This window comes from Cygnus olor, chromosome 2 (assembly GCF_009769625.2).
Source record: "Cygnus olor isolate bCygOlo1 chromosome 2, bCygOlo1.pri.v2, whole genome shotgun sequence".
In the NCBI taxonomy this organism is placed as follows: Eukaryota; Metazoa; Chordata; class Aves; order Anseriformes; family Anatidae; genus Cygnus; species Cygnus olor.
Genome location: NC_049170.1, coordinates 44854998 through 44998245, shown reverse-complemented (window position 1 = coordinate 44998245; position 143248 = coordinate 44854998). Strand labels below are relative to the sequence as shown.

The window sequence follows — 143248 nt, the reverse complement described above, 5'->3', positions numbered from 1 at the left end:
CTTCTTACTGAACCCAGCTCAAAGCAGAGCTCCTTGTTCATGCAAGGGAGCAATTTGCCGGAGATGACAGGGTACGGCATTAGCATTCCCAGTGGCTCCCCAGCGACAAGCAGAGGGAGGGGGAATATCTCGATCCCTGATGAGAGCGGATGGCAGGAGGTGCATGAGCAGGGAGCATCACTGCGAGCCTGACAGCTGCAGGGCTCCACATCCCCTCCGCTCCTGACAGCGGTGCCTCCCGCTGCTTTGTGTCCCCACCGCCGGGATGACAGCTCGGCGCTGCTGCTCGCCCGGGGTACGCCTTCCTCCCAGACGTGGCTGCTGCGCACGTGGGAGCAGGCATTGTTAGAGCCTGGCAAACAATAGGGCACTCAAATAAAAAAGATATATAAAAAGAAAGAAGGTGGTTTTCTTCAAACCCAGACATTCTCACTTGGAACTGATTTGGCTTTCACGGAGATGGTGAGAGCAGCTTGCCTAACCAGACCACTCCTTGGAGAGGGAAACAGATGGGGAATATGCCCCATGTTGGAAGAGATTAGAAAAAGAGAGCTGCCTTCTCAATATAAGTGGAAATTGGTAACAAAGGAGCATTATGCTCAGAGCTTTCAGGGCCCTGAATGCTCATCCCCCTTCTGCCACCCTCTCCTGGACACTGCTCCAGCACAGGCTGGATAAAACCACCCGTGGAGGACTCCAGGGGTGCCTCCAAGTGAGGTCCTGATTTAGTGTGGTGCTGTACAGCCTTCATCACCTAGTGGGCTTCTGAAGGATATAAAAGCTTGAGCATTTTGCTTTGGTTTTGTAAGGAGCAGACAATGAAAGCTCCTGGTTGGGATGGGATGCTGGGAGATGGTTTGGAAACTGGCTGCAGCTCTGACACTGAGAAACCCTACAGTTAGCCCACAGGCTTTTCTCTTCATCCCCATTGCTTGCATCCTTGCCTCTTTTCCCTGCTTTTGACACAAAAAGGAAAATGGGCGACTGAGATAAATTAGGATGGCAGCCTTCAGCCACGTTTCTGTGGAGCAGTGACCTTCACTTGCTGCAAACGAGGCTTAGACCAGAAAGTAGGGGAAGTTTGCTAACTCCAGGCACTGTGGGACACTGGATGGGACTGCCCGGGGTGCTTATCGAATCCCTGTCACTGGGGGTTTCCAGGAGTAGACAAGGCAGACATCTGCTACAGATGGTTTACATCTAATTGATACTGCCTTGGAGCAGGAGGACAGACAAGATGGCTACTAAAGGCCCGAGGCAGTCCGATTTCCTGAGGTGCTTTTAGATGTGCTAATGATCTAAGCGTTCATAAAAGCTAGGTATTTGCTTTTAGTACCAAATTGGCATGTTTGGCATGCTCTTAACCAAGCAGCATATTCATCAGGTTCCCAGCCAGCCAGCTCCAGGACACACAGCACATGAAATCCCCGGCTCATGTTTGCGTGAAACCTGCATGACCATGTCCTTGCTCAGACAGCAAAGACACATGATTTCTGACAATAAGCAGCCTTCAGCTGACTTGACCAGGGCAGGGAGCACTCACAGGAGAAGACAAGGTGTCAGGCAGAGGGTTCATGTGCTTCCAGCACAGGGCAGGAACAAAGAGACAGGGACATCTTGCTCTGTGGATCCCCATTTGCTTGCTGGGAGAGCAGGAGCTGTCCTGGCTTGGCCTACGGTGCTCACCACAAACACATCCAGATGAGGCAGCATGCCAAAACCCACTGCTAACCTGACATCCATGGAAAAATGGAGAACAAAAAGATACCTGCACCTGAGGGTGGAGCATGTCACAAGCTGAGATGGCATCCCCACTTGTGGGTGACAGGCGAGCACTCGTACAGAGTGGTTTTGCAGCAACTATCAACCAGTTCTTGATGCAATCAGGAAAAAAAACATGTTTATATTATCCCTTGCATTGTTAAACTTACAGTCTCTGCAGAGGAAAACCTTATCACTACATAAGTTACAATCCTCTGTAACACACATCCTTCCCAGTTCTGGATAATGCCTGTTTCACATTTCTTCCCTGAACTTTCAACTCCAGCACTGTTTACAAGAGGTGGAGAGCTAGGTAGGAAGTGAGGGGGAAAGCCAAGGAGCAGAGTGGTTTGCTGCAGATGACTTCTTGCTGTGAAAGGGATTGGAGGGGCGAACCTGTGGGTGATGTGTGTCTATGCCAGATGGACTACTCACATCCGAGGAGGAGATGGGCAGGCCTTCTCCTGAGCAGCAGGCATGGACATCCCCATTGCAGCCTCAAGCACAGTGCAAACAGTCTACACTCCTCACCCCAGCCATGGACCTCACTCCCAGAGTCCCTTCAGAGGGCTGCAAGGGAAATAATTACGCGTTGAGAACTGCAAAGCCAAACATCTGTTTTTGGGGCCAGCCTGCTCCCCGAGAGTGCACAGATCCCACTGAAATGGGAGGAAGAGAAGCAAACACGACTGTAGTGGAAATTACTTCCCATGCTTCTGAAGAAAGCCTGTCTCCAAAGCCATGGGATAAGAAGGTGCTAAGCTCTGCCCTAAGTTTCCTTATGTCTGGAGCACCCTGGCAGGGTCAAGATCAGGAGTTCTATGGGAACCCAATTTAAATATGAAAACCTACAGAATCAGTATGAAAATTATTACAAAATTCAAAGCCCTCAGTCCTGGTCTAAGGCTCACTTCTGACAAGCTTACACTAAGAAGCAATTAACTTTGAAAACAACTCTATTGGACCAAGAAAACAAGGCAAAATTTTCTGTCTGACAGCCATTTCAATTCTATTACACTGTCAATGTATTCTGTGTTTTATCTGCTATTACTGTGTTTTTCCCCCAAACTGAGCACAACCTTGAAGTCTCCAGGCTTTGGGGATTTTTGTGGCTTGGGAGGACGCAGGTTAAGATGGAAAGACTACCTCATTAGCTGGAGATTTATAGCCAAATGATCACTGAAGGAGATAATTTTCATAGGCATTTAAATGGCTAAATTTCGGTTGCAGATCTCTTCTTCCGCTAAAAGGAGGAGAAGGACCATTTCCTTTTGAAACTCATTTCTGGAGCTGCCTCACATGCCCGCAGACCACTTGCTGGCAATTCGCACTGAGTTTCCTTCACATGGTGATGTCTAGTTAAAAAAAAAAAAAAAAAAAGTAAAACTTTTCAAAGTGCCCAGTTCCCATCCACATACTCCTGAAATTCCCTCTTACTGAAAGCTTTAGGATCTTAGTTTCCACACCCCATGGCTTCAAAGAGCCTCTTGGACCCTTATCTCAGTAATAAAACTGAACAGGTGTATAGAATATTTCAAGTGGACAGACCAATGCACGATATCTGTACCTATGATTAAAAACATATTTGATACACGTACATTAGAGTCATAGTATCACAGAATGGCTTGGGTTGGAAGGGGCCTTACAGATGACCTCGTTCCAAACCCCCTGCCATGGGCAGGGACAACTCCCACCAGAGCAGGTTGCCCAAAGCCCCATCCAGCCTGGCCTTGAACACCTCCAGGAATGGGGCATCCACAGCTTCTCTGGGCAGCCTGTGCCAGTGCCTCACCACCCTCTGAGTGAAGAATTTCTTCCTAATATCTAATCTAAATCTACCCTTTTTTTTTGTTTAAAACCATTACTCCTTGTCCTATTGATCATTATGTGCATTATGTGCACTTTAATTATACCATTAAATATATAGCATATTATAGGATATTATGCTCAGGATTAGAATTAGATGATCTCTAGGGTCCCTTCCGACCCAAACCATTCTATGAACCAATCTATGGATCACATACACCTTGATTAAATGGCAGTCTCATGGTACCTGTGACATGGAGGCATACCCCTGGGCAGGCACGGTGCTGCACCGTTGCTGGCTGGCCACAGGTCACGCAGCCTGCACCTACACACGTGTGAGGGCACAAAGTGTGTGGGCTGCTCCTCATGAGACAATTGTACCCCTCCTGAAATGACTCCTGGCTCCCCCCCTACACACAGAAATAGCTAAGCAAGCGGTCATTTCTCTATATGAGATGGAAAGGCGTTAAGGAAAAATAAAAATACAGCGGTGGCACTTGTAAAACTTCACACGCTCAAGGACGTGGGTGTCAGGCAGCGCTGGCAGCTCTGCTGAACCGAAGGGCTTTCTTGCCACTTAATGTGTACGTGTGAGCTGCACCCCCATGGGTTGCTCACTTGTGCTTCATGAGTGCGTTAGACAAATAAGATCATAAAATGAGAGCTGGTGCTCCTTTGAAGCGCTGCCTTGCTTTTGTGCTTCTCTGTCTTTTACGTTATCACAACGTCTTTTGTGAAGCTTTATTATCACTGGTAATAAAGAACTAAGAGGAAAAATTTTCTATTCAAGTATAGAGTAGTCAAAAAAAAAAAAAAAAAAAGAATACTTCCCAGGATACTGGAAAATCAAATAGAAGACTCCAGGGCAGAAAGGCTAATTAAAAAAAAAAGGAAAAAAACAACCACAAAAGCCTGCCTTACTATGAAAACCCTTGAGGGGAGATAAAAGCTGAAGGGAGGTGCATGCTTGAATAATAAGGCCTTAATGGGTTTGGGTCCGTGTCTAATACAAAGCATTGATTTTGGCTGCCTGATGAAGTTAGTTATTCGATTAGAAAAATCTAATTTGAAGGAACACTGCCCACTAAAGATCACTCTGTTAGAGAAATATGCATTGAAGTCATAATTAACTATTAATTTTTATGAAAAATAAAAGAGAGAAGATTTTAAAAAAATCTTTGATACTCAGTTTATTTATTTCATACAGCTGGCAGAATTTGTGTTGTGTCTTAGATTTTCTCTTTGCTGTGTCCAGTCCTTTGGTCTCCCATTGGCTCTTTGAGAGTACAAGGAAGGAGAAACATTTTTTTTTTTTTTTAAATAGTGAGACGTGAGTCCATAAATACAGCAAAAGAAGATAAAAGCCAGGGTCAGAAGGCATTTCCATAAGATATTTTTAAAACTTTATTTGAAACTGGCCTATTTCCACTTTGATAGTCCTCAGTTAAGTAGGTGGCAAAGACAGAAGATGGTGAGTACTGCAGAAAGGGTTCACACCAGCAGATGCTGCCATCGCAGCTGGCCTGAGAAAGCTGCAAGGCTGCAGCAGTGGGATTAGCAAGAGATAAGGACTGAGGTGTTTGGAAGGAGCCCAGGTTATGCAGGGAGGAGAGAAAGAATAGAGGGAAAGGGCAGTTTGGCCCCCAAAACGTCATGCTTTGACCCTGCTTCTCAAATGCAAGCTCAAACCCTGTCCCTACAGCTGCTGCTTTCTAGGAGCCCAGCAGCAGCAGCAAGAGATTCGCCTACACAGAATAAAAATCAACACTGGAGTCCCACTCTTCTTACCCAGTCTCAAGTCTGGACTTGTGAAGCGGTGTCCTCTCATTTATGCCACATCCCCATGCTGACCCCAGAGAACTCTTTCCAGATCTCCGTATTCACAGGGGCGGAAGCAGGTGGGAATTAGACGTGTCATTCTCAGGGCACATGTATTGTTTTATTTAGAAATGGCAGATCAGGGGTGAGACAGGGCCAGTGACACACCTCAAATTATTAAGAAAAGTACTCATCTAACCTTAGACATGACAGTATAAATGTCTTTATAGAAGCTTGCCAGTTGGATTCCCTTTGTAGTCATTGTGAAGCATATGAGTCATCTCACCCCGATGCAGACATCCAAAAGAGGGCAGATGACTCACATCTTACAAGTACCTACTTCTCTTCTCTGATTATAAAGGCCAGCTCAGACGGAGACATCTGGTGCCAGGTGAGATGAATCCCATCTTGACTGGCTAGACCACTGTAAGATGCAAAACATGAACATAGACAAAGAACAACACACGCGGGCTGCTCAGCACCCATCCGATGTACTACCCTAACTGGTGACTTGATGAGAAATATTGTGTCTGATTGCTTTGTTGCATCGATGTAGACCAGCTGGAGAAGAAAGCCACCAGGAGAAGAAAGTAGCCAGCTGGAGAAGAAAGTCACAAATGATGACATGGCTCATCCATAACTGGTGTGATCAAACTACAAGGGTCACTGAAGAGCTCACCCAGAAACTCCTGTTGGTGACTTGGAGCACTGTTGCATGCTCGGGAGACAATCTTTGTAGCATCACCAGGAGCTCAGCCTAACTACTAATATTGAAAAAGCGGGTTATCCCCCGTGGCAGTGTTACAATCTTCCTGAGAGGACATCCAACTAGCGGTTGGCAAGTTTATTGATCCTGGTACCCTTCCTTCAAATCAGCAGTAATTTCCACATTTCAGAAGCAAACTTGTCATTTAGTCATCTACAGAGTTGTCTTCGGAATGAATGAAGGATTCAGGACTCAAACAAGATGACTGTATGTCTGACTCTTGCAATCTCTGTTCTCCTCCCAGGACGTTAATCCTGGACTCTGTGTGGCCTAACCCAGCTCCTGCAAATGCTTCCAGGACTGGATTCTGGGTATGTGCTGCATGGACTTGTCATTAACACTGAGACCGTCTTGCAACAGTTTCTTCAGTGTCACAACCTGATTATTAAGATCTCAGCAGCACTGGGACATGCATTCAGCGACAATGGACAACCCTGGGATTCCTGAGCAGTAATTTTACAGCTAGTTAATTAGGGGCAAAGAACAGCTAGTGTCCAATATCGTGCTTTCAGGTTACTCTGAAATCATGCTGTAGAGCTAGCCAGTCAAAATTAACAACTGGAAGTGGAAAACTTTGGGCACAGACATTTAGAGACAAATCTGTGACCATAGCTTTTGAGGTAGAGGGTGCAGCCAACCTGAAGAGAGAAGATGATGCTTAAAGAGAAGCAGTTAGCCACTTTTTCAGAAATTTAAAATTCTCTTCTACAAGTTCAGCACATTACTTACAGGCAGGTGTATTTTCATGTGAATGCACAAAGAGTTGGTGCATTGGTTAAAATTAGCTACAATACATTTAGGCAATGGGCATTATGACAACACCCATTAATAATAATAATACTTGTCATACTTCTTTGGAACAAAAAACACTTACCCATTGAAATGTCGTAAAAAAAATCAGCTGTTACCTCTCTCCATCACTACTAGGTAGAACCTAGCACTGAAGCTCATTACAAGTGTCGTCCCAGGTGATCACATTGCTCTATGAGCAGAAAAACAAATGAGTATTGAGTTCCTACAGATTTGTGTCCTATTTCCCCTCATCTGCCTCCACCTATGCCCTCTGCTGTACTCCCAGCTTCTATGTATGTCATCTGATAAAACACCAATGTCTTCAATGCTGTTCCTTCTGTCTCCTGCACTGAAGGAAACTAAGGTTACAGAGGTCTGATCTCTAAATCACTGTTTATCCATACAGGTTGAAATTTCACCAGCTGTGGAAGGGCAGGACAAAGTGAAGGGAAATGACATGGGATTTTGCTCTACAGCAAAATTTGATATGGTGATATATGACTGTAGATACAAAGGCTTTGCCTCGGAGACCAGAGGGGCAGTAGTCGGTCAAGCTGTCATTCTTGATGTCACTAGCAAGTGTTTTGAGTTCCTCTCTTTTCAAACCAATTTGCCGTATTTGTTTTTTCTCTCTCAGTTTTGTCAGGGATGTTCAGTTTTGAACCCAATTCTGTTTCCTCTGTCCCTGGCAACTACTGAGTCCCACCTGTGTTCCATCTTCTGCACCTGCTATGGGCAAAAGGCTTAGAGACCGACCTTGCCAAGTCCTACATTGCTTCAGTTCAGGGGCTATAAATTTTTACGAGCGCTCACAGCCAGATTGTTTGGATCGGTTTTCTTGACTACGCAAGTTCCCAAACAGTGATATTACTATTTATATCCGTCAAGTCTCTCATTAATCCTAATCATAAATCCTGCCCTCTAACAAAAAACATATTATGCCTTCTAAGGGAGGAGGTTCCTTCTGAGTCACTGGCAGAACAGCGTGTTCTCTGGTCTCATGGGCTCTCCAGCATGTCTGGCTTTTATTTCTCCCTCTTTCTAGTTTTACGAGTCCTCTCTTGGATTGCAATCATCCATCAGAGCCCTGCAAGGTGGCAAGAAATGAACAGGAATGTCTGGGCGTTTCTCCTACTGCTGCCAATCAGTATCAGTGTTGACTAAATGACTTGACACTCATTCACACAGCCAAGTAGCATTGAACATGAGTTTTGGGTATGTTTTGGCAAAGAAAATTAAAGATGTATGATCTGTCCTTATTTTGGTAATTGGCTATTGGTCAGAACTGATTAGGCATTGAAGTTTGCATGTTATCACATGGCATGACAACTTGGCTAGCAATTCAAAGACCTAGTTAATGAGGAAAGATGATCTCAGTCTGCTTACAGGAAACAAAGTCCTTCCAGCAGTGTCCAAATGGCAAAACAAGCGAGTGTGTTGGAGCATTTCACTTCCGCATGTCCAGACCTGTGTGGGAACCATCAATGTTGGGCCTGGGTCCTGGAAACCATCCCAAATGTGCTACACTATCAGCACAGGGGCAGTGCTGTTGGAGCCAAGAGCATTGCCCTGGCTGCTCCTTCAAACGTAGTAGCCAAGCGCATGATTGCCTACAATGGCAAGTTGTATTCAAGTTGTACTTGCTGCTGGAAGAAGAGGACCATCGTGGGTCATTGCTGTTGTGGTGTGAAGGCCTGCCATTCTCCTGTGACTGTGATGAATGTCTGTAATGAACATTAGAGCTGCTCCCTCCCCTTCAGATGAAGGCAAAGAGCACGCCTGACCAGAAACATTAGCATCACTGCTTGCTTTCTGGCGAGCAGGCCATTAACTCATTGTGACAATGAGAAAATAAGACTGGGCTTGTGTTTTTTGCTTGTTTGTTTTATTGTTTAAGTTGAGAGAACTGTAACAAGATAAAGCACCCTCTGGAAAAAAGTTAATTGGATTTGAATAGCTTAATTGATGGAAATAGGGACCTATGTGAAACCATTTTTTCCTTCCTTTTTTCTTTCAGTCTACGGATTTGCTGCTTCTGTTTCTCACAATCTGTGCAAAATGTGAGCATGAAGTTACTCTTTGCTGCTGAACTAAGGTTTTGTACTAATTTGGAAAGGTGTAAATTATAATCTGCAAGACTAGAAAGAGTCAAACAGCATGTGTTCTGTGATACAGTGCTCAGATATTGGTTAACTCTACAGTTATTAATGGTTGATCAGGAACTGGGCATAGTTCCTCTGTTAAGGCTGTTATTGTTCAGTTAGACTGTAAGTACATTCAACATTCAAATGTCATAAGACATATAGCAAAATATTTACCACTAAGACCAGGGGAACTACTTTTCTAGTGCATTTTTTTTCTTCAAAAATTATAACTTGGTTATAAAAAGAATTAAATTATGAAAAAATAATGAACAATCAACTGATATCAACATTTACAGTTTACTGTCATCTGAAGCAAAAACATTTCTTAATGAACCTATGGAAATTATGCTTGCAATTACTGTTAACATCGATTGAGCTGATGAATTTACAGTTGTAGTGTTCTTGGCCTCAGTTTAGAAACACAACACAAATAGCGAAAGAACATTTGTGTCACATTCCTGCTGCCTGTTAGAGCAGGAAAAAGATCTAGTCTCATGGGAGTAGAGGCATGGCTGCTCTCTAAACTCCCACCTCCCATAGCCTCCAGGAATTACCCGAACTGCGTAATGCTTAGCCAAGAGTAAATTTGATAAAAGTCTTTCTCAGAATATCTCGGGAGTTCACAAAGCACTAGCAGAATTTGCCCTCCCTGGGACTCCACAGGAAAAGGGTATCGGAGGAGAAAGATTACTGCTTTGGAGGGTCAGGTCAGACTGGCTGGGGCGGACTTGGGAGATGCAGAGAGAAATGCCACAAGACATGTCTTAATGGAAGCTGTAGGCCTTCCAGGATTTCCTTTCAGACAGTTTCTTATCTTTAAATGTGCACTGCCAGGCTGGCACTGGGATAGACAAAGGTGCAGAATTAAGGTTACAACGCTGATATTTCTAGAGCTCGGTCATGATGCTCTGTAACATTTTCTTCATGTTAGGTGGGACCTTCCTTTGAAATGCAGCTGTTCCATTAAGTTTCAATAGGGTTTCCTTAAAAAGGAGGCCCATGCTCCTAATTTTAACATCTCAATGGACCTGCTCCTTCAGCACCTTCTGAACTCCCTGCTGGAGTCAAGGGAGCTTCAGGCTGCTGAGCCAGCTATAAAGCTCCTGAGAAGTTTCTGACTATGTCTGAAACCTCCTGAGAAGTTTCTGACCATGTCTGTGGTGAGGGGTTGCTCAGCAGAATGGAAACAGACTCTTGTTTTGACACTTACATATCGATAGCGGTGGTGCTGACAGACTAGCTCTATCATAATGTTGTGAAATTAGACATCATCTTAATTGTCTTGCAGGGTTTAGATTTTTTAAGTGCTCAGGGCTTATCTCCTCTGCGTTGGTCTCTTTGGGGATCAGGTTTGTCCTGAAGATCAAGATCTCCTCTTTCAAGTGAGAAGTACAAAAACAAGCTACTGTGCAGCAATAACAGGGCATCTCCTCCCATTCTTTCCACTTTGACCAGGAGACAAAGGAATCAATGTCTGAATTTCTGCCACTTGCTAATTGTCTTTTTAGCTATTCTGGTAAGCTACACAGGACACTGTACTTTGATTTTCTTCTTCTTTTTCCAGTCATCATGGGCTAGTAGCACTTGATTCTGGTTGTTCAGGAAATTTGCAGACAACATAAAAAATGCTTTGTGAAAAGTGACATTGAACTGACGAGGTGTAATCAAGGTGTTTTAATGTCACTCTAATGGTTCAGACCTCTGCAAGTCTGTTGAAAGTTTATCCTCCTTCAGACAAGCTCAGAATCTCTTTAACCAACTTTACAGCTGTTTGAGACAACAGACATGGCTTCTTACATACATGTAATCTAACTGTGACTCTTAATTCTTTTATTTCTTTTTTCAAATATCCTTCTTCATTTTTACCAGCACCACCTAAACATTTAATGCATTGATCCCGAATATCCTTATCAGAGAAAATATGTTAAATGTGTTGTGCTCTTGAAGAACCTATCACAAAGAGATTTTCCTTGAAATATAAATGATACCTTCAAATTTGTCTTCTTTCCATAAATAAATCTATTCTAATGAGGTCGTTCGTGCCAAGAGCATTTTCTGTTCTCCAGTGTTAATCCCCTGGCAAGTCTCTTCAGGCCTTCAGAGTAATCAGTCACATCATTCTCAGTAATCAGTCACAGCTCTCCTGAACAAACACAGGCTGTGGTGGCACACGGTCCCATACACCAGTGCCAGGCTAATGAGGCAGCATGAGCAGGCCTCGTTTGATTGAACTCCAGGAATGTGAATTCCCTTCTCGCCATCCTTGAGCAATTTGGGTTTTGACGGAGATGGCAGAGAACCTCTGTCCCAGAGGTACAACTCAGTATGAAATAGAACCTGTACTTAAACTGCTGTATCATGATCACTTGCCTGCCAGGACGTCCATTTTTCTATTGTATTATGGAAGTATAAAAATGGACAATCCATGATGGGGCAAGAAACCCAATTGTATTGTACACAGAAAGGCACTCAAGCACCCTGTTAAGTATAGATGAATTGCCAAGAAGTAAGTGTATCGTAACTCATGATCTAGATAGGAATAAATGCAAATTATCTGGGGCTGAGTGTGCTTTTCCTGTTAAAAATATGTATTTTATAAAGGATTTTATTTTCTGTGCCCTTTGGGAAAAGAACAGAAGTTGCCACAAATGCTAACTATTTCTGGCTACCTTATTCTGACCTAACCTATTATATAGTATAAAAAAAAAAAAAAAAAAGGTACTGAGCTGCCATGAGTTGTGGTTGATGGATTACTTAAGCCTAGTGTTGCTGTTGCTAGATGTGAAAACAAAGAGAAATAATAAACTTCACCCATATGAATGATGCCACTAGCCTGAATAATTAGAATTGCATTGTGCAGAAGATTTTTGTTAATGGTAGATCAGAGAAGACAATTTCATGGAGCTTCTTAAACCTTGCACATGATGTCTAATGAACTACAGCTCCATGGCACCAAAATGCAGAATCCAGTTTCTCTTTCTTTCCTTTTATTTCATTAACACAAGGTTCTCCTGCAATGAGTGGCTGAAAACATCATTATCACACCTGGCAATCACACTGGCAATGGGGATAAAGGGATTTAAGAGATAAATAGAGCCTGAAGGGGACAGACAGCTAACCAGGAATTGTGGAGAGCATTCCCAGCAGATGTCTGCTTCCCAGAGTAAACAGAAAACCTTGGAAAGCAGAAGATAGCAAACTTGAAGCTCCTCTGTCTTGCCCTAGAGGGCTGGAAAGTGCTAAAGTAGAGCTTTTCCCTCAGCCTCAGGCCTGGGAGTGGATTCAATAAGAATGGAGCCCAGTTTTTACTTCTGTTAAGCCTGATCAATGAATGCATGTATATTATTTTTGCAAAATTTATAGTCACAGAAATGAACACGACCCAAATGGTGAGAGAAGTATGCAAATCAAACTCTTCCTCAGCAAACATAAAAGCTACTGCTTTTCAAATGAAAAATGTAGGAGTATATACTTGACTATGTTTAAGTATATACAAAAATAGGTGCTGTGTCTGCAAAATGCACATTTGCATAAAAGCCAGCTCCTCTTCCGAGGACTGTTATAACAGGAAACTACTAAAATAAAACACAAAGTAAATGAATAATTTAGAGATCTCATTTGTATGACTCCTCTTCAAAAATACATGTATGTGTGAAGGGGGAGCCAAGTGACCATTAGATAAAGTATAAAGCCGTGAGCTCACTGTGGAAGGAAAGCTATTTTTAGTCAAAATTAAAAAAAAAAAAGTTTTCTATTCATGGCTTCATATCATACTGTATTAAATTATAAGAGTGAAAACTGGTTCTGATTTAAGAAGAGATGGCATAGCAAGATGTGATTTGTCAGAAATGTAATTGTATGTTGCACGCTGATGCTCTGCTTGTCTTCTCTTTGTTGGAGGCTGACCAAATTAGGAAGCTTGTCTTAGCCAGAAGAATCTTAACCCTCAAGAGTCCAACCTGCAGCTCTCATACGCAGCAGTAATATTTTTCCCTTGTGTCATCAATAAGACAATTAATGTTAAGAATTTACAGGGAGTAAATCCCCAAAGTATAGTTACAGCCACTGGGGCTGGAGGACAGAGCCCTCTCTCTGAAAATTAGGCAATAAAGATCAAACCTGCAAATAATATGGGCTGATGTAGTCTTTAGGATGGATAAAAATCATCTATTGAGGGTCCTCCTCACTGGGGAGGGTCTCTCTCAATGGCAAATGGAGCCTGAGTGTTTTGCGGCTAAGCATTCATTGCAAATCTGGCTCTGACGCTGGTAACATCCTTTCCCAATTCACCATATCAATGTTCCATCAGAATTACTGACCCTGGTTCGTTAAAGCTCTTTCCTACCTCTGAGGAACTTGATTTTTCCCTAACATGCTCCTGACTTCTCGTGTGAGACATCAGCCTCTTCCATTCCCAGTCCCACCAGCTTCTTTTGTGCCTTGGTGGCCAAAACCTGCTCTTCAGGCTACTGAGGCAAAGAAATGTATGTAAAAATAAGAAATGAAAGCTGTTCAGCAAATCAATTTAAATGCTGTCCCAGACATAAAGTTTGACAGCTCTCGTGTTTGAAGGGAGGAAAGACAGGCAGGTTTTGACTGCTGTGATCCAGAACTTCCAGCTTCTGGCAGTCCATTGCCATTGAAAAATGCAGTACCTGAGAAGCAGAGGCTGAGACACCAAAGAGGAGGTTACAGTGACCAAGCTGGATGTAGACTCTGGTGATTATGTGTAAAATTCTAAGAAAATTGAGTCATGTACGAGGGCATTCATTTTACCTGAATTTGGACGTGTTTGCATGCACAAGCTGTACTGCTTTAACCGTTCCAGCATGAACACAAACCGGTATCACCAGGATGGAGAGGACACCCAGGATAAGCACCTATGCTGCACTAAAGAGCACAGAAAAAAAAACTTCCACAGCTTTATAGGTTATCCCTGTGTCTCTTTTCATTGTCAAGTTAGAAAAACAACTCATTAGTGCCCTTTCTACAGCAACAAGTGACTTACGATTGGAGAACAGATGCCTGGTGAGCTCATATCTTTAAGGTCTGAGGGGGCTGCAGAAAAATGTTGAGAAACTAGCAGGTCCTTCATATTCGTGATCCTAAACCCAGAGAGAGGAGGACCTGAGAGAGATTCCCACCATGCCAAAAAACCTAGCAACTATCTACATCGTTCAGAAATTAGGATATCTTCTATCTAGAGAGGAGCTACATAATGGGCTCAAAGCTTTAATTCTCGATGCCTTGCTACTGAATTTCAATGCTCAGGGAACTGTTCAGGAAGCCACCAAGAAAGCCAGTAGCTGGTTTCAAAGTAGTCCTATTTACTGAAAGAGGAACAAATGGCTATTCTGAATAGGTGACAAATCCAAAGGCAACACATCACTCAGCAAACATCTCAGGAGGCATACCTGAGACCAGCTGATGAATAGATGAGCTGTTTGGTGCTGTACTTACTTCAACCCCTACCTTTTCCTCCAGGCTCTTCCTCTTAACCCATAATTTGACTGTCAGATTTATGTGGTGTTGTCTACCAGGCTAAAGGGCATTTGATGGTGGATAAAAAGTTGAGAGAAATACTTGAGAGATGCCAGATGCAATCTGAGAGGAGAAATAACAGAGTGACTGCCTTTGAGAACAGTGAACTTTCCAAGCTGCTACAAGATGCCCTCTGTCCATTTACCTGGAGGTCTGATGTAGCTGATCATGGCTACTAAACCTCGATTGTGAAGGTTTTCTGACTTGCAGAGATCCAGGACAATGATTTGGAGGGAAAAGTAAATCAGGTGGTGTAGTCTTCTCCTGAATTCATGCTGCCAAAGGAAAATATGAAAGAAACATGCAAAACCTCATGGGAGTCCTCTGGTTCCCTACAAACGGCTTTGTGCTTTGCAGTGGTGTTACTCTGCAAGTCATGTGTTCTATGTGTATATTGGTCCATACATTATGTATGCTACAGAATACAATTTTTAGATGCCTTCAATTTCTCTCTTGTGAAAGACTTCACAATTCCATTGAAATTGCACATAGGCTGTGAATGCACGCAGTGCCTTGCACTGCTGCATTGGACATAGGGCAGTCCTAGGGATATAATGGGACTGTAATGGGACAGCAGATTAGCCAGAATGTGCACAGATTTACAATTGCTCATTCCTGCCTCCTCTGGAAACAACGGAGGAACAGAAGCAGCTGGTACACAGAGGAGATGAGGCTCAATATCTGGCTACGAGTGCTGGCTGACCAGGCACCTCTGGTGCTGCCAGGCCTCGGGTGTGTGCTGGGGAGCACAGGTGAGCCTCGATGGCTCTTTTCAAGGCTGCAGTCTATTGACGACTGTTTGCCCTTTGTTAGCATTGCCCAGCACGGGCAGCTTGTCTCGGTCCATGGTGTGCTGTTGGCTGCTCACTGCAGTGCTTCCCCACATGTCAGCTTGGAGCGTGATGGCAAGCATGCTGAAATGGGAGGCATTAGAAACGGGTTGGCAACTGTGGCCCTTAGACAGCGTGTTATGGGCGGAAAACAAACAGCGTGGAAAGCACCAAAGTGCTGCTTACACAGACAGGCTTCATAAAGAAGCATCTTCTTCCAAGTCCTCAGCTGGACTTGCTGGCCTCATTGACTTTATGGTGGAGTTATCCCAGCCTACACCAGCTGAGAATACAGCCCACTAGGCTGCACATTGCCGTGTGAAGTTCCTGTGAGTGGTACAGTTTATTTTCTCATTTGTTGGCGCTGCCATCTGGCACAGCCTTCTTATATCGTTCTCCATTCGCTGTCCTCTGAAAACATCTTTTGTTTTGTCTGTAGACATTTCACTTTTCCCTTGCCAAATATTAGCTTTATGACTGAATACATCCTTTGATTCCTTTTGAAATATCTTCAACACATTACCTCTTTCCTCATACATAGCTCTCGGATTTCTATTATGCAGTGTTGTACTGTGCTTGCAGGTGCAGTATGGGTTAAAAGAATACAAGTCTAGCTTAGCAAACATTTGTGCAGCTTCACAGCTTTAATGGGTTCCAGTGGTTATAAATAATAAAGGAAAACTAAATAATATACTCCTTCCTGTGAGTCACTTGGCCTGGCTACACTTCTGAATTCACCTCCTGAAAAAAAGGACTTTGTCTCTGTTATAAGACAAACACATATCATCCTATGATGGCACCTCAGGATCAGACCATAGCCTGTAAAAAATCATGGATGTACCAGAAAGATGTGTTCAAACTGAAACTCTTGTGACTGATACAGAGAGCAGCCTCCCAGCAATGCTTGTAGACCAGTCCATCCCACCAAGGCCTGTGCTGCTCTAACAAGGGATGAAATTAGCTCATTTGACTGGGTAGCTACAGGAGGTTGTTCCTGAAGACCAAGATGCAGAACTCCAGGAAACCTCCTGGGCTTGCTCTCCACCCTCACTTCTCTCTGACTTAGGGCTGCCCGCCCCTTTCAAGACTCAGTGGCTTTGGCCTGTGGACTTTCAGGCTTTGGACTTGAGGGTTAATAAAATGCTAGGTTATAGCCTTCCACCCCCAGAATGAATGGCAACATGCTCCACAAGTGATCCCACTGATGTCTGTGGGAGTACCTAAGAACTAATATTTGCCATGATAGAGGGCATTAGATTCTGATGGGAAATTACATCAGATTACCTTCCTTCCCTTCTGATAGGTAACAACTAGCTTCTCCTTCTCACTTGTGCTCTGTGGTCTAAGGAACATGACAAAGCTTTTCTAACATATAAAAACCATCTACCTCAACCAGTTAAGCATAGCGCACCCATCCCACTCAAACTACATCCAAACTTTTAACAAGCCTGCACTAGTTGGCCTTCATGGCATTGTTCTTATGGCCCCTGGGATGCTGCATACAACTCTGGAAAGACAGGACAGAAGGAAAGATGCAACAAGGACCTGGTTCTGGCTTCTTCAAGCACTGAGTTTAGACAGAGCTTGGCTTTCATCAGAGATAAAATATCCACTGAGGAAAAACTTGTCAACTAATGATTTCCAGAGTGAGAGGAAGGTGATCTAAGACAGGACCCTGAGAGCTGATCTCTTCTGCCAGAGACCATTTGTTGTTCCTGCAACATAGAGCCATATCGGTGTGGCTATGCCATGTTCCACCTCAGGTACAGCAGCTTTTTGGAAAGAGGTCAGTTACTGATAATTTCAATCTGCACTGTTTGTGGCTCCCTGACTGACCTTGCCCTTTTTGGCTAACTCTTGACCCCTGGGAAGAGGATGGAAACAATCACAGCTCCCTCTCCAAGCCCAGAGTGCCACCGTACAGAGCAGTGAATTGGCAGACAATATTTAAAAGGCTCCCACATCACGTAGCACTGCAGGAGCAGGTTTGCTTTTTCCTATAGATACTGCCGAGTGAACAGAGAATATATTAACAAGTGCTGCGTATCAAAAACTACTGCTGAACATTTCTCTCTTTAAGACATCTGAAGAAATGTATTGCTCTGGTGTGTATCTATAACCTGATGGTTAGCAAACAGGAACGGTGAGAAGCAGACACATAAGGGTAAAGCTTCTCGGTGCTGCTCTGACCAGAGAAGTTAGGGCACTGCACAGGGAGTCACTTTGAAATAAATCAAAAATACTCAAAAATAAATCATGAATGTGAGGTGCAGGGCAGGTGACCTCTAACTGCAAACAAAGCAGAACTTTTGATCTTAAGACAAGTTGTTTCTCCCCTGGAGGGTGTCATTTGACTCAGTCTGTGCTTGTACAACTATTAGAGATAGTGTGATATATTGCAAAAGATCAGGAGCTACAAGAGCCAAGCACAAAAGAAAACGTTTAAACACAAAAGCAGGGGTGGCAGTGGGAGAGAGCTCTCATACAGAGAGAACTCTTCTCCATTTTGCTCCTGCTTCTCTCTTGCTTGTAAATACACTGTTTGTAGATTAACTGAATGAGGGGAAAACAAGGGTGTGATGCAGAAAGAGCTGTGATTGATTTTGGTGACTCCCTAGTAACTGACTGGCAAGCTGGCATAGCTGGTCACTAGATGCCATGAATCATTCGCAGACCAAGATCAGAGAGTAAAGAGGACATAGTTCACCTATCTCAGCATACGTGTGGGGCTTTGAATGTCTGAAGCCTTCAGAAAACCATTGTTTTTTCCTCTTTTCACCTCTGTTTCCTTCCAGACTCTGCCACTTACTTACTACTCTATCACCTTGTGTAGTTCTCACTTACTTCATAATGTTAGTCAAGGAGAAGAATTTCAGCTAGTTCCTTTTCTTTTTCTTTTTTCTGTTCTTCTTTTTTTTCCTTTTTTTTTTTTCTTTTTTTTACCTAGAGAAAATAAATTCTAAGGATTTCTGTTACTCTTTGTTCCCTTCCTTCCAAGTGTTGAACCTTGTACTGGGTGAAATAGGAAAAATGTGCCTTTGGGAAAAATAAGTATTGGCTGGTCCTGTGCCTTGATCCTATTTCATATTTTGCCTCCATCTGAATATAGTGTCTTGTAATTGGAAGACCTGTGAAACTGGCAATCAAATTATTCTAGTGTATATGTAGTTCAGATCCAAATAGCCAGCTATGGGCATCCCATAAAAATAAATCAAATAAATCTGTACAGTGGGAGAAATTCATCTTACTCTGAAGATATCCAGAGCTGACAAAATATGTCTGAGACTTCTACTAAAATTAATGTATGGTGCACAGCAAAGAGCTTGGAGAAACAGCAGCAAGCAATACGTTGAAGACAAGAAATCCAAAACAGAGCTGTAAATTTAAGCGTCCCTAATGCCACAATACTTCTGAAGGAAGTTTGACAGACTTATGGTGCTTTTATGGATACGTCAAAGTCATGCCTGAGATTCTCAAAATCTCAAAAGCTGCAGTTTGGTAAGAGTTTAAGCTGATCTCAGTTGCTGCTACCTCTGGACTACCTGTCCCACTGCACTGCTGGCTGGCCTTTCCTGTTCTCCCTCACATTGGTGTTACTTTTAATCCTGTAGTGAGTTGGTTCAGAGAGCAAAATTGGAAGGAAACCCTTCCTTATTTTTCCATGAAATTAGTTGCTAAGTTTCTCTCCCTTAACTGGCTCATTGTAAGATCGGGTAAATGTCAATGAAGGTAAGAATGGGAGAGTGCATCAAAGGAAAGGAGGACAGCACCCTTACATTAGATCATATTAAATTTGCTGTGGACTTGCAGCTTTAAGCACACAGCCCCACTCCCAGTCATGCATGTGGATGTTTCAAAAGACCTACACTTTAACTGCACCACAGTTGCATATGTTTACTTTGACGCATAATCCTTGAAACACTGGGTCCACTTGTTTTATGAGTTAACTACATGGATCCACCATACTCTTTGGACTTTATATTTCTGATTAAAAAAGAAAAAAAGAAAAAAAAAGGCACCTATCCATCATGGTTGTTCAGAAAATCATTCCAGTAGGACCCACCTGTGTGGTGCTTCCTTACTTGTGTCTGAAAACAGCCTTAAACGATACTGGTGAGAGAGGTAAGCTGTTCAAACTGCTTGTTTCCATTCAGGTTTTGACTCAAAACCCTATTGACACCATTATAAATGTCAACATTTGATACATAATACATGAATACATTTTAGCAGATGGAGTTGAATAGAAATGAAGCCAATATGCAGTTGAGGCTGAGTTTTGAATTGCTGGAAGGAGGAGAATGGAGAGAGGAAAGATGCCAAGGAGGAAGTGGAGCAGAAACAGAGATAGGAAGATGGGGAGGGAAGAGAAATCACTCCCACTGAGTTCTATTGAATTGAGCACTAACAGAGTGAAAGAATAATAAACAACGTATTACCTGCTGCAGCAAAAGATGATATTTTGCCTTTTCTCATTGTATAAAGCTCCCTTGGAGACTAGCAAGAGTTGTGGTATGGACAGAAGGCAATATGCTTGCTTAGATCCATGCCACAGCCCATCCTCCATAGCCAGGCATGGAGATTGCTCTCTCCACAGGATGCACAGGATACCCCTAATATCAGAGACAGTTTAACTAAAACAGCCTATTAACCAGCTGCTTTGGATTAACAAGAGCAACCCACAACATAAACCCAGTAGCTGTATCAGAGCTACAAAATTGCACTAAACTTCTGAAAGGGTTTTGTCGTAACTAAAAGTTATGATTCTTATAGATTAAATAGTTATGGGATGCTACCACACATCACTCTGTAAATAAATAAGTACCTTTATAAAAAACCTCATAATTACACAGAAGAAACACATACAGTAGGGATGAGGTGTTAGCAAAATAACCCTTCCAACCTGCAAATGATAACTATATTTCTAGAGTCTAATAAAAAGATGCCAGAAGACAGAGAAGAGAATAAACGTATAAACAAAAGGTAAACTTAAGATTTTGCACTCAAATGACCAGGTTACCAAAAACTATTATAGTTTACCATGTATCAAACAGGCCCAGAAAATGATTTTCACAAACTCCTTTACATTTCCTAAGGAGGAGCTTGTATGAATTTTTTCCTTTCCCTATGCTGTTTATGCACTGAATACTTGCACTTCTTTTCTTAGAGACAGAGGTGATTAGTCACAAAGTCTCTGCATTTAAAAGATCACTGTATTAATTAATGATATTTGCTTTTCTTGTGCTTTTCTTTCTCAAAATATAAAAGAAGAACCAAAATTCAATACTCAAATTTCTCTAGGAAAGCATGGGATCTTTTCTGTACCAGAGCTGTGATAACTCAATTTTTATAGAGCATATCGGTTTATCTGCTTTTGGTCTCAGATTTGCTTATTTAGCCTTCAGCAAGTGCTATGCACAAGCGTAAGTCTGACAAACTTAATTTATGTTAGGAAATAATTTTTCTGTTGTCATAGAAACTGCTGCAAGACAATCCAGGCATGAGTGAAAAGTAACAAAGGTAAGCCGGCTGGTGTTTCTGCTAGTGAAATTCCCCTCATTGTTTATGTCCCACCAGTAATTTCCTTGCACCCTAAGGCATAAAGGGCCAAAAGATCGCATCTGGCAGGATTGCTAAGAGGAAAAATTTGCCTAGGGGGTGACTGCGGTGTCATAAGGCAGCCACACTTCTCCGTCCTAAAGAGGGTGCGCAGCCGGCACAACTGCTCCTGCAAGGTTGCACCATGGGGATCAAAGAATATGTTTTCTTTCAAATAAGGAGCAAAAATGGACTAGAAATCCCCAAAGCCAGTTATAGAGACCTCCCTGACACCATAGGGAGAGGGAATAACTTGCTTCCATTATGCCAGGGGTTTGCTTCCATGTGCAGGAATGAATCATGCCCACATTTTAGTGTTTGCGCAGCTCTCGTCATACATTAACAATTTCTGCTTCAGACAGAGGGAACTTCCACTTGTGCAGAACATTACTAGGAGAAGAATCAATGAACACTGGTCATCGTGGCATGTTTGTTTCCAGCTGCCTTCACCCACCCCCAGCACGCCCTGCCCAGGAGCTCCGTGCCACAGCGTAGGCAGTGACACCCTACCCAATGTAGATGATCACTCAGCGACATTTTTACGCGATGAGAGCATGGGAACACAGCCTGTGCTACAACACTCACACTCTTCTCAACCTCAGCCATAAGTCAGTGACGTCTTAGGGACATTTATACCCAAGACTCGCAGTGGCAATGAACATCGCTCATCCGTGCCACTGCTGCTGTTGGGCTGCCTTGATGTTCTCTCCCAAGGGAAATCTCTCTGTGCATCTGCTACCAGTGGTTCAGCTAGCAACAGGCTTTCAGCTAAAGGGTCATTGCTGTGGATCTATGGCCTTGCAAAAGTCAAAAGGCCAAAATATTACTGCAAAAAGTCAGAAAACCTGTAATGCTTTGTGCACACTTGGAGTTCCTCTAAGCAGTAACTGGAAAAGGAAGAGAATTCCCACCCGGAACCCTTCTCTGGTGCAATTAGTACTGGAAATGCTCCAAAAAGACAAGGACATTACAGCTTCTTCTTGCCTCTCATGCTGATTAGTTGCAATATGTCAATAAGTAGAAGAGAGTGTAGTAAACAAATATTGCCTCTTTTCCTGCTGGTGCACTGTCCAGAGAGTTTTATTTTTCCCCTATTATTTATCGTTTGAAAATATTTGCCAAACAATGTCTCCAAATCCTTTCTGATCTGAAGCATGTTCATATTCATTTTGTAAGTGTTGTAAATAGATGCAGGTCTGGCATTGCTTCTGATTCCTGATAAGGTGAATGCAGTTTTCAATACTGGGTGTGCCAGTGAATTCCAAATTGGTAATTTCCAAAATTCTCTTGTAGGCTTTCCATGCCGCTTTGTCTTTGCTAATAAAGAAAAAAAGGCAGAACACAAGGGGCAGGAAGTCAGTTAAAGTATACTTGTCTAATGATTTATGTGGATCTTAGCAGACATTTCTGACAGAGCTTACCGGAGTCTAGTTATAAGAATCTGAATAGAAAGTTTACCTTTTTCTTACACATTTATAGTATTGTGTATTTCTCAACATACACAGAGGTGAGCAGGGGATGGAAAATGAAAACAAAACTTAATTATTATCATGATTATTGTTGCTAGATTATAAGAAAATGTCTATCTGCCACTTCCTCCCTGTGAGCACATGTACACTTCTCTTTTTATGTTCACTGCCTGTCTACAGCTTGTCTCATACATGCATCTTGTTATGTCTCATTATCACATCTCATTCCCATGATCTTTATAGTGCAAAACAAGGTGTGTATTTGGTTATGAAAATGCTGGAGGGGGTGAGTGCGTTTTGCATGGGAGATGCTGTATTACCATGTCAATCATTGCTCCTTCTTTTTTCTTAGTCTTTGCAGATTAATCCTGGATGAGCCCCAGCTGGAATGCTTCTGGCACTTGGGAAGCTTAGATTCAGACACCAAATTCTCAGCCCAGGTCCACTGGCATGTGAATCACATCCTGTTATCAAACTTGCACCAAGGGGCCTGAAGCTTTCCTCCCATCGTGCTGAAAATCTGGTTTAGAGCGAAGCATATCTTATGGGCTGCTGGGGGAAGATTGTCTTTGCCAGTTGAACTTTTACTCTGAGATTCTTTTTATTATTATTATTATTATTATTTATTTATTTTCCATAAGAAAGGCTGCTGTCTATCAGTCTAGCTACTGAAAGAGGAGCAGAGGAGGAAGACCACGGGGGTCTAGTCCATTGCACCCACTGACACAGGCTGGGCATGCTGTTTCTACACATTTCCCAGGCTCCTGCAGCAGCTTGTCCTCTGTGAGCATGAATGCCAACAAACTTTACTGCTGTTGTAGCCTGCTGAGATGCTTCTCTGTTTCTTTTATGAGGTGAGCTGAGAGTTTTGACATACCTTCAGCTAAACACGGGGACCTGAAGGCTACCAGGGTCTCCTGGAAGAAGCAGGGCTTTTCAACAGTGCAACCTACACTGCCATAAAGGCAGTGATCCCTGAAAACAAGCACTTAGGTCACCTGCATGCTCAGAAAACACTGCCTGGACTGTTGCTTCCCAGGGCAATTGCAGATCCAGCCTACTTGTCTGCTGGTGGAGGCTCTGTGGTGGATTAAAGAGGGAGAGGTGGGACAGGGGCATGGCTGTGGGATTACGAGGGAGGAGGAGAAGAGTCACAGAGGCAGCAGGTCTGTGGGAGAGAAGGGATGTTGTACTGCCTTAGATATGAATATAAACTCTGTCTTGCTGCCAAATGAAGCGGTTCCATGTGTTTGTTTCATTTCTTTCCTTTCCTATTATTTTTTTTTAACAGATAACACTGACTTAAAGACGGAAAAATATAACAGTGTGCCCTCGTTCATATTCTATAGCTTGGCCCTTCTCCCTGCTGCTTGGCGCCTTGCCCATCTCCAGCAGGCACTTTCAGATGCAGATTTCTCCCTGAATAGGTATGGAGGGTCTCTTTGTCCTCATCCTCCCTCTGCTCTCCAGGGGCTGTGGGCCTTCCCCGGCCACCCCAAGGAGCAGGACTGGGTAGGGAGCTGGCAGAAAGGGCCCCCCGGTTGGGGTGCATTACCATAAGATGAAGGAACACCCCAGACATGCAGCTCCAGGCAGAGGCGGTATCTTTTAAAAACACTCGTAAATACCACGCAGAACAATGACTGCAGGTTGCTTACACACCAGTTAAAATTCATACTGGACAGGCTGGATAACGCATATCCCCGTACTCTAAAATGGATTCATTCAGTATCTGCAAATGGTTTATAGATTTCGCCCGAGATCGGGGCATTGCCGGGGGCATGACAGACATATTTGCAGGGTAGGATATCAGCAAGCAGCTCGGTTGTGACAAGAAGACAGATTACAACCAGGGACTGAAGATGACCCCCCATTTGTCTGCCTACGTGTGACTCAAAGGCCGGCCTTCCCTGAGGATTCACTCATGCTCTTAGCTGGGTGCTATGCCCCAATCTCTGCTTTGTCTACAAATTTGAACCACCTCATCTGAGCATTTCCTTCATGCTGGAGTGGGCTAGGTTATAACCTGAAATCCTTGTGCTATCTGCAGTCCCAGTGGTAAACTATGGAGAACTATTTTGCAGGGCAACCACTTAGAGTGGTGGGCCCTCCTAATTATGGGCCTGTGGTTTATTGGAAAGGGATCACAGAGCAGATTGGATTAGTATAATGGTGAAGTTTGTGGGATATAAATATATATACATATATATATATATATATATATAGGGTTGGCAGCTCTACAAAAAACAACACAAACTCTTCTACTTCCATTCGTCACTGCTCTCTCGTGGGGAAGGGGCTGAGATGGAGATGGATGGTGACACCAGGATGCAGCTCTGCAGCGTGACTGCACCTGCTTGGGCAGGGAAGACACATCCTGAGGGGCAAACACAAAGAGTGGCTGTCTTTGGCCTTGTAAAACCTGGTTAGTAAGTTCCCACTCATTTCTTGCCACCATGGAGAAGTTTTCTGGAAGCATTATGCAACATCTGCCTACACAAATAGCCACATAACATGTTGGGTTTACTGCTGTATAATTACACCTTCCAAAATATGTAATGTAACCCTCTAAACGCCTGAAGAGGTAGCTAACAGATACTTTGATGACAAGGACTCTAGGAGGACTTCAGAAATGCTGCCTGCTGTGGAGAAGAAGAGGAGCTAACCACCCCTTCTCAATCCTCTTTGGTTTGTGGCAACAAAAACCTTCACTTTTCTTCAAAAATCAGTATAAGGCAACATTGTTTACCAAAGTCTGTTGTCTGTCTTTTCAGGTTCTCACTTCTGAGATATATCCATTTGCTGGTATGTAAAACATATCTAAGCCTCGCAACATCAGCTGTGCTTTCAGACCTTTATTAACCAGTAGAACTGGGAGGTTAGTATATCCCAGATCTGGAAGAGGAGGATGAGGAAAAGATTTTATATGCTCTGTAATAATCAAAATTTGGGATATAATTCAGCAAACGTCGACCAGTTGACCTGCCCATTGGACATGTGCTAGGCTGGAGCCTCATTAACAGATTCTGGATTAATCATATGCCTCCTAGAAAGATGTCTCAGTGAGTTCTTTTCTGCAAAGCCTATTGATGTGCTTCCAGTTATGTTGGACTCTGGTAAATATGCTGGCAGGATTTTTAGCATGTGTGTTACAAAAGAGGTGAAGAAGTATCTCAGGCTTTTTTAAACACAATTTCAGCACCACTCTGACTAAATCTGTTTCTCCATCAATCTGGTTGGCTGTTTCCATGATCAAACCATGCATAGAAAGGCCTTAAGAACAGAAATAATAAAACCCCAAGGAAGAGCAGTTTATAATGAAAACGACAGGGCTGATAATTAAACTTCCACCAACAGTCTGAGCTGGCAATCAACTCAGTTAACAAAGAGAGAGAGAGAGAGAGAGAGAAAATTATTTGCTGTCTGCCTTTGGGACTGATCAACCTTAACAATATCTCACCCTACCTCTTAAAAATGGGGTGAAAGGCTCTATTCTGGCAGCAGGCAAAGATGTTTCCATTTGGCATACCTCTCCTTTCTTGTGAGTTTCCCTCAATTGATTTTTAAGAAGCTGTTCTATATAAAAGCCCCCAGTTTGCCTCTGGGCTCCCGGCTTATTCCTGTCTCATTACCTCAGTTTTGATGCCTGCAGGACATTTTAATAAGAATTAATTCCCTACCTGAGAAAGCCCTAATATGCACCGCGCAGTGATGTTAATGAAAAACAGAAGGTGCTGTAGTATCTGATTCCTGAGATCTTGTGATTAATTGTGACAGCAGCATTAGCAGTCAAACATGTTTACTTTATGTCAGCTGCTGATTGACAAAATATTTATCTATTGTACTCAAGTATAGGTCATAACTATAAATCCCCAGGTGAACTCAAAAGAGGCTTCCTTAGCCACTACAATCCCTACATAATAAAGTATTTTTGGGACTCGTTTTTTAAGATATATCCTGCTGTATGTGAACTTACGGGGTATTTTTGCAGAAATGCTTATTGCATGCTGTGGGATTCATGGTTCTGCTTAGCAGCCTAGCATCAGTAATGTTTGTGTGTGTGTTTGTGTGTAAATGGCATTTGCTTGGATAACTTCTGTAAGAGTTCTGTATTTCCAAAGCTCTTCTTATCATCGGGATCCAGTATAAAATGTATTGACCTTCCATGCTTATTAAGGTTCTTTTAACTTGCCCTTTGAGCTTTTTACAATTCATAATGTGTTTTAACCTGACAAGATGATAAAGAGGTAGGAGGTGGAAAGGGAGGAACTGAATCAACAAGAAACAAAGTGACTTATAAGTTGCCCAAACAATCAAACCAGATAGCTGAAAACCAAGGACAAGCTTCTTCATGATCTATGTTGTTTCTCTCCAAGCACTGCACCCTCTTTCCAGCTTCTTCCACTGGGAAAGAATTCTTGATGTGAATATTTTTGGATTCAACAACACACTTTTTTTTTTAGTTTTTAGCATCCTTATTCGGTTTTACTTTTTCAATTGCCTTTGCATAAAGCCTTTTATAAAAACAGAAGTGCAATAAGATCTTTCCTTCAATCTCCATTGTAAATAGGAACCTGAATCAAAGAGACTGTTCGAGTGCTAGGAGCAGAGGCACATCAGTTCAGGTGAGTTATCGTTTATGACAACCGCACTGGGATTTTGCTGGACAGAGCAAACTATCAGACGATAAAGTGTATTTTAATTGAAATATGAAGCCCGAAAGGATTCTGGAAACAGTCATTTTCAGATAAAAGAAAGGACAATTACTCAAAATATAAGGAGGAAGTTGCCGAAAGAGAAGAGAAAAAAGAAAAGAAAAGAAAAGAAAAGAAAAGAAAAGAAAAGAAAAGAAAAGAAAAGAAAAGAAAAGAAAAGAAAAGAAAAGAAAAGAAAAGAAAAGAAAGGAAGGAAGGAAGAAGGAAAGAAAGAAAACAAACAAAAAAAAACCCACAAGGTTCTTCCATTCAAGGTGTTTTGTTTTTTTTTTGGTTTTGTGAATTTTCTAAAGCATTGTTTTCCTTCACTACCACAGACTAAAGCAGTGCTCTCCATAACTACCCTCCTGCATTTACACTTTCCTTTGTCTCTGAGGATGGCCAGCTGGAGCTGGGAACTGTTCGTAACCAAATCTGAAGAACGGGATGCGAGCATGCAGGCAGCACTGGATGAAAGCAGGGCTGCTCACAGCCCTGCACTCCACCCTGTCTCCTAGGGGAGTGGGTTACGGGACAGGCAGCAGCTCCTGCAGCGCCACTGCTCATGACTGGCCTCCTCTTTGCTTCAGTCGCATTTTTTGAGCTTTCCATATCCCTCTGGCAGCTCCAGGCAAGGGTGCCAGCTCCTAGGACAAGGGCAGCACGACCCGGCAGGGCTGGTGGCTGTGTCAGCCACCTCAGCTTAAGCTGCTACCGCAGGAGGCCATACGCTGCCAAAATCCTGTCACTCCCCGCTCACGGGTAGCAACTGTTTGTAAAACAGCCTACAAGAGCAACGACTCCTTTACAAGAGCTGTTCCTGCACCCCAGCCGGGGGATTTGTAAGAGCCCTGAGCCACTGAGTAAATAGGAGGACAGGCTGTGCCTCGGCGGTGGTCCCACAGGCCTCCCTGAGCGGCAGCCGGCACTCACACCACTGGTGTGAATTTAATATTAATTACATGACACCAAATTATTGCCACTCAGCCTAACTCACTGCTCCCCAAAACGTAACTCAGATTTCGTACAAGTAGTCCAAAGCAAATCAGTGCTCCTAGTTGGGATTATATCCATTATTGCCCGGTTTCATACCGAAAAAGGGATTGCTTTTGTTACATGCTGCAATGTTCCCAAAAGCTTAGGAACTAATGGCAGCTGAATATATTTATTCTGGATGTTCCATCGCTGCACCAAATATAATCTGCAACCTGGTCACCTTTAACCTGTTAATGTCCTTTTGGCCATCCTGAAAGTTGGAAGGGAAAGGGTGGACAAGACATGATACGATGACACCAATGTTGAAGTGTTTTAATTCAATGTTACTACTATAGATCTAAATTTTTTGTGCATGTTTTTAAATTTCAACAGAGAGTTTTCTTAAGTTCCTACATTTTTTTCTTTCCCTTTCCCCTTCCCTTTCTCTCTTTCCTTCTCCTTTGTGTTCTTTTCCTTCTTCTCCATCCCCTTCCCCTTCTCCTTCTCTACCTCCTTCTCTCTCTCCCTCTGGTATTACTTTTTGTTACAAGGAGATACTCAACATGTGATGCAGTTTTGCATGCTTTTGCTCCTAATAATAAATATGGGCCAAGTTTTGCACCCTATAAATCTGGGTGTATAAATTTGGCCTGATTCCACTGATATTAATGGAATTTAAAATGACACCAGAGTCTAAACCTACTTTTTTAATGCTTGATTTGCATGGTCTCAGCTGTGAGACAATTCGTCTACAGACTACTCTAAGCCCCCATTAAATCAGAAAAAAGAACGCTTCTGACTGAACATGCCAATCATTACAGCTTATCTAGTGAGAGATGCCACATGCTTTCTCCTGCTCTATCCTTATTTTTGACAGCTACTTATGCTACTCATTGTCTAATTGGGCCTGCCAATCCTCCGTGCTCATCCAAATCTGTCCATCCCAGACACAAGAATCTGAAATGTTTTTTAAAATCTGCATATGGTTGTTGATCACAAGAGATGGGAAAAAAATGCAGCCTAGATGTTGCAATATGCTTATTTCTTTGTGATTATCATTCAAGAAAAAATAAAGAACTTCAAAATTAAAAGAGGAAATTGCACCTTAATACTTGGGCTTTCTGACTCTAAGGATGGGAAGGGTACTACTGAGAGGATAAAAGCCATATTTCTTCCTGAGGCTTGCACACTCACAAAGCACTCAGGGCTAAATCCTGCCATTTGCTGCTTGCTGTGCTGTGAGGGAAGAGGAGGTAATAGGTATTCTCAGGTGGCACCAAACGGCAGGAGATAGCTTGCCAGTGTGCCACAGAGCCCAGCACAGGGCTTCTGGAGGACAAGGATGTCATCATGAGCAGCAGGGCGTGGTAGGTCAGGACCCACTTTGCCTCCACGCAGAGAAACAAGAAGCGCACTGTGCTGGGTCCCGCTGGGAAATTCAGTTTATGAACAAGAGGATTCCCTCTGTGGAGCACGCATCTGCCAGCCGCTGCTGAACCTTGCTGCTGGGGCTTGCCAAGCAGCACGCCAGCGTTTGGACGGCAGCGTCTCAGTGGGGCTGGCAGAGCTCTGACATTCCCCTGGGACCTGATCCAAAGCTCATGGGATTCAATGGAGGACAAAAAAAAAAAAAAAAAAAAAAAAAAAGTCCATTGATCTCAGCGGTTTTGGATCTGTCCTTTTTGCTCTTCTCCTTTGATGATTTATCCAACGCTGACATGCATATATCACTTCTGAAGCACACAGAGCACTTGGTTTTAATCTCACAATTTCCCTGGTGACAGGAAAAGAAGTATGCTGGCAGCTGACATTGAAAAATACTCACTATTCTGTACATTATTATTGCTTGTTACCTCCCCACAGTAGATAGAAATCACAATGAAAAATCACTAATATTTTGTTTTTCAGTCTCTGCCTGCCCTTAAAGGCATAGCAAAATATTACAAAGGGCAATTTTGTATGCATGTGGGAAAGCAACAAGAATGTTTTGTATTGAAGTGGGAGGTAAGAGAACATTAACGACTAAAAGCCACTGTTAAGCAAATGATCCCTTTCTCTAGAAAAAGCTTAGAGAGGGAGATACGCTTTCTGATTTATCAGAAAATTGAATTCTCTTCTTGGATTGGAAAGTAAGAACATTTTATACCTGTGAAGGCTTCATTTGGAAAAATTGAGATTACTGGGCCATTGGCAGCACCGCTCTGATAAGTCCCACAGTGCCAGTGGCTGCAAAACGGACTCGTGATTCCTCGCGTCCTGAAGGGAGGTTTGCAGGGACACCAAGGGGTTGCCACATGGAGCATCTGGCTGTGGGCTTCTCCAAGGGATGCTTCTCCAAGGGGTGCCTCCACAGCACGCAGGTTCATGGAGCCAGGACACCTCCTTCCCACTGGGAGGGCCACCCACTGGCAGTCACTTTCATAAAGCAGAAGTGAGGCTTTGCTATATTTAAAAAATTTTCATTCCAGTCCAACACCTTTTTGCCTCTTTGCTTCCCCACTGGCTAGTGCAGTTTTTTCAGCACTAGATGTCAGTGTGGACATACGATACCAGATTGCTCTGCATTTTTTCCATTCACAAGAGAGGAAGAACTGCTATTCAGAGTGAAACCGAGTCTCTCCCCAGCCTCGTGATGTGCTTCCAACAAAACAGGTCTTTCCTTTCCTGTTTGACCTTCACAAGAAATGTGTAGAGCTGTCTGTCCTTGGTATGGGTTCGTATGGCTGTAAAGGGGGCCTCTTCATTTTGTGATCATGTCGCATGCGAGTTAAAGAGGAGCTACCATGACTCTGGAGAAAAAGCTTTGCTTAGGAAGTAATGGGGACAAAGAAAAGTGACCCTGCTAAGGGTGTACAGGTGCTCTACACAGGTGGCTAATCCTGTAACTAGCAGTACTCATCTCAATGAGAACCTCCTGATGAGCCTGAGTCCATGCAGTCCCATTGTCTAGAACATTTCATCATCTAGAAATGTTTTGCTACAACAAACTGTTACAAGTACTGTTCGAACTTGAACCTGATTTATTATTTGCCTGGCATTTTCTCAATACAGAAACGAAACCAGCTACGAGCAGAGCAACCAACCAGGAAGTGTATGCTTGGTTCCCAAAGTGGTAAAATGACTCTTGTTTTTTTTTCACTTTTTAGAAAACTTTTTGCTTCTTTAAGAAATGTAAACCTCCAAATCCAAACCATGAATGGCCCCTGTGCTGTTACCACAGGGCTGAGCAAGATGCATGAAACACTCCAACTCCCCTAATTTTTTTTTTAAGCAATCAAGAGCAAGGACACTGCTCCTCCTGCTCCTAGAGAAGAACATACCAGGGACAGATAGAGTGGGGAGAGGAGGAAGTGGGTTCACAATTCCCTTTTCTCATCTCTTATTTTCATGGGTTCTGTCTTCTGCCAAGTGGATCGGAGCCAGCACAACAGATGGAGCCTTTTACACCACCCTCATGCCTGGTTTACACCAGGCATGATGCACAGAAGCCTAGGCAGAAAACGCTTCTGGCACATAATGGGAAGTGGAGCGCTTTGACATTCCTCCCAAGTCAGTACGGCCTTCAGAAAAATACAGCTACGTGCTTTTATATTCTTCACTGTGCACTCATTAATGAAGTATTACCTTGATACATATACTAGTGCACCTTGCTTTTATTATACTTAGAAGTCGTTACTGTCCCTTTGACTTGTTGCAAGAAGTCACTGCAGCGCAAGCATGACTGCCCAAGCAGCTGTGCTTAAAAGCCCTTTGAATAGCTATCTGGTATGTTTTTGTTTCTTATTATTAGGCTTATTAGTAGCAGACTGTAAGTAGGAGGATATAATATATTAAAAGAACAATACTTAAAACTATTAGTTGAAAATATTACCACATACCGTGCAAAAATGAAGACAAAAGTATTTTTTTTCTCCTGGATTCTGAGAATTTAAGGTAATATTTGACAGAAAATACAGAACCTGAGAGAATACAAATTGTACTTGGCAAATCTAATGTCACATGGCTCTACCACCTGCTGTCATTCCTACATATGTCATTTTGTTATTGTTTCTGTAACTCTGTTTTCCTTTTACTCATCTCTTTCGGTAGATGTCAAGCATTCAAGCAATTAGTACCGCTAATGAAAGATGTATGCTGTGAAAGAACTTGTCTCCAATCAGCTTCTGAAGACTGATTTACCTGTGTAATACTCAGTGTGTCAGGACTTGAAGTGCTTTCTTTATTAACCGTCATGAATTGTTCAGATAGAGCTTTTTGTAAAGACAAATGCCTCTCTAGGTGCAGAAGGGATTCATGGTCTAGCACTCTGAACTGCAAGACAAAACAATGTCATTCAGGAATAAACTTTGAAAGACTCTTATTATTTCCCTCTGCAGAAATAAAGAGGGCTGAAGCCATCAACACTCCTCCCCCCCAAATCCACATTCAGCTGGCATCGCTGGGTGCTGATATACGAGATCCGAAAACAAGAGAGAGTAAACATACTTCCCATCTGTTAGTTTGTCCTCCACCCCCTCTTCTTAGAAATCACAGAAACAGAAAAATCAGCTGGATGGGACCTTTATAGGTCAACTAATCCACCCCCATACTCCCATACCCACAGATCTGTGTATTAACGCCTTGCCCAAATAAACACAGATTGATGTCACTTCATTTATGAATTGGTGCAAATGCCTTTAGTGTAGGCATGGGCATGGCCTAAGCCACTATTTGTCTTCAGTTATTCCTTGAGCACATAACAAAAGAGGTCTGTGCTGTAGCTTTTGAAGAAAGATAGCATTGGGGGGGCTCTAGATGTATGAAAGGTCAGGAAGTATATAGAATGGGATACTGCATGCAAAGATGGTAACAAAAAAACCCAACAAACTAACGAGTAGAACTAATGCAGTTTATTAGAGAACAAGTTACTGCCTGATTATGCACTCAAATGGCAAATTCATGTGAATGGCATTTGGCCTTGGTGAATACTGTGGTACTCACTGGCTACAATAATCCAACTCTGAATGTAGAACAGCTTAGAAATTATTATGGTGAATACACCTACCCATTAGAACTGTTAGACTAAAGTGTATTTCTTATCGTACTACTTCATAGCAGATGTAGTGGAATGCACAGCACAAATTGCCATTTCTTCAAGTAAATTATTTCCACGTATTTCTTCCTGTACAAAATGGCCAATCTGTAAGTTAAGGAAAAATGTTAATTTATTTTTAAGACTAGGTTATCTTTTTTTGTGAACATTATCTTTCCACATGGGTGACTCCAGTGTACAAAATACAGCATATTGTTTATGGTGTAACATAAACTTCAGAAAAGCATAAACTTCAAACAAAAAGCAGAAGGTTCTAAGCAGAATCTCTATAAAACAAGGATAAACTTCCTCACATTAAAACCATAAGTAACCACACATTTCCAGAATAATTTTAGGACCCAAATCTGGAAAGACTTTCAGAGCTGCTCATTTTTTTTATTATTATTTTGTGAAGACCGATGACAGCATAGTGCAGGACTGTTTTTACTGCACCAGTGTAAGCATGTGCATAAATTTTGCAGGATTAAAACCAACATGAACAAAGTGTTATTCAGTGCAAATAAAAATCTAAGATATGGAATAGTAAGGTCTGCTACATATCTCAGGATACCAGCTACCAGGTGGAGATACACTGATATCAAAATGCATCATAAAAAGATGCCTACAATAGGTTTATGTGTAATTCGTAGTTGTACTGCCAGGGACAATACAGGGCCTTTTTCCTTTAGCATAGAGATGTGAACATACCTGAGGACAGTTTGGTCAGCCGGATGGCTTAAACAACCTGCAGGTGCAAGGCATGTGAATTTTACAAAATTGGTAGTTGAGAGGGATGAAACAGTTCTGTTTTGCTTTCTGTGTGAGCAACTGAACGTTACTTTCAGTATCTGTGGAGAGGTGTTGTGCAGTGTGATTTATTTTAAACACCTGAAACGTACAGTAATGTAAAAACCTCACTGATCTTTTCCAACCACAGCATGCACCCCTAGTTCAGTACCTGAACAGCAAATCTAGTTTCCCCATGCCCTACTAGGAGTGAATCTTAGTTACTAGAAAATTAAACTCTATGTTATGAGTATTTGCTATTGTTTTTTCAGCCACTGTCCTTCAAAAAGGACTACCTGATTAACTCTGAGCAGAGTTTGAACTTCTGGCTGGCTTTTTCAGTCCAGCGTCAGATGCTTTTGCCAGAGATGAAACTTTGCTTGAAAAGCTATTGTAGTCACCCTGTAAAAGCCACTGAAGAAGTGAACAGGAGGGGAGAGGGAGGATGATCCATCAGCACAGCTCAACGTTAACCAAAATTCAGACCCTGTTCCATTTATCAGCACACAGTTTCCAAGATGTGCAATGTTATGAGCTTATAGCCAATTTTGTGTTCTTAGGGCACACCTGTCACTTGGTATTTTTAAGGAAACTGGTGAAGAAACAAGCTTATTATTTTCACTTGCTGATAGAAAAGGTAGTGTAACCAGAACTAAAATGGAGGTATACAGCTTACAACAAAGAACAGCAAGTGTATTTGCCTGTCTAAACCATATTTTTTCCAGTATCCTGGACAAGGAACAAGGTTAGTTCCTATTTCATGCTTATTTAATTATGAATAAGATTCCCTAGATATGTTTCTACAGGAATAATAACAGCATTCATCCACGTAGGCCCATGGAAGTTAATTTTCATACAACTATGTACTTTCCGCTGAGTCCCAGAGATCTATGGAAATTTGGTCAGCAGCAATATGTTCTGCTTTCTCTTTGCACTGTTTCCTCTTGCCAATGATTATTTTCTGTGCTGGGTAGGAAATTGAAAATTTTATGCAAACTACTTCTGGAGCATATTAATGAACAAATGGGTGGAAGCTACAGTGCCAGGTACTTGCCTCTACAGGACTTAGTGCTTGTAAAGTCATTTGTTAGAAGAAACATTAGTTTGAAAACCTAACTGTACTATTGGCTATAGAGAGCAAATTTCCATAGGTAGAAGAAATTCTATTCAATCATTTATAAGAGGGACCAGGAAGGATGGAGGGGAGAAAGCTGGCTCAGAAGCATGCCACATCGCTTTTCTAAAGATGTAGGCATTCTCTAAGATATGTATCCTGTTTAGATTCACACTTGAAAGTGAGAGATCTGCAAATATTAAACTTAAATGCCTGAAATGCATGGAAGCCAATGGAAGAAAAGAAAGAAAATCACATCTGAGTGAATATCCCTGCTCTCTGAGAAGGAGACAGAGCTGTCCTGTTGTTGTGACTTGCTTTCTGCAGCTGACTTCTCTTCTATGAAATATTCTGTGCTGTTAAAGGTAATTTGCTGACTGTAACACTGAATAACTCTTTGGATGTCTTGAGGGCTTTTTTTCCCCCCATAGGCTTTACTATTTAATTCTAAACTTAATAAAAGGTTAGTCATAGCCAAATAAAATCTGTATTTAATACCTGCTCAACTCTTAGAATCACTGTAAGGAAATTACAGACGGTACTGTGGTACTGTGTAGCAATGCAGTATTTTCAAAATGCTGTTTATCCTACCAGCCAGCTTCACTACTACTCACTAGCGGGAATTTTAAGAACTCCATGAAGCTATTAGCACATTGTCCTCTAAACCTTCTCCAATAGGGCTGGACATGTAATGAGCATTCTGTGAGAGGCAGAAATTATCAGTCACGTCGGCAACATCCTTTCCCCATCTGGATTCTTGGGATCAAGCAACTACTCCTATTGTAGCTTTTCCTTCTGTGGGAACATTAATAGGACCTCTGTCATGTAGAAGGTAGCTTCTGAATGACTGGTTGCTTCCTATACCGTTAGCATCTCTGAGAGATTTGGCTCAAGCTGTCCAAGGGTTTCAAAAGGAGCTAGAGGTATAGCAGATAGCACGATCACACTTTCTTTTTTTCTTTAGGAAACTGAGCTAGAAAGTGTCCATGCTTGGTCTACCTTGGGGTATCTGCCCCTGCTAGCAGAGACTGCAGCTCATCGTTCACAAGCAGGGATGGCATAGCATGGGACAGCACATTATCAACCCCAGCTGTCTGCCCAGCCCCATGAACAATCTGTTCATGAGACAGCTGTGGAATTGCTGCCTTGTACTGAAACCAGCAACAGTTTACAGCAGGATCTTCTAAACAGGGTTCGGATTACTCACAAAGTGGCTCAGCCATCCAGGAAACTGGTGCGGGAATGAGTAGTTAGTGTTGGTAACCTCCTCCTCCATCCCAAGCGGTGGTACCTCTTTTTGCAAACTGAACTGCCAGCTGCACTGATACCAAAAAATAAAAATAAATCATAGAACCACAGAATCATTAAGGTTGGAAAAGACCTCCAAGATCAGCTGGTCCAACCATCACCCTACTACCAGTGTCACCCACTAAACCATGTCCCTAAGCACCAGGTCCAGCTGCACGCAGCTGTAATGGAGATGGGGAAAGGAGGGGGAAAAGGGAGGCCTCTGCGCCTATTCACGTCTGAGAGCGAGCATTCTCAGAAGCAGCAGAGTAATGCTTTGTATATGAATTAAGGTGCTGATCTCTTTTGCTGTGTTAATTGTAAAATACCACGGGTGCCGTGCCATGGTGATGTTGGCGTGAATGCAGCTGGAAACGCTACCGAGACCGCAGGGCCGAGTCCCGGGGTGGTGTGTAGCACTGCTCCACTACTCCACGGCGACATACCGTACCTGATGGCAGGCAGCAACCCATAAAAACAAGCAGCTCACCCCGGATGACTGATGGCAGGAATCACGCTTGTACACATTCAAGGCACACGACACTCAGCATCACGTACCGGTGAAGAACAAAGCAATATTTTGCCTCGAATTGTTCCGTGGTGAGCAAACGGAGCCTGTTATCCCCAGGGGAACAATTCACAGGGCCAGCACTTGGGGTCAGTCCCTGTCCGGGCACAGCTCTTAGGGATAACAAGGGGAGCTTTCCTCAGCCGGCCGCGACCCCTTGGCGGGGGGGCCTTCGGGGTGCGTGAGGCGGCGGCTGCTGAGGGGAGCAGAGTCCCGGCGCGTGGAGACGGCCCTCACGCTCCGTCCCCGTGCCCGTCCCGCCGCCCGGTGCCGCCCCCAGCATGGCGACACACGGCGGAGGAGCGGCTGCGCCGCCGTGCCCGCCCCGTCCCGCCTCCCTCGCCACAGGCACACGGCGCTGGGCGGGCGGCCTCGGGGCCGGCGCTGCTGCCGCCGGTGCCCCCCTCAGAGCTCGGCGGCGGAGGATGGCGGCGGTAGCGGCAGCGGGGACGGCAGCGACAGCAGCAGCAGCACCGGCGGCGGGTCCGTGCCGCCGCTCTGGGGGAGCCAGCGCCGTGCCGAGCAGCTCATGGTGGCGCCGCGGAGCCGCGAGCAGCGGCCGCGCCGGGGCCGCCCGCTGAGCCGGATCGCGGCGGGCGGCTCTCCCCTCTCCGCACCGAGCCGCCGAGCTCGCCCTCTCCCCTCCCCGCGCCTCGCAGCGCCCCCGCCGGGGCCGGACTCCCAGCGCCCCCGGGAAGGCGGCGGCGGCGGCGAAGGGCAGCGGCGGGACCATGGGGGCGAAGCAGAGCAGCCCGACCGCCGCCAACGGCCGCACCCGGGCGTACTCGGGCGGGGACCTGCCCTCCTCCTCCTCCTCCAGCAGCGGCGGCGGCGCTAACGGCACCGGCGGGCGGGCGGCGGGCGGCGGCGGGCGGTCCGCGCACCTGGCGGCGCCGGCGGCTCCTCACGCCGCTCCCGGCGGCTCGGCAGCGGCAGCGGCGGCCTCGGGGGGAGCCGCGGGGTCGGCGCCCCGCAGCAGGTCCCTGGGAGGCGCCGCCACCGCCGCGGGGGCCCGCGCCGCGCAGTCCGCCTTCAGCATCCCCCACAGCAGCGGCCCCTACGGCTCGCAGGACTCGGTCAGCAGCACCCCGGAGGAGGGCGGCCGGGAGCGGGCCCCCGGGGGTGGTGGCGGTGGTGGTGGCGGAGGAGGCTCCGGTGGTGGCTCCGGGGGGCCCCGGCTCGTCATCGGCTCGCTGCCCGCGCACCTCTCGCCGCACCTGTTCGGAGGTAAGGGCACGGTGCGGGGGGAAGCGCAGCCTGCCTGGCCGGCGGCTCGGGGCTTTAATCGGTGCCTGTGTAAATAACTCTTGCCTGCTACTTACATAATTAGAGTTTAATTGGATCATATGCCTCCGCTGTTTATTCTCAAACCGGCCCCGAACACTCTCTAGGCACCGGTTAGTATCAGCTCGTTCCTCTTTTGGAGTTCTCGGCCCTGAGGAAGGCGAGGGAAAACAGAAGTTCAAAAAGTTTCTTGTATTTATTTCCCCCCCCCCCCCAAAAGAGGAGAGCGGCTGGGCAGCAGAGCTGTCCGCGGCTCCGAAGAGCCGCCTGCAGAGACAGGACCGCGTGGTGTCGAGGCAGGAGGCGAAGCCGCTCTGAATTCACCAAAAAGCAGAGGCCCTCTAAAGACTCACACTAAACCCAGAGCAAGTTGTAGCGATCTTTTTGTCTTTCCTGCGATGTTTAGATGAATAGCGCTGGTGGAAGGCTTGCGTTTCACCACCTGGGTTCTTTACCTTGAAGTTAAAAACCTGCACGGAAGTTGCTGACTGCTTTCGGTACTGCTTATTTAAAGGTTATTGTTCATACAAGTCAAACATTAAGGTCCAAGGTGACCTCTTTTTAATGGATTCACTCTTTCCATAAATCTAACGCATGTCAGAGAAGATACGCGTTATAACCTGTCTAAATACCAACCAGCCTCAAAAAAAAAAAGCTTTATTTTTGGAAGGTGGGGGGTTAATGTGTAATTCCCCCATTGTTGTATTCCAATTAATGGATTTGTGAATACTGTCTGTAGCAGACTGGGTTTTCGTCTCTGCTGTAACGCGACCTGTTGGTAGCCAAGGCTGGAGCGCCTTCGGTCCGAGCCTTGCAGGGAGCGCAGGGCTGCTGTCACGTGCCTGCCACCATCCATCGCTGGTGTGCTGACCTGGAGACATCAGAGCTGTTATTTCCTAGGTCTGAAACTGTCTCCTCCCAGTGCACTGCTTGGACATAACAGAGAGCTGCCAAGCCCTATCATAATAAAGGAGTATCTGCCCTTAAGAGAGAAAACAACTGTTCTCATAGTACCAAGCTGCCGAATAGTAGTGCTTTGTTGCAGGGGTACTCACTCTACCATCGCAATAGCTTGCGGGAAGAAGGTACGTGTGTTTCTTTCAGTGATGAAAGGATGCCCTATCACTGACTTGTGCAGTTTGTACTAAGCACAAGGGAATCATTAAAACGTGTAGGCAGTTGTTGCTCAGAGGAAAAACTTCATTTTTTCTTCCTGCTTAACTGTTGTCTCACAACCCAACTTGCTGCAAGGAGGGACTGGATTAAATGTGAGTGCACTGACAAGGAGCAGCAATCTAGGAAACTGTTCAGAAGCAGGAGGGTCTCTTCAGGGTAACTCTGAACTTGATTATGCTTTTCTATGACAGGTCATAATGTGTTAATTGCTGTACAACAGCATATTTTGTCTTTCACAAATCTCTGAAATTGGAATATTAAAAAGGATATGGGCTGAGATGATGCAGAGCTTGTTGCTTCTGTTGGTGCAGGAAAAGCACCAGGAGAGGCGCGTGCTCTTCATCTATTCACCAATAAACAAGGAATGCCATATGTTGGGGTTTTGGATAGCAAGTGTTAAAATGCATTGTCCTTTGGTGGTCATGAGATGATCGTAAATCATCTAGTTTTGTGTTCTAAAAATCTTAGTATTTCCTATCAGGATGAGTAGCTGTTTAATCATAATACTGCAATACTTGTGGGAAAAAACCTCACTTGAAACACTTTTTTTCCTTCAATTTAAATATTCTGTAATATAAGTGATACAACTCCACATCACGTTGAATGTAGGCATCCTGATATAGTTGCATGCTTTGTGTCTTCTAGATTCCTCATAACAACTAGTGCTTGGAATGAGTAGCCCCACTGAAGATCATAAATTGGTAGCATCAGCATGGTGAAAAATAACTTGAAGGATTGTTTTTGTCCTGATGGTAACTAGCTCAAGCTTGTCTAGGTGTGGTGTCTGGCATTTAACTTGTGTATTAAATGCATGCTTGAAGTTCACTCCCTTGTGTTGTAACTTGCAAATTGACTGAATTGTTCCTTTTTGTCTTGAAAACTACCTCAATTAGTTTTGAGAATTAGCACAGCAATTCTATTCAAATTAAAGAAGAGCAAGAGTAACCTTAATAAGTTGAACTGAATCTTTGGCTCTTTGTGTTTTTTAGGCATACTGCTTGGCTTCATCAATCAGTGATGCGTGGGCGTTACATTAGTTAGATTACTGTAATTAATTTGCCGTTAGTGAATTACATCCTATTGTCACTTTTACTGAGCAGCTTTGCATACAGAAGTAATGTATAAATATTAATTCTGTAATGTAGCACACTGAAGCCTATACTATGCTTATTAATATACCATTAATGTACTAGAATATAGAAGGTATTATGATGCGGTACATTAATGTATGGGAGAGTACGATGAGTTAGCTGCTCTGTTCCTTTGGTAGGAGTCTACCTACTCATAGTAGTCTATCTAGTTGTAGTTAGGGCAGCCTCTCCTGGCTCTGAGGGCCTAGTGGTCCTGGCAGGCCTCAGGCTTGTCATCCTTAGGATCAAAGTGTAACGGAGGAAATACGGCCATGCACCTTACGTGTTAACTCAGAGTTCAGTTTGCTCACAAATTGAGGCCTTGGTCTCACAGAATAAAAACAAAAGAAACCCATGTAACATAGCTAACTGTGTGGCGAGCACTCCTGGGGGAGGCTGAGGGCAGTAAACAGAGTGAGGGCCAAGTTCGTTAAGACCTTATAGTGCTCCCAAACATAGGGGCCAGGCCTGCGCGTGATGTCCAAGCGCTGTCTTGGGACACGGTGCCGAGTTCCAGCTTCCTTTAGGGTGATAACTGTAGAGTTGTGACCAGTAGCTTCCTGCTTTGGTCCTCCGTGGATGGGACTTCCCCTCTCTCCCTGCCCCAAAGTAAACATGCTTACTTCTCTAAGAACAGCCTGTAAAAGAGTTGGCCTTGGGATCCACAGTTAATTTCGTTTTTCCACTCTGTTTTTAGGCAGTATTTCTTCATAGACTGTCACTACTACAGCAAAGCTACTGCCATAGTTGTAATGTAGCCTCTTTTTGTCAACGATATGTGCCATGATTGGCGCAAACTGGACCATCTTTCAGAATTTTCTTTGTTTTGAGTAACCGCTGGTGTGTTACTTCTGTCACTTGAAATATTGGCAGCTCCTTAGAGCCCCCTTTATGTTCGTGATCCTATTTCTGGGTGGTCACAACAGGGAGAATTGTTGGTGAAATCACCTGCTAGAAATATACTTAGAGTGTTCAAATTTAAATCGCTTCTTGAGGACGTTGTGAGAAGGCAAGAATAAAAATCTACTTCTTTGTGATTTCTCTTAGAAACAAATATGTAAGAATCCAACTGTAGCAGAAATGTTGCATACCGTGTTTTTAAAATTTGCCACATCAGTTCTTCATTAAGGTTGATTGAGCAGAGAAGTCATACAAAATCTCACAATGTCTTACGTACAATCATATACAATTTTATATGATGTATATAGAGACAGATTTTAAATACATAGTGTTGTCAGATACAACTGTTGACATCTTTCAGGCCTGCTTCAAGACTCGAAGTAATAATTCAGACATTAGGTTGCTTCTCTACAACTTTATTAGGGGAAAGAAGTTTGTTGCATTCTTCTCAAGCCAACTAATGATCAGGCTACTTCATGAAGTATCTTACAGTGCAGGATTTATTGCTAGCCACTGAATGTATGTAATGCTGTATGGGTAGTATCTTGTATGTGTTTTATAGTAGCGTTTGACTGCAACAATAGCCGGTGGAGGTGATGAATGAATTCTCCTTGCTATGGCAGAAGGTTCCTTTCATCTTTCTCACATCTTTTTTGGGGAATCAAATATCTTCTGGTCACTTCCTTGCCCTTCTCTCCCAGTGTCTCGCAAGTACTGTTGCTTTGCGAAACCATGAGTGTGAAACTCTTTAAACACTTCAGATTTCAGTGCCGTTCCTGTTTTGCTAGCCAAAGCTGTAGCTCTGACATCTTTGCCCCCCTAACTTGGGAAAAGCGTTGGGAAGCATGCTTTACTATGAGGCTATTGGGGATATCCTCCTCCATCTGTGTGTGTATCATGTTAGAAGCAGTGACACTTGCTGTTTCAGTTTCACCCTGTTTTTTAATGTTTGAGGAAGGCCAGCAGATATTCAGTACATGATACACTTCTCTAAATTACGTCCCAACCATTCAGAATGAGGAAAGATTGTAAGGTTTTAGTCTAATAGAAGTTACTGCTTTTCCATACAAACTCTACCTTTTTTTAGAGATATGGTAACACTGCTGTTTGCAGTTGTAAACACAAAAAAAATCCCATGTGCATTTTCAGATAGTTTTGCTGTTGCTGTTCATAGGTCTTCCAAGATGCAGTACAGTGAAAACTAAGAGGCTGTTTTGATTTCTTTCTATTCACTTGGCTGCAACAGTGAAACAGAATCACATCCACGTTTGTCCACTTTGGGAAATGAGAGCAAGAACAACGAGAGGCTGGCTGAATTCCGCTGATTGTAGAAGAAGGCTAAAACTGAGACCGGTTTGCAAGTTGGGAGAAATAGAAACATGTCTGTACAGATGCATGCACCTTCACAACAACCACAGATTGTGAGATAGATGTGTGCCTCATTTTCTTTTCAGTTATACCTATGAGTTGACTCCAAAGTGAAAGAGAAGAGTCTTGTTAGCAGTTGTTGAAGATGTTTCAATCAGATGAAGGGTTCTGGAAACGTATTAGCATCCCATTATCTACAGTGCAGGTTAAAAAAAAATAATAATTCAGTGTGCCAGGAAAGCAGTCCAAGGATAAATCTAATGATAAGGAGTTCCAGAAGAATTCTTCTGACAGATGGGTTTGGGGAGTCTGATCCCTTTTCAGGGTCTCACTGTTCTGTATGTAGTGGGCTCTGCTGTTGTTCCTGCTTACATATAGTGAGCAGCAGAGGCACAAACACTCCTAAGGAGCAGATGGAGGACAAGAAAAAAGAAGTAGAAGGTCTGCCACCACTTGCCCCAGCTCAGAGAGTGGTTTTAGTCTCAAATGTTACGTGTCCAGACAAATGAGCTAAAAAAATAAAGGAGCACTGTCTGGATCTGCCAGCAGCTCTAGTGAAGCCCTTGGGACCTGTTTTGGTTTCCTTCAGATGAAGATGGAGCCAGGTCTCTGCGATGATGAGAGATCTCCTGCCTGGTAAACAAAAGGTGTTAGGGGAAGCCAAATAATAAGAATGGCAGTTCTGCGTTTAGGGAAGAAACTTACATAGTTAATGATTTGAAGAAAGGGAAACTGGCTTAATTGTAATGCCATATATAAATATTTCTTTTGGCTATCAAGACAGCGATAACACCCGACTGAGCCTTTGGAGTGCCAGTTCAAACAAGGCCTTCCTCTTTAATTTCTTCTAATCCAACTGTGATATCCTGACAGCGTGTCTCTCCTTGTGCTCTCTCACGTAATTGCAGACTCCACTCCAACAACCTTCCAAGTCATTTCTTTGTCTTGTAAAGAAAGCATTTTGTCACTGCTAAAAATTCAAACCTATTTTTAAAACACATTGCCTACCCGTCTGCTTGAGTACATTCTCTCCTGTTCTTGCCAGCTGTTCACGGAAAAGTTCATCATGCAAATGTTCTTTTGATTTGCTGTTTTAGTCTTGCTCAAAACTTTCAGGTTTGGAACAATATCACCAAGGTTTTTGGGTAGGTTTGCCCCGCTATTTGCAGATGCGTGAACCAAATATATATTATTCTCAAGATTTTTCTGCAATGTGTCTAATGCTCATTAATGGTTTAATTAGTTTCAGGAGAGACCTGTGTTCATTTCTACAGATTGTGTTTGTTTACTGTGGTAATGGAACGTGTTGTCCTTGAACCTGTGAAAAGGAGGAGAGAGAAACCTCTGATTGCTAAGGGTTTTTATTTTGGAATATCTTTAAAGGCGTGCACCTCAAAAATCAAAAACAAATGATTTGTACTTAAAAAATAAAAATTAAAAAAAATACATGAGTAAAACCAGAACAGTATTTTATATGCATACAAGAAATTATTTTTGCTTTCTACTCTCTGCTTAGTTATCTCCTAACCAAATGCCTGAGTTCCCAAGGCCACCTTTCTTTGTAAATGATCGTCATCATGACTTTCACAAGGATGTCTCAGTGTGCATCCAGAGCTCTCTGGTGCCTGTTATTTGATAGGCTTCAAATTCCTGACACCTGCAAAAATGGGAGGCTAAGCCACAGTAGGAATGAGGCTTGTTCAGCCTCGGTGCGTGCTTCTGTTCCCTGCATGTAAATTGCATCGTATTGACCTGGAGAGATCAGGAAGCACGCAGGGAAGTCTTGTAGGGCTTGGGATGTTTGACTGCCTGCCAAACAGAATTAATAGTGTTGTATGTGAATTGCCTCCGTTACTCGTATGCTTCTCCAGGAATTGACCTACCTGGGTGTTTTCTTCGTCCTTGTGTGCTCTGTCTGAAAATCAGACCACCGCAGACTGAGCAGTCCCCAAAGAGCGGGTGTGCTGCATACCGTTGTGGATATTTTTAGGAGATTCTGTTTGCTGACTGACTTAGTGTGCTATAAATACAGAGTTCTCATCTGGCATGCACTTTGCATGTCTTCTAGTAACTTATAATAAATTCACCTAAGAATAATGGCAAGAGAAAATGAGCTGTTACAATTTATTTGGCTTTCCATACCAAGTGTCACTTATATAATGCAATTATTTAGCAACACCAGCTCTAAATGGGTTTTGAAACTAGTGGTGTTCCAGAACACTTCCTAGTTGGGCTGCCATAATTAGTCCCTATGTCAGGTTGATTTATACTGTGATTTCATTACTGTTTTAAGAATTGAAGGTGGAGATTTTAGATGTGAGAGGTTAGCTGAGCATCTGGAGCATTATCAATGCTAGGTGATTACATTCTTTGCTATGTCAGTGCTAGCGCATTGCCTGAACATGCATAATGGCTATTCTCTGGAGAAAAGTGAAGCTTTAGTTATGATTCTCTTGGATTTTTTTTCCTGAAGTATAGGTGTATATACATTTGCTTGAGTTGAAATATAGCTAAAGCATTTCCAACATTTTTGGAAACTATTAGAACTCAGTGTAAGACGAGGGTGAGAGCTGTGGTTCATTAAAATACAGATGCATCTGTCTTAGGATATTGAATTTGACACAAAATTGAAGGATGGATTTGTGCTGAATTTTGCCAAGCGTAACCTAAATGCAGTTCTTCTGTACTCCTAAAATAAAAACTGTGTCATAGTGCACACTAATAGCTGTGGCCTTCATGAAAGGAATTTAAAACTGGTAAAGTTTTCCATGTGCAGCAAAAGAGAAGTCAGCCCTGACGTGCTTTGTGCACGCTCCTAGAACACACAGACGGTATTTTGAGAATCTTAAAATAGTTTATTTTTTGATGAAAACTGGACCAATCTGGTGATAGTCTTTCAGAAAACTTACAAAATAAACTGTCTCCCTGCCAAGAATCTCTGCAGGGCACTGTACAGTGCTCTGAAAATCATGCCACCTTTGAATACTGATTTCTACAGCTATCATGAGTTTTACTTCCTGTGGACTGAAACAACATCACTCATACCTGAGTCCTGAGTATGGGTATGGAAGGGAATTCTGCCTGGCTTCAGAAGATCCTATGGCCCTACCAGGCAGGGCAGTGCATTGTCAGTTAAGTAAATTTCAGAGGTAATGGTGGAGGATCTCCAGAGTATAAAGACTGGCGGCAGTAACAAAATGCAGCGCTCTGGTCATTTAACTGCTTTCACCAAGAGGCCGTCTTCTTTCTTCTCAGTCTTAATTGCACCGTCAAGGATGACTGAAGTAGCATAAGATACCATACTTGAGGATTTGCTGGCCGTTTTCTTGGGACTTTTGCTATTCTTTGCCAAGAATGAGTGTAAAAATCACACATCTGCATTCTGGATGTTGGATATGAAGCATGTGCAGCAAGTGACTCAGGGCTCCTGCAGTCTCTTACTCTGGATAACCATGATTCATCTTCGGAGGTGATTTTGAAGAAAAGTGCTGAAAGACAGTATTATTGAGTTTAGGTGTGAACTGTCCAAATATAGGGTTGTGCATTACACCTTTCCTTTCGTTTCTCAGTGTTGTGATTTTGCAACCTCAGTGGCTGATTAGGGTTAGCTTTCTTATCCCTGTTATTTGCATATGGGTATAGTTGTTAGAGGCAGTCAGGTCAGTGTGGATAGATACTTGTTTTCTTTCGATATTCAGGTTAGTATTAAATGTATGCCAAGCAGATTGTTTGTCTGACTTTAAAAACAAACCAAAAAACAACAAAAACCCTAACCCTTTTGTTAAAGCTCTATGAATTTATTATTGAATTACAGTTCCAAAATAATAAAATGCAGTTGTAAAACTACTTTATATTTTTAATGCGTCATGTAAAAAAGTATGTACTCCACCATCACAATAAAACCATAAGGCTGTTGCTGGTTGATGAGAAATGATTCCTGGATTCACATGCCGATGAAAACAGCATGAAATTCACATATGTAAAAGGACTGCATGCTATCAAAGAAATTCCCTTTGAATATTTAATTCAGCTGTCCTAACATTTAGATACTAGATGACAAGTGTACAGGAATTGCTTGGCTTTTTAAGTACCAAACTGTATTACTCTTCAGTGAGATTTAATTGTGTTTCTCCTTCAGTTCAGCCTTGGATTAGTTTATATCCAAATGTCTCATATCCATGAATTTGTCTGTTTTGTAACTGATAATATTTCAAAGACAGATGAAACTGGGCTTCTTTGTAATAATGGATGTGAAAAGCCAAAGTGTTTAAAATGCTTTTGAAGGAAACTATAATGCTGAAATAGCTTTCAGTTTAGAGGAAATACAGATTATATTGCTAGCATAATAAAGTGCGTGCTAAAATAAACTGGCTTTTGTGCGCTCAATAAGTCCAAGATCCAGTGACTGCATGCAGCGAGGGAGTGGAGGAAATGTTCATTGCAAATGTGGGGCTAGTTCTGCTGCAAACAAAGAAATAAGATGGCTAAAGCAAATACTGGGGTTTGTGTTGCGCAAGTGCGGGAGATGACGTGTTCGGCTCTCCTTTGTCTCCCCGCTGTGCCTCTCCACTTGTAAGGCATGCAGTTGCATTCAGCTGATGGAGTCAAAAGGAAATGATCAACACGTTTGGAGCCGGAGGGCAAACGTTCTCATTTTGGCTTTCTAGTGGGCTTGGTGGCTATGTTATGACTTTTCATCTACAGGTGTCTGTTGTGCTAGCAGTCAACTTTTTAAATGTGTTTAATGGTTGAACATTTTGCTTTCAGAAATGTTCAAAGGAGTTTTAAGCTTGTGTTACACCATTTCTTGTCATTAAACAGTTTAATGTGTTCATGAAAGCTGTTGATCTGTGAAAAGTGGACTAGGAACTAGACTTTATGAAGACCACTTGGGCTGACAGCATTGTTGAGATTGATACAGATAAGGCAAGCTTATGCTGTCATGAAACCTAAGGTCTTGGAGTGGTTGTCTGTCAAAAGCATTCTAGTTTTTAAATTCTGCCCCCTATCGATTCTCTTTAAGGAACTGGCCATCTTTAATCTTTGGTCAAGGTAACTTTGACTACTGGCTGAATTGTTTATAAAGCTCATCAAGTATTTGACTGTTTTTTCTATTAAGGGACAGAACAAAACATTTCCAGTGGCTCTGCTGCAGTCCTTGCTTTTAGTAGAGCTAGAAAAGTCAGTAGGAATGAATTTCTCTAAGTTCTTTCCTACAGATTCTTCTCAACACTTGGAAAAAATTATACTCTGACCAGTCTTCGTAAGTGTTCAGTATGGCTTGCCTTATGTTTGTTGTCACAGACGTGGCAGTCTTTCTCTGCAAAATACTTGCTTATGTGTTGTTGTTGCTTGATTTTTAATGGTGGTTTAATGATATTGACCTCCATTTTAGCTGAATTTTAACATACTGATGAAAATATTGGCGTACAAATTTTATACTTTATCATGATGTTTTGTTGGTGCAAAACATGCACTCCACAGCAAAACTAGGAGTAGCCAAAAGTATGCAAAAAGTGTGTTAGAGAGGTGGTGTTTGCGTTTTACTATCCACAGATAATTTTATTTTTCCCATCTCCTCAATTGTGACAATAGTTCATCATTTAACTACTGAAAATGGCAGGCGTAAGCATGGTTTTGAATGACAGCATAGCATGTGGCATTGAATGCTGTTGGCTTTTCAAGTCTGAAAAGCTCCATGGCCATGTTGTTGGTTTGGTGGTGCTTCTGACTTCCTAGCTATGCTGAGAAGCAGGGTGCTGAGCTAATGTAGCTGCCTTTTAATACTGGAAATTACTCTAGCTGCAGCTCTGATATAAAAAGATGGGAATGGAAAACCTGAAGGTATTCTGGTCCACATGAGATGGTATAAATTTAGGGATATTCGGGTTCTCCCCTTTGCTTGCAGGTTAGACAAGCAAAAGTGATACATAATTTGTCAACATGAGGAAGGCTCTTAAATGCCTGCAAGTAGTAAAATGTCTCTACTTGATTTAACTGTGATGTTTGTAAAATGTTCTGAGAGTAAGTGCTGCAAAGCTATACTAATTTTAAAAGATGCATCGCTAAGGTCTCTTATTTTTCTTCATTGTCCCCTCATGGATTTGGACTTTCTCAGCTGTTTAACAGTTGTGTCCTGTAGTAGCCTGTTCTTAATTCTAAGACTTTGTTAGCCGTAGCATGCAAACAGTCTTTGAAATATGTTAACATCAAATGTTTGTATCAAATGTGGCTGGCCTGACTAAATCTACAAAGATTCAGAATGAAATTGGGTGAAAAACATACGCACCCCAGAAAACGTTAGCTTCAAAGGAAATCCTGTAAAAGTACACCAAATCTGTAAGCAAGAGAGAGGAGGAGGAAGAAGCCTGTATGGAATGGTGGTGTTCGTTATATTACTGTTTTTTAGGGGGAATCAGGGTGCACAGCTGTAAGCATGCTAATACAGTTGTTTTCCAATTTCTTAAACTGTGGTCCTTAACACACTAAAGCCATGTGTGTATAGCTTATTGAGAGCCTCCCCTTTTTTATTTCCTTTTTTCTACCCTATTGCAGTTTTCTGTGCGGATGAGTCATCTAGCTTAAACACCAATACGGAAGTGCTGTTGGGAACAAAAAAATAAATCTGCAGAAATACTAATTTAGCCAGACTTTAAAATGTTCCTCTGTTTAAAAGAAAAAGAAAAGAAAAAAAGGAAAGAAGAAGGTGTAATAGTTCAGAACTTTTTTTTTTCCCCTGTTGAAAGAAATAATTTTGGGTATTATATATATATGTTTTCTTTTAATCTGTACCCCTAGTTTTAATGGGGGAGAAACGCTGAAGAGAAATACACTAAAATCCTTAATTTTTACATCAAGAAGAAGAGAGGTCATTTTGATGAAATTCTTTATTTTAGGGTATCAATTTTTTGGTATTTTCTTATCTTCAGTTTTTCTAACTTGCATTTCCCCTAACTTAAAAATTGCCATGTAACATTTCCTTTTTGTTAGCAATATTTTGAAGTGCACACAATTAAAAATTATTTTGATTAAACTTGCTTCCTCAGAGATCAAACTGGGTACGTGTGTGTACATACAGCACAAGTCATTAAGGCTTGGAATTCAAATGTCAACATATGAAATCCTAGTCCTATCAGTTTTCTGTTTATGCTTTCCAAATGTACAAATTTACCAAATGACACAGTTGTAAGTCAATTTCAGTCATGTTAAATTGGATGCAGAATTAGGAGGGAAACGAAAGCATCAAGTCAGTACCTTGTTTTTCTCACATTTTCCCTATTGTCGTATTTTCTCTGTAAAATATTTAGCTTTGTTTTCTTTCAGTCAGTGATGATAAATATACTAGGCATAATGCTTTTAAGATACTTGAACATCTAAAACACTGTGAGGACAGCTGTAATTAAGTCTGTGAGTCTTGCACGTGCAAAATTTTGGATGTACTCACGAATCTGCCTTGAAGAGCGTAATCCCATTTGTCAGGAATTGTCATATGTAACTGACAAGAATTCTTCCTTCTGCTTACGTGAAAGGAACTATTTTGTAATCTCAGTATTCACCCCTTTAAATTAAGACATTTCTAGTCCCTTTCTAGAAACTTCTAAATTATAAGCTAATTTTAGTGTTGCCTTTCTAACTCTGAAAGCCAATGAACTGTATAAAAAATGGACCCTCCAAGTGGGGTTTAGGAATATCCCCATAAGTACTTGTCAATGGAGGGATAAGAATAGAGGAAAGATACTTTGTCAGCTCTACAGTCTGTTTCTGTTTTATACAGTACTTAAACACCGCATTTTCCTTTTTCATGGTGCACTGGAAAACAACAGGCCTTTCAATGTTGTAGATGAATTTTCATGATTGTTTTTAGGTTAGTAGACATATAATGTCTTTTTCCCTAAAACTTTACATGAAAGGGGTTACAGGAATAGATTGAAGTAATGATAATGTGTGGATGAAGGTCTCTTTGTTGATGATCATAGCACTTGAAGACACCTTGAGGTTAACAGTTGCTTCCCAGTACTGCAATTCAGGATTGGCTAGGTTTAGTCCGTTCTGAGCAGATAATGTTCATCTATTCTTTGCTCGTTTCTTAATGGAAAGCCACCTCATTACTTGTGTGTTTCAGTTTGACAGTTAATGTTACCATTGGAAAACTTTCCATAATAAGCAAGTTCCTCCTACCGTTTCACTACCAGTTCCCAATTTTGAATGCATCAATTGCAAATTGGTGCATTATTATTAACATAGTTCTCTTAATTACAAATGTCAAGGGCTCTTTTTTCCTGTGTAATTATACTTGACTCTTTCTAGCTATTAGATATAATTTCAACAGTGTATAGAGTCTTGAAATGTAACTGAAAGCTGGTAGGTATCTCGGTTTAGTATCTCATTTTTATTTTTAAATTAAATTTCTTTGTACTAGGCTTGTAGAAGCTCTCATTTGCTAGATGTCTGACAAAGAAGGACCAGGATGGTAATGAGGCAGACAATTAACAACCAAGTAACTGTGTTGAAACACTTAAGCTGCAGTTTCTGTCACTGACTGTCTGCCTAGCCAGATTCAGGAGGATTGATGGATAACAGAATTTGTTAAAAATAAACGTGCTTAGAGAGTTGTGTGGCATTACTGTTTGTGCTAGCTGGTAAACTCAAAGCCGTTTCTTCCTGTACGAACATGGGAGCTAGCTGTGGTTGTGTTGTAAAACTCAAAGCATCTGATGGGTCTGTGAGGACTTCCCGCAACACAGAAGTACGGCTGTGACTGCGCATGCAAGTTGACCCTGTAAATGGAGGTGGTTTGCAGTGGCTTTATGCCCTGCAATAACATTTATAAAATGTTATAAAATTTATACGTCTCATCATCCTTTGTGCAAACGGAAAGTAACATCTTTGCTTCTTTAAGTGATGAACATTGCCTAAAGACCAAGCATAAAGCCCACTGAAAGGGCTTGGTTCTGAAAGGGCCTGCAGAAGATGTACTTCAGTGTCCATCCAGCCCTTGGTGTCCTCGCTGTGGGGCCACACTTAGTGGCGGGGGGCTGGCACGGAGAGCTCATCCATGGCCTTGGGCCCTCAAGGGCCTTGGGGCAGGGCCGGAGCCGGCAGCCGTTCAGCACCCATACCCGGACAGCTCAGCGGGACCCCACCAGCGGGAGGCTGCTGGGGGGCCCTCACCTCAGCAGCAGCCATTTGCTGAGCGCAGGCGCAGCCGGAGGGGTTCTGAGGACCACCAACCGCATACGTTGGGAATTAAGGTTAGGAAGAAGGCTCGAGCAGCAGGAGGCTCGCCAAAGGTTAGCCTTTTGAAATAACGTTAGTTTTTCTTGATGAGAAGTGAAAACCTACAAGCTGGAGTTCTGAAATATTTACTTGTGAAAAAAAAAAAAAAAGATAGTTTTGCATCCGGCGGTGCTGAGGTAACAAGATAAGATCCATCTTTTGCGTAGGGGGAAAAGAACAAAACATGTAAATATTTAATTTCACTTAATAGCTTTCAAGGCCGAGATGGAAAACACGGTAATACTCTGATTCATGTGTGAAAACAGGGTTTGTAAATACTTCAGTGACCTTTTTCCTTTCTCTTTATGACCCTGCCTGCAGAGAGCTATGTGGATTGAACGTTTTTTGCCCTATTGTTAAGTGCAGTTTATTTAAGATAATACATGCTTTTTTTTCCCCCACTTACTGTTATCTTTTTACAAACGTCTTGCTGGATTTTCCTTAGGGGTGGGAATCCTAAAGTAAATATTATTTCCTTTTTATGCTGCGGAGCTTTCGGTATATTACCAAACCATTCCACTAGCTTCTGTAAGAGCATTGGCACCTTTACTCAGTTTACTAGTAAACAAATAAATAAGGAAGCCATGTGCATTTCTTACTCACTCTTTTCCCATGAGAAAAAATAGAGTGAATTTCAAGGGGAGAAGAAAGAACCCTGTTTTTGCTATTTCGATCATTGGAATGTATGCATTTCAACTTCTAAATGAAACGTGGAAATACCATCATTAAACAAAATTAGTATTAGAGTTTCCTCATTGTCCTGGAAAAGCTGTGTTTCCAAATCAGTTGTCTCTAACTTATGGCTAACTCTGCTTTATTTAGGTTGGGCCGCTGCCATGTGTCTGGGAACTGAGGCAAGCTATTGTACAGTTGCTGGAGGTGCCTTCCACTTGTGGGATTATTATTTTTTTTCCCTTAAACTAACTTCATTGGAAGGATCATATATAACATGATTTTATTTATGAGTTCAAGGTTTTTAATGAAGTCACATTCTAAAATTTATTTCTCTGGTATTGTGATTCCTTAGGTTTGGTAAAAGAAACTCGGTTTGTTCCCTGAGTAGCTAAAGAAATGTATGAAGATTGAATAGGGAATGAAACACTGCTAATATTTGCTTGGATGGGGAGGGAGAACGACACATATGGAACCCACCATCTACATTTACATTTCAATAAATTTAAAACTTGCTTTAACAGACTAGCCAGTGCAAGACAAAGACTAGTAGTTTTATAGGAGGCTTTTTTCCTGGCTTTGTTTTTCAAGTTCTTTCTGTAAAACTGTCCCCGAGGGAACAGAGATTGATAATAAATGTTATCATAATTGGTACTTTTATAAATTGCTTGTGTACGAACAGTTTGTCTATTAAAAAAAAAAGAAGCTTTGTAGCTTCATATTAATACATTTTAGATCAGAATTTTTGTGTAAATTGATCTTAAAGAGTCAGACTTGTGTGTACATGCTCTTGCCAGAATATTAATAGATTAGAAGACTGTATTGTTCTTTTAGTACTTTGAATTTATTCCAAAAGGCTTGCTTTCTTATTTTGCTGGATTGTACTACCCTCAGCTTTATGAGATACCAAGCTGGGTCAAGAGCAACAACAACATACTTCAGGATTTATGATTCCACCTATGTTGTAGGTAATGTGCTGAATTGACATAAACACATCTGAAACATTTGATTTCTTTTTTTTTTTTTTTTTTTCTGAAGGGCTTAAATGAACTTTTTTTACCCTTGAAATGTTGCCATTGTATGTTTCTAGAGTAACTAAATGATAGTCTACCAGGATTAGTCTGTTTCAAGATATATATAGTGCAACTTGTATGAGTTTTGTTGCAGGTAGAAACTGGATGAATGAGTTGAAGTTTTTATTTTTCTTTCTGAAGGTCACTGTATAGATGTTAAGTGCTGTGAACTCCCTTCCTTAACTTGACTTCTACCCGAAAACATATGCTTGTGTGTAAATATTTATATTCCCATGTGTGTGATACAGCCCTTCCAACTGCATCTGTTTTTTTCTGGGCAGCATTCATACACTTTTAGCGAAGGACTGGTTTTACACCAAGAGCAGAATTTCAATCTGTCCCACCACGTTCTGTGGAAAGTACCAGACAGACAGCATGTCGGACTAAGGCCTTTTGTTAACAGAACAAGTCTAGCATTCACTTACTCTTCAGCCTTGAGCTGGAGGATCTCCCTGAAAGATTAGGCAGCTGTTAGTCTTCTGTTGCCTGCATACTGCCCTGGGGAGATGTCTTCCAAAACAGAAACTGCTGTTGTAGATTATAGGATTAATAGAATGAATGGTACAATGTCTACACAGTTCTAGAAAGCAAAGAAATAAGTTTAAAGGGTATTCTTGCCACACAGTGCCAGGAATTGTACTCAATATTGCTTCTTCTCAAGGAAAAAAAAATAAAGAAAGAAAAAAGAATAGAAGTAGGTTTCTTTTATTGGCAGATCTCCTGGTTTACTGATTTTTGATTTGATACAACTGCTGTAAAGGACAGGTACAGCAAGACCTCTGCTAGAGACAGTGTGTGCTTTTGTAATGATTGACAGGAATGTTAGGCTTCCTGCTGGAGCTTTTGGTAGGTGTTCCTGAAAATGCTAGTTAAAGGCAAAACAAATTAAAAACAACAAACAAGTTTCTTTATAAAACAACAGCAACAACAACAAAAACCGACCTGGAGGCACCAACTGTTCTTTACATGCCTGTGCCTAAACACAGATAGAGTTTACTATGGAAGAACTGGAACAAGTCTATTTTGTTACCAGAGTTAAATAGCTGATGGTTGGCTAAATTTGTTGGTGGCCATGCTGTGAAATTTCTTAAAGTTGCTGTTATTGTACTCACCTATGTACAGTGGGCTTGCCATATGAGGACTTCTGCAAGGTAAGGAGTGGATTCAGGCAGATGTTCATGTGGGAAAACAGTTACTTTGACCTCTCCTCTTAAAGCCCAGAATAAGAACGCCTTTTGGAAAACTGGTAATAAGGTTTAAGAGTGAGATAGTTATCCATCAAGGACATCATGGAGGTTTTTGTTTTATAAGATGTTGAAAGTACGTCTTCTGTCTGCTGAACGAGAAGTCTCTCTAAGAGACTAATGCACCCCTTAGCTGAAGGAGGCAATCTAATCTGAAATGGAAAAATGCCTATAAGTAATGTTAATTCTTCGCAGTTCTCAAAACCTGGTTTGTAGCCAAATATTTAAGGGTACAAATTCTTTTTGGCTTGGAGGATGGCTTTTTTAACTGAAAGCATTTTTGAGAACTGCTGTTTGTTTCGCAGAAGATTTTGGGAAGTTGTATTTTTTTTTCAACCTAGAGTGAAAGGCTACAATGAGAAAATGGAAGTAAATCTGTCTCTCTAATCATTTTGGCATTAGGTTATTAGTAGTGTTTCTTACCTCCAGACTTTAGTTGTCTAAGTAGTGATGAAAGATTCATAAATTATTTTTAATGAGTGCCTTACCCTTTAAAAAAGCATGAATTGGAAGGAAATGAAATCCTAGTTGTTTGAGCAGGAGTATATACTGGGTTAGTTAGCGTGCATTATGGAAGATTTTTTCTTTAAAGTTGTTTGCTGCTGAAGTACGTATATACCACACATTTAGTGTGCTTTCTTCATTCTCCTGTCTTTTCTGCTAGAAGCCCCCAGTCTTTTTCTTTTGGTTGGTTGTTTTGTTCTTGTTGTCATTTTGGTTTTGTTCTGTGTAATGTAAGTGTTTATTTTACCTTAATGGTCTTTGCCCACTAGCTGCTGTTTCGGCCCTATCCATCTCCACTTTGCTTTAGGTGCTGTTGGCAGCCCAGTTAATGCAGCGGCATGCAGCAGGCTGCCCCAGTGTCCCTGGGGAGGTGTGCAGAGCCATGTGAGGTGACGTCCACGGGCAGGAGGGGACGGCAAGAGCAGAGGAGATGATGCTGCCAAGAGACAAAAGTGAGGTGAAGGGCTGAACGCCTCAAGGAGCTGAGAAGCAGGCAAACTCAGACTGCCATTCTGTCTGCTGGCCTAAAGAGCTCTTTTCTTCTTTCAAAACCAGATTTTTTGGAGCATTTTGATCTAGCTGCTTCCTCTCTGGTTTTAGGGATCTGTGGTAGAGCCTTGCTACCTGATTAGGTAAGGCTCTGGTTAAGAAGGTAATCTGATGTGGTGAGGCAGTGCTAATTTATGTCATGAGTTACTCTTTCTGCTACCCTTGTCTCATTGTCATTGCGGGCAGCTAGGCATTTTTATATAAGGTAATGCCTAGAGACTTACGAGAATTGCCTGGCCTGCTGTGTAAGCTGGGGCAAGTTTTACTGCCTTTCTGGAGTGTATAATGAAGACATCGCTCCCTTTGTACCACTGCTTTTCCTCCTCTTTTTAGAGTGTAGGCCCTTCAGAGGAGGGACTAATGCACATATGCAAACAAATATACTTGCAGCACTTGGCACGCTATGACCCTGCTCTTATAAGGGCTTTCCAGGAACATGAATACTAACTATGATTGGTCTTTATTCCGTTGTTTTAAAATAGAAGAAAAATACCTTTTTACATAAAAATATAACTTATTGACATCTTGTAGTTTCATGTCATCTCAGTATTCAAACAAACTCAAGACAGTGTCTTTTTTTAATGTATAATGCTTATATGTATCAGTTGATAGATCGTGATTTTATATGAATGGTGAAGACCAAGCCATACTTGTTAGTTACAACTTCTCTTACCTTCAGTGGTGTTATGGATAAATAAAGCACTGAAAGCATATACTGTAATAAACAGAAGCCATAATTGGATAAATAAAAGCATTTAAGTTAATATGTCATTATTTAAACTGCTGAAAAGTCAAAACATCTGTCATTTGAATTAATTTGTTCCAATTACAGTCTATTGTGTGTGTGTGTGCATGCATGAATACGTGTACCTCCTCAGCATGATCTGGTTAATGTAAACGAGATGTTTCTGCTCTAAGGGTAGCTGTTTAAAGTAAGTATCTGTGAGCGAATTTCTGAACAGATGATTTTGACTGATAGACCAATGCAGCAGTTATAACTCAAGAAAAACAGAAAATAATCAGTAGCATTCTCTACAATGATCATTTGAAGTTCAAGTAATGCACAAAATATTTCTTAAGAGTTTGTTCAAACAGCAGTATCTTTCACGTAAAAAGTGTGAGAATTACATTGCTGACTTGGTTGCTGAGGTAGGAGTGATGTGACATGGGATTTTAAGGTTGGCTTGCAATTCATGGATGTTCCGTGAGTAAGATTTTGCAGAATATTGCAGTTATGTACTCTCTTGAAGGTAAAAAACTGGAAATGTAGGCAGATCTGTCATGACTGACATGTTTACAGCATGCAAGTCACCAGCTTGATTTTCCTTAGCTTTTACAGACAGCAGTTGAGAAAACTTGGTTAGGGGAATTATTTGTTTATGGGTTCAGTTCTGTCTTTTTCTGAAGCAGTTATGTATCCTCTCTACTGTTGCTCCTATTAGTCATTTTGCATGCTTTCTTCACTTTGCTATTTCCCCAGATATTATTAAACGGTTCTGTCTTAGAAATAAGAGCTTTTACAGAATTAGTAATTATAAAACTTAAATAAAATATCATTCCAATTTAAGAACCTGCTCTCATTTTATTAAAATTTGTTCAGAATTCATGTTTAACAGTTAAATGATGTTAATCCTGACAGATTTAACAATCTAATTCCAATATACACCTTTCTGAAATTATGGCTTTTCCTAACCCTTGGTCTTCTCCCTATTTTGAAAGATTCTTTTTAATGATTCTGTTAAAAATCTGTCTCCTTATAAACCTACATCCTAGTTTCTGTAATTGTTTGTATACTAAGGTACATATTTTCCAAGTTGGAAGACTAAAGCAGTCAATGAAGAGTGAACTTCTCCAAGCTGAATTTTCCATTTAGAACCCAGAAGGCAGCTTTATGATAAGTGAAGATATCAACACTTTTAGTAAGCTATTCCTAAAGCAAAATTCCTTTGTGCTGAAGGTGAATGATTTTTTTCAGCCCAGGCCTTTCTACTAAGTTCAGTCCTCATTAGTAAATCATACCTTTATCCTGTTTGGAAAAAACAAAAGCAAACATGCTTGACTTTCACTGGTTTCAAGTCAATGAATATCCATAGGTTAGTTTCCCTGCAGATTTAAGAAAATGGTGCCTTTTGTGGAGGACTGCTATTTTGAGAGCTCAAGAGGGAAAATAAAGAATATAATAATAAAGAAAAGTCTGCTGTTGTGCTATTTAATAAAAATTCTTGTATGTATGATTAAAAAATGGGATGAAAAGAATGAGAAAACAAGTGTGCTGTGAAATGATTATCCTTGACTCTTGAAACTGAGCTTTTATTACGTTTAACTCTGATACACTGAATGATAAATGCAACCGTAACTACTTCAGATATATAATTTAATGATGCTGTTAAAATAAGACATCTTTTAAAAAGTTAATATAGAAACTCCTGAGAACATCCCATATAATAATTTAACTTTTTATTTACATATATTCTTCCCAGTTGTACTCTTTAATACTTTGTACTGACTTTTTTTGTCATTGATTGGTTTTCCCCTTTTTTCTTTGTCACTGCTACCTCTATTTCTGCAGGAACAAGTAGGTTACTGGTAAGTATTTCAACTAAACCAGACCTTACAAAGTTTTGCCTTAGTGAGGACATTTTTTTTTTCCTTTTACCCTCACTTACTTTGGTAAAAACTTTGTAGACAGCAGACCAGTTGTCTGTAAATGCTGTGCTTTCTCAGGTCTCCATTATCGCCTTGTTTGTGTAGTAGAATACTAGTTTTCAGATTCTCCAAGAGACTTTGTCTTCTGCATGCTGTCAAGCAGCATCCATATCTGTGCTGTCTTCTAAGATGCTGCCTTCTCCTGGGGCTTGCTCCCTTGTTCCCGTCTGCTGCGTTTCAAGTGCAGTGTTTACTTTGTCTCTCCCATTTCTTTTTTTCATAAGACCTTAAATGCATTTTGGCTAGTTTGCTCAGAAGACTTCTCTGCGTCTGACAAGGTGCTCTGTCTTCACGTGTTCGGTTTAGTCATCCTTGTCAACCATTATTCAGCCATTTTCTCATCACACCTCTTTCCTTTTAGCTCTCATTAAATATACTCTCAGCATGATACAGCCACCCTCCCCTCTCTTACTATCATGCTTCATGTAATTTTAAGTCAGATTTGTTGCATTGTACAATGTGAGTTTTCAAGATATTTATGTCTGTGCATTTTCAAAAAGTAGGACTTCATTCTTTCTTCTGATCTTGGAGCAGCTCTTCCTATACTTCCTTTTAAGTTATGTGATTTCTGTTGAAAGCATTTTCTTTAATTCTGCTGGATTTGTCAAAGTACTGACTTTATGGACACTGTGGAGAATGGTGGTGGTGGTGTAAACAAACTGATTCCCTCTACATAAGAATAAGTAGCTGTCTTGCCAAATTACTCAGTCACTCCAGAAGAGCCTACTTCAGTAGAACAGTGGGACACTGTTATCCTGCCTATCTCCTCCACCTCCCATTGTGAAGCGATGAATGGGAAGAGACCTTCTTTTTCGGGTGTTTGAGGAAAATATGGCTCCAGGGAACGAGAGAAAAGTGAGGGCGTAGGAAAATGAAGGAAGAAAACAAACAAAAACCCCAAACACCTAGGTTTAGGAGAGGATAGGAATGAGGAAAAAAAAATACTCTGCACTTAAACTGTGGTAGGTAAGGTAGGAAAAAATTATAGGAATATGTAATATCTACCAAGTAAGAGTTTGAAGTCATTTCATTTGCATGAAGTTTTCAGACCTCCAAGCTGACTTGCAGTGAGTTATTTGGCATCATTTGGTAATGGAAAAACTAAGCTTTTTTGCCAAGTTAATCCTGCCTACAATGTGCAAATTAAATACATTTGTGCCCAAAATCATTGACCATGCTTTCTGGCATGATTTCTATGATTTCTAGCATTCATCATACACAGGAGGCTAAATTTTTTAAAATCATTTGTATCTAGGGTCCATGTGGAGCCTTTTTTCCTTTTTTTTTTTTTTTTTTTTCCCCAAGACAGCTGAGGCTTGCTCTTACCTTTAGATCTACTGAAAGCAACTCCCAACGCAAGTTTATGCTCATGCTTGTATTTCTTAAGCTGCTTCTATTCCACTGAGAAACTTGTGGTATGGATCTGTGGTAGGGAAATTGACAGGTCTGAAAAGCAATTAATAATAAGTTAAATAGACAACTGATACCGTAAAAGTCACTTTAAAAATTGGTCATGTCACTGTGCTTGTAAATTTGAAAATGCATAGACTCAGGGGGAGTTCAGATGAAGGAGGTTTGAGCAGTCTGTCATCTACGTTGACTACAGATCCCTACAGATGGTGGGCTGGGAGGATAACACCCGACCACACACCCCCTACACACAAGTGGAGCTAAGAAGGTCTTTTCTACTTGTGCTTCGTACTAGCTTTGATCTAAAATATCGCTCCTGAAAAGCTGTTACTCTAGTAACAGCTGTTCTTATTTTTGTATTAAGAGAGAAAATCACCCTTTCTACAAGTCTCTCCCACCTGCAGTCTTATCTTCTGGTTTTCAAGGTATTTTAGCACGGGGCTTTCCCCCCACCTCTACTTTCATGGCTGTATTTATTGCTCTTCAGTTTCTAAAAGTGCACAGCTGTCGATTATAGTCATTATCATGTGTTTTACATTGGTATTAGACACCTGAAGTTGTGCAGTTGATAAAGGCTTTACTCATGAATAAGAAAATGTCTTGTTCAATTCCTGCTCTTCGTTCTGTACTGTGTTATTTTTCAGTGATTGCTATTGAAGATCTCACCCAGTTAACAAGATGAAGGGAGTTAAAGAAGTTATGTAGTGAGATTGTCTTTCTTCAGCTTTTGCTTAGGAGGTGAAGGAAGTATTATCCAAACACATCTTCTCAAATTATTCTACGGTCTCCCATGAGTTTATCCTTAACTGAAATAAATTTCAGTCTTATTTTTTTTCTCTATTTCATTTATTCTTCTCTTTCCTGTGAGTGCTCTGTGAGCTTTAAATAAAATATATATATATATATATATATATATATATATATATAAGAGAAGATCCCTTGTTCTCATCAAGGAATTCACAAGTGTATTTATTTCAGTTTTATGGCACAAAAGGGATGAAGAAACCACTATAGTTTAGGAGCGCAAAATCAAGTACTGAGAAGAAGAAACTGTTTATGCTTAATCTGGTCAAGTTGTGTAAAATGACAGAGTTCGGTATTTTTGTGTTGTTGTCTTTGTTAGTATATGATTTCCTATTCTCTCTCAAATTGAAGGAGGTACATCTTTATTTATTTTCATCTCCAGAGGTCTTTCCCGATGGTGCTGGGTTTTCTCAGCTCAGGCCACTGACAGTGTAAGGAAGGATGAAAGCCAAACAACTAGATGTATCTTTTCTCCCATAATAAAAACAAGTCTCTACATAAAATGACAAACTGTCTCCAAGTAGCCACTTGTATTGGGAGCTACAGCATTCAGAAATTTTCATTTAGAGGGTTCCTTGGGAACTGGTAATACTTTTTCTTCTTCTCTTTATTTTATAAACATTCTAACTTCTTGAAGACAGTTAAAAAATGCCAATTCTCTGTTCTTAAATTAGTATGAATTAATCTTATTCCCTTTGATGGTAAGGGTAAAGTTGCCAGGTAAGATGTTAGCTTTGGTAAAGCAATGTGCTTTCATGTACAAAGCTTCATGGTTTTTGTTTAAGGAATTACTCATTCTGTCTTTCCATTTCAGCTGGCTGAGGAGAAGAGAAGAGGGAATTTTGTGGCCAAATAACTCTGACATGTCGTCTTGACTGGAGCTCTTTTTTTTTTTTTCTTTAAGCGTTACAAATTAGATTACAGAAGAAGAGTGTGACAAAAATTTAACTTGACCAAGACTGTTACTTCAGCAAAAATCTGAATTCTTTCCATCTATTTTTCTGCTGTTCTTACAATCTCGCTTCATAGTCCTTTACAGAGTTGAATATAAAAGGAAGAAGTTGAAGAAGCAGATGCATTGTACATAAACAGAAAACGTTGATGCTATTTGTTTGATATTTGCATCAGCAGACTTAGAGAATATAGTCTAGATTAAAAAAAAAAAAATTAGGTGAATGCAGAAATAGTTTAGAAAAATCCCTGTTCTAAGAGAGCAATTCAGGTGGAGTATCGCAGTGATCTGCGTTGGGTTCATTTTTAATCCTCTTGGGAGACACTTTAAAAATGGAATCTAGTGCCAGACTTGTAAGATCTGGAAGCAAAACTGGCATTCATCATTAGTTTTGACATATTAGAAAAATGTTCAAAATGGGTTAAAAAGGACAAATGAGAGGTACTGAACGTGAGGGGAAATGAAACGTACCACTGCAAAATGGGACGTGGCTAGTAACAGTTCTCCTGAGGGTGTAGGGGTTGTTGTGAGTGGAATGGGACAGCAGTCTGGTGGTTTGTTCACAGGGTGAGTGTGTCTACACCTATAAAGGATATATCCTTCTCTCAACGCCTGGTGTAACAGAACAATATGATAGGTAACCATGCATTTCTGTTTAGGACTTCTGAAGGTTTGGCCTGAAAGCTCTGCCCAATTTTTGTCAATCCAATACTTAAATGTTGGACAGAGTCCAGAAGACAGCTATAGGAATAAAAGTTTTAGATACCAGAGCCTGTAAGGAAAGATTAGAGTAACTGGTTTTGTGCAGTCTAGTGGAAAAAGACGAAGGGTGCGTTTTCTAGTGTGAGCATGCTTTTTTTTTTTTTTACGCAAATGACAGTTACCAACTGTTTTCAATGTCCACTGAACGCATAAGAAGTAATAAACCTTTTTTTGTAAGTGAAAGCTGCCGAATTAGAGATAAGGGAAGATTTTCTCTCTAGGACTGGGTGATCAGCATTGCAGGTTGGCTAGGATAGTTGTAAAGTCTTTCACTAGTTGATTTTTAAGGCCAGATTAAATCCTCTAAGTACATTTACCCAGTTGCCCTGTGTGGGATGAACTCAGTTACCTCTTGATGTCCTTTCTAACCATGTTTCTCAGTAAGGTCTTTCCTGTTTGTTGGGGAAGGGCATTTTGTTTGATAGGTCTGTTTTAGCATCATTATACAGGCATTATTTGTGACAATACTCTTGCATACCAGCCTGCATACCGTCATATTTACTGGATGCTGTGCTTCCAGATTGTCTGTACTTACTTCTCTGAATGCTGAAGAACAAGTGTAAGTAACATTTGTCAGGCTTCTTAATTGCCAAATACATTTTGCAAAAGTGTGTGTATGTAAAGCTTTCTCGTTGCTTACAACTTGCTTAAATGTAAACGGAGATGGATTTATCTGTCTTAATTGAAAACACAAGCATACAAAAACTTGACTGCATTCAATATTTATTTTTAAAGGACAGTAAGTTTCATTATACTTTTATTTTGTTTTTTGGTGATGTTCCTGTCATTAGTACTACTGACATTAACGTTGACCAAAAGGACCACCGCAAAGGTATTCCAGAATAATACCAAAATGTTTTCGCAAAAAATTGTAGCGGTGCAGGAGTTTGTATTATTTATTGGATGGATTTGAGATTTTGTTTGCTTTGCTAAGTAGTCTGTTTGCAAAGGAAGGCAACCACAATAAAATACCAATAAAAGGTTGAAGCTGGGATGGATAATGTGAGTGGCCACTCACCAACCTGTCCCTGTGGATGGTTTCCAAGCCTGCCAGAGATTAAAGTTGCAAATGCTGTACATGGATATGGGAAACAGTAGGATTTCTTGGATAACTGTAGGCTTGTTTGCAAAAGATGGCAGTCTGAACAAAGTGATACATTCAAGAGAGAATGAGAGAGAGAATTCACTTCTGAATAGTGAATTCCTGCTACTTATACAGGTTTCGTTATTTCAAACTTTCTCTGCCATCTTGGAATTTTAAAGTCGCTTCACTATAACTTTCTGTTTCTTTCTGTTCTGTCTCTTTTCTTGTAACTGCACTTCTTTCCAGGATTGTGGGTTTGGTTTAAGTAGTATGTTACTTTTGGTATCGTACTCAGGATTGTGAAACTAGATGATGGGAGTCTGTAAGAATTTGTCTCTGGTTTCTCTTAAGCCTGCACTTGCAGAAGTCAGCTAGATGTCTGTGCTTGCTCAGTTCTGGTGCTCAATTCTTTCCTGCTCTACAGATTGGGATTGAGAGGTGATTGAGGTTGGGATGAGAGGTGCCTCATGCTTTTTTATCACAGGCAATGTCCTCTCTGCAATGTGAGAAGGAAGGACAGCTTTGCAACTGTGTGGTGACCCTCATACAGAAGTGATAGTTGCTTATCTTGGATGAGGATAAGGGATGCTGAGAAATTGGCAACTTCATAAGAGTTGCATTTTTGTCTAGAACTATAGGTCATCTGTTGCGCTATCTTTTTGTAGATAGCATTTGGAAATTTTTACAGGACACTTAACCTGATGCCACCTCATCTGATGACTACTTCTATTTTGTCATCTGAATGTCTGCAAATACAGTGTTTATCCACGAAACCCAGTGAAACAAGTTAAGTAGAGAACAAGTTATTTTTGACCTGTTGCTGATTGTCGAAGTCATGTGAAACTTTCTTAAAGTTTATCAGAATTGTTCCTTGAAACTGGTGGTAAAAACAAACATGGGCTATAGACGTTGTTAGCCTACTGGACAGTGGTACAATAGAGTCTTTGTTCTTGCAGAGCGCTTAATTGTAAACTGGGTCATGAAACTATTGCCTTCTGATTTGAGGTAAGGAAAACACCAAATTGTCGACAGTGTTGGAATTTCACTTATCTTTTAAAATACACTTAAAAATAGCGTCTACATTCAAAATAATTTGTTCCTTGGGGTTGCTGAAGGAGTTGGAAATGTTAACATCCTTCACACAAAACATGCACCGTGCATCTGTTGAGGAAGATGGATAAATCCAGGAGCTGGTTATTGCAGCACAACACTGGGAAGAAATGAGAAGTGGGATTTCACTTGTCTTTGAAAAATGTTTCAGGTGTAGAGAGTTCAAGGCACTTTTTCTGCTGTAATGCTAGTCTCTGACACTCAGCTGATGCTGGTCAGTGGAAAAACATCTTTTTCCACAAAGAAACCTTTACCACTGGCTGCTAAATTGGTCCATAAGTCTTAGTTAAGTGTTAAGTTTAAGTGGGGTATTGTTCTGCATGTTGAATACAGCTATAGCAGTCATCTTCCAGACTTGCTGTGTCAGGAGGATATTTGTATTTGCTTACCTGTTACAAGTCACAAGGTACTATATTGTCAAAATCTGGGCAGTTTACAAGACTTAAGGACAGGCACATGGTAGTATGAGCACATTCAGCTGAGTACTCCAGTGGGATAACCAATAAAGATTTTTCATAGCTGTCAATCCTTGGGCATGGTTTTAAGGAAAAGCCTTTTCTTGCTTGCACTGATGAGGGCTGCTGCTATTATTATTACTATATACAGAATTTCTCCCTACTGTTTTATTTGGATTCAAGTTTTCCCTCCCCACATTCCTGGGATAGGTCCCCTTTTAATACCACTGTTAACTTTAGAAGTGGTTCTAAAAACTAGTGGTGTTTTATTCCCTGCCCCCTGTCTCTCCCAATTAGATGTGTTGGTGACCCTGGGGAATAGCTTGAAGAGTTCTGTCCAGAAAGCAGAGGCAACTTGTTAATGACTGTCCCAGTGCTTAACTAGCCATGAACATAATTGCTAACTTGCTGTAATGCAAACACTCCCTTCTGGCATGGCAGGACTGGTCTGCAGCATATAAGGAAGTTATGTGCCTTTTTACATCAGAATATGTTGTCAGTTGTGCCTAGCAGGAGCATATAAATGAGAATAAAGCATGGGTATTAGTAGGTTTTTTGACTGTGACTAGAGTTAAGAGTAATCAGCTGCGTTTGGCTGATAAAGGCTGAGAGAGAACTTACCCTTAGATCAGTTTTTGAAGAAAACCATAACGAAACGGCTTTGGGTGGTTTGGGGTGTTTGGAGGACTAAGATACTACTTTAGATTTTAGATTTTAGTCATGTTGAGATGCAGCCTGGGGGAAAGAGAGCAATGGCTGAAGGGTCACTGACAGAGCCTTCTTCAAGTAAATTAATCCTCCCAACCTGTTTTTCAAAATACATGTTTGGTTGTTTTGTGCTTATTAACCTGTGGGTGTAACTGTTACTTGTAAATATGCGGGTTTGGGGAGGGGTAGCAAAAAAGGAGAGAGGAGCAATATTTAAAATAAAGTGCAACACTGAAACAAGAACAAGCAGATATGAAGCACTTGTAGCTAAAATGGGAAGAATCAGAGCTGTACTTTATCTCAGGAAGTGGTTTCCAGAGTACGCGTTCAGTCGCTGCTCCGAGTTCCTCATGTGTGTGCTACCAGTTGCCTGGTTTGACTTGCTTCCTATTAGCTGCACCAAAAAAAAACAACAACTCTTGCCTTGATAAATTCAGTGCATTTCTTCAAGTGCTAATGCTTCAGGTTGGTTGCTTGATCTACATCTGGATAATAATTACCAGAAAAGATCAAAATTCTCAGGCATCAGTAACTTGAAAGTGCAACATCGAATCACTCGATATCCTTGGCTGACTCAGTTCATCGTGGGCTCCCGAGGTTGGAGGTACAAAAGCAAGGGGCAACAAAGTAAAGATTATGGGAGCAGGCTGGGATGTGCATACTGGAGATGCAATGTCCACTTATACACGCCTGTGTCATTACTTTCCTACAGTGCCAACTAAGGAGTTGGCATTGAGCACAGATTTTGAATATTTTTATGTAGATATTTTTGCTCTGTGTTGTCCTGTAGGCATACTTCTTAACAGCTCTTCTACATCAAGATCCCTGTTGGGTGGCTTTTTGTCTCTCACTTGCACGTTAATTACTCAGCAGATCAAAATCAGTCTACTACTCAGACTTTTCTGTGGATCTTAAAACTCGTCCAACCAATCTTGTCCTCTTAACTGGAAGATGTGGTAATGACAAATTAAAGTATTAAGTAGTTTTGTCATGGACTATTATGCAGTTGCATCACAATCCAGACTGTCTTAATTATTCTTTATCCCCCGTTGCCTCAGGCTGTGACCTCACTAGCTAAACAAGGTCATGCTTGGCTAGGATGAGAGAAGTCAAACAAATTCGGTGCTACAGGAAATATTAGTGATTCAGTAGGTGAGGCGACACCCCAGAGTTAATGTTGTCCCGGTGCCCCAGACTGGTGAAGGATGCTGCAGCTTGCCTGATGAGGTGTAAAACTGAGATCCTTTGTTAAATTTTCAACGCTATTCCTGGTAAAAGTGATGCTGTTAATCCAGAGTTCCTGCCCAGGTTCAGATTTTAATGATTACATGCTCCCTACATTTCTAATTTCTGTTTTGGTAGAGTCATGTTATCCTCTTTCTCCTGTCTTAAACTGCTCTTGAAGTTGTTGTGAAACTTTACATTCCAGAGGCGGTGACATGTTTACACTTGGCAACAGATCCATCTGCAGAAACAATGGTTCATTCTGAGGTCTTTTGAAATCAAGAGAATTATATTCATGTAAGAAAAGTCAGGTCAAAACTGAAAAGCTGCCAGATTTATTTATTTATTTATTTATTTATTTTGCTTTGAATGTGCGGAGAATAGTGTTTTGGCTTAAATGTGAATATTTGCTACATGGTCAAGTGTACTCACGCTTACATGTTTTTGTTTTTCATAGGATTCAAGTGCCCTGTATGTTCAAAATTTGTATCTTCTGATGAAATGGATTTACACCTTGTGATGTGTTTGACAAAACCAAGGATAACCTACAATGGTAAGAAAGAAGTAAGCTGATAATTTCTTCATTTTAAACATTAGAGTGATAATAATTATTTAGTAAGATATTCAGGTAACTAATCCAGTGGACTCAGAAGTGGCGTGGGTTTTTTTGCCTTGTAGTAAATTTTTTCAAAATAATTTTTAAGAACTTTTTTTTTTAACACCGTATGCCAGTATAATTTATGCTGTTGACTTGTACTGCAAGTGTAAAATTATCCTTATCTGAGTATGCTTTATTCTGTTTCTGATCACAAGGTCATATGCTAGTCCTTGTCCAGTTAGTGTCCACTTGAGATATGCGTAGCTTAAACAACCTCTTATCTATGGCACTGAGTGATCAGAAAGATCATTCAAGTCTCCTTCTGGGAACATTATAAGAACTGTTATTGATGCACCATGTACTTATAACTTAGTCAAAAAAGTGGCCCTTTCTTGAAGGAGCTGAGGAACTGCCTATTGCTTACGTGATATGCATAAGGACTGGTAGATATATAGGTCTTCAAACCTTCAGTTTTTGTGGGTTTACTTATACTTTTCCCAATGTCAAATGGGACCTGTGGTAGCTTTGTGTTCCCATACCACTAAGCTCTCCTTGTAAGCAGCCTATGATGCAAGACAAACAGAACTTTTGCCACTTTGGGGATCAAACCTTTCTAGCACTGTGGCTTAGGCTAACAGCTCTATGTGAGAGCAGAACATGGTTAGAAGGAAATTGAGAGGGAGCCATACTCATTTTGGAAGTGCACAGCAAAAAGCTGAGAGGCAATGGTCACAAGTTGCGGCAACGATAATTCAGATTCAATGTAAGGTAGAAAGTCCTCATAATGAGGATGGTCCTACACAGTAGCAAGTGCCCCGAGAGGCTGTGCAACCTTATCAGATAGTGACTGGGTAAGGCCCTGAGCAACTTAGTCTAAGTTGGTCCAGCTTTGAATGAGGGGCTGGACCAGAAGACCTCCAGAGGTCCCTTCCAACTTAAGTTAATGTCTAAATAACTGATAGTGTTATGGAGTCTTTGACCTCCGTCTCCCTTCTGTTATGGTATTCTACACTGGATTTTGTCTTGGGAGAGGTCTTGACGGATGATAGGGCCCATCTTATCATTTGTCTGGATAGCAGTAAGGCATCAGGGTTACAGGAACAGCATTAATTGCGAAAATAATTTGAAATCATATACTTGCAGTTGTGAAATCCATTTCAAAGCACAGTACTCAGGTAAAATAAATATTTTTTTTTCTCCTGGTGTTGCACCGTATATTTGAGAAAGTTGACTTTATCTAGCAGAGGGTTTTTGTTTCTTTTTATTCTGGTAATTTTGTTTTATTTTTGTCTTTTAAATTAGGACTGAACAGTTTCCAAGGTAGGTTTTTAGGGTTCTGTGTACTGTGAGCTGTTGAGCATAAGTGAGAAGCGGGCTAGTCAGCCAAGTCAGGGAGAAGTAAAGCACTTGGGATCAGTTTGGGTGGAGCAGAAGGTGGCAAGCTGGCAGAGAGCAAGCTCTGGCTGTAATCCAGCTGATGGGATGTGCACAAATTACAAGCTGACAGACTGAGATCCTTTGCTCCTGCTGCTTCCTATATGTATGTATGAGCACATTCAGCTGACTTACTTTTTTTCAAGGAAACAGCAATCACATAACATAACCTCTCAGTGGTGTTTGTGATGTTCATTTGTATCACAGCAGTGCCATATTCAACCTTTTTTTCTCTGCATTGTCTCTCCCAGCTGGTATGTTGTTAATTGGAGCTCTTTTGGGCCATCTCATTACTTTTGCACAGTCCCTTAAGCAAAAAAAAAAAAACAAACACAAAACTCCCCTGTAAATGAGCACAAATAAAAACCTCTGTGTGGCCCATGAAGCCACTCTCTTGATAATTTGCAACACGACAAAAGCAGTTGTGGACAATGCAATACAAGGTATTACCTGAATCATGTAATTTGTCAAATTAGGAACGTGTCTACAGCATACAGAGCCTCGGATGCTTGTTCTAGGAAGTGGTTATATAAGCTTGAAAGGAGAAAACTACTAAATTGCAGAAATTGGTTTGAGAGACACACTTACCTGGAATTATGGTCTCATTCTCATAAAACCTTAATAGAAGTGTGCATTAATCCTTTTGACTGCAGTTGGGTAGCTCCTGGAGTTGTGGACTAAATCTTAAATTAGAGTATATAGTTGGTTACTTAAGGTACTGCAGCACGTAGAAATTGAGGATATGGCTTCAGCGTTGTGTACCACTTAGTAGTTACTTTGTAGTATGATTGTGATACATTTAATGAGGCTAATGAATGAGAATTAACTAACAGATTGATAACTTGACTAAATGCTTTTGTAATTACAGGCCCAGAATTGCACATGAATATTTAGATGCATACATTTTTCCTGTATTTTTGCTGTTTGCTAGGATGAGATCAGTAAGCTATAAGAAAGGCGTCACAAGTTTTTCTTGAGAGAAGAAAAAATGTTGCTATCAACTCTCGATACCAGTTTCCCAAATGGAAGGCATCTCTTTATGCCTAACTTTTTATTGTTTTTTTTTTTGGCCTCGTGCTGGACGTACTCAAATAGAGCCAAGTAGGCATCATTTGTTCGTGTTGGTCACTGGTGGTTTCCCACTTCTGTCTAGCAAGAAAAATATTTTTATTCTTTTACCTGCTTTTTTTCTCAACATCTTATGTTGCAAGGAGTTGAAGGGAACCTTAGAATTGCAAGTGGTGAGATGTTTAGGTGGTTGGACTGAACTGTGCATATATCTAATTCTGTTTTGGATGTGTTTCCTCGTGATACTGTAAATGTTTGAAGATTAGCTCTTTCTAGGAAATGTTAGGGAGCAAACTGTACATATTGTGTGATTCTGAGAAGACAAGCATTCTTTCTTTTCAATGCGAGCCTAAGGCATACAGTCTTCCCCAGAAAAATGGTGTAAGACTCTTGAGTTGTGATTAGAAAGTTTTGCTTGTTTGTTTACAGAAGTCCTCACAGGCAATGTCTAACTGCTTTCTGAACTGCGTTTGGGCAGAAGGAAGGGCCAGTGAACTGCAGTCTGTCACAGCTGTCTGATTTACACGTGTTTTCTGAAAGGGACTGGTCACCAATTTGTCCCAGTTCTATGCTGCAAGTTGTGCTGATTTTCATAGAAATAAATCAGTACGTTTTATTAGCCTTATTCTTTATAAAATCATGTGACTTGCCTCCAACAGAGATCTCATTGCTTACTCAGTTGGGCCTGTAAAAAGAGCTCTTTCTTTTTTCTATGGAACTTTGTTCCAAGTATCTCTTGAACTACTTGTGGTGCTCAGCCATGAACCAGTATATAGTCATTTTGATACAATAGCTGTTTAAATGAACTGAATTGCGCAAAAACATTGTGGTGTTTACTGTTACTGTCTTACATAGTCTTGCTTTTTTTTAGCCATTAAGGACACCCTTCATACTGTTACTTGCTGAGTTGCCAAGAAGCCCGAATAGGTCCTGTGCACTTGCTAGCCACAGGTTGCTGAAAGCCAGTTTTGTGGAGAAAGCGTTTCTTGGTAGTCGACCGGATTTTTGGTTGTTTTTTGAAAACCACTTTTAAAATATTCTATAGCCATGCCAATCCCATTCATCATCTTCAGCGTGTTCGGTGAGGCCCCTGGCACCAGGTCTTTCCAATTTGCAGTGGTGAGCTGCACACAGGGCCCACTGGGGGATGACTCCCCCAGTGATGCTGCTCACAGAGCCACAGTGTGTTTTGGCCAGGGAGAGCCCTTCTCTCAAGGCTCGGTGCTTTGGAAGCAACTTGCCTTGGCCTCCTTGCTGTTGGGTTGGTCTACATAAATACCAACTGCTGAACAGCAGGTGATCAGGCTTACCTGGCGAAATTTAGGCTTTGAATGCAATTATTGTTCAGTTTGTGTTTTTACGGTATTGATGCATTTTTTTCACTGGAAGATGTTTAAAAAGACCTGAGAAGACACGGGTGAGAGGGCTGCTTGGGACTTAAGGCAAACTAGTTTTAGAGGGCTTGCAACTAATGCCACCAGTTCCTTTTGAAGAAACCTTGCAGCTGGTTGTGTCTGAAGTAATTCTGTTTGTCTTCTCGAAATGCCTTTGTTTGCCTCTCGGAACACTTTGTAAGACTTTATTATTATTATTGAAGGGCCTCTCTGACAGCAGGGCCCAACAGCCTGGCGGCCAGCCAGCTGGGGAAGCCAGTGACCCCGCGGAGCTGGGGAGAGCCAGTCGGCTCACTGCACTGCTTGGCTGGCTCGGCGAGCCGGCCTCTCCTCTCTCAAAAGTTTTGATTGAAGTAGCACATTCCTGCGGAATATTTTGGGTTTCAGCAAGTCAGCACTTAGCGTCGGAGTGTCATCCTGCTGGAAACTTTCTGAACGGGCCTCCTGGAAGCTGCGCGCTCAGGGGTAGCACTGCTTTGACATCAGGGCTGCTCTCGCTCAGGCCGCCCTGCCTCTAATTCAAATACAGCAGTGGGTCTGGTTAGCGGCCAACATACTTACCGAGGTTCGTTTCCTGGAGAAAAACTTTTGCTAGTCTAATTTCAGAGAGATAAAAATATATCTTGCTGCCAGTGTGTGAACTGTTAGAGGATTTTTCCTTCCTCAAGGTAACCACTTTGCAAATTTTTTTTAATTACCATAAGTGAAATTTTGAGCCCTCACACCAAAAAAGAGCAGGGGGTCAAGCATCATATACAGCACTGATTACATGTACGGTTTTACTTTTAAAGTTTATTCAGCTCTGTTTTGAGTGGAAGATTAGTACGTGGCAAAACTGTTACAGACAGAACATTGAAAATGAAGGTAGGTGTACTGGAAGGAAGACAAGAGTGAAACTTGACATGCTTTTCTTGTTCAGCAACATACTTTGTCTTTAAGGGTGTTTGAATCCAGTACCAGGCACAGCCAGCCAAATATTTCGGTGCCGTCTAACCGAACTCAAGGTGACTTGAACCGCAGAAGTGCTCAAGCTCCAGCGGTGCTCTGATTTAGATTAGCAAGGAAGCAAAGCAGGGTTTTGTCACGAGTGTATAAATACTCTGTTAATTCTAAATCAGTTCAAAAAGAGAAGTGGTCGTACTGCGTGTTTGGAGAAACTGAGGCCTGTGTGCGAGTTTCAGAATCATGAAATGGCATCTGTCTGAGCAATGATCCTGCTGTAGAAGTTCTCAAAATCTAAATGACAACTATAGCATATGCATTTTGATGCATAAAGGACCTAAAGGACTAAACAAAAATATTTTTGAAACATTCTTTGTGAATGGGACTGACCTGTTTTTTTTCCAGCACAAGTTGTAAGCTTAGTTGATTTGTGGCTGTTTTGAAATCTTTGGGTTGAGCTACTTTTGTCAGAACTTAGTTTATATTGCTCAGTGGAAGGGAAGTGCACCACAGCCTGGCATCTGGACCACTGAGATCTGTGATGCTGGTAGTTCTCCCTGCTGCAGTGACTTAATTTCCTTGGTCACTTCTGTGCATGAAAAAGGGGAGGGTGGTGTTTTACTCAGCAGGGCCGATGCCATCACCTGTCTTGACTCAAAACTTCAGTCTGAAGAAAATGAAGAGAATTATTAATTTCAAGTTCACGTCTCTGCCAGGATTCCTGAGACCATACCCTAAAAGACCTTGCAAAAGGGCATCTTGCCAGTCTGCCAGGAAAAGCTTAAGCCTTCCTCCTTGTCCTCATCCTTTAATAGGACTAGACTTTCAGCAAAGCAGTACAAAATAATACGAAGGCAAAGCAGTTCTTTCATTCCACTTCATATGAGATACAGAATTCTTCTTAGAAATTTTCAGTTCTCCCCTTTTGGAGTTTAACAAGATTCTTGACCAAGAGATTCTAGCTTCTTGCTCTGCCCTAGGTGGTTCTGCAGTCTGTCCTCAGGGGTGCTGTGTGACAGGGGAAAAGCATACTCTGCAGGATAATTTAACATGTAAACAGACACTTAGCATGGGCCTGCAGCTAAAATAGTGACATTTCCTCTTATTTTGATCTTGTGTACCCATGAAAACCCTCCAGATTATGTAGGAGGTTCATTCAGTTTCCCTAATGCTTTAAAACTGTTTTCTAATGTATTTCTTAAAAATAACTTGAACTGATAAACATCTGTTGAACTTGGAGATTTTGTTTAATGTGCCAGTAGAGGAACATTGCTACTGTAAATAAAAGTTTAATCTCAGACATTTGCACAGCTGTTATTCTGTGAATTGGTACGACGTCAACTCAGACTTTTCATAGTCTGTCTTGCAAATCATTGTCACAGTTTCAGGGAGGGAAACTGTGTTTGAAGAACTTGATTAAAGTATATTGACTAGTTCGCCCTTCCTCCCTTTAGGAATTCTTTAACGTTTCTGCAAGGAGAGAACTTCCACTGATTTTCACCAGTGTAGACCGTGGGTAGCTACTCATTCAAACCAGACTGACAAGAAGAATAGGCAACTCTAGCTCTTCCTCCCTTGTATTCAGGAAAGCTGTATTTCCTTCCAACCATACCAAATCTCTTTCAGCAGTTTTTGGTGTCTCATGGAAAAGCGGCGCTGCAAAACCAGCCTGTTACAGCTAAGTTTTGTTGGGGAGAAGGTTGTTCGTTTTAAAGAGTAGTGGTGAGAAATGTCACTAAGTAAAGCCACACTCAAGCTGCAATGTGGGCCTACCTCCTAAAGGAGGTGGGACTTGCTTCTGTGACCCCATTTGAGCCTCAGTCAGTGGATGAATTGGGTCAGTCCATGATAGTGTGGAGTTGGAGCATTTTCAGAGGCCGCAGTCTCTAATCTTTCCTCCACACCCACAAACTGTCAACCCTTTGCTACCAGGAAAAAAAAGTAAGTTGTATATCTCTAATGGTGTGGCTGTGAAGAAAGCTCCTGAAATGGGAACACAATGTAACTGAGAGAAGAGGGCCTCAAATGTCTGGAACAGTTCTCAGAGCTGCAAACTGGCCCCATTTATCTTGGTAAGATACAATCTTGGAGGCTTAGTGGTGACGGCGGCTTAAGATACCAACATTGCTCATTGCCTTACTCTTCATGTAAGAGAAAGGGAAGCATGGGTTTGTAAAGCAGCTATGACAGCTAATTTTTGTGGTGCTGTTTGGGGATGCTCAACAGATTATGCTAAATTTTCTTGCTGTGATGGAATTCGAGTCAACATGTTTGCATCCTACCTAGGAGTATAAAACTTTGGGACATCGGACATCACGTCCATTCATCTTTTAAACTTTTCCCTGATTTGTTGTGAATGGGACTGGCTCTTTTTAGTGAACCTTTGGAGAGAAGGGTATTTTGGTGGGTGATTCTCTGCATACTTGCCCTTGAGCCAGGCCTAAAGCCACCAGACAGTACTTCCTGCGACAGCCATCGTAAATCACTCTTGGCCAACCTAGCTATAATGTCACCTCATGCTTGCTTCAGCTCCTGAGGGTGAGACAACACTTTTTTTCTCAGTACGTTGGAATCGCCCTTACATAAATGCATACGTGTGCCATGGGAATATTTTCTGTGCAGCACTGGATAAATACAGTAAAGCTTTTGACAACTGTAGAACAAGCCTGATTGTTTCTGAAAGAAGTAGAGAAAATAGAATCATTCATGTGCTGAATAGCTCAAGTTGTTTCTTTTCCTTACAAGCTACTTCTAATCTCAGATGCTGCTGTCGTCTTGCTTTGGTACTGACAGTGCTGCTGAAGTCAAATGACAGTTTTGTCCTAGAAAATTACAGATACACCTGTGAACTGGTGCTGCAAAGAACAGGTGCAGGTGAAGAAAGGAGCGATTCAGATCAGGTTGGGACTCGCTATATTCTGTATGTCATTGTGCTTCTGTTACATAATGGCAGTGCGGTGCTGCATGCAGCAGAAAGCCGAGGAGCAGTTTTGTTAGCTCAATAGCAAATGCTCACGGTGCTGTGACTCTGCATCATGTGATCCGGGCAGATAGGAGCTACCTTCCGTGTCTTACACTTAATCAGTCTTTAGCTTTGAGAGGTCATTCAGAGGATGTCATAAATCGTGTCTGCAACTGCTGCAGTCTTGTGACTGCTGGGAATTTAGCTTCAGGGAAAATAATGTTCCTAGTTTTGAATAGTAATTCTGCAGCCTTTAAGTCTGATGCCTCTAAAACCTTGAGATTTTACTTGTTTGTTAGTAGCAAACTGACATATTTTCTGTAGCTGCTCTGCAGAAACCATACACTTGAAAACACACATCTTTTCCTAACCTTAGAGAGTATGTTTCATTGGCTGAAATTTGAAATAAAATGTACTTGACTTGAAATCTTATTTTTTTAAAAAATAAATGCCAAACAGCATCTCACTGAGTGATCTTTGCTGGAATTTCATGGTGTTTTCTTCCCAAATTTCCATTCTATTTTGCGGGAACTAGGACAGATGACTTGCAGATCAGGATTTTTTTTTTTTCCCTAAGGAAATGCAAAGCAATAAGCAGCATTCCCTCTTGCTCAGAAACTGCCCCAAGGGCAGATCAATTGAAAATATAGCCTGAAATACCATTTGTAAGGTTTCTTTGGTTTTGGTTTTGTTTGGTTGGTTGGTTTGTTTTGTTTTGTCATTGTTGTTATTTTTGTTTTTCCTTCAGATTAAAATCTTGTTTTAAAACTTGCTACCCTTTAATGACTTAAATAGTGTTGCACTTCTGACTTGCAGACTCAAGACCTTAATAATAAAGGAAGTTCGTACAATTTTTGCAGGGGAGTTCGGTGGTAGAGCAAGCCTAGCTCTTTCAAAATAAGCTGAATGAAAACACAGTGTGGTAGAGTACTCTCACGTCTAAGTTGGGGGTGATTGTCACTGCTTACTTAACAGAGAAAAATTTACCAGAGTTAGGTATTTGTAGCAAAATCCAGTGATTCTAGACCAGCTTGTAAATTGTCTATTGACAGTGACTGATTGATTGTATACTGACAGAGCTACCAAGCTGCAAAGGCTAGCACATGGTAGGCTACAGCACGTCCTCCCTGGAGGAACCTCCTTGCTCTCTGAAGTCTGTGTAACCGTCTCTTCTGTGGCCACAGATTTTTGCAGCTGCAAAGTAACCCTAAATTCTACCGCACAGGAAAAACTTCACTTAGGTTTAGTGGTGAGCTACATTAACAGTTATGAAACCTTGTTAAAGTTTCCTCATAAACACCTTAGATGGCTTCCATTTTAACCCTACCCCAATGACTGTCTGAAATTCAAAGCCATATCAAACTTCAATCAATTCTACCACTTTCCTCATCCCCTGTTTTCTTGTGCAAAGTCTAGGTAGCCTTTGTGTATAGTGTTAGGTAATGGATAACCTTTATGTGACTAAGCAATAATGTAGGATTCAGTGATAATTTTTTAGACCATAAACAATGCTCATTTGTTTGGGGGAGGGGAGACGGGGGGGAAGGAATCGTTTGATTAACGTTTTTATCTTTTTCCCTCCTGTTCTGAGCAAGTCTGCTTTGATCTATGGCTTTATTAGCTGAAACACCGTGTTGTCATAATGGTGTCCAATAGCTTTGATAGCCTGTAGATTTAAAAATGAGGAGAGAAATAAAACTTCAATACGGTTGTAGAAGTACACTGCCAGATTGTGTGTGTAAAGCTGAACAAATGTTGGAGAATTGTCTTCAGGGACTTCTTTTTTTAAATCCATCTCCTGGGTTAATCATCTTGTGTTATTATTAGGAATGATCATGATTGATGAACACTGAAATTATGTTTCTTTTATTTGACTTAATTACTAGGATCTAGAAGTTGATGCTGTTTGCTTTAGAAAAGTAAAGGAAGGTTGTTGGAACTAAACACCCACATACTCTGTAACTTACTGGGATAGTAAAATCCTGTGGGTACTTGTTAGCACCAGAAACACCATATTCTCTATGCTTGCTGGAATAAATTTTTATACTGGATTACGGGTTAGTGTAGAGCAGAAAAATTGAGATAACTTTGAAAACTGACTCAATATTTGATGTTATCAGAACTTCTTGTATTCAGATGTGTTCTGGGATCCATCCTTGTAGCAAAGCTAATTACATTTAAAATAGGAATAGCTCGTAAAAAAACAGTCTGTCTGCTGTGAACAGGGAAGGAAGACAAGTGAAAATTATGCAGTGATTACATCCCTGTCCTGTGTGCACACTGACACCAGACATGCAATTTTTGCTTGGAGGAGACTGATCTAGGTCCTGCTGGGCACAGCACCCTGTCAACCTAGCACCTGGCACTAGGGTTAATAAACCAGAATTTATGCACGCTGAGTTTTGGCACCAGCATTTTCATCGTGTGGTGCTCAGTAACGCATCATATCCTCCCTAAGAATAGCATCTTAGTCAGACATGCCTGTTTTTTCTCCCCTCTTCTTGTTTTGATCTTTGGCTTATGGCTTCATCCTTCATGCCATCTTCCTTAGTGCTCCCTGTGCATTCATTTTGCATCAGATCAAACCAAACCCCATTCCAAGCTTGCAAAGAAATGAGTCAGTTATTTGGCCACTGTTAAAGGACTGGAGAAAAGAGCTGGGAAAATTCAGTGTGATCAGGGCATCTGTAGGAAGACTGGAATAAGAACCCGAAAAAGAACAAAGTGAACAAAACACTGAATCAAATCCTACAGCCAACTTCAAAACAAGTCACCATTAAAGTAACCCATGTTGCCCAGAGTAAAAGGACAGCTAACTACAGCTGGGCTCCATTCTCTCTGCTCTTCAGAGAAACTATTCTCTTACCCTTTCCTTCTATAAAGGTTTCTAATCTGCCTGCTTTACCTATGTTGTGGTTAATGAGAATTCTCATAGATACCTTTCATTAAGCCAGCAGGTCCCCATCAACACTCTCATTTTCTTGCAGATCATTACTAGAATGAAACTTCCAAATTGCTTTGTAATGATTTTCTTTTTTTCTTTCTTTCTTTCTTTTTTTTTTTTTTTTTTGTCTGGCTTCTGACCATAGTTGCAGTGACAATGAATGGTTGGAACCTCACTGTTTGGAAAAACTCACTTCTGTAGTCATTTTAGTCTCCTTTATGCTGGGGAAAAATAAGCTTAAAGTCTTTTTAAAGTCACTTTTAAAAGCTGCCAAAGGTCTTTTTAAAGTCACTTTTAAAAGCTGCTAAAGCAAGAGGGATTTCCTAGCCTTGGTGGGGATCCTTTTGTACAGTCACATCAACATCTTACATTTGCCAGATCTTTGCCATTTCAGACCTTTCCTTCAGTTTGATGAGAGACAGTCAACTTCTGTAGTACCTATTTTGCTATATCCACGCTCTGTTTCCCACTCCCAGTCTTTGTGAGCCTTCTTGGCAATAACGTCCATTCTTGATTTGGCAAAGTTGTTTGCTTTAACAGACTCCAGCATCATAGTTAAGTCTTCCTTCTGACCATAAAGCTATTTGCAGGGAACCGTCTCTGCATGAAAGGAATTATTCCCCCTTCTCCTGACCGCAGTGGTATCTTTTCCTCATTGTATCTAATTTCCACGTGACGTTCTACAAGAAGATGCTTCTGTAGATGCTTCCCTACTGCTCTGGGTTTTATGCCTGGTTGGTTGTGGTGGTTTTTTTATTTGTTTTTTATTAACTTTGCTAAATAAGTTATCTTTGCACAAAGCAAACTACACTACCGAATTTTCTCACATTTCTTGCCTCTTGCTCTAGCAGGAACCATACAGTTCAGGCCTTTTTGGACTTGACCCCTGGATTGCAATGCCTAGTTCTCAACAGACCTAAATTCGTTTTGCCCCTGTCAGCAGTTACTTAGTGCGGGTACAAAATAGTCAAGGATGTATAAGTAGCCCTTAAATATTTTTCTTTGATTTATTCCTCAAAGATAAGAAGCATTGTGTACCAAAGAATAAAAATGATAAAAGATCTCCATGTGTGGAATTCGCGGTGATGCTCTTTCTTGCCCACATCTGTAAGTTTAATTCATCCCAAGTAACTCCCAGCTATATAAGAATCCTTTCTAACTGCTGCAGACTCTTTGTCTGTCAGCAGTACGTGCTGGTTGCCTCTGGCCACTTACTCAACCACTCCTTTTTGTAGCATGTTTGTGGTATATGATCCTCTTTGATGGTAAACTCAGCCTTGAGAAGTGTAAATCATTCTTATGCAGTGGAGCCAAGGAGGAGGTATACTCCGGTGATAGTTCTTCACGCTGTTTCCTAAGGAGTCCTATTTTGCTGCTTTTTCATTTCTTGTGGGTTTGCCCCTTTACATGCTACTTTTGATTTAACTCCTGACAAGACCTATACAAGATTAATAACTTCTAGCTGGAGAGGTCATGTGGTTTAAAATTTAAAAAAAAAAAAAAAAAAAAGGAAAAAAAAAAAAAAGAAAACAGCCTAAAGGCAGCTTCTTTGTTCCATGAGCTGCCATAAAGAAGTTTTTGTTTCAAACCGGTGAGTGCTTGGGTACAGCATTCATGATGTAGTCGTACTGTGGGGCACTAGTTTGTTACTGCTATGTTCAAGACTTTTTTACTCAATCCCCTACTGCTGAGAAATATTTAGAATTATTTTTATCTCTCAAGAATAGTGTTTCTGAAGGGAGGGGGAAGCCCTGGGACAGACACAGCACCCCAAGGAACACTGTTCAAGAAGTTACCCCTTCAGTCACTCAAAACATAAGTATGCATCAGTTCATTTGTAATGGAGATGGTATAGGATGGGTAAGTTTGGCACAAAGTCTCTTCACATCACACTCTGGAAGACAACACTGTTTGTGGTTCTACTGTGAATAGGTACCTGTATCTAGACAAAAATTTGAAAGCGTAAAGACACAGTACTTACAAATGTGGTGAACAGAACTTGTCATTAGAAATCTGCACAAGAGGAGAAGGTTGTTTAGCTATCCTGAGATGATTTAATGTTCAAGGACGTCAAACTGCAAGCAGACTGATTAAACAGAAGTTGGAAAGACTATAGATTAAGCAGATCTTTCAGAGTCAATCAGATAATTGTCTCCAGAGCAAATCTTGAATCACTGTGGAAACGCAGAGTCACTCTGGCAATAAATCTCAAGACAGGAGCACAAGGCATTTCATGTCCAATCAGGCTAATAAAATTTAACTTGTGTGATTATCTATTTCACCCCAATACTCTCTACCAAAAGCATAAATGTGGTTTGAAAAAGTTGGTACACTGATCATCATAGCTTAGGAGTGAGTGGCTGTGATGTAGTTGTTTGGAGTTGAGGAGCTTTATTTCCCAGACTGCTTGGCCTTTTTTCAAAGCCTAGCTCTGCATCATGAGTCCTGGGATGCAAACATATGTTAATTCGATGTTGTATGAAAGCCATATTACTTGTGACTTGAAGGGTTTTTGTGAGGTACGGTAGCTTGTATTGAGACCACATCTCTTGAAGTTGTAGATAGATTTCCATTGTGGCTACTGAGGTAAACTACTTCACCAAAGAACTGCTTTTCTCAGTGCACAAATACCTCTCCTCTTTTTTTTTTTCTTTAGTTTACCTGCTTAGAATTGTATCAAGGTAGCCAGAACTATAGACTTTTCTGGGGAGTGGGATGAATAGAAAGGATGTCTATCACTACTATTCCTGTTTTCATCTTTATTCGATACGAAGTGAATATTTTTTCACTACCAGACACACCTGATCCTTATCTGACTGAACAGGAAACATCTAGTTATTTCTGAGAACTGGCTTCTGAAGGCTGAGACTGTTGCACAAAAATCTAAATTCAGTTCTTAAAATTTGGGCTTTAGCTGAGAAGCAATGAAACTTCTACAGCCACTTCTCTCTAAGTGTTTGTGATGCAGGTATTGCAAATTAGGCCATATTCCATTGCAAATATTTTTCTTATGACTTTCACTTTCTTCGTTTTGTCTGCTCTCTTGGTGCTATGCTTGTGTTTAAGGAGAGAGGAGAGCCAAAGACTGTAGGCAGTGTTTATGCAGGAAGCCTTTCATGATGGGTGTCTATTCGTGTACAGATATCTCAGTCTTGGACCAGCACTGAGAACATGAGAGGGAAAGAGAGAACAAGGATAATATTTGGACTTTGAATAGGAAATTATAACAGGCTGCCACGTTGCAAGCAAAGAGAAAGATGCCAATCATCTCCCCCCAACACACACACACACAATTCGCCAAATGCTTTGTTGGTATTTGAGGAAGTGTCACATTTTCTGTAGCTGGTTGGTTTTAGGAGAGGTTTTGTTTTTGTACATTGTCGTGGGGAAGGTGGTTTCAGATTGGTTAAGTTCAGAGTATTACCGTGCAAGTTGTGCAATTGTGTTTGAAGCTGTGTTTGTTGGAAATGCATGGAAAGTGGCAATGTGTACGTGGTTGAGTAGCACTTGGATATTAGTGGTTTTTTTCAGCAGAATAAGAAGGAACTTGAATTAAAGTTACTCAATAAAGCTGAATTCTGAACTACCGTGCGCTCAGGTTTCTGCTGTTGTAAATGTTGAAAATCACTTAGCTGAGGCTCTAGTAAAAGCACTAGACTTCAAAAATCATACCTTTTATTATTTGAGCTACAGAGACGAATAAGAATTGTTTCTGGTCAAGAACCCACTGTTTCTTCAGAAGGTTCGTTCCTTGCTGAGGGCAGGGCAAAGTGTAATTTCTAGCTGCAGAGAACAGCTTCATCGGTGAGCCAAGCCAACGTATTCAGCTGTGCCTCGCTAAGTCTGCTCTCAGAGCCTATAGCTTGGGAAGCTTGGAGGGAGAAAATCAGCATCTTTTGCAGTGACAACTGAATGATCTTCCCCCTGCTACTTAGGGCCCACTGAGCAGTAAAGAATCAGCTGTCCTTCAGAGTCTTTCTGCCTCCGTTTTTGAGCTCTGCAGCAGAGGGCTGACCTGGTCATTCAAGAATGATCCCCAGCTGCAGAATGCTGAATCAAAGATGTTCCCCTTGTCCAGCCCCAGTACGAAAGCAAGGGCAGCATTTCAAAGAAGCTGCTTTCTTTTGTAGTGCTGAGGATGGACCAGGAGAGAAGGCTTTTACCTGCAGTCAGTATGATGTTGTAAGGATAGTTCCTGAGCTTCCTGAGAGAAGCATGCCCTGCACAATGGCCCCTTTCCCTTCCATTCCTGTGCTCACTTCTCACAAGGATATTAACCCCGAATAAGAAGGCTGTCCATTGTGTTTGTACCTGATAGTGGCTAATTATGTTAATCTTCATCTCCTTTCTCCAGCGTCTGCATTGTAACTATAAATGAAATGAGATGATGTGGGGTGATAAGGCAGGAAAGTAGAAAAAGTAGGCCTAGAAAGAATGATGTTTTGGGGGAAATGGGTGTGCAGAGGAGAAAAACGTACTAGTAAATAGAATCACAGAATATCCTGAGTTGGAAGGGACCCACAAGGATTGTCAAGTCCAACTCGTGGCTCCATACGGGACCACCTAAAAACCAAACCCTAGGTCTCAGAGCATTGTCCAAATACTTCTTGAACTCTGACAGGCTCAGTACTGTGACCAGTGCCATGGGGAGCCTGTTGCAGTGCCCGACCACCCTTTGGGTGAAGAACCTTTCCCTAACAGCCAGCCAGACCCTCCCCTGTCCCAGCTCCATGCCATTCCCTCGGGTCCTGTCGCTGTCCCCAGAGAGCAGAGCTCAGCGCCTGCCCCTCCGCTCCCCTCGTGAGGGAGCTGCAGGCCACCATGAGGCCTCCCCTCAGTCTGCTCTGCTCTGGGCTGAACAAACCAAGGGACCTCAACCGCTCCTCATACATCTTGTCCTCTAGACCCTCCACCATCTTTATAGCCCTCCTTTGGACATTCTAATAGTTTTATGTCCTTCTTATATCGTGGTGCCCAACACTGCACACAGTGCCGTGCCTGACACACCCCAGGACAGGGCGGGCCCTCTTGGCTGCCAGTGCAGCTGGAAAGAGTGTGTGTGAGGGGGGGAAATAGATGCAGGTGGGAGTCAATAAAATAAATAAAAATAAAAATAAAAATAAAGTCAATAACGTGCTCTAACAGTGTGTTAATCCCATACACCTACTTGCTGGCTACCAAATAGTTACCTGTGGAAAGTGTAGGTTCAGTTGGTCTGCTTGTTTTTGTAACTGTATAAGGAAATACTTTGGATCTTCCCAGAAGGCAACGTTAGTAAAAGTATAGAATAAATTCTGCAATGTGAATGAATTAATGAAATTTGTGCAAAGAAATGTTGGATTCCAGATGTCTAGAGCTTGATGTATTGTTTACCTTTAAAAAAAACAACACACAAGTCTCTAGTACTTAACTGAAAGAGTTTTAGTGATCAGTAACAAAAAATGAATGAATGTGTAACATATATGGTAATATGCTGTTTAATGAAGTTTCATTAAGGTTTTTAAACCCCTTAAGGCTCTTATTTTGCCAGTTTTAATGCTGCTAAGATACTGTTCAGAAGGTGTATTCCAAACAGTTTCAGTCATATTCATGATAGGGTGTGCTTTAGTGTTCTCTTCACTGTTAAGCTACCTGTGGTGGCAACTTCTACAGAAATTTAAGCTTATAAGTGTTTGGAAAAAACCGTTGATATTTAAAAAATAAAAAATAAAATCACACTTAGATCGAAGGTCTTTCTAATTTGTGTTCCACTGAATGACTAGAGAGAAACAAAATACTGCAGCTGCAAGGTGATATCTCCCCAAGCGCAGCCTTCATGATTTGACTCAGGGTTTCCTGAGTCTAGAGCTACTTCTATCTGCATTTGAAAAACAGAAACAGAAAGCGGTAGCACACATTTAAATGATTTCATGCATGGGGTATGTATTGCATGTGCTTTTGCAGTCCTCAGTTTAAAGACAGACTACTTCATCATGGGCATTGCCTATAATTTTAACCATGGCTGAGCTGGTGGCTTTGGTAATTTTTAGATATATTTTTCAAAAGTTCTAGGAAATGTTTTTAATCAAATTTATGTACAAAGTTGCCAGGATGATTGTATTTTAGATTACTGCGTATCTAGCTACAAATGCTCAAGTGGAATAGAAATTATTTTTCAGTAAAGATAAAAGTAGGATTCTGGAAGGAAAAATTACTGACAATCAAAAGTTAAAATACTAGTCCTATTAAGCAGGGATAGTGGAGAAAGAAGTATTTGAGCAGACACAGGAGGGAAGTACTCTGCTCTTTTGCCAGATTTCATCTTTGACACCAGTCTTGGGCTAGTGAGTGCTTGTTGCAATAGCTGGGAAGGTGGAGGAGTGTTTACCTCCTGTTTGGTGTGAGGCAGATGGATGTGGGGGTGTGGTGAGTGTTTGTGTATGTATGCATGTGTGGGCGAAATGGAAAAATGTGGCTTCTGCTCATTTCCTCTTCCCACTTCCATTTAGGTAATACACTGATATGAATGTTTTAACCATAACATTGGTGAGATCTCAAACTGTTCTTTTTTTCTCCTTTCTCTTTTTTTTCTCCTTTCTCTTTTTTTTCTCCTTTCTCTTTTTTTTCTCCTTTCTCTTTTTTCTCCTTTCTCTTTTTTCTCCTTTCTCTCTTTTTTTCTCCTTTCTCTTTTTTCTCCTTTCTCTTTTTTCTCCTTTCTCTTTTTTCTCCTTTCTCTTTTTTTCTCCTAAAAAAAAAAAAGATAAAACAAATAATATGCATCTGATGAATCACTGCACTACAAGAAATTATGAAAACAAAAAAGTTGTTCAGACTGCAGTGGTTCTATGTGAAATCATTTACACATTTTTCCGTAACAGATGCATTTAAAAGTCAGTGGTAAATGGCCACCTAAGTGACTTCAATCTGGTGTAAGCCAGTGTTTGTACAGGACAGGGCTGTATGAAATAAGTACAGAAGAAAGCCTGACTGGGTCCAGGTCAAACAGTTTATTTTTCCCCTCCTGTTTATCTGGGACTGGTGATCTGAATCACATCAAATTGTGAAAATGGAGTCAGTCTAAAAGTGTGGCATGTCCTTGAACAATTCGGTATTGGTGTTGCCACTCTCCATGTGTGATCAGTTGTAGAGTAGTTGCATCGGTTTGGACTCTGTTGGCGGGCAGTGCCAAGTTGCTCTTGGGCATTCATAACAGTTGGGTATTTTGTGCGTATTTCTTCAGTACTTACTTTTCCTCTTGTGTGAGAGCCTGACAGGATCCACAAGGTGACACAAGAAGTGCAGAATGCTAACTTGGTGGTGTTTAAGAGGAAGAAGGCCATTGAAACCAATTAACAAAACCTTTCCCACCTACTCCAGCTGTGACAGAACCATGCTGGGTTTCCAAAGCCGCATTCAGCGTTTACACCAGCTCCTCCTGGCATGACTGTGTCAAGCGTGGTGTGCACCTAACAGCAGCATCCCAGCGGGAAAGTCAGGGCTGAAGCCAGGGAGGGGGGCAAGGTGTTTGCCTGGGGCTTGCTCAGTAGGGCGAGTACTGGCAAGAGGGAGACTAATGGCATCTGGGGAGAGTATGGGAGGACTGGAGGAAAGAAAAGGACTCTCAGACACTTAGGCCAGGGATAGTGGGAGATAAAAATGTTTAAATTGGCATCTTGTCCTGGTGCTAGCCAAAAGGTGCAGAATCTTCTCAAAATGCTCAGCAGGAGGTCTGACCCAAACATTGTGAAGTCTGGGGAGCATGTGATAAGCCAGACACGTACAATAGAGAATGATGCAAAAGCAGTTCACGGGAATGTTTTCTGTTATAAATTTTATTATTACTGGACAGCATTTTAATTTTTGTCATCAAAGCTTGTCTAAATGCTTCCCTCTTGAGAGCGCTGAGGAAAGGAGCCTAAGGATTAATTCACTGGAGGTGTCTTAGTGCCGTTTTGTTTTGGGCACCAATTGCTGATAAAGTAACTCTGGAAAAAATGATTTTTATTAAGTGAGCTCTGTGTATATGGTAAGTGCTTGAATTATTTATGGCACTTCTTCCTGTAACCCAGCTGTAGGAAGAGTAGATGTGCTTATAGGACTTTTGGCAAAGTATTTGAACAAACAGGCAGTCTAAGAGGGTAGTGTCTGAGAGCCTCGGGCAAAGATTAATATCTCTGTACCAGGACAATACTGTCTGTACAGTCTTTGTCTCCTGGTGTCAGATGTTTTCATATCTTTTCATACAAAAAAAAAAAATAGACAAGAAAGTATTTATCCATAGCACCTTCTTCAGGGCAGGTTCTTAGTGTCAGGATTTTGTAACAACAGATGAGTTTTTAAGAGCTTTTGCATTGTTTTAAATTGCTTTTCTTCTTTGGTTCATGGATGCTTACGACTTCTGGTAGAAAAAAAGAAGCAATTTCTTAAAAGAATACCTACAAATAATATTACTGTGTGTAAAATACATTTTTTAATTTTCTTCACTGTGGTATGTGTGTATTATTTTTTGAGGGGGTATTTTTTCTTTATAACAGTTCATCTCACGTTAGATATTCTTCACATATCCCCATGAAGATGCCACACACGTGGCATTATACTGCATTTTTAGCATAACCAATGAATATAGCAGGGACTGAAACAAGTACCCTTTTAGAAACCCAAGCGCCTGCAAGACAGTGCGCTACAGTTCCTGGAGAAACAAGGTAGACACGATTTCATGCATCTTCATTTCACTTGTTCTGGCAGTGATGGCTCTTTAGCTGTATGTTCGTCATTTTCTGTCTGCTTGGAAAGTCACAGTGACAAGTATTGGAGACACTGGAGAGCATACCTTAAAGATGATGGTTTCTTGGTCGTACCAGGGAATCACAGTCTCCACAAACAGTCCCATTAGGCTCCTTTTGGTTACAAAGGGGAAACTTTTCCCCAGAAGCTGCAGAAATTCAAACACGCGGTCCTTACTTTGCCAAGTGTGCACAGTTCTGGTCTGCCAGAGATTGCTTGGTTGCTGTGTGGTCCCCTTTTGGTAACAGTGCGCTGCGTGAGGTCGCTTCTAACCAATGCTCTTAACCTGCTTCTGGCAAACTGGGCCTTATGTGACCTCCTGGTTTATGTTGTGCTAAGGCTGAATTGTGCATCCCGCCTTCTGGCTGAGAGCAGTGTCCAAGAGAGAAGGTTTTTATTCAAAATATTTTCCCAGAAACTTCTGTTTGAAAGCCAACTCTTATGCATTCCTAGTAACTTAGTTTTTCCTCATTTCTTTTGGGACTTGGTAATGCTGCAAGAAATGAATATCGCCTGGAATTTAGGGTCTTCAGCACTGATCTTTCCCTGATGGAAAACTTTCATTCCTATTGCCAACAGTCAGATAATTACATTGAGGAAAAGGTAGATGGGATGTAGTAGAACATGCTGATGTGATGTGAGAAGGGGAGGCAGAAGATGTGAAATAAGAGTACTGGAGAGGCTGGTAAAAGTTAGAGAAAGCCAGATATATAGAAGAGAGAAGAGTGGGATAGTAGAAGAAAGCAAATGACAGGCTGTGTTTAGAGGGAGGAAATTAATAAAATCTGTACCCAGTAAATTAACGTCAGTGTCTCGTCCAGAGAAACGTTATTTTTGAGCTTGGACTTAACTTCTATAGTGACAACTGAACATGGAGAGGAGGGGACAGCTGAGCAAAACCCACCCAGAATGAATCCTCAGAGCCCTGGAGGCACTAGGTGCCATCTGGATGATGGCACCATCTGGATGATGGTACCAACTTCTTCCAGGGCTTGGCTCTTGGGGTCAGCAGCACAGCTTGTGTATGCAGCAGCTGTGTGGTTCAGAGCTCAGGTTTCCCAGTTCAGATCAGAGCAATCTGTGTGGTGGGATGTGCATCTGCTGAGAGAGTATAAACACCAAAGGATTACTGGCTGTTGATGATAGCTACCCCTCTTCTCCATGTGGTTGTCTTCCTACAGGACTTCATTTTGAGCTACAGCAGTGTTTAGGCAAGAAACTGAATCATAACCATACTTTAATTTGAGCTGTTGTCTCCCATTAGGAATCTTCTGTCACCTGGCATGTGTGAATGAACCTCACCTTGAGAGGGCTTTCTGCAGGTTAAGAAGTATCTTCTGTAGCTGTCCTTGATGTTATGAATAGAGAACACTTCCCTTGTTGTAGTCTGCTTTTTAACTGTTCAATCTTGTGCTCTTTCTTCAGAGGACGTGCTGAGTAAAGATACTGGGGAGTGTGCAATATGCCTGGAAGAGCTGCAGCAAGGAGATACTATAGCACGGCTGCCTTGCCTCTGCATATATCATAAAGGGCAAGTATTCCTCACGATGTAGACAGAATTCCAGAAGGTTGCATTTATGGGGTAACTTCACTAAAACCTAATTGCCTTTTACACTTCAAACAAACAAAAAATGAGCAGTAACAACCCTGAAGATGAATTTTAAATACCATCTTTCTGCACTTCCCCTAGTGTAATTTCCACCAGTGTATTTGAAGTCATCTTCTCCTACTGTAGTCTTCTGTCACTTTCATGAAAAGTCCACAGGAAAAAAGAAATAAGGTGAAATCACCTGTGTGGGGAAGGAGTGCACATCGTAGCTGTTTAGCTTAGGTTGTGTGTATTTATGTTATAACAGTTTTGTCAAATGCTAGAAGGCATGAGAGGGAGCACATTTTAAACCTGTTTCGTACTTATTTTCACAAATGTAACTACAGCAAGTAAGATGTCAATGAATGATGTAAGACAATAGCCTTAGAATCATTAAGGTTGGAAAAGACCTCCAAGATCACCTGGTCCAACCATCCCCCTACCACCAATGTCACCTACTAAACGATGTCCCTAAGCACCACGTCCAGCCTTTCCTTTAACATCCCCAGGGACGGTGACTCGACCACCTCCCTGGGCAACCCATCCCAATGTCTGACTGATGGAAGCCCACAAGCCATCATCTGAGCCATGTATGCGTTTCAGAAAGAAGCAAGAGGTTGAGGCTGGATATCCATTTCCAAATAGTCCCACGGGACATGTCAGTGACTCACTGTGATCCCAGACACTCTTCTGCTCCCCATGGTTTTCTGTGGGCTTCAGGCAAGGAAGTACCTGCAGTGGTCTGTCCAGCTGGATCCCTGACCATCTGCCAGCTCCTGAAGTTGGCCTCAGAAAGCCGCCTGGTCACACCTTTACCAGTTGTGGCATGCAACATTCACTTTGGGCTTCCCCTCATCTCTACATGCACCACCTGACACAAAAAGCTGGCAGCGACTGCAGGGAAGGTGCAGCAGGAGGCGTGACACCTCCTGCCCTGCTGACCTTCACCGACTTGCCATGGGAACACACGAACTCCCTACTGCACACAGGGTGGTTTGGCTGCTGGGCCAACACAAACAGCCCAGCAGCATTGCCCTGTCTGTTCCGGGGAGAAGAGAACCAGCCACCTGTGGCACCGTTAGCCTGGGCTGAGCGTGAATAGTGGGACCCATTCTGGGCACAGAGGAGTCCTGCCATGAGGTGGGCACCTCACCAGAGATCTTCTAGCCATAGGCCTCCTCTGCAGGATAAGTCACAAATGCTTGCTCAAATGTTTTGTCAATGCAATTCTGGACATCAAATTCATAATTTCAAAAGGAAATGTACATTTCCCCAAAAATAAATAATTAGATAGATAAAAGAAAGTTGGGTTTCCAGTTAAATCTAAAGAGTTTCTTATTTGAGTTGCCAAATCCAAAATGTTTGGGAAATTTGGAGAATTGAAAAAAAAAAAAAAAAGTTTTGGACAGCTGGCTAAATAATTGGTAAAATGCTTCCCTAGCAGATTTTAACACTTAAGATATTTAGCTGTTCAACGGTGTTTAATATCCAAATACAACTGTGGTTTAGGGTTATTAAGTTTTCAAGGAATGTTGAAATATATTCTCTGTGAATATATAAAGATGTTGAGTGTGTACATGGATGTGTGTAGATACATATAATTCTTTGTTAATATAAAATCCAACCATTTGTGGAAATTATGAAATACCTATTTATATGCATTTCTTACTGCTAAATGTTACTGGGATTTTCATGTCAATTGTTTTCATTTTTGTCTTGCATCCAACAGCTGCATAGATGAATGGTTTGAAGTAAATAGATCTTGCCCTGAGCATCCATCAGATTAAGAGAAGATTCATGTTTTTAGGTAATATTTCTTTTCAGACATGTACATTTCAACAACAAATATTTTGATTATCTGAAATAACTCTCGATGCTATTTTCTTAATTTGTGAATTTGCTACTGTGTCTCAGAACAGCGATGTTAATCAGTAAGTAATGACGTATATTACAATATGTAAAAGGTTTCTGCATCCTTATATGGTGTGGTCTGAAATGGTGTATTTCATTTTTAGTACTGGAAAGTGGCAAGTCAGTGCCAATGAAGTTTTAGCATTAACTTTTAAAGAGTATTTTTTCTGTGGAAATGAAACAAGATCAAAATAATACAATCGTTTAATTTTGGGTTGTTCCACGAGTACTGGCATTTATTTCTGACAGAAAGCTTTTGGAATCATAAAAGAAAAAAAAAGTTGAAATTAGGTATTTTCAAAACCACTTTCATTTTAATGCATTCCAGAATGTTTTGTTTTTTTTTAAAAAAGTTAACATGTTCCCATCTATCCCATCCCACAGAGGTTCACATTTTTCCAGCTTATGTTTGGTGTTAATCATTTCAGATCTGCAATCAGTGTCAAAGGTTTAAAGGATAGGTTTATTCTTTCAGTTGACTAGTTCTAAATCTTTATCTTGCATTAAACTATTGCCCCCAAGCATTGCAAAACACCGACACTCATCATAATTCTTAAAGGAATGGATATCTGAAATTCTGGTCGGCAAGTTAAGGTTTGTTTTTGTTGTTCTGCTAGAGATTTAGGGGAAAAAAAAGTCTGAAGACCTCATTGCTGGCATTTGTCTGTTCACGTGTTTCACCTTGCTTCACGAGTCTGTGTTGCAGGTCACATTGCAGTGGTATGATTGTTGAAGGGGTAGCAGAGAAAACATGAGGGAAGATATCCTGCTACAGGGATGATTACTTTAACCTCAGGGCCTATGTTAGCTGAAATTGATAAACACATTTCCTGCGCTGCACTCAACAAATGAATGGTGAAAGAAGCCCACATGCCGCTTATGAGCACGTTTGTCTCCAAATGTTCATGGATGTGTAGTCTCATGTTAAACCCTTGTTTTTTCACAGCAGAGATGGTGATAATTGGGGGTTTTAGGAAAAAGGGGAAGGAAAACACAGTGTTTGTGTTCATGCTGTTTCTGTGTATTATATATTGAAGTAGCTGAAATGCTGATACTTTGTCTTCTGCTTTTTCAACAGCTGCTTCCACTGATCAGAAAACATAGGAGATCTGCGGTTCCCTTGCTGAACACAGCGTGCCTGGCTTGAGACTTAACTGTTCTTTGTGGCTGAAAAAGGCAAAGATGGACAGTGACATGAAAAAAGCATTGCAGACACCAGTAGTGCTCAGTATACCAAACACTCATGCAAAGGACACACAGGGATTTTGAAAATGCTGCACATTCTGTAACAATCTACTCCCCACAGACATTATTGACACTCTTTTGTATTGAAGGCCAAAGTTCCTAACTTCAGCCTAACTTCTGGTTCTGTGAAGAAGCGGGTTATTGGACATGTTTCCTGCTGCCTCAAGTGGAAGCCGAGACGTTCGATACATGCTATCTGAGACCCTTGCAGGAGGGTGGCCCCATTTTTAAATGGGGACGTTTTCACCTTCTCATTGGCTGAAGAAGAGTAAATGGCAAATTAGATGTAATCTAACAGTGTGACCTTATTTACTGAATTCACACCCTGTTTTATGTTCTTCACTTTTACAAGAACAGAAAACAAACTTCTCTGCATAGGAATACTATATTTCAAAATTTTGTAACTAAACCTTTGTCACAATGCAGTCCAAAGAGTAAAACTGGGACAGGTAACTAATTTATATTGATCAAGCTATAGGGATTGTTGAAATCTGCACATTGTATTGCTATTTAAGAAACTAAAACTTCTCTTTTACTGCTTGTGAGTAAAAACAAAACAAAAAAAATGCAGCAAAGCAAAATCTTACAGCTATGCAACTTTTTTTTTAAATAGGAAAAAAGAAGAATTACCAATTTTAAGTGCTGCCAGTTAAGGTAATTTGTTTAACGGGTATTTTTTTAAAAATGTTTCAGGTAATTATTTTATTGTACTACTCTCATCTCCAGGCTGCCTCCTGAGGTGGAAATGAATAACTACAAATGTGGGCACAGCAAGAGTGTTTTTTTTTTTTTTTTTAATAGGCATGGGTGAGATAACATCAAGGTGGGAATTGTGTTTAATTTTTAAAACACGTATGTGCAAGTTTTTCTTTGTTTCCTTGTTTGAATGTTTTATCTGATGGCAGGATTTGTAGTACTTTGCATCTAAATCATTGGTCTCTTCATGTGGAGGCTAGCATTTGACAGTGTGGTTTTTCGTTCTTTTTTTAGAGGCACCTGCATTTGTTTAATTTATTATTATTTTACTGTATTATATTAGTATAACCAGGGCTCCATGAAACACCGGTTGTCTCTGGGGGGTACACCAAGTAAAACTGTGGTTAAGTATTAGTTCCCATAAGGTATTACAGTTCAAAAAAAGAAAAAAAAATAAGACAAAAAACTGGAACAGATATCAGGGCTTAGAAGAGTACTTTTTATATCAAGAATTAATCCTAGTAGTATCTGAATTTCACAGTACAGGGAAGAGTTTATGAATATTTATTCCTGACAGCAGTTTTAGTGGGTTTCAGTAGCGAAAATAAATTGCACACTTCAAACGTCTTTCTTGTACATACATAATTCTGCTGTTCTTCTTTTGTTTAAATACATATTTCTCTCTGTTGCTACTGTGATTCATATCAAAAAGGGCAAAGAGCAGGAGCAACTGCTGCTATCCAGGAGAACAAGTGCAGTGCATGTTAATAGACTCTCCTGTCTTGCTTGCAGAGCAGTTCTTTCCTGGATAACAATTTTCCCCAAATGTTGCACTGTAAAATGCCATTGTTATGCTGCAAATCTAAAGGAGTCCAAACTAGATAATTTTCGTAATTGACGGTGCAGTTTCTACATTTTTGGGCTTGCATCACTGGTTTCAGCTGAACCTGTAGCTGTGGGGCCCTGCTGTATTCTCTTTTTCAGTGGGAGCAGAACCATTTTGTCACACTTTCAATTCTGTAGTCACATCACGTGTACAGTAGTTCCCTGTACAGATTCCTTTTTAGCCGAGAACCATTTGTGTTGCCTTGTATTGTCATAGGGGCTGGGGGGTAGGAGGGATTACAGCACCTGTAGTACTCAAGCAGTGGTGTTGCCTGCAGGCCCACTTTTCCAATGTTTTAAATTCCCGCTGTCTTCTGAAAGGAAAGCTTTCGCATTCACGTTGATTCGATGTTTGCTGTTGGCTTCACGCCTACAGAAACTCACCTGTAATATGTAAAGCGGGTAGGTTAGCATGTTGGTGTCCTGTGCTCCAAGGTCATAGATAGTCTTTGGCTGGGGGATTAAGTAGATAAATATTATAAATCTGTTTACTACTTAAGCTTGGTTTTGGTAGTTCATATTTCTAGTTCATTTACTGCTGTTTTGGGCACCTGGATTTCCTGTGTTCAGATGCAAGTAGGTGGTGTAAAGATCCAGCAGCTCTCACTGCTGTCCTACACGTAGGGCCGGTGTTTGAACAGCATGCCACTAGCTGTCGCGTCGATGCGTGGTTTTGCAGGCAGGAGTCTGCTCCTGCTTCCATCAGAGTTGCAGTACTTTGGTTTGTTTGAGGAACTGATACGAGGCCGGCCCTAGATGATGGTTTTGCATTCTTGGTACTTATAAATTTCTTCTGAAAGGCTAAGGTAGGTTTTCTTCTATCAAAACTTGTAATATAGACCAAGCCAGGAGTGACCCTGGAAGCATGAGACTGATGCTTGGGTTTGAAAATGCCTGTGGATATTCGCCTTCATAAGCTTTGTCACCAGCTACGTTGGCCAGCTGGAGACAACCATGCTGTAGACGTAGCTGAAATAACAGGCAACACTTTCGTTTTAGAAACGTCCTTGCAGTGGTCCTGAGTCATTGTGCTTCAGAAGGGGGAAATAAACACCAAACAAGTCCTGTGTCTCAGTCAAGGAATCCCACACTTGTCCACGAGAAGCAATAACTAAAATTACACTGCGATATGCTTCTTTGCCTGTAAATATATTAAGATTGCCAATTCTGTGCTGTTTTGGAGTATTTTCTGTCATCTGGCCTATATCTTCCCCAAGTACGTAAGGGTGTGAAATGATTCCCATACTCAGGTCTGCCATAAACATGCTGCTTGCCAGAAGGGGAAGAGTAGACTCAACACTGTCTTGAAATGTGAGGTTTTTCTGAGCTCGTCACATACCCGTGTATCTTGAGTGGCAACTTGTGTTCAGAAGTTCGTAGTGGAGGTGGCTGTGATTTGGTTTGTACATAACTGCCCTCCATACAATGCCAAGAGAGCCGTGCTACTGTCAGCGCAGGGCACTGATTGCCCTGTCTCTTATAAATCGCTCTCTCTAATATCGTTTTCCTTTGGAAGTAGTTAGCTAGTTTTCTTTCGACATGTTTGTTAGGTGGTGAATTCAGTGGGAAAAGGAAAAACTATGAAGCACACTGCATATTTGTGGTATTTTATTTTTGGGAAGAATAAAGCGTAAAACAGATGGTCTTATTTGTAATCAATTTAATTTTCATATTCCAGGGTAAGTGTACTGCAGTATATTGAAATGGAAAATGTGTAAGTAATGTACAAAGATGTGGGTGGGTACTTGTGACCTTTATTTTCTCTCCCTGCTCCCCCCCTTTATGGTGTAAAGGGGTTTTTATGACTTAAACAATCTCCAGGTTTATATATCTGTCCTAGTTCCTAACGCTAGGAGCACTGGCTTTTTAATTAAGTCTTTGCTGAAAGACTGGAGAGCTGGTAAAACTGACTCCCAGCAAAAGTGAGAAAGATCATTTTTATTCAGAAATGTGGATCTTTGTGCTGGTGCTTATAGACGTGTAATGCCTAATACATGAGATGTGTTTATGGCTGCTTTTGGTGCACCACCTTTTCCATTCGAGGGCTTCAGAAACTTACTGCGTGTCTTCTGTGTTCCACCAAAACAAGGGAACATGGCACTCAAATGCTACTAACATCTCTAAGGAGACAGCAACAAAACGTATGTTGGTTTTGATGCAGGCCATGACATCTCCGAGTTTGTGAATTTTAGCTGCTTTGTCACATGAAAGAGAACATTTGTGCACAAGTTTGGTATTGTAGTTTTGTATCTGCTAATTCTGTATGTACGGTTGGGAGTTTCCTGCTGAGAGACTCCCATACACCGGGGAATGCAGAAATGCCACCATGGGATCTTCCAGCTCACTTTGCCAGTGGAGGACTGTCTTAGTTCTTGATGAGTGTTGTATTTTCTAATTCACTTTCCACCCCGCCAAGCTTAAAAGCCATTTTAGTATAAATTTCTTCCCTTGTTTGTAGCTGAAGGCGTGCTACATTTTAGGGCCATATCCCCATTGGAAATCCTTTCAATTGGCACCAGCAAAATTAAAGTAAGAGACTGTGGTTGAAAGAGGAGGGCTTGTTATGAGTTTTGCTACAAACCAGCCAAACGTTTTTTTTTTCCTTTAGCAGCATCATCAGCTTGTACCACTTAACCTTGTGTCACTCAAAATAATCTGTGAGAGAAACAGAACTGTGTTCAGTGTTTGTTTCCTAAATATAAAACTAATGCGATGTTTCTCCAATATAAATTAACTTGTTTCTAAAATCAAACTGAGGATCTTTTAGCCTACTGGGGGGGAACAAAAAACAAAAAAACAGTCTTGACTCTCTCAAGTTGCATTTGGTTATCTTCTGAGTGCTGCCCTACCCAGTCTGCTTGGCTGCCCAACCCACTGTATAGTGTTCTGGAAAGTAATTTCTTACTTAAATGCGTCAGAGCTGATGATGGGGCAAACCGTAAAACGACCTCGTACAGCGTTACCAGTTGCTGAAGACTTGCTCAGATAAAGCGTTGCGGGAATATCCTGCACCTGGAAAAGGTTAGACGTGGCTCTGGCTTTGATCTAATAGGTTGCCAGTGTACAATAACTGGAAGGCAGCAAGCCAGCTAGCTGCCGATCCTTCTGGCAGCTTTTAATCTATTTATGTATGTTTGAGAGACTTTTGCCCTTGAGTGTGCTTTGGCAAAGATTTTGCAATGATAAGTAGGATTTGCTCGATACTGGCAGAGTTTCAAATGTAAGTAACCCAATGTTGCAAGTACATAATCTGTTGCTGAATCCTGTTCCTCTTGTTTTTCCCTCAAATCTGCCCTTTTCCTTGCTAATTTGTTACACGTAATAGGAAACACTTCTCCACATAACTGGTCACGAGCTCCCAAGGTGCGAAATGCTAACAGGAAGAGACATCAAAGCATGATTCTGTGATCTTCCTGTATGTATTAAGATGAAGCTGAAGTATTCATTGCTGCACAGTCAGAAGTTCTCTTCCAGCTGATATTGCCAAAGTACTCGAACTTTCAAGGAAGAAAGGAGGTGGCTCAGCTGCCGGGGGGTTGCTTTAAGGAACTGCTTAATTTTAAAAGCTGCGGTGATCCAGCATTCACCTTCTTACTTGACTGAGAGTCTCATTCTAGCTCTCCCTTACCATTTGGCAGGCGTACCTGCTGCTAGAGAGTGCAGTCTGTGTTCCCCCTTCCCTACGCCTCTCCCCACAGAGCTAACCCTGCCCACAGAGCGCAGTGCTAGCTCCTGGGATGCCACACGTACGTGCAGTGGTAATGGACAAGATGTCTTCCTTCATTACCCTGAGCAGAAATCGGAATGTAATTTGCAATGTCTAATGTAAAACGTGTTTGTATTTCCTTTTTTTTTTTTTTTTTTCAATTGAGCAGTATGATTGCAAGTTGACTTAAGTTGTTCTGAGGTACTCTTTTCAATGGTCTGCCAGTACATAATCATGAATGAAAATATTTTTTTATTGATTTTTAGGTTGTATGTTAACATTCCATTCATGTAAAATATGTACAAATATATGTAATAAATCTTTTGAAGCACAGTTTTCTTCACACTTCCAGGTGATTTTGGTTGTAAAGTATTGGATGAGGCACTGCCGTGGCGGGGCAGAGCTGCCATGTGTCTGTGCTACAGGCCAAACTGAAAGTGGAGGAAGAGAAATGTGTAGACCCAGCTCGAAGGGCAGCGGGCTCTCCTGTCTGTCTGAGGCCCTGCAGGTGGGGATCTCGACCCTCGGGGCCAGCCTTAAGGCTGTCAGAGCCCCTCTGCCCCTCGTGGGGCCTGCTGCAGGGCAGGCCCTCATCCTGCTAGCTCAGAGCTGGCAGCCTGCTGGTTGATGTCTCCTGCGGCAATTCTTCACAGACATGGAGGCCTTCAAGACCAGCCAGGTCTGGAGATGGAAAATTCATGTGGGCAGCTTAAAAAACAACGCAACTCAAAACCAACACAAACCACACACGAAACTGCTCCCCCTCTTTTTTCTCATTGCCTCCAAAGGGGACCGCAGCTACCCAACTCGTCGGCGTTGCCTCCGGCACTGTGTGCGGTGGGTGGGCAGCTGCAGGCGCTGAAGGCCTGACCCCATCATTACTCCATGTCTCCGGGGACCTGTGGCCCCCGCTGGAAAGCAGCGAGCCCAAGGCAGAGGAGCTGCTGGGGGAGGCGTTGGATTCCCCCCTAGTCCCAGTCAGGGGACGAGCTGTGGGTGCTCTGAGCAGAACTGGAGCGCATTACATGTGTGGGTGGTGAAAATGAAAGGAGTTCGCTCCGCAGGCAGGAAGCACCTTCATACGGCCGCGCGTCAGCTCAACCCAGCAGGTGCTGCTCCCAGCTGGGCCATCGGCATGGTGGCAAGATGTCTCCGAGGCTGGCTGTCCTTCCTCGCTTTGCTCTGCCTGTGAGAGCAGCCTTCTGGAGCGGCTGGGGTCGCTCAGCCCCTTGTTAAAGCCTGGCAAGAGTTTACAACCCTTGCAGCTCTCTCCTTGGGAGATGAGGGGTTTAATGCGTGAATTGTTCTAGTCCGCAGCAAGACAGTTGGATGTAGTTACTAAGGAACATGTTCCTATCTCTTCCTAGTGTAACTTTCTTTTTTTTCTCCTGATTGCCTTCTGGGAAGCCTGAATTCTCCTTCACTGCCAGTAATTCATACGTTTTCCTCCTCTGTCTTCGGCATGTGAAACGGGAGCTGTATTATGGGAGCAGTGGCTAATTAGTTAGCGCCAGGCTTGGCCTCGCGTCAGGAAAATCCGCTGGAAATGAGTCCGTTTTGGTAGGTGCGGGATTTTGGGTGTGAAACATAGATCTGTGGAGCCAGTTGGTATCGCGTTCACCTCATGGCTCTGCTGTGAGCCACTGTGTGTGTGCGGGGCCTGACACGGGCATGGCCAGCATTAGCTGCTGGACACCGCATCCCTTGGAGCAGCAAGGGGAGCAAAACGTGTGGCCAAGGAGCAGGGAGAGAGCAGGAAGGGTCCCCTTCAGCAGCTGGAGCTAAACGGGGATGTTTACTCTCCCCTGGGATTCTCAATGCCCTGAGCTGAAGGGCCTCGTGCTCCTTCCGGGGCTACCCGTGAGGAGCCATGTCCGTGCCCTAGCGGGTGTGGGCTGGAGCCCCGCGTGCACCTCCAGCAGCTTGGTCACGGACCTGGCCCTGTGCCCCCTGGGGGGAGAGGTGCCCACATCCAGAAAGGTGAGGCCGCAGCAGGACCCTGCTCACGCCCGGACAATGGGCAGCCCTCGCAGAAGCTGAGCGGGACAGGGTTTTCCAGGCCTCGCTTAATAAAGCATCTGTTTTCTGAGGGGGATGAGATCAGGGACGCGTGGGGGCAGGGAGGAGGGTTTGACATAAATAAATAATTGTATGAAGCCCATGGTCGGTTGACGCAAGATGACTCACTCCTCATAAAGGCGAGAGAATAGGGGAGGCAGACGTTAAAAGCCAGGGGAAGGGCCCTCAGCTGAGTGCGGTGGGAGCTGCAGGTGCTTGGTGCCTCTCCGGGCTCAGCCCCCTGCATTTTGAGTCACACTCTGTGTCAGGCTCCTGCCCTGCTTTTCCTTTTCACCCTGGTTACAGACTTCTTTGTTTGAACACGCGTTTAAATTTTAACCAAGACGTTTGTCTCCTCCCCTCCCTTCCTCGCTGATTCTTTAAGCAGGTTTCAAATGCTGGGAAAAGGAAAGGAACAAAGTCTCTGTCTGCCCCAGACTGGCTCCGTCACCGACCAGAAAGTCCCACCATGGGGCCATGCTGCAGTGGGGTCTCCTCCTCTGCCCCAGCGGACCGGTGGCTTGTTAGGAGGAAAGCTCTTTCAAGTCACCTGTGCCAGGATTCACATCTGCTAAATTCAGGATTAAAGAGGCTGGCAGGTAGCAGGGGCATGAACACTTGACGGCTTCATTTGCGCCAGTCCACGAGCTCCAAGTCTGCGGCTCATGAGGCTTTCGCAGCTGATTAAGTTGCTGCCTCCTGTGTGCAGGCTGAAGCCCAGGATGCAAGCGGCGGGGCGTAATTTAGTTGTTTGCAAAGGGTTTGCTAGGGCTTGAGCTCTGGTGCTCTTCTCCACAAGAGCCAACCTGCAGAGAGGGACAGGCTCTGTGCAAGGGCTGGTTTGGTCCCGTCTGCGGTCACTCCTCTGCGCTGATGGAAGTGGCCATGTTGTGGGCACCGTTCTTCATGAAGATGCCTGACTCCAGGCTCATCTGCACTGCACACAGTTGGCCGGTGGTGCTCAGCTTGCACAAAAACCATCCCTCTGTTATCCTTCGGGCCCCTAGGGGCTGGCAGGAAGGGCTGTGTGTGGGGGCCCTGCTGCATGGCACATCTGAGTCCTGGAGTGCAGAAGGCAGCTCCCAGCCTGGCCTCCGTTTTCTTCCAGCTCAGTCCTGGTATTCTGTTTCTACCTTCTGAAGCAAGATTCAACTCTTTCATGTGCAGCTGCCGCTTTTTGCTTCTAAGAACTGTTTTATCAGTTGAGAAGTCCGTGGCTCCACGCATGGCCGAGCAAGCAAGCAGCTCTGCTGGGCTGCCAGGGCCCCCCCTGCACACTCTGCAGCCCCATGCTGCCAGCACACAGCAAACCCTTGCATGTGCTCAGGGACCTGCCAGCACAACACCTAGTGTGTAAGCACCGTGCCAGGGCGATGGGAGCCGTCTCAGCATGGCTTCTGATGGCTGGAGACACAGTTCTAGCACCCAGCTAGCACACGAAACTCTCAGCGACTCATCCTTTCCCAAAGCACTGGTGGTGTGTGACCAGAATGTGAAACCACAGCGTTGCAACGGACCTCTCAAGGGCTGCTGTATTATCCCATCACTGCCAGTGCTTGCATGCTGCTCACACCAGCCAAATACGCGTGGTGCACGCTCCCACCAGCAGGAGTTCACCCCAGCAGTGCGTGGAAACACAGCGAGCTCCTGCAGCAGGCCTGGCAGCAGAGTTGCTGTACGTACCCCTGAGTCACTCGAGGTTTCCTTCAGTGCTGTGACCAGGCTGCACTCGCTGCCTCAGCAGTCCCTTGTGAGCACCTTTCTCCAGCTGTGACAGCTCTTCGCTGGCTTCGGCAGCCAGAATTAGGCTGTCACGTTTCTGTCTTGAGCTAGCCAAGTGTCTGCTTGACGCTGCTTCAGCAAAGCCAAAGAACTTGCAGGCAGCCTGTTGGAGTTCTTTAAAAAGCTGTTTATTATCACAGCAGACAAGTAGAAAAAAACATAATGCTGCATACAGAGAACGTCTTCACAAATTACAAGCAAGTCTTAAAAAGTTACAGTTGTGTCTGTGTTCCAGTAAACATGGCTCTCGCTGCAAACCGCAAAAGTGTTGATCAGAAGCTCCCTGCAAGTAGTCTGGTAAGACTACAAAGAAAGAAATGCAGCCCCAAGTGCTGTGCCAACAAAGTAGGACACTCAAGCAGCCCCCGAGCAGTTTCGCCAGCCCCAGCATCCCAGAGCTGTGACGCGACTCGGGAGCAGGGTGCTGGGAAACCTCTCGGTTGTCAGAGCCAGACTCAGCTGGACCCAGACCTTTGGGCCAGCCCAGAAGAGCTCTTGCAACCTGAAATCTTCCCTGAAACCAAGGGGGTGTGACTGGCACAGAAAACAAGCAACTAATTCAATGATTAGAGCAAACTGGGAGCACTCTGCCAACACAGGCAAGTGACAGCTCTGGGGAAGGCCCTTCTCGCCCTGGTGTCTCCTCCCTTCGTAAGATAAACCAGGAACAAGATTTTGACGAGGTGCACGGGTGTCTGATTTGTTGAAGTGACTGAGAAAGCTTTAAAGTCCTGGTTTTGGCAGATGTTTTTGCAACTGAAATCCAGCTCATATGTAACTGTGCCCTTTTGCTTCAGTAAACAAATGGCTCAGGTGCAGAAATCATTCACTGACTTTCCTCTGGCACAGTCTGAAAGCTTCATCTGCCTGCCTCCATCTAAAAAAAATCAGTGCTGATAGCATGGGCAGGGACGAAAAGTCACTGAAAAATAATTACTAGGTTGTTTTTAATCTTTTTTTTTTTCTTTAAACTGCTTATTTTGTGAAAAGCTTTATGAGTATTGTAAAATATGTTAAGGAGCTGTAAAGAGCAGACAGAACTGAGAACTGGTAAAGGTCTGCTACCAAGCAGGAAAAGGAGAAAACCTATAGAGAAAGCCTTTTTTTGGTTAGTCAAGAAATTTTGTGGGTTAGTCAGCAACTGCAGAATCATTTCTCAAAGTTTTAGGGGGACAACAGCATGGCAGAAGGAAGGAAGCTGGATCGTGCTTTTCCATTTTCGGCTCTTTGTAAGCAGTGTAAGGTAGAATTTGAGATTCCCCTTATGAAGAATGCCTAATATGCACCAAGAAATAAATATCAAGCACCCTGCTTCTCTGTAAACTGATTTCTTTTAAGGCTTTCTAAAGTAACATTCTCTAAACGCTAATTACTTTGGAAGGGGACAGTGTTTTCTTGCTGGTCCTTATCATTGCTACGTGCACCTTGCCTTGTGCTTAGCACTAGTTGACGCATAGGATAAAAAGTTTCCAAGCAAATCTCAGTGCTTTTTTGTGCTTACGTGTTGCTGGGAGAAGGGATTTCCACTTGACGCAATTGATTTTCAATTGTCCTTTCTCCCCCCTGAAGCTAGGCAACTTCATATTGGTGTATTGCCACCAGCACAGTGTCTAGGCCAAGAGCCAAGGCAATGAACAGCCTGCTAATTAATTTTTCACATTTATCTCCAGACCCTCTCCCCAGAACAAATACTGTGAGAGCAGGAGGTGGCAGTTTCTATGCAGCCCTCAGGAAATTTTAAGCAAAAGTGTTTTACTGCCAGTATTATGATTCTGCAGCGATGGTAGTAAGGTTTTCTGCTTGTGTAAAAGAACATGTATTGGTTTCAATAGGGAAAAAAAAAAGATTATTGAAGGTAATCTGAATCTCACGTATCCATTTATCAAAAAAAAAAAAAGAAAATATGGTGCCTACAACTACTGTTTTCCAGTGGGAAAATGAAGGCCTCATTTCTAGGCAGTAGAAGAGGATTCATGCTGATAGCATCGGTTCCATGCAACTATTACAGCCAGTTTATGTTTGCAGTAAGACCATCGTTTTCAGTTATGAAGCAGATAATACTGTGAGCTTGTGGAGTCTGGGCATCTTGCACCCCTTCTCGTGTACGTGTGTGTATAAATAAGTTAGAGATTATTTACATCAGTGTACAGAATAAATCTAAACTCAGTTACCCAAATCCATATACCTGCTCCTCGATTTGGTCTGTTAGCACTTTGCGTTTCATCTTCAAAGCAGGATACAGACATGAATTATTTACCAAGGCAACTTCCCACTCACCGAAAGGATTAAGAATTGCGAGCAGGGTAAGGGATGGAGCCGAGGGAGCGCAGCTTGCTCATAAAAACGCAGCTAATCACATCTCTCTCTCCTGCCACGAGTACTGCTGGTTTATGCCTTTATAAACTCTGTAGTCCAAGTGTAGGAGCAGTCTTTGTAACATGAAGCTTGTCAAAATGGCAAAGTCCTCACTCAGAAGCAAATGATCCGCTCTTCATTTTCAAAAGCTTTGGCTTCTTCTTGGCTTATCAGGTTCCCGTTCAAACTGTTGGAGAGGGATAATAAAAGGGATGTGAAAGAGAGGCAGTGATTGTGCCCATCTTCTGTTTTTCCAAGGTTTTGGAGCAGAAATCAAAACTCGGCGATGCTGTGTGAGCTGTGAGCTTCCCAAGGGTGCGTGCTTGGGAACAGCCTAAAACGGGCAGGCTGCAGCACTGCTGCTCCCACTGCACACACAAGGAGCAAGGCTACTTCTTCAGAAAGAAAAACAGAACACCTAAACTTCATTAAATTGATTGTTCCCGCATGCTGGCTACCCATCTGCTTGCATTTCTGCATTGCTTCTGAAGGCTGACAGAACTGGGGGTCGATTTCTGTGTGTTCATTTTGAGAAGTCTTGGCCATGAGCATCAGGGTACAAGAACCCTACGCTGCTAGGAGCAGAATGTCAGGTTGACAGGACTGTTATGAAAAGCAGCACAGAGCTGACAAAGGTTCTTACCATGCAGTGGGCTAAAGAAATTTGTATTGTCTTCACAGCCTTTTGTGTCTTCCATGACAGCAAAGGAAGAAAACCCGTAAGTACTCAGACATTATTAATCTGAAATGACTTAGGGCAAAATTTTCAAATCTGGCTACGCTGATATTTATGTCCCTGAAAATAAGCAGCCTGCTAAGTGCAGTTTTCATAAATGATGAATACCATTAAACCACCAAGATTTATGAAAATATTAGAGTTAAACACCTCTCAAAATCCAGGCAAGAATCAAAAGACAGAGTTCGGTTTGAAAATTCAGAATGACTCAAGTGGGAATTGAGGCCTCCTTTGTAGATGACAGCTGACGCTGGCCTTTGAAAAAAAGCATCTTTTCCACATCTCCAGGGAAGCCACTAGTCAGATAGTGAGTCATTGTCTTTCCAAGCAAGAATCCAGTGTCCTTTCACTAAAACAAATATGTATTTTTAAAAATAAATTTCAGGTTCAATAATATAGGAGCAGCAGTGCTAAAACCAGCACCACTCTATTGACTCCCGAGCTCCCTGAGGTAAGGGAAGGAATGTGGTATTTGGCTTTATGCCTTATAACGCGCATGCGTGACTGGGTGATGCCTACCTAATCTAAAACAAGCAAATCTTACAAAAAAGTTAATCTCCTTGTAGCTTAGCACTTTTCAGGTGTCTGGAGCACTGCCCGAAGAAAAATCCTAGCACAAATTATATGAACCAAATTAGTAATGCTAATTAAATGTAACCATCTCCTGCTTCTTGGGATTTAACTCCTGAGAAGCATGAACACATTAAGAAGTTTGAAAAAAAAAATCATGAAAAGCAAACTTGTCTAGAAATTTAGCCCCTAATTCTGCAAACATATGCATTCAGTGAGTCGGTGATACAGACAGATAGGAACTCACAAAACTTTTTGACATTCATAACACGCAGGGAAGTGTTTCAATGACAGAGGCTTTTTACCTCTTTGAAACCTGCAGCTGGATCTACAGCCCCTGCCTCACATAAACTTGCTTGATTTTTTAATTTTTTTAAGGCTGGAAAGTTAATGCCAGATGTGTTTTTGAAGGGAAAGAAAGTTTACAAAGTGAGCCTTTGAGGAGAGGATCTTTACCAGACTTCTTTAATAGCCGTGTTCTCCTTGAGAGCTTCGCTGAGGTACTTCACCCCTTTGGCTGTAATTTGATTCTGGATAAGCCTAAAAAGAAAGCACTTCATATCAAACTTGCATGCAAACTATTTCACACCACATGCACAACCTAAGCTCAGCTTGACATCACGGAGCAAAGCTGTCAGTTTTGCCACAGAAAGGCAGTTGTGATTTCCATCCAGGAGGATGGTACCCAGCATTGGCCAAATGCCCCACAGATGCACTTTCGGAACCAGAGCCCGGAGCATCAATCGCTTCCTTTTAAGCCTGCATGTGGCCTCACTCTGTAGGTACTGAGCTGACATAGCTGACAGACTGCTGCTGAGAATTCTGGTACTGGTAAAGGATTGTGAGATTTGGACTCTAACTTCTTACTTAGCCCTGTGTTCTTATTAAGAACACTGTGAGCAGCATTTTTAAGTTATGTACAGAAAATTCTGAGTACAGAATCTGTGTAGGCCCAGTGTTTTAGCAGCTATGATCCAGAGCTTGCCAAATCCTCCTGTCTTGTTTATCAGACCAGCAAGATCCTTACGCATTGCATTTTGCTCTGGTATGAACAGGTGAAGTCATCTTAGCAGATATAAAGTATGCTAAATCTGAAATTAAGGGAAAAAGTACAAAAGATCTTCGAGCAGCACAGATGAAGAAGCAGTAGGTAATCCTTACTAACTACTGTTGGTCATAACCCTAACTAAAAATGAACAAAGCCCCCTCACCTACACGAGTATAAAACTACTCATCATCCTGTCCTAGTTCACTACTCACCTTTCAGTCTATCGTGGTGTGCCCCATAGCTGTACTACTTCATGTGGCTACCTGAATGAATCCCCCAGATTCATGAGGCTGAAAATCAGAAGGAACTGAATGATCTCTTAGGGATGGAGGGAAGGACGGAAGCAGGGAGATGTTCCCGTTAAAGGGCTTCCTGCACTTTGTAAATGAATCAAAATGCAAAGGGATCCACTAGATTCTTTCAGCTGCTGGAAAAACACCTAATCCTGCCTCAAGTACAACCATCTATATAGGTCACCACCTTTTGGAGGTATTCATTGATATAACCAATAAGGTAGGAGGTAAATTTGCCTACAAGCAGAAACCCTTTGACAACAGTGAGCCACTGTACTACAGTACTATGTCTGCTTTGGAAAGTTTTATCATGACTCAAACCGAACTGTCCAGTGAAGCGTATCTGCAGCTGTGCGCAAAGAAATCCAGCCCTTCCCGCCCACCCCCCCTTTTATTTTCAGGGTGATGGGCAGCAGGACTTCTACTGCTTTCACAACAGACCTCAAGCACTCAGCCCCTCTGACAATCAGCACGCTTCCTAAGGGGCATGAACTATGATTAATATAAGGAATGCTAAAGGGTGGTTAGCAAAGATTTTATATAACCTGTAAAGGGACTCTGTTTATTACATTTTCTTGGCCACTTGGGATGAATAGATGGCTGTTTGTTTCACAGCCCACATCTGCCCAACCCCATTCATGGACAAATTCCTGTGAACCTCTGGATTAGGACAGCCAATGCTGTGTTTTCTTAGAAGTTTAACAAGTCTCTTTGCGATTGCTAGAAACCATAACCTCTGCTTTCCTGGAAGTTTGTGTCTCGTGGTTGAGTGTCTTCCCTCAGTGAAAGCGCCTACAAGAAAACATCAGGCAAATGGGAGATGTAAGTGTCTGTCACGTAGCTTCTTGGTGGAGGAGTAAGAGTTGAGCTGGCTACTTTGACAGTGATGACAAAATAGCAAGAGTTATAATAATGTTATTTTATTCTAGTTATCTGCTTGTAGATTTCTGAAACTTATGTTGGAGGCCAGTAATGTTCTGCTAAAGATAAATGAAATCAGCTGGTAGTTCGAAAGTTATCAGGACACACAAATACCTTAAACTTTTCCCTGTAGGAAAGCAGTTTCTAGATGCTAGACACAGCTTTATTAACTTTCTATTAAAACTGTCTACAACCAGTCAGCTGCATCCAGACCATGCACAGAAAGCCTACTGTGACCTACATAGACTTGGAAGGTGAAGCTTTAATGCAGTGACTGCCAAAGAGCCTGTGCCTCTGTGGAATGTAACTCACCATAAGTGCACCAGTTTCTTGTTGACCTTCAGCATCTCTGCAAAACTCATTGCTGCCTCATCATCCAGCTCATTTTTTGTCAACCTAAGTAGGAGAGAAAACGTTCACTTAAGATGTTATCGTTATTTTTCATCCCCCTGCTTTTCCAGCTTGTCTGAGACTTAGCTTTAGACAGCCAAAGGGGTGTGTGCTGTTCCTGCCCTGAGCAATTTCTGAAGTCTGGACACACAGACATGCTAAAGAGAAGCCCTGGGGTAAAAGGGACAAGAATATCACATCACTTCTTGGAGCAACGATCTATCTAATGATATTTTCTCATGATGTTAAGGTGAATAAAAAGTACGTGAGCTGTGGTGGAAAAAGGTGGAGAGGCAGCGACAGCACTGAAGAGGTACAAAACCTGTGAGGATGAAGAATTGAGAGAAGATGGGGAAAGGAAGGTGGAGAGAGTAGAAATAAGCACAGACCAGAACTGCAGGTAGCCACAAGGGGAACTGAGAAGCCCGAACTCAATACTGGACATGACAAAACCAGAGGCAGATGGGTTAAATCACTGCTTTCAGGCAGCAGTCTGCAGAGACACTAACAAGAGGCTTCTGCTCCCATAACTCAAAACCCAACCAATCTTTCTACAGTTACCCAGTGACATACAGAACCCAGCATGCACAGTTTCAGTTGCCAGAGGAAGTTGGCTGGACAAGACTTTGTCAAAGGGTCTGTGAACGGCATTGAGTAATGCAGGCGATTGTCAGGAAACTCAAACTTCCCCATAGGCCTCTGCACTCTCACTGGACATGGGCTTGAGGTCTGCAGCTGTAAAAAGTTCCTAAGCCACTGTGTGAAACGTATGGTCTGCTCCCCTGTCAACACAGGACTGCACTGAAGCTACGACTGGATTCACCTGAGCACATTTGGTGCAAATAGTGGGGTATCCTAAACCACTACACCAAGACCTACGGGAATGTAAGGAGTCCACATCACACACCGAGCTTCCCACAGAAACACTCTAAGTGTAGCAATGCTCCTCCAAGCAGGAAAGCTGATCTGCTACTCATATCCACGTTCTTCCAAAGGGTAGTGAGATACAGGGGATGGGAGAAGGGAGAGGAGGAGGAGCAGATGGGATCAGAGGAAGTAAAATTAGGCTGCAGCTTTCTCTGGAGAAGGAAGAGGAGAAGCAGAGCACACTACTGATTACCAGAATATTTTCACGGAGTTGTTGTGCTGCATGGCTTCAGCAATACTTTTGCCTCCCTCTGACGTGATGCCATTGAATGCGAGACTGTGAAGTAAACAGACACAAAGGCTTAAGAGACAGCCAGCATTACTTGACCCTGCCACTGCCAAACACTAATGAGTATCCTGGACGATCTGTGTCTCAGTGGTCCAGTTCAGTATTTGGCTGCTCCAAAGCTCACACACTTTGCAAACCAGCAGGTCTTGTCAATTTTACACATGAGAACGGAACACAGGCTGCTGCCTGATCGCAGGTCTGTCATACAGGCCACAAGGTTTGCTGTTGGTGACTGCAAACTCACTCTAGGGACTGACAGCAGAGATGCAGCCGATGATTTTGAGAGCTGTGGCTTTTAGCAAGGAGAGAGTTGTGCTTAGCAGCACACAGGTTTGTACATGCATTTGTCATGTACAAACTGGGCACTTTTTCCTTTAAGTGGTGTGTTTTGACTCTTAAACACAATACCTTCTGTTGTGCAGGGAGAGATGAGCTTGTAAATGCATGCTTTCCATTACAAACCACAAACATTTCTTAGTCTGCCCTTCGTTCTTTGAATAGACATTGGCAAAATCATCCAGTTAAAACTTATGCTTCAGGCTTTGAGAGTTCAAAAAGCATTTCCATCCTCAGAAGCTAGGCCAGAGCTTGAAAACAGTGCAAGGCCTTGAAAAAAAAAAGGCAGAAAGGGGATGAAGTGGGGCAATGGCACAAATATGTGCTAGCATGAGCCCCTGCTAACTTCCACTGAGACTGTATACTCTCAGTCCCTCATGACTGAGCCTAAAAATGGCAAATATGCTGAAGTAAGCTGATGTAGCAGGAACTATCTTCTCTTAACCTTTGCATAAAGCTACCATATTGAGCTGGTGCTAGCTGTGCATTTAAATCATGAACCAAGATTAACCGGTGGAATATAAGAAGTGAGCCCCAGTGCAAGTACACTGCAGAGCTGAAGATTCACCCTGCACAGGTGCCAGCAAAACGTGGCTGTAGCTTGCAGTTACCCCTCCTTATTTTTGCAAGCACGTTCATCAGCATATTAGTTCCCGTCTGAGAATCCCAGGTGTAACCCAGCTCTGATTCAGGTTCAAACTGTTTGCTTTCAAGTCTGATGCATCTGGATGGATTCTGCAATTAGGGGGAGATGGCAATTTCAGATAGCTTTTAAGTTTAAATATATCTAGGTCACTGCACCTGCTCAGCTTTTAATTTTTTAAGCCCAGCTATAAGCTGACAGAAAGGAGGACAAGCCACCAGCTCTGAAATCCCTGGATCTGAAGTGGCAGAAATAAGCTCTCAAGAGATCCCCAAACTCCCCGAGCGCTGTATTTGCGAAGAAACTGGTGCCATGTGCCACCTTGTGGGGAAACCAAGAAACTTCCTCTGTTCCATCACCAGAGAGGCCAGTGGAACTGGGAGACAAATTGAAAGGATCACCACGATCCCAGTGCTCCAGCTGTGTGGAGGGACTCCAAAACAGCAGCAGCAGCAGCCACAATATGCACCTCGAAATCCCCAGCTGGGATCCGAAAGTCGGGCAGGGGAGGGGCTGTCTGTACACTGCTGGCTTCTCCCTGCTGTGCTGCCAACTTCACCCACGCTAGGGCTTCCAGAAGGCTAGTTTGAGATTAATTACTGAACTCCAGTGAGATCCACATCTCATTGCCACTGACTTTGTGGTGTTGCAGCTCCACTGGATTACAGGCTGAACCTGAATTAAAAACACCACAGTCTCTACCCAAACAGTGGATTGTCTAAGACTTACTTTGGTAAGAACTGCTGTATCTTCACCACAGCAACTGTTAACACCGAGCTCCCTTGGAGCCTGGTTCTGCAACAGCTTGTGCATCCTTCTGCTAACGCTCTCAGATCAAAATGGCACCCACTGACCATGTGCCTTCACAAATGCCAGTAACTCTGCGGCATGAGGAGAGGAGGTGCAGAGAGAGGAAAGGATGCCAGCCCTGCAACATTTTTAACTTGCTTTATGGCTGCACGGGGCTTTTTGATTCAAACAACCTGGCCTCTTGCTTGCACCCTGCACCTGTTAGTTACGAAGTGAAGACCACAATACCAGATGGCGTCCCAAGCTAACATGTGGTGGAAAGAGTCACTGCTTCGAAGCGCGGTGGGAAAGTCAGCGCTATGTTGAGCTGCCAGGCTCGGCTGGGGTTTTACCTCACGTTCGTTAACGTCGGGTGGTTCCTCAGGGCCTCTGCGAACGCCTTTGCACCTTCGTCTCCAACTTGATTACCCCACATCCTAGTGAAGACAGGAAAGCAGGAGATATCAGGTGTGTTGCCCTGCTGCCCCTCAGCATCGCATTCTCTCTTTTTCTCTCCCTTTCCCTCCCCCCGCCAATACTTCCCAGGCTTTGAGGTTTGCAAGAAACCTGGCACGAACCATCCCCACCGAGCCAGGCATGTTCCACTCCCTGCACACCACGCCATCAGCCTCTCTGACTCACCAGTACCCTAAGGCCACAGCACAGAAGCAGCTCTAGGAGACAGCCTGCTGCAGTGCGAATGCTTTTGGGATCATCTTGCTGTGCTGGGCAAACCCTCTGCAGCCCTGTACCCTTGTGGGGTGAAGGAGCCTTGCGATCTGTACAGTGAGCTGCTGTGACAAATACACAAAGTCCTAAATCCTTTCATGTTCCTGCTCAGCATTTGCTGTAGGTACCCCTGCTGCAGTTTTCCTGTTACCTGTTGGGCACAGACTGGTTGTTACACAGCTCAAAGTACAGGCCTTGGGAAGGACTCCCTGCACGCACAGCTGCACAGTGACCTGTACCCAAAGGGGTGACTTTCTGAAGTGAACTGCTCGATAAGCTCCCCCCTTCCTTCAGAACAATATGGTAAAATGGTTACAGTTCCTTCAGTGTTATACCCAAGTGGTATCTCCTCTCTCATCAGCTGCCAAGAGAGGGATCAAAATCTCACAGGCACTGTATGACCCTGGGACTCTCCCACATACTTCTGAGGAACGGTATTTCTGATGGAAAAGCAACCCTTGATAACATGAAAGTGCTAAGAGAAGGTAATATGGTAAAAGCTGCACAGATCTGATCGACATTAAGTAGCAATACCTGGTCAAATCCTTTCCACACAGACCAAGGGCTTTGACAATTCACCATGTATTCTAAGGCTTGAAAGAGTCTCTGCTGAGTTACAATTTTTTTTACAGAGCTCATGTCTTGATGACTCAGAGCTACACTCAGCTTGATGGGTAATTAGTTGGCAGCTCTTAAAATCAATTGAGTTTTGTGGTATCTAAACACAGCCACTTCCAGAAAGTTCCCTAGAATTTCCTTGTCCTTCAGACCCAATGCAGTTTGTCATATAAATGCTGAATACACCTGCTTAAACATGGCTATCCAAGCTATCATAAATCCTTGTGGAGTGACTATTTCCTCCAAAGGAGAAAACAGAAGTCTTTCATTGAAATTACAGCAAGCACAAAGGCACAGCAGACCCATCTGCGTGACAACAGCAGTGTGCTTGCTGTTAACTATACTTGTGAAATGTTGTAGAACAACAAAAATAAAGGCCAAAATCTTATTGTTCAAACCTGATTTTCATTTTTGTTACTGTGGTATTCACGATGGCCAAACAAAAGTTTTAATCCCGTGTATTTGAGTATTAGACTCTAAGAAGAACATTTTCCTGCAGAGTGAAAAGAAAAACTGGGATTTGCCAGAGGGAAAAAATCAACCCCTCAAGTCTAGCATCTCTCCTAAGAGGACAAGGATCAAAGGTTTAGAGTACATTAAGATTTCTCTCCACTAACAGGAGGCTTTCAAGTCCAGGACAGAAGGATGATGAGGAGTTTCTTTTTATTTTCAGAGCTCACAAATTTATCAGGACTTGACACAGAATGTTTGACAATTTTAACCTTGACACTCAATAACTAGGTACATCACCAATTGTCATAAAACCATTCTTTCTTTTTTTTTTTTTTTAATGACTAAATATTTCTACAACAGCTACAGTGCTGTAAAGGAAATAGCTATCATTACATTCTGTCTTCTTCTTAGTTTGTCTCTCCTTTAAGGTTTCAACAGAACAGGAAGAAAATCATTGTGTGAACTGGAGAACAATAAAGCAGCCCCTGTTTGTCCTGAGTAGAAAACGTGGCTGTGCTTCTTCACCAGTTTGGTCTACAGCTGGAGGGGGAGAGGAAATGGGAGAAGGAGGGAAGGTAAGAGTGAAAGAAGAAATCCTAAGGGATTTACAAATGCCTTGCCAAGACCAAGCCCTGAGTATTCCTCCTAAGCACTGAACTTACCCAATTTCAAACATTGTCTTGCTCTTCTGGATGGCCTGGGCGAGGCACTTCCCTCCTTCGCTAGTTATTTTGTTTGCTCCTATTCTGCACAAAACACATGAACTGATGAGGTACATCGCTTACAACAGTACAGCTATTAGAACACCAGCTCATGAAGCAATACAAGCATTTAAGGCTAATTAACTCTGGAGGCTAGTTACAGTTATCAAAGATTAACCTGGAGTAAAAAATACTGCAGGCATTTGACCTTCGATTAAACGAAGACATATTTTGTGTGTTGGCCCTCCTAGTAAGATATATTACTGGGTAGAGTCTTGATTTTGGTGCTCCGTGTGTCAGAAATGAGGCTTAGGAACTGATCCCCAAGACAAGGCTCCCTGCTGGTTTTTAATCTAACTCATAATATCAGTTGTTGCTGCAGAGTACATGAATTACATGCAGCATGATGCCAGAGGGAGCAGAGCATTTCTTGGTAGTGTAGCTCGAGAGGAGACTGCAGCAGATAAGCACAGACTAATAATTTCAGGTCTTTCTGTTCTGAGCACAGGCTACAGGTGGTGGCAGAGCTCAAGGCAGCACTGGTCAGTGGCTGGTGCTATTGGAACACCTTTCCTTTTTTTGGCCTGTGTGGGAGTATCACATGGCTGCAGTTCAAGAAAGAGGCAAGTCTCGATTGCATATAGATTACTGTAAAGAACAAACCAACCCTCCAAACCCCTCAAGCCACTGAATTTACATAAATTAAAACTGGTTTGTTTGACTGACTTCAGGCACACGAATATGCATTCTATCCCAAAACAATCCCTGGGCTTACTAGGTAGCCTGACAGAAACTGTCTTCCCATAGGCTTTTTTGGTGGAAGTTAGAAGATTAAGTAAACAAATCATTCTGTTAAAGCAGTGAGAGAACTGGAGAGCTCTTGGGCTTCAGAACTCTGCAAATATTTCAAGTGGGAAGTATGTGGCCTGTGTGGGGTTTCATAGCAAGTTAGTGGCAGAACAACGCCAAGAACCCAACAATCCCTGGCCGTGGGTCACTACCTTCATACCAGCAGCTGGCATTGCTGTAGTTACCTTCATTTTCTGCTGTGGTCATAATTAAACCATCGGTTAATGATTTACCTTTATGTCAAATCAGTGTTGTGCATGGCCAGACAGTTATGTGGAGAAGTTCCCGGAATTAAAGGAAACAACTTACCAAGTGAATTTGGGTAATTCCAGTGTCGAGGTATGACACTAGCACAGCATGACCCCAATGGCCCATAAAAGGCTGGGTATAAAGAAGCCTGGTGCTAAATGCAAGTGAATTCACCCATTGCAAGGGCCAGCAAGGTTTGTGCACCACTTAAGCCTCACTCAAGTGTTCAAACTGGATTTAAGTAAAGAGTAGGTCTCGTGCTCTCCCCTTTTGCCTACTACTATATTCCACTGATAATGCAATGCAATCTTTACTAAAGACTGTGGATTCAAGAGTTTCACCTGCTGCCACTCACTGCTAGACTACTGTAAAAAAATACATAAATGCAATCAGTTATATTTTAGTTGAAACAAAATTTTTGCCTTTTTTCACTCTACCTCCCTTTTCAAGTTGCTTTACCTTAATTATGATACTGTATAAGTATAAAGGAAAAAAAAAGCCCAACTTACTTAACATATTCAAGGCTTGAGCATTCTTCAATGAGTTTCGCAACATATTTGGCTCCAACATCAGTGATTTGATTGTTGTATAAGCTTAAAGAAAAATCACATTGGCAAAAATAGGTTATTCCTGCTGTTACTTTAATATTTACAACCTGGATGTTTTATAAAGCACACAGAGCATCTATCTTTTTTGTACGGTTCTGTACACATGCACAATTGCTTGTATTTCTATTTTGATATGCAGTTAATATTGTGAAGGGCTAGATATAAAATACAAGAGACCAGGCTGTAAATCATGGGAAAAAAATCATACAATTTTTTTAATGCATGATCTCCTCAAGCAAACAAATCTTCCCTTTATTCCTGTGTCAGTACAGAAATAACACCACATAAGTCTGAAGAAAAAGAAAACACCAGAAGAATGTATTTTCATTTTTTAAAATGTCATAAAATCCCCTTGCAAATATTAGTGAAGATCAGATACCTGAGCAGATGTACTTACAGTAAGGCACTGGAAGAAGGAGGTAATTCTTGGTATTCACGCTCACTTCTCTAAAAGTCATTTTTATGTAGCCTCTTAACCAAGAGTGGGAAGCCAGAGCTAACATGCCTACCAGCTTTAACTTGATTAAGAATAAAAGTTTTTAAAAAAATGTTACTTTATATGTTAAAAAAGGAGGTGTCTTTGGTTCCCACCCCACCTATGCTGTGTCAGCACTATCAGCACTGCAGTTTTATTTTCTAGTATCAATACCTAGTGCTTTGCTCCCAGTTGGTACGTACCCCAAGAAAGTCACAATTTTGTACTTGGAGAGTTCTTCATATAATATCCTTACTCCATGATCTGTGATTTGATTTACACTGAGCCTGGGATGAGAGGAAAGAAAAGAGAGTTAGAATCAATAGAGATTACAAGTGTTCATCCCCCATGAGTTAAGGAATGACTGGAGGTCTGTGCAGTTCCCTCTGCCATTTCAATAGGTTCTTATACCACGTATTAAAAGCAATTAAGGGAAATGTCAGCTCATTTTTATATGGTTCACTTCAAAAACAAAAGAAAACAAAAAGCCCCCAAACACCAAGGCGGTGTCTGGAAGCTGTCCAGAGGCCTGAAAACCATAAAATGCAGTAAGTCAGAAACCAGAGACAAACACCTCATCTTCTTCCCGTGCTTAGTGATTGCAGAAATTCCACTTGATGCCAGCAAAAACAAGCTTTCCAGAGCACTCTTGCAACCTTCTCTCTGGGTACCTAGTTAAAGCCAGACATCTTGAAAGGCACAACACTTTCAGGCTCCACTGAATAAAGGTTGTGAAAAGCTCTGGCCAGGAAATGGAACTGCAGTCCCATAGGTATGCTAGATGTTTCCAATTTATTGTCCCAATTACACTCAAAACAAATCAATGTCAGTCACTCACAGAATGAAAATACTTTTTTTTTTTTTAAACAAAACAAAACAAAACAAAAACAACTCCTGAAGCTTTTTCACTGTGGCTAAATGGACAGGTTCCTGCGAAACATTCCAATTCTGACGAATCACATTTTCTAAGGAGAACTGTCCCAGTGAAAACATTTTGACCAGCTTTAGTTTCTACACAAACTCTGAAGCTGAGAGCTCCTATCACCAGCAGCCTCCTGGGCTCTTGCTGGTTGTAACGTGGTCACTTTGAAACACGCTCGCACAAAGGAGAAATCAGGATGGCATTTCCCCACATCAGAGCAGACTGATTCTTTGAAAGGGATCATTAAGCTCTTGGAAACCTTTCATTTCTAATGACCAAGTTCTGTAGGACAGGAGAAGTCCTAACATGGGAAAAGCCACAACGACAACAAGGTGGGTGCCTAACAGTCTGGTGTGGTGCTGCAGACAGCGTTAAGCTCCCACTGTGCAGGGCATGATTGTGTGATACAGACAAAGAACAAAAGACTGTCCTTTTCTTCTTTGTTTTGTTTTGCAGACTTACGCTTTTTTCCCTAAGTTTCCCTATTGCTTTCTTTTGGGAGGTCAGCTGATTCGCAGCCTACTGGAGACACCGAGCATCACTTGCTTTGATCTAGTTCTAGAAGACTTATAGAGGGAAAAAAAAAGGCAGAGTAAAGCCGATCAAGAGTAATAAATCTATTCATTAAAAAAATATAAAAATCTCATGAGGCTGAAGGAACTTCAAAAAATAAATACTTGAAGTTCCTGTTTTTCTGCACCTGAATATTTGGACAAATAAGGCATGGCTACATTACACAACCTCAGCAGGTGGAACAATGTGGCCTGTGATGTTAGAGGTGGAATTAGTTTGCCCCAATCACACCAGCTCATGTCCTCCCTCCACATCACCTCCGGGAAATACCACAACTAACACTTCAGCTACATCCTTTCATAAAGTACTACATGTCAGCTTTTATTCTGTGAAAGCCAGACGTCTTGGCAGGATGTAAAAGCAAGACATTCACAGCGTTTGATCATGTGAATGGCAGATTCTCTCTCACCCTATATGTCCAAGGGCAGAGACAGGCTCAGACAATCTTCAGATAAAGGAGGAAGAATTTCTGTTTCCCTTCTTCTCCCCTAAGCACTTTCTCCCATAAAAATCCTCTTTTGAGAAAAAAAGTTTGTGATAGAGCTAACTAAACTTACAGGCTTAAACAGTCCTGGCTTCTAAGGACTTCTTACCACCTTTTCTATTCAAGTTTCCAAATTCACTTGCCCCTGCTCCTGTGGCTGACTGAACAAATATTTCATAAGACCTGAAAGTGGCAGAGCTGGGGGTAGTCAAACCTCTAATCCAAATCATGCTGCGTGGGTCTATTTCCAGGGTTTGATTTCTGCTTTCAAGGCCAACTGCACTTTAATTTCCAGCAGCAGCGAGAATTCTCCTGTTTCTCCACTTTCAAGATCACCTCCTCTAGCCCCGCTGTTAGTGGAACGAACCAAGGCTAAGGAGGAACCAGCTCATAAAAACTCCTACCTGATCACGGCAAGCTTGCTGAAACATGGCAGCAGCTGTTTTATTCCATAGTCATTGATGTTGTTGTTGTCCAAATCCAGAGCCAGGCGCTTCTGGAAGTGGTGCACGACAAAGGAAATGGCACTGCAGTCAGCAGAGTAGGCATTGCAGTATGTCAGCTTGATGTAATTGGCGTGCATGCGTTTGGCAGCCAGCTTGCCCACTTTCTCGCTTTGAGTCTCATAAAGGCACCTCAGCATCCAAACAAAATTTGGCTGGACCTGAATCTGATTGTAGTTGAGGAGCCTGGACCGAGTGAGGCCCTTCAGGTGGGATTTCATGCTCTCCCCAAGGTATGTGATGAGTGTCTTTCTCTTCCTCTTAATGACTGCAGGCAAAACTAAGTGCCTGAAGAGCTTCTGCTTGGATCTGGAAAGCAGGCCACAAAGGAAAAGGTTGGTAAAATGGAAGTGTTCGTTGTTTCGGAATGGATCCTCCCCTGCCAGGTGTTTCTTCAACCAAGGGATGTGAAGGCAAGTAGGCTGGGCAGTCTCAGTGGAAGAGCATTCATTGAAAAACTGAAGTAACTCCTTGGTGCCCACTCTCTCTTCAATAACCACGAACAAAGCTGTGAAAAAAGACTGAAGGGTTAAGTGCAAGAACTCATAAGTGGACTGACTGTCAAAGCCAGTATAACCTTTAACTGTCCTGAGAAAACCCAATTGCAAATCTTCTTCAGAGATGTTTGCTGCTGTGACCTCCTCCTGCTCGAAGATAAAGAAGGAGTTCCCCATCCCTCTGTATGCAATTTTACCCAAGGCTAGAAGAGTTTCCTTTCTTGCTTTGAACATCTCTGCTTGACTCCTGGTGTTGTTCTTCAGCAAACTTGTTTTCAGAGACCGGTTCAGATGGACTTCAACCATTAGCAGAAACACATCTGTCAGTGTAACAGAACAGTCTGGAAGTTCGTGGCTGTCATACATGGAATGGAAGTGTTCGTAGCATTTAAAGATAATCCAACAAAATAAAGGCACTGAGCACAAACTGCAGAGATTGGGGTTAGCTTCCAGCTGGTTCAATACCAGTGTTCGTTGCCCCTCATCTTTGAAAAACATGGCAGTGTATTCCTTCAGGTTACTGCTGGAGAAACCACGGAGCAACACCTTCTTTCTAATGATGTTTCTTTGGATCTCAGTTCCCGTCCGTGCTGTAAGAATTTTCTTGGATCCCTTAAGAAGCTTTCCTCTGAGTAGGCTTACCAGCAGCACCAGGGGGTGGATGGGTTCATCGGGTGAACACATTTCAGGAACACTACTCAGATCGAAGTTGGAATAGATCTCATCAAAGCCATCAAACGTGAAAAGAACCGTATGAGGGAATTGTAAGATGTGATGGAACACCTCTGCGGGGTCCTGGTCTGGGTAGCAATTATATTTGAAGAGCAAGTCTTTCAAACATATGGCTTCATCTTCCTTAAAGCAACTAAACATTCTACATCGGAAACGGAAGAAAAATTTGGCCCCTATATCCAACTGTTTTCTGGCCCACAGGCTTTGTATCTTCTGCAGCAAGATAGATTTTCCAATTCCTGCATCGCCGAAGACATAAATAGTCTCTCCATCCTCATTAATTAGCCCAACTGCATCATCAAAAAGGGCTTCTAATTGACACACTTCACCTAGGCTCTCATTGGTGAAATTGACCATCTCCATAATACTGTTAGAGTAAGTTTCTTCAAGCAGCATCTCTTCCCTCTGAGCATATGACATAACAAACTTGGAGTCTCGTCCCAGCTCATGTCTGAGTTTCTGGCAATACCTGCTAACTAAAAAGACAGTGAAGTGTTATTAAAAAGCCTGTTGCATATGATGGCTCACCTCTGTGGGAACTGCGAGGGGCAATAAGTTAAAATAATTCTTCTGTAAAATCAGTTCTTTGGCAGATTACTTCTATGGCTTTGGGCCGCCATCATTAGTCTCTTGGAAAAATCAGAGATTTGCTAATGAAATTACTAATGAAAGAGGTAACGTGTAAGTCACCGTCTCCTGAAAACCAGTACTGACTCCAAGACACTGCACTGCATTAAGAGGCTTCCAACTTTAGCTGAGACTCTAAGTCAAGCCCTTGAACCTTTGTTAAAGATTTGTCTCTGCAAAGGCAGGGGGTTTTGGTCACAGATTAGTTTTGGCATCTGCCTTTTTACTCTATTTATATTCTACCTGTTACTTCTATCAGGCAGGTGGTCATTCTTTCCTAACTTGTTTGGTAATTTTTATTATTGCAAATAGAAAGCATGTCCTTTAGAAAGCAGGCATCTCAAAAGATCTTTTTTAGGCTGACACAGAAAATGAAAGTCCTAGTTATTGTGCAATGTAGCATTGGGTTTTTATTGCAACAGAAGCTTCACTTCTGATGGAGGCAAAGTAATTCTTGTATTTATATAGTACAAAAAAACCTCTCAAGAGCAAAACATGTATTCCTGCTATACTTTAAGTCTGACTTTAAGTCTAAGGCATCATTTAGGATCATAGAATAATTCAGGTTGGAAGGGACTCTGGGAAGTCCAATCTCCTGCTCAGAAGAGGACCTTCTATGAGATGAGATAAGGTTATTCACGGCTTTATCTAATGGGATCTTGAAAACCCCAAGGACAGACACTCCACAGCCTCTCTGGGCAGCCTGCCTCATCGCTTGACTGCCCTCACCATGGCATACTGGCTATTCCATTGCCAAAACAAGACAGTGGTGCTAACAAACCGTAGGTGGCACAAGGTGGATATGCCATCATGCTATATATCCGCAAACAAATACAGAAGGAGCTTGACTTTAGCAAAACATGCCATTAAATCAACATGACTGTTGCATTATACGGTGTGCCTTTTAATTCTTTGGCTACCACTAGTAGCAAACACAGCACGTTCACATGTATTTTCTCAGGCTATGACTTCCTAGACTCTCTTATTCTCCCATCACCTGGTTAGAGCTTCCTACACAGTGGGGCAGATCTAACGAAAGGGATAGAGATGCATGGCCTTACCTGGATCTGTATTTACCACAGGTCTGCTACAAATGTTCTCTGAAGGCTCGTAACCTATTTCATCCAGCCAAGGCTGAAGTTCATAGTAAGCATCAGTGACTTTCTGTAGGACACGGATGAAATATTCTGAAACTTCTTCTCCCTTGCTTTGAACCAAGTCTAGGATTTTGCGAACCTGAAGAAACAACATGTGAAATATCATTGATGCATAGTGATAACTGTTACACTGCTGGACTGTTTTAGGATCCCTTTTGGACTGGGACAAGATACTAAAATCAAAACTGGTGCTTAAAGAACTTGAATTCAAAATCTAGCTCTGAATTTCAACCATCAAAAACCTCACTTACTGCTTGTATTTGGATGTTGCAAGAAAGTCAGCTCTGCAGATTAAGGTCCTGACTTGTAGCTAAATCATATGCTAAAAAAACCAACGTGGATAAATACTTCTCCTCAACAGGGAATCCGAAGGATTAGCTCAGCCTGGCTGAGTATATTTTAAATCCCAGGCTGGTTAAAACAAAAAAGATGGAGGGGTTTTCTCAGTGCCCTAAATTCATTCCTCTGATTTGTAGATATTCCAGTCACATTTAGATTTACCTCTGGATCCTGCTAGATCCACAGTGGGGCAGGCAGAAACTCTCTCTGGATCTTAATGCAGATCCAAAAAAACTACAATTCTTTCTTCTAACACAGCAAGTCAATACAGCAAGCTATCTCTGTACAATTTATTTGTTGCCTGCAACTATTATTGAAACTAATGGCTACCAAACAGTGTCTGGAGCAGCTCAAGGCGAATCCTTCCAAAGGCAAACCAGAGCCTGATCTCTGTGCAACCAGTACAAGGCAACCCCAGTACCGAATCCTCCTCAGGACAGAGCAATCATTTTGGGGCCCAATTTGAATGTTTGGATCCTCTTCTTGCTGAGAATGAATCAAGAATTCAGTTCTAAAGCAAAGGCTTTCTAGATACTATGGCCTCCTGTGAGCATAAAGCAGGGTGAGTTACAGGGACACAGCAAAAGCATGGCATTTTTTTGACAATTTGAATGCTCTGAAAAACAATTTTAACCCTTCCAGACAGGCTCCCACAAAGTCCAGTTCGCTTACTATTGTGGCCTGCTCCCTGTCTCTGCTTAGAGTCCTGATGCACGGCCTCCCCCTCAGCTTTGTTACAACAATCATGTATATTATGCTGAACAAAAAGAAATGGAGATGATCGTACAGTGTGCATTTATTCAGCTTTGACCTTACACACAGTGAGCACTGTGTTAGCGCTTCAGCTCGCCAGCAAGAACGATTATTTTATGAAAATCTGCACTGTTAGTTAAGTCCAAGGTCTCTGAATTCTTTATGGTTTGCCTGCCCCTAGTTGTGATACTATTCTGAAGCAGCATGACTGGTCAGGGAACGAAGAGCTTGTTTTGGGTCACGATGCAAAGAGCAACTGTGCACATCTGATAATTTTCTCCTATCAAAAGAACAGGAATTAATTTTTGCTACTGATGCCCACAGATGAATTCCAAACCCCAACGTGCCAGGATATATCAGTTTTACAGACAGACATTTACAAGTCTTTAAGTCTTTAAAGAGAAGGGAGGGTGTGCACATGGACAACATGCAATGATGAGCTTCTAAAATAATATTTAATTTCCATCTCCTCCTGTAGAGCAGGCTGATCTGTCCCATGGCGTCCTGAAGTAGATTTTTCTTGCAATACTCTACATTATAATGAAGGCTTGTGTGCAGCAAGTTACTCTGACAGCCACTGTGGTCACCTCCTTATCTGAGGACAAAGCTGCAGCTGGGGACACAGAGCAGCAATTATCAACCTGCTCATTTTTGCAGCTGCCATCAGGCTTACAAGCACTGCCAGTAGTGCTGGAAAGAGATGTGGTAGAGATGCTTGTCCAGAAGGAATGGGGTGGGGAGTCTCCAAAATAACAAAGACTGGGAAAGACATCAAGCCCATAAAACCCAACAGTAAAGTTGAAAGTAACAAAAAGTTCAAGTTGGCTAGTGAAATAAAAATAATACCTTATCTGCTTGAGTTGGAAATTGAACAACAATCTCGGCGTCCTCGGTGGAGAAGTACTCATTGTTAATCAAGTTGTCAATCAAACACTGCGTGTTTCGGATTTTACTGACCAGAAGCTCTCGGTATATCTTCAGCAAAGCAATGAAGGACGGAGGGCTTGTTCCTGGAGGTTTTTCCACAGAAATCTCCAAGTTAGCACAAAGTTGGCCTTCCATAGTTGAGATAGCAAGAAGCTGCTCCGTCTAGCCTCATCTTTGACAAACTGTTTGTCTGTAGTGAAGTGTCAGCTTGGGGTTAGCTTCAAGTAAACAGGCGATCTCTCCTTCACGTTACTGAGCCTGCAAAAGTAATTGCAAAGAGCCTCAATTTAAACGTTATCCTGTGCAGACACATCCCTCAAGTAGCCATCAAAGAATACCTCCAGCCTCTGCAAAACACCATTGACAACTTTATCCAAAAAACCCAACCTAATATCTTCCTCATGTACTTCCAATCATTTGTTCAGTTTTTGGAAAAAAAAAAATTAACTACTGCAGGCAATCTCCCCTGTAATATAAATACTTCACTGCAGCTTGCCTCAAATGACAACACTTGCATCTGCTTTGTTAACTGCCTGTTCTTCGTGCATAATTGAATATTTTTATTAGCTTTTCGTGTTTCAATAGACAAAGCAGGGCATCTGTCCAAACATAGCTCGACAAGGAAATACAGGGAATAAAATTATATTTCATAGCAATTAATTCTGTAGGAGGAATTAATTTATAGTAGCAATTCCCTTTGTTTTCGGTTACAACAAAAGTCTCTGTGTAAAATTTTGCCAGTAGGGGAACTGTCCTCCTAAGTGAGGCCTTGTGAACTCTCTGACAGTCCTAGCTAAAGGAAGGAAAAGCGTTCAGCTTCAGGGCAGGTTTGAGAGGCAGTCCATTTAGATACTCTTTAGCCATGGACCTTGTACACACAATTTCCCTTGCAAAAAGGAGATACTTTGCAAGATCACGACCAAATGATCTCCACACAGACAATGAGAATTTGCACGATTGACAGGAATTTCTGGCACCCTCCAGTAACAGAGGAAAAAGTACTGCTGCTTCAGCAGGTCAAGGGATATTTGGAAGAACGTTCTTAGATGCTGATTATAGACATATCGATAAAAACAAAGCACAAAGTCCTTCCTCGACAACTCGGTAAAAGTGCCAGCTTCACGGTTTCAAAATTCCCATGATTTCCCAGGATAGTGCTGGCAAACTTTCCGTATGGTCCCCAGCACTCCCCTGACAAGGAACAGCCAAGGCCTTCTTCCAGCTCCCAGATCCGTCTAGGTGAGCTGCTACTGGCACGACCTCACTTCTGTAGGGTTCCATACTAGAAGCTGCAGTCTGCATTAGCGTAGCTTCTCCTCCTTGGTGCTGGGGAAAGATGCGGTGTAAAATACCACATTTCAGCACCAAACAGCCTAGCTCCTCCGATTTCAAGAGGTTGTAACGTGTGGTTGCTGACCTGCACAAATGAGCCCCCCAGAGGCTGAGAGCAGGCAAATCCCCGGCACAACTGTTCGGGATCGCAGCCAACTCCAAAACTGCAGAACTCTTTCAACCAAACGCGATGTGACCAAGTGAGCTGGCTTTCCTACCACGAGTGAGTGACTGCATCTATTCAGACAAATCAACCTTTCATTGCACCATGCACATGACCCACCAGATCGAGTGGCTGACTTCTGAGTCACTCAGCTTCCTAGAAGCCATGCTGGCACATCCCTTTGTTTAAGAAAACACATTTCAGAAATGAACTCTATCATGAAGACCAAACAATGTTGAAAACATCATTTCCTCTAAAGCTTTTGCAAGCTTTCAGTTAAAGAGATAGAGTCACCTTTAAAACACAGGCAACAGAAACACTAACACTTTTCTCTCAGGACACTGCACCTACCCAACATTTCCTGCGAGCTTTGGTTGCTCTAGGACCACATTATCCTAATGCACGTTTTCTTCCTAGTTTGTGAGGACTGAGGCAAACATCCAGGAACCCGTAACACTGAACCAAGTGCTGCCACGGGTACCAAATAAATAGAAATATTTTCTTTACTCTTTCAGATCCATCTATGAAGAAGGTAAGGAAAAAGAAAAAACAGCAAAAAGACAAGAACATGGAAAATATGGAAAGATCAGACGGTCTCAAATATGCCTGCCCCCCATTTCAGTAAGTCTACGTCAGTAAAGAACATGGTTGCTATTAGAAGGGGTTGGCATAGGTATGCCACTCTTTCACACAGAGTGAATTGCAAGACAGTGGAGAGGAATCAGAAAAGCATTTACGGTGAAGGCAAGCATCAGGGGAAAAAGGGAGAAAAAGCACAAAGGCAGAACAGGGAAGCTAGAGCTGGCAATATTAAATCCGCACATGATGACGTACTCAGTGATATTTTCTGTAGTAATATTAAGTTCAAGATTAAAAAAAAAAGACACTCAGTATTGGAGAAAACAGTAACTTTCACCAGTATCTTTTCATAAAGAAAATGGAAAATTTCCACCATCCCCAGACAAAGAAAATGTCATGTCAGATGAAGAGCTGAGCGCCTGAAGTGGTGTTGGAACAGACCTATCTCCTGGCACATGCAGTTAATAGCAAGGCAGGTACCTGCATGTTTGTAACAAAGTGCTACATGAGGAAACTTCAGGTCCTACCCAGACTAAAGCAAACACAAAAATGTTTTACAGTAGCAGTTTTAGGTGCAGCAGCACCTACAAGTCCTTGCCAGTATGGGAATGTGCTTATTCTTTCAGAAAAACTGTTCATAGGATTCGGACATACACAATTCTGCTTTGCTAGCTTCAGTTTTTTTGAAGCAGGAGACCAACGTGTTGACATCATGAGGTATCAGACTTATCTGCAAGTCTATCATCTCTTTCTGGAAAGAGTCCCAGCTTCCAGGGTGCTTTACAATGGCCTCTTTGAGTGATGGATCACAGGGTTACAACATACTGAGTCTCCTCTTACAAGGTCCTGTTAGTTTTATAATGCTAGCTTACACAGCTAGCATGTTTAAAGGTAAACGCTTATGTGGCTTAGAAATGTATGTTGAAAGCAATCACTTGCTAGTCCACGGAGTGTGTATAGTGTTTTCTTTCTTATCTCAGGCACTCCTGCTGCTGGATCCAATTCCTGTGCATTAGTCATAGGGATGCTGGAAGAAAAGGCTGAGGCATACATTAATACGGGGACACATCCGTGCACTGACCAACGTCTGAAAACATCCTCTGTTGAGAACCACTGCCTCATTTAACAGCCATTCCATTTCTGAAAGGCCTAACGAATAAAATCATTTCTAAAAGCCACCCTGAGCTTCTTACAATCCTTTTTAGGGTATCACTAAGTTACAATAAAGAGAGATCTAACACAGATTCTAACAGCAACAGCTGAACATGAGCACTGAGGTTTGTACAAAGGGCATATACGTGGGGAGAAATGGAAAGATTTGCCAGCTCTATCAAGTACCTGAATCAGCAGACCACCTAAGGAGGAAGGGAGAGAGGCAAGAACAGTGATACCAGGGCAAAGCAGGAGCCTGGTATGGGGAGACAAGGAGACAGACACTTATGGGGCAAAGCTTTGTATCTGCCAACAGAATGGACTTCTTGTTCCTGATGGGAAAAAGTAAAAATAAAGGTTTACTCAAGAGGCTGCCAGTGATGCTGTAGTGGAAATTAAGTTAGTCTCTTTGAGGAGAACAGCTTCAGCCAAGCGAAGAGGACAGAAAACAGACTATCAGGAATTAAAAGGAGCCAGAGAGCAGAGTGCTCACCCATCAACTGCAAAGGCAAATGAGACAGAAGACAGTCTTGGCCAAATGATACATCAGTGGGGATCGAAGGGATGTGAGAAGCAATAGCAACACTAGCAAGGGATCCTTATCACAAGCCTGCAAAACTGAGAGTAACAAAGAGGAAGCAAGATGGGGATCAGGCCAGGAATCAAGAAGGAAATGAAAAAGGGAAATGAAATTCGTCATAGTAAGAGGTACAGCAAAAGTATCAGTACTTACAGCAAAGTTTTATGTTATCTATGTCAATAACCTGCAGCAGTGCTGATAGCTTCCGAGAGAAGGTATTGGCACTTCTATTTAGTGGCTCTTCTGACTTCCCTCTATTTAAACTCTCGGCATTGCACAAGTATATATGGTTATATTTCCTGGCCCTGCCCTTCTCATATCCTCTTTTCACTAAGATTGCCTGCTTTTCTTCTAACAAAACTGCTGTGCCTGTTCAATTTCCAGTGCCGCAAGTCCTCTGGCAGCGAAGAGTATTCTGTTTTACTGGTAGCACCAACATTTATCACAAAAAGGTCTTACTAAATGTAAATGCTGTAGATAAAGGGGCTGCAGGGTCTTAAAGAATAGCGAAAAAGAATTCCACATTTGGGTAAACTAAAGAATTAACTCCTCATTGAGCTCATTGCTCCCAAGGAGATTGTGTAGGAAGAAGCAGCAAAGCCAACACAAGAAACAAATTAATTAAAAGCTGTCCTTCGAGGCAGCAAATTTAAGACCAGACAAGTATATTTCTGAAGAGCTGAAAACTCAGTCAATAGCAAATTTCTTCTGTAGTTATCAAAATGACTATTTTGTAGTATTCAATTCAATTACTAGTAATTGAATTAGTAATTAGTAATTCAATTACTCTTAGGAGGTGGCTCTATGAAAATAGTGCCCCCTTTCACAAGAAAATCTGAGCCCTTTGTGTCTTCAGGTCAGATTTGTCTCCTGAGAAAAGCTATCTTACAGTGCCAACCATCCCACTGCAGGGTCATCACAGCAGAGGGAGAACTGGAGATCCTGACATGCTTTTTCATTAATAACAGTAATCTTGGCTCAGTCAGGCCAGTCCAAACTCAAGTATTTGCTACCACTGGGAGAAACAGAAAACAGACTGCTTATCCACATTTTATTTCATGTGTGCCACAACATTTTCGAACATAGCAAATAACCAAGAACTTATTTCCACACAGCATTAATTTCAGAGTTGTTTCTGATTGTCACCTCACCTTTAAAAGAACTTTAACAATTTTACGCAGTACAAGAACAGTAAAAACGTGCAGATGTTAGAAGCAAATGGGCACGTATGCTACATGAAAAGTCTGCATGTTTTGATTAGAAGCGATGCAATTTATGTATTTCCCAGAGGTAAGAAAAAATACCCTTTATTTTTATAGCACAAATGGTGCGTTCCTAGAGGTTGCAGAGTCCCTGTACTGATCTTAAAATGATATTCTGTATCTATGAGTTAAAACACATTAATCATACTCCCATTTATAATCTCTGTGTAACTATCATAATCAATGCTACAGAATATCAATAAATGTCCTGGGAGCCATACATCAACATCACACTGGTGTAAAGCCATCGTAATTCTTGTGGTTTTGCTCTGCTCTGGGTCACTGAGATCAGCACCTTTCAGTGATTTTTCCCCCCTCTTTACCTTCTGACTATTAGTGTAAGCTTTTGTTGCCATCTCTAGCTGTTTGAAGAGCAACAGGTAATAAAGAACACATAAGAAATAATTTCTACCTCCATCTGGTAACCTGACAAGCTTTTGCTTAAAAGGCAGAAGCTTTTAAAGAAATATTCATATCCTTCACAGGTTTTGCTGCTGTATTTCCCAACAGCACACTTTTAAACAAATGGAGCTTTACCTACCAGGCTTGGAGTCCCTGTTACCAAGTCCTTGTCAAAAAGATTTTATGGGGCTCCCTGGTAACTCCTTTATGGTATGTTTCAGGAAAACATTTAATAAATAAGAAGGAGCCACGATTAAAAAGCAAAGGAATAGCCTTCAGTCAGAGAAATCTTGGAGATATATATATATTTTTTTTTTCAGTGGAGGAGAAGGGGAACAATTTACTAATATATTTAAAAACTTGAACTGCTTTTCTACTATTATCTGCTGTTTTCGCGTTCAACTTGCAGTGAGGTCTGTAACAGAAGGTGTAACTGGCTGAACCTCACAACTCTCCTACTTCTACTCCCCAAGACTTGTTGCAGTTGTCAGCAGCAAGCCGGGCTGGTTACAGGCACTGCACCCACTGAAGATCTCTGCTCCATCGTGCCTGTACATCCATCACTCCGGCAGGACAGGATCTTGCGTTGGGCTGCTCAGAGATTGTGGTCAGAAACTGTTCAGTGCTCCGACAGCAAGGTGCAGGTGTGGAAGACCACCACCACCCTCCTGCCATGCCCTCGCCACAGCCACGAAGCGCCAGCCCCACGTGCTGCGGTGAACAGCTCCCACCTCTCCCGCTCGTTTTTGGCTAATTTTTGCGTCAACTGGCAAAATTAGGCACCGAGGCCTAAATGACTCCTGTGTGAGTCAGCGCATACAAACGGCTCTTCGGGCAGCTTTGCGACAAGTAAACGTTTTTCTACTTATTTCCCCCCTCGCTCAAGGACCAGGCGAGGCGGGACCGTGCCCCACCAAGGCGAGCGACACCGAGAAGGCATCCTCCCGCCGCGCTGCCCTCAGGACGCGGGCTCGCAGCCCGTTCCCCCCAGGAGAGCCACAACACGGCCCTGGGACACCTCACAGTCTCGCAGCAGTAACTCCGATTTCTGCCCTTAAACCCCCCCCCCCGGCGGCGACCCCTGCCCCGCCGCCCACCCCTCCCGCCGCGACATGGCGGCCGCCCCCATAGGGGGCGCGGGGAGGGAGCGATGTCGCCGGCGGCGCGGCGCCCCCTTCGCGATCCGTCCCGGCCGCCCCGTCCCCTGCACTCACCGCGGCGAGACGGGACGGAGGGCAGGCAGGGAGGAGCGGTGCTTCCCCCGCCCCCGGCCCGCTCCCGCCCCGCACACGGTGCCCCCTCCCCGGCCAGAAGCGGCTCCTCCCCGCACAGCCATGGCCGAAGGCTGCTTCTCCCTCACAGCCACCGCCGTGCCTCCCGCCGGTACCTCAGAGAGGGAGGAGGCCTTCACCGCCCCCCGGGCTTCCCCTCTTTTCCTCAGCATCAGGCATAAAGTATCCCTCATCAACTCCCTCCAGGTGTTTACTTTCCCTTTGCTTCTTGCAACAGTAAAATACCCCCTCAAAAGTGCCCAAGGAGCCTGGTAAGGACAAAGCAAAATAAGCAGTTGTGGCATCGAGGAGCTGAGCCGCTTGTGTTCACACACTTTTACCTCATATACTGCAATTTCACTCATTAAAAGTGCAAAGAGAATGAAATTGTCAGTTACAGTTCCACATCGTCAGCTCCAGCTTATATAAGTGACACATATTATTGAATCATGCATTGAATAGGCACATGAGAGGTTTGGTAATTGCAATTTTATTTACTCCAATCTCAGACCAGACAGTGTTAATACAGAAAGTATCATGTTTTTCTCTGGAGTTGTGGTGCCCAACTCCAGGAACAGTCATATGACATCAGGACAGCAACTATACACCCCTGGCAGAAGTTTACAGAAAACAGAATAAGCAGAGAAGACATGGTAAGTTTGTTATTTTTTCATTTCTCCATCTAAGCAGTCACACAGTGACACTGAGTATATCTTACAGTACAGAAAATAAGACAAGGTTCAGTTGTTTCACATCTTCCAGGTTGCCTGTTTTTCCCTGTCCCCTAAGACTAACTATAGGGGTTGCCAAGTACCATAAAGATTGGTTAAGTACTGTAAACCTTACAAGTGCTTCCAGTTTTGTAGGAAATTGTCACAGCTGTGGAAAAAAAGGCAAAGTCTGTTAATCTGTGATTTAACAGACAAAACCATGACACGTGCTAAGATGAATTCACATAAGTCTTGCTGATTCCTCTGGACTTTAGACCAAGTCCTAGATAAGTAACAAGACAGTTAAAGTAATTTTTAAAACCTCAAATATCTAAAATGATTTCTTTAAAATCTGTTGGTTGTATTTAACTAGTTCACCTATGTTGATTATTAGACATAGAAAGAGGGAGGCTGTTCTACTCTGAATAAAATTCTTTACTGAATGCAGTCTTCAGGTGTGAGCTGCCTTTCAGGCTAACACTTCAAAACATGGAGATAGTTAATAGAAGAGGAATATTTTTAACTATGTAAATGGGAACTCCACAGCTTCAGACGGGTTGGGCTTTAAGACCGTTACAAGCAGCAGCAAAGAAAAAAGTTTAGTATTGCTTTAGAGTTGAGTCTACCTTACACTCTAGTAAGTCTGAAATTCTTGGTAACTTAAGAACAAAGGGCCTGATCCTGCAGCCCTTATTCCTTAGAAGGTAACAGATGCCAAAACCTATGAAGATGGCCTTTTTCTTTTAAAAAAGTCTGTAAACAGGACACGTAGCATAAGTTTGTGTGCGGAGCTCCATGAGAGTTACAGAAAGATAATTTACAAATATGCAAAAGCTTCAGCATGTACTTAAGCTATACGTACAAAGTGAAGATGTTATCAATGTCAGTTTGTCTTCAGATGGCAAATTATGTCTAACAGCTTACTGTAGATGCACAGCAAACTCATCTTTTCTTGATAAATAAAGAAATCGCTGATCAGCACAGTGAGGAGAAGGATCTAAATCAAGGTGAATGGCCAAGCAAGTGCAGAGTTATTCTATGCAAAATTTGTTTTACTTGCTTTAACAGCAGCTTCAATTTCTTCAAAGATTGGCACTGGTCCTGCATAGTTATTGGTTTCAATAGCTTCTAATTTCTTTTGATACTCAGTTGGCAAGCCGTTCTGTTTTGCACCCATGCAGATAACCTATAGTCAAAAGGGGAAAAAAAAAGTCAATAATGTTAGGAGGGAGAGATCCCTCCAAACATTTAGTCATACAGAAAGGACCAAGAGAAAAACAGGTACCACCAAGGGAGACCCCTAAGATTTTGAAATGCTACCAAAGTGCCCAAGACACAATTAACTTGTTAATTCAGTCATTCAGATCAAATCCAAAGCACAACAGTGAATACCTAAAGAGGTTATAGGAGCAATAGAAACTGATACTTAGCTTAGTGAAAACAGATTCCTTAGAGTTTGTTACTGCAGCTTTCCTTCTACATACCAAAAACCCTCAAGTTTTAGTGCAAGAGAACCTAAGTGACAGGGAGAGGAAAAGAGGAGGCTGTAGGAGCCAAGGCTTGAAAGAGGCACTAGCAAGTTGCCAAATAAAAATGAAGAAAGATAAATACAGAGACTTTAAAAGCTGACACCAGTGTAAGTATTCTTTCACACATTCAACAACCAGGAAATCCAAGGATATGGTGTCTGGAAGGGATAAACTTTGCCACAAAAAGTACCTTGCAGTAATGGATGTAGCTTGCTGTGTGCAGATGCAGTCACCTGTACTAAATTTTTAGACCTCTTGTCTGGTTAACTTTGGTTAAACAAATAAGCCAGGGCGGGGGGGCAGGAGAAAAAGAGAACTACAAACCAACCCTGACAACAGCAGGAGAGAATGTTTAACTAGATAAAGTTGCCAATATTGGAAGTCTGCTCTCACAGCATACTAGTGAGAGCTCACATGCAGCAGCAGATTCCACATATTAATTCCTTGAAAAGCCCTAAAGATCTGTTTTGACAGGAAGCAGGAAGGGAAGGGGGAGGCTTGTAAAGCAGCAACACCTGCTTTCTAATCAAGCTTTCTCTTAAGAAATCCTGCAGCAGCAGGCCTTCGCTGTGCTCCTGGAAGCTGATCTGTGGGAGTTGAGAGAGGAACATCGGATTTCATAAGCTCAAGCCCTGTTTCTTTGCTTTTGGTAGGAAAAGTCTACGTGTTACAGCGATGTCTGTCTGCAGTTGCTAGCGACTGCAGACAATTCACAATTCCATACATGCAGTCATGCCACCTGAGGCTAGTCCCGCATCAGATCTCACAGGCTAAGCAGGTCAGGCCTGCTCTGTGACTGGGTAGTGTGTCTCTGTAGAGTCAGTGAGTTGCAGTGTTGAAACACTTCTGCCTCACCAGCCATGAAGTGAGGACCCTGCAGTGCCCTACAGTGGTGCTAGAAATCCTGTGATCTACTGATGATGCATCTCGTGAAAAGAGGCAGGTGGACTCGTGCATTAGAAGACAGTAAGATAATTTATAAGGCAATAGGAATAACCCGTGTCCTTGGGAGTACAAGCCAGGTGCTGTATTCTCCCCACAGAAGCTTCCCTCTGTACTTTGTGTGGAGTGCATTAATTTTTCATTCCCAAACAGAGAATTGCTGTGTATATGGAAAGGAGCTGGCATCCTTCAGAAATCCTGGTGTCAGTCATAACTAATTCATGAGTTAAATAGAGGCTTCATGTAAAGCAGAACTAAAGCAGAAAATAAAACTGATTTAGTCGATCTTTAAGAGCTAGCAGCCCTCAGTAAGCATCATTACACTAGTAGATTGCACAAGGATTAAGTTACACCTTTACATTAGAATTACTCATGCCTTTTATCTAACGAAAATAAGGTCCTTATTAAACAGGACAGAAGTACTGCATTATGTATTTCTATTCCTTCTCTCCAGATGCAACACCTACCTACCTTTTTATACTGGGGAGAAGGGGGACCACGGACATAGTCCTTCATCTGGTAGCTTCGACAGGTCAGAACCTTTCCTGCTTGAGTGTGGACGTTAACTTCTATTGGGACATAAATGCCATCTTCAACTCCCTCTTGCCTACAAAGGACATATATTCCTTTCATGGCCAGTAACTGATGCATGGGTAACAGGCATCTTACATCTTTCAAGCAAACTGTGCAATTAAACCTATACATTTAACATAACAGAATTCAGGACAGAACACTGATCTTCACGGTTAAATGACTTACAGAAAAATAATTAAAGCAAAACATCTTCCAGTACTTTTTGTGCTAACTGCTTTCATATCCAAAAATAAGTTTCTAAAAGCAAGTGCTACTCCTTATTCATCGATTCAGCAATGTAAGAAAGATGACTAAGAAAGGGCAGCTAGCTTGCAAGACTAGAGAGTATTGCTTGTGAATTAGGTACTGTGCAAGTCTTGTAATCTAGAGGAGAAACCCAACCAAGATTATCAGAATTAATAAGTAGTCCCGTGTGGAGCCAGGAGTTGGACTCGATGATCCTTGTGGATTCCTTCCAACTTGGGATAGCCTATGATTCTGCTATCATTACAAAAGGCAAAAACAAACACTAAATTAGCTTTTGCTTGAAAACAAGGCAATTTTAAACTCAAATATTTTAGAAGCCAATAAATGTACTATAGAGGGGAATTCACATTAAAATCCAAAGTGTCTTCTTGATCCCAGCAAAAGCTTCCACACTGCCTTTTACAAAAAGCAAACAAACAAACAACACTACTACTTTTGAATTGCTCTCTAAAGTAACAGAAGACAGCAAAGTTAAGTCACCTACTTATCCAGTGAACTTAAATTGCTAGTGTTCATTTTCCACACCACTCCCCATACTTCGTCTCCAGGGCTCTGAACAATGGTAGCTGTACCTCCATGCCAGACGGGACTTGTCCTGCCTTGATGATGGCCAAAATCGAGCTTAAAATCCTGCAAATGAAACCAATGCAGAAAAATCAATTTCCACTTACGATAAGGGCTGTTGGCTATTCTTGACAAGAAGGGGGCACCTAAAGCAGAGCCTACAAGAAGTCAGCTGGAGCCGTGGAAGGAAGAACTCACAGTCACGTAGGCTGGATCTGATCCAGCTTCAGCTCATGCGGGGCTGATGTCAGCCTCTTCCACCCCCCAAGAGAAACTGTAGCCTTGGGACAAAGGGAAGAGAGGTCTGGCAGAGCTGTGTTGGTAGAAGTCTTGGTCTGCAGAGGCCTGCATCTACCTAAGCGTTAGCTAACACCATCTGAGGTGTGCCATGAAGGAGGGAACTGACTACTGCCTTCTTCTCGTTCCTCAAAAGACATGCCTACCTGGTGCCCATGCCTTCACAACTGTCGGTGCTGTTATAAGACATAAATGCTACCATGCTGGGTCCAGGAAAATAGTAATGATAAGCCTCCAAAACAGTAAGTCTTTTCCTCATGTGCTAATAGAAGTGCCCAGGCATACGATACCATCCTGTGTATTTTCCAGTGTTACATGGCATCTCATCACTCAACTGAAACACTTTTGGGTATTTTTAAGTCAGGGTATATGCCTCTTTGAGTAAGCTTATTCAAGTGCTGCAAGTCAAAACATTGCTTTGAAAATCAAGTATTTCTTTTTCATACAAGCAATACCAAATATTATCATATAGGCAAAATACAATAACTCGTTCTTGTATTTTTTCCAGTATAATTTCATATCCGACTTCATAGAGGCCCAGTTTCCCTTCCAATTTGTACACTTTTCACTAGCCATAGAGAAGGGGAAGAAAAAAGCCTTAAGGAAGACTACCCGATCGATAACAACAACAAACCAAAAAACTGGCAAAGGCAAAAGTTATTGTAAAAAACAAAAACAAACAAACAAACAAAAAACAACAAAAACAACTAGACAAGCTCACAGCTTTGCTTACTTCTGTTCACCCCCTTTTTAAGCTGTAAGAAAACTTTGATTTGAAATACATGCCTGTATATATTAATATATTTGCTTTCTGAGATGTTACCTTCTTGTAACGTGCCCTAACACATATGGGATAAGGCTGCAGAAATTGAGCAACTGGAGGCTTACAAAAAACGGAGGCTTTGCAGCCTATTTTCATGTTATTAAGCCAACATGCTCCTAGAGCAGCTTAGAAATCAATCTGACCCTTTGCACACATCCTCAGTGCCAAGTACCAGCAATTTTCCAGCTTGAAGCAGCGGACCGGAGCCCCCTGGCATCAGCAGGCACATTGCAAACCGCCAGATGTCTGCCAGAAAAGCCAGCGGCTGACCGAGAGCTCTCCAACAGCTTCCTTGTGAGAACCCCAAAAGTCACATGAAACCCAGCAGGAAAGCTGAAGCACTGTGTTGGGTTTTTTCCTCCATTTGAGGCCAAGTGTTTTCCACATCTTTTGTGTCCGATCCTGCTGGGCATGCGGTGCATTTGATGTGCCAGCAGTGTCTCAAAGTGCCTTGCGCTTGACAGGACCAGGTCTCAGCTGCCAGCCAGGACAGAGGATAGCTGGCTCTAGGGGGCTTACTGATCTGTCTGGGAGATGGTAAGGAGCTTATTCACTACACATTTTTGGAACTTGTTCATATGCTGTCTAACACAGATCATTTCTTGCCAGGAGAATAACAGAATCGTCTAGGTTGGAAGAGACCTCCAAGATCACCGAGTCCAACCTCTGTCCTAACACTAACGCTAACAAGTCCTCCACTAAACCATATCACTAAGCTCTACATTTAAACGTCTTTTCAAGACCTGCAGGGATGGTGACTCAACCACTTCCCTGGGCAGCCCATTCCAATGCCTAACAACCCTTTCAGTGAAGAAGTTCTTCCTAATATCCAACCTAAACCTCCCTTGGTACAACTTTAGCCCATTCCCCCTTGTCCTGTCACCAGGCACGTGGGAGAATAGACCAACCCCCACCTCGCTACAGCCTCCTTTAAGGTACCTGTAGAGAGCAATGAGGTCTCCCCTGAGCCTCCTCTTCTCCAGGCTGAACAACCGCAGCTCCCTCCCAGAACCCTCAAGAAGTCCTCGAGGGGCATCCTAAGGACGATGCTCCCCCAGGGGCCGGTCCAGCCGTTCACCAGCACCCTGACGGCCACACGCTCGGGGTTCCGAGCCCACATCAAACCCAGACCACGGGCAGGTACTGCTGCCTGTCAAAGCCAGGCTGACACACTGACGTTAGACAGCTGGGAGGAGGGAAGTGGCACAGCCAGGGCGCACGAAGGCTCCGGCTCCAACTAAAATCCCCCAAACTACCCCAAAACCCCCCTCCCGAAACAACCCCAACACCCCATGACAACCCCACCCAACCCCCCCCCGGCACCCGGACGGGCCCTTCTCCTCCTCCCCCCGCCGTTCCGAGGTCCGGGTCCGGGTCCCCTCCCGCACCTGCAGCCGCGCGGTGCCGCAGGGCGCGGCGGCGGTGCCGAGCAGCAGGCGCTCCCGCAGCAGGTTGCTGCCGTACGCGAAGTACAGCGCCTCCATCGCGCCGCGGGACACGCCCCCCGCGCCTCGACCACGCCCGTTTTCGCCCTAGCCACACCCACTTTCGCCGGAACCACGCCTACTTTTCGCCTTAGCCACGCCCACTTTAGCCCAGCCCGGCCCCGCTATTGGCTGCCCGCCCGCGCGCTGTCCTGGCGTCGCGGCGGCCGTCGGCCGGCGGGGAGGGGTGGCGCGGGGGTGACGTCGCGGTGGGCTGACAGGGGAGGGAGCGCCGCCATCTTGGGGCGGTGCTTGGGGGGGGGGTGGGCTGCAGGAGTAGCCTGTGGGAGGTGTCGGGAAATTGTAATTCGTCTTTAAATGCGTTGAATTAAAAGTGAGGTTCTGATCCTTCCTGTCCGTCTGTTTTCCATTTATTTTTCACCCCTAAGTAGGATTAAATAGGGATAAGTACACTTGGAGCCCTGCGTTCAGCTCTGGGGCCCCAGCACGAGGAGGACATGGACTTAATAGAACAAGTCCAGAGGAGGGCACAGGGATGATCGGAGCTGGAGCTTCTCTCCTATATGGACAGGCTGAGGGGGTTGGGGTTGTTCAGCCTGGAGAAGAGAAGGCGAGAGAAGGGAGATCTTATAGTGGTCTTCCAGTACCTAAAGGGGGCTACAGGACAGCTGAGGGGGGACTTATCCCAGGGAGTGTAGTGATGAGACAAGGAATAATGGTCTTGAACTAAAAGAGGGTAGATTTAGATTAGATATCAGAAAGGAAAAAAATATCTTCACTGAGAGGGTGGTGAGGCACTGGCACAGGCTGCCCAGAGAAGCTGTGGATGCCCCATCCCTGGAGGTGTTCAAGGCCAGGCTGGATGGGGCTTTGGGCAACCTGGTCTGGTGGGTGGTGTCCCTGCCCATGGCAGGGGGTTGGAACTGGGTGATCTTTAAGGTCCCTTCCAACCGAAACCATTCTGTGATTATGATTCTGTGAAGTATTTTAGGGCCAAAGAGAGCCATAGTGTTCATTTGTGACCTAGGTTGTAGGATGGCAAAGCAAGACTTCTTCAGTCTCGCTCCTTAGGACAGCTAGTAGCTGAACGTGTCTTTTGGAAATATGTTTTGGAATCTGCTTTTAGTCCACTATCCCCAGGGATATGCTTACACAACTCTGAACTCTGCGTGGAGAAGCCTGCCTCTTGTCTTCTGCCAGTAGCATCAGGAATGCTGATTTCAACCAGAGATGACAGAATGCAAAGGGGTTTCAAAGTTACTAATTTTCTACTAGATTCAAGAAAATAGGCAGAGATGGCTGTGATTCCCATTCTTCAGAAAAGGATGCCATGTGAGTGCAGTGGTGGGACAGCATGTGTCCCGCTGGAGGAGCTTGCTGTGAGCCTCCTGGCTTCATCCACCCCATGGTCCTTCTGCCTCGGGGAATGCCCCTGGAGCATGGCAGGTTCCCCACACGCCAGTGCTCGCTGAACAACCCCTTCGGTTTTGCTCTGAGCTGTTGCTTGTGAGCCAGCATTGGCATCATTTTCTAAACTGAAAATCTGGCGTAGGAATTGTAGTGATGCATGTAGCAATTTACACTTTTTAATCTCAAAATGATCTTCCAAAAAAAATTTAAAAAAAACCCAACACAACAAACCACCAGCCTTTCATAACACTTTTAAAGTTATTGAAACTTTTGAAATTCTGTACAAAAATGCTATTTTCCCAACACCTAGTTTCAACAACAATTTCTATGATTTTTTTATTCAAGTAGCATATATATTTTGAATGAGGAGAAACTGTTTTATCCTAAATCTCGCATGCTTTTTAATGCTATTCAAATCTAGGCGCGAGTGTTACAAACGAAGTCAGATGACTGACAAATGAGGAGGCTATCCCTGAGCTTATGGCTGGATTTATGCACAGTTAGCAAAATTGCAGTCAAACATACAGAGGGAAAATCAATTTAAAACACTGCCACTTGCAATTCAAAGTATTTAATTGCTCAAGAATGCATTTTCAAATGAGGCCTATTGAGGTTTCCATTTTTTATAGTATGTAATGAATATTGAGCCTTCTCTAGAGTGAAGGAGCAATGGCAGGAGTAGATTTTTGTTGTGCATGGTGTAAGTTGATCTTGCCTATTCCAGATAAAACATCCTGCTAATTCTAATGCTATTGTAGTAAACCCCAGATTTATAGTGTTTAATTTTTAATTAATTGAATGAGTTGATCAATTTGCACTTCTGAAACCCATTTCTTCCCCAGCACAGCCCACAGCAGCTTGGAAACATCACGTTTAGTCTGTCAGCTATTCATAAGGGTGACGGATGGCAGAGCTGAACTGGAAGGGCCAACACTGAGGGTGTGGGACAATGTTTTTTCCCCATGAGAGTAACAGTAAGCTTTAGTTTTAAACTAGCTGGAAAATATAAACCTCATCTCCCAACAGAGCATTAAAGACACCCCAAACATTTAAACAAATTTAAGCTTTTAATAATTTTTATTAAAACTTTTTCTTAAAAGCTTTCTTAAAATTAATATTGATAGAGCACCCAAGTGTGCATTGTCTGCTCTGCGATCATCAACATCTAATGCAGAGCACTGAGCAGCTCATAGAAATTAGTCCTTCCTAGCATGCAAAACACTTTAAAGAGGGAATGTTAACTCTGAAGCCTACCATCACAACGACTAAGTTTTCCTGGCTGATCCAAGCATATAAATACAGTGCTCATGCTCACTAGGAATTAGCCTCTGAATTTTCTGTATCTTCTCACCACAGCACCAGGAGGTGGTGCAGTGTAGGTTGTGACTGGGTGCAACTCATTAGCAGTGTGGCTGCGCTGATGGCGAGGCAGCACAGGAGAAAAGGGAGGTAGGCCTGGAGGGAAAGCTTTGCAAGCCTATCACAGAATCATGAAGGTTGGAAAAGACCTCCAAGATCATCTGGTCCAACCATCATTCTACCAATGTCGCCCACTAAACCATGTCCCTAAGCACCAGGTCCAACCTTTCCAACAACACCCCCAGAGATGGTGACTTCACCACCTCCCTGGGCAACCCGTTCCAATGCCTGACTGCTCTTTCTGAGAAGAAATGTTGCCTAACTTCCAACTTGAACCTCGTCTTACACAACTTGAGGCCATCCACTCTAGTCCTATCACTGGTTATCTGCAAGAAGAGGCTGACACCCAGCTCCCCACAACTTTCTTTCAGGTAGTTGTAGAGAGCAGTAAGGTCTCCCCTGAGCCTTCTCTTCTCCAGACTAAACAACCCCAGTTCCCTCAGCCGCTCCTCACAGGACTTGTGTTCCAGGCCCTTCACCAGCTTTGTAGCCCTTCTCTGGACACGCTCCAGGGCCTCGATGTCCTTCTTGTAGTGAGGGGCCCAAAGCTGAACACAGTACTCGAGGTGCGGCCTCATAACTGCACCTTTCCCACTGAGGTACATCCATGAGGTACATACAAGGCAGTGCATACATAGAATGCTTGGGCACTGCGGGCAGACCTTGGCTTGAAACCATGTTCCCAACTGACAAAAAATAAAAAACACAAAAAATGGAGGTGGGTGGAAGGACTTTTCCTGTCAGAATTTGAGAGAAGCCTTCAGGGCTCTGATGGTTGTGCTACACTTTACACTTCTGCTGGTTCAAGACCTCACAGAGAGCAGGGTGTTAAAATAAACCCTGCTTTTTGAAGGTAAACCAGTGCCAGGGCTGTCAGAGCAGCTGATGCGAGCCCTGTGTTAACCTGTCAGAAGCCCCAAACAATTGGGAGCCATTGTTTCCCTTTGCTGCAGACAAAACCTGCGCACAGCAAGCAGTCAGCAGCATGCCTCGTATTTGGGAGGCTCCCAAGGGCTGGGTGCAGGGGAAAGCTCTGGATGCACGCTGCGGTTTGTGCATTGTCCCAGGGGGAGATCAGCAGGGTTATTTGTACAACGAAAACATGTTTTTTCTCCCATCATGTTTTTATACCTAGACACAGTTTATTCCTCAGCATTCTCATATCCTACATAGGATTTAGGGATCTGGAAAAAAGGTTTTGTAGTGGGATGAGTTAAACCTGCCGAAGCATGTGGCAGTCATTCAGTGTGCCTCCCTCCCCGCCTCATGGTTGTCACTGCATGAGCTTTAATTAATACCCAAGAAAAAGAAAGAACTTGGAGGAATAATAAGGGCAACTGATGCAAATGAGCCACTTGTGCAGTCCTCCCCACGGCTTTTCTCTCCTTCTCCCCACGGAGCCCTAGCAGGATGTGCTCTGCAATTAGTATTTTGTGGAAATGGTACCGAGACAGTTGCAGCTGATGGTAGCTTCTTGATGCAGTGTGCAAGGTCTGGGGGGTCCGCAGAGATTTCATGTTCATGCAAATGAATGCAAACAATTTTACAATGTGCTGTGGTGTTGCTGCGCTTCTTCTTTCCCTACAAAGCAGGGGCCATGAAATCCTGTGCAAACCCGGCCTCCCACCCTGCCCTCTCCGACAGAACAGCCACTGGCCCACAGCGTTCTGACCAGGGGAATATCCGTCATTCATTTTGCAGTTCTGTTTTCACATGTTTCTGCAAATAGCACGTGCAGTCATTTAGGAGAGATGAGCTGTTAAAGTGCCTGTGTCTGTGCATGTATCCACCTGCCTTGTTTTTTAGCTCGGGCCAGTGCCAAAGTGAGTTTGGGGCCCTTCCTGAGGCAGCCCAGAGCTCTCCCTGGCTGCTTTATCTTCAACGTAGTCCTGCGATGTCTCTGCGTGGTCTGTGCCATTTGGGGTGGAGGAAGGTGTACGGGGAAAGGAGAGCCGTGCGACTCCCCCCTCCTGATCATACATTGGGAAGAGGAGGATGTGAATCTCTGCCTTGGCTTTAGCGTGGACCTCCTGGGACCCAGGTTTGTGCAGACGGACCGTGATGAGCTTCTCGAGTCCCTTCTAACTCTTGTAGGGGCAAAACATATGGGATCTATTTAAAAATAAAAATGCTAACAATTTGACATGCATGAAATCTGGAGATGTGAAAAGGGGGAGGGAGCTTTTGCAAACAGATCCCAGTGGGCACAGTCATGGCATGCAGCTGGCTGTAGTCGGTTTGGCTCGTGAGTGCATCTGCTCCGCTCACAGTACTGCAGGCACTTGCAGGTGTGACTTCAGCAACCAGTTTGAAAATCTTGCCAAACATTACATCAGATTTCAAAGGAAAAATGCTGGGTTTTACTGTGCAGGGTGTACCTGGAGCCTAATTTTTATTCCTTGTATACACGTGTACACTGGGAACTGCCTGAAGTTGAATTTCTGCTCATCTTTGGGCAAATAAATTCAAAATCTGGCTTTTCTCCTGTTACCAATTGTTTTACTTCTCTCATTGTAAAGCTGCTTTGAATGAAAACAGTTCTCTTGTGAGACAAAGCAAATGGTTACAGGAGATTTTGTCAAGATAGTTTTCCTTCTTACTGAAGTCCTGTGGTTTTGCTGCATCAAGGAGGATTTTGTTAGCATGACATTTCTGTGGTGCTGGGCATCTCCCACCGCAGACGTGGCTATCCCTTCAGAGGACCAGTTTGCATTGGTGTCCTTCTCCAGCTGAGACTTCTGTCTCACCAAACACCCAGCAGGTTGTCTCTGCAGCCTGTTGAGTACTAAATTTTTCTTTTCCATGAGTGAGATGACTGTTGAATGCAGAGTGGTGAATGAAAGGGCTCTGTTCTGCTGTCTTTAGGCAGCCCTGCTATTTAATGTCCATTTCATTTTTATTATAGTTACTATTTATTATTATTTACAGTGCAGTGTATGTTTGCTTTTTTCTCATCCTTTTACCTTCTGTAGGTTAGAAGCACTCTTGTGCTTTTTTTTCCCCACTGTTTTTAAACTTGATTCAGCATGACATAAACTAAACCAGAAAAATCCCTGTGTCAGAGAAAGAGGTTGAGCTCCAGCATTGCAGTGGCATGGCGATAGCAGTCTGAGTTCAGGCTGTGGCTTGCCATCGCTTTCCACAAATGTGTAAGCAGATCTCTGAACCAGCAGCTAGACCTGGTCCAGTTCAGTTGCATTTACCCTCTTTACCTCTTTCTTTACCTCTTTACTCTACCCTCACTTACCTCTTTCTTCCACTGCATCAGAGATGCAAGCCTTTGAGCAGGGCAGGAGAGCAAGCAAGCCTGCTGGAGGGAAGGGTGCTAACGCTCTGCTTCCTTCACCAGATGAGCCTTCCAGGATACATCAGAGATGCATCATGAAGTATCACATTTCTGATCCCTCAAGGGCCTCTTGGGTAAAAAAGGCACAGAAGCCATCCACAAGCTGCACCCACAAATCTCACTCTTCATTAAAATCGATTGTGGTGTTCACATAATGTCACCTTTTCTTCACTTTCTGCCTGTGCTGGCACATGCCCAACAGGTGGATTTCCCTCTCTGAGTGCAGTTTGGTGCCCAGGAATCTGAGCATGGCCCACAGGAAAGCCAACCGGCAAGAGTTTTGCTCTGGCAGTCACTGTAGAATC

General features: G+C 42.5%; 3 protein-coding genes and 1 long non-coding RNA gene across 11 annotated transcripts; 1 reads left to right on the top strand and 3 right to left on the bottom strand.

Moving 5' to 3' along the window:
• Positions 1-31762: 31762 nt before the first annotated feature.
• LOC121065522 lies at positions 31763-37313 on the bottom strand. Of its 3 annotated transcripts, none has more exons than XR_005817127.1 (4): positions 36940-37313; positions 36370-36478; positions 33236-33370; positions 31763-32502 (listed from the first exon to the last, which is right to left on the bottom strand). It is a non-coding gene; the product is annotated as an uncharacterized LOC121065522 (long non-coding RNA). The 3 variants fall into 3 exon arrangements; XR_005817128.1 differs by having other exon boundaries at positions 36370-36483; positions 37008-37313; XR_005817129.1 differs by lacking the exon at positions 31763-32502 and having other exon boundaries at positions 33066-33370.
• Positions 37314-37600: 287 nt separating this feature from the next.
• On the top strand, positions 37601-93412 carry ZNRF2 (zinc and ring finger 2). The gene is made up of 5 exons (XM_040548388.1): positions 37601-38244; positions 67866-67961; positions 88939-89044; positions 90831-90908; positions 92091-93412. The coding sequence occupies exons 1-4, from the start codon at positions 37749-37751 to the stop codon at positions 90886-90888; spliced, it is 756 nt and encodes a 251-aa protein (XP_040404322.1). The 5' UTR covers positions 37601-37748; the 3' UTR covers positions 90889-90908; positions 92091-93412.
• On the bottom strand, positions 92089-129641 carry NOD1 (nucleotide binding oligomerization domain containing 1). Of its 6 annotated transcripts, none has more exons than XM_040548383.1 (12): positions 129562-129641; positions 122797-123135; positions 120763-120937; positions 117747-119550; positions 115567-115650; positions 114790-114873; positions 113144-113227; positions 111035-111118; positions 108818-108901; positions 107620-107703; positions 105502-105585; positions 92089-103926 (listed from the first exon to the last, which is right to left on the bottom strand). In XM_040548383.1, exons 2-12 carry the CDS (start codon positions 123010-123012, stop codon positions 103854-103856), a joined length of 2856 nt encoding a protein of 951 aa, XP_040404317.1. In that variant the 5' UTR covers positions 123013-123135; positions 129562-129641; the 3' UTR covers positions 92089-103853. The 6 variants fall into 6 exon arrangements, 4 of the variants coding, with proteins under 4 accessions (XP_040404317.1, XP_040404318.1, XP_040404319.1 ...); XM_040548384.1 differs by lacking the exon at positions 129562-129641 and adding an exon at positions 124724-125206; XM_040548385.1 differs by lacking the exon at positions 108818-108901 and having other exon boundaries at positions 129562-129620.
• Positions 129642-130092: 451 nt separating this feature from the next.
• Positions 130093-136864, bottom strand: GGCT (gamma-glutamylcyclotransferase). Its single transcript, XM_040548382.1, has 4 exons — positions 136712-136864; positions 134124-134269; positions 133271-133406; positions 130093-131514 (listed from the first exon to the last, which is right to left on the bottom strand). The coding sequence occupies exons 1-4, from the start codon at positions 136805-136807 to the stop codon at positions 131365-131367; spliced, it is 528 nt and encodes a 175-aa protein (XP_040404316.1). The 5' UTR covers positions 136808-136864; the 3' UTR covers positions 130093-131364.
• Positions 136865-143248: the final 6384 nt, after the last annotated feature.

Coding starts and splice junctions, on each gene's coding strand:
- ZNRF2 (XM_040548388.1), top strand. CDS start 37,749: ATGGGGGCGAAGCAGAGCAGCCCGACCGCCGCCAACGGCCGCACCCGG. Junction 38,245..67,865: donor CTCGCCGCACCTGTTCGGAG/GTAAGGGCACGG, acceptor TGTTTTTCATAG/GATTCAAGTGCCCTGTATGT. Junction 67,962..88,938: donor ACCAAGGATAACCTACAATG/GTAAGAAAGAAG, acceptor CTCTTTCTTCAG/AGGACGTGCTGAGTAAAGAT.
- NOD1 (XM_040548383.1), bottom strand. CDS start 123,012: ATGGAAGGCCAACTTTGTGCTAACTTGGAGATTTCTGTGGAAAAACCT. Junction 119,551..120,762: donor TGTGGTAAATACAGATCCAG/GTAAGGCCATGC, acceptor CTGTCTTTTTAG/TTAGCAGGTATTGCCAGAAA. Junction 114,874..115,566: donor AAAATTGTGACTTTCTTGGG/GTACGTACCAAC, acceptor TTTTTCTTTAAG/CTTATACAACAATCAAATCA.
- GGCT (XM_040548382.1), bottom strand. CDS start 136,807: ATGGAGGCGCTGTACTTCGCGTACGGCAGCAACCTGCTGCGGGAGCGC. Junction 134,270..136,711: donor GCGGCACCGCGCGGCTGCAG/GTGCGGGAGGGG, acceptor TTTCATTTGCAG/GATTTTAAGCTCGATTTTGG. Junction 133,407..134,123: donor AATTTAAGTTCACTGGATAA/GTAGGTGACTTA, acceptor TGTCCTTTGTAG/GCAAGAGGGAGTTGAAGATG.